The sequence below is a fragment of the Telmatherina bonti genome, assembly GCF_933228915.1.
Source record: "Telmatherina bonti genome assembly, chromosome: 12".
Classification (NCBI taxonomy): domain Eukaryota; kingdom Metazoa; phylum Chordata; class Actinopteri; order Atheriniformes; family Telmatherinidae; genus Telmatherina; species Telmatherina bonti.
The window spans coordinates 6,556,194-6,671,467 of NC_136610.1; the positions used below are offsets into that span (position 1 = coordinate 6,556,194).

At 43.1% G+C, this 115,274-nt stretch overlaps 3 protein-coding genes across 3 annotated transcripts; 2 read left to right on the forward strand and 1 right to left on the reverse strand.

Annotated features, from left to right (window-relative positions):
• The first annotated feature begins 32,099 nt into the window (after positions 1 to 32,099).
• tgfbi (transforming growth factor, beta-induced) lies at positions 32,100 to 69,210 on the forward strand. Its single transcript, XM_079250483.1, has 17 exons — positions 32,100 to 32,272; positions 35,173 to 35,271; positions 49,910 to 49,974; positions 50,093 to 50,250; positions 50,336 to 50,500; positions 50,906 to 51,052; positions 51,266 to 51,407; positions 51,506 to 51,718; positions 52,053 to 52,190; positions 52,287 to 52,429; positions 59,030 to 59,166; positions 63,217 to 63,347; positions 63,587 to 63,711; positions 63,835 to 63,937; positions 68,573 to 68,640; positions 68,855 to 68,879; positions 68,946 to 69,210. Exons 1-17 carry the CDS (start codon positions 32,160 to 32,162, stop codon positions 69,005 to 69,007), a joined length of 2,034 nt encoding a protein of 677 aa, XP_079106609.1. The 5' UTR covers positions 32,100 to 32,159; the 3' UTR covers positions 69,008 to 69,210.
• Positions 69,211 to 71,536: 2,326 nt separating this feature from the next.
• On the forward strand, positions 71,537 to 75,668 carry exosc3 (exosome component 3). Its single transcript, XM_079250550.1, has 4 exons — positions 71,537 to 71,781; positions 72,230 to 72,379; positions 74,962 to 75,113; positions 75,184 to 75,668. The coding sequence occupies exons 1-4, from the start codon at positions 71,557 to 71,559 to the stop codon at positions 75,389 to 75,391; spliced, it is 735 nt and encodes a 244-aa protein (XP_079106676.1). The 5' UTR covers positions 71,537 to 71,556; the 3' UTR covers positions 75,392 to 75,668.
• A 1,240-nt stretch (positions 75,669 to 76,908) lies between these two features.
• On the reverse strand, positions 76,909 to 97,197 carry b4galt1l (DP-Gal:betaGlcNAc beta 1,4- galactosyltransferase, polypeptide 1, like). The gene is made up of 6 exons (XM_079249830.1): positions 96,504 to 97,197; positions 93,616 to 93,851; positions 87,726 to 87,913; positions 81,341 to 81,463; positions 80,793 to 80,897; positions 76,909 to 78,490 (listed from the first exon to the last, which is right to left on the reverse strand). Exons 1-6 carry the CDS (start codon positions 96,817 to 96,819, stop codon positions 78,361 to 78,363), a joined length of 1,098 nt encoding a protein of 365 aa, XP_079105956.1. The 5' UTR covers positions 96,820 to 97,197; the 3' UTR covers positions 76,909 to 78,360.
• Between the last annotated feature and the right edge of the window lie 18,077 nt (positions 97,198 to 115,274).

Genomic DNA, 115,274 nt, shown 5'->3' on the forward strand with positions numbered 1-115,274 from the left:
ATAAAGTATACATGAGCATAGATTCCATCACAGCAATCATCAGGCGATTATTTTGTATTTGTTTTTATTCTGAAAGAAAAAATACATTTGAAGGCAAAAGTGCAAAAACACTTGATAAATGTAAATAAATATAAAACAGCAGAACTCAAATAACAAAGAGGCCTTGGTGCAAATTCAATTTTTGTTTATTTTTTACATCAAACCAACCCACATTTAACTGGATGACCTTATAAGAAGTAACATTTCAAACTTAATGCCTGCCCATTAGTATTGATTATAACATTTATTTATCATCACTGAAAAGGGCTGTGATCTTAGCAGTTGTGCTGGGATGGGTTGCATCTTGTGTGTTGATGCTGCTAAATGCATTCTGTTGTGTTCCTCTAACAGGAGAGTTGTCTTGGAATGAATTAAATGTTTGGCTTGAGTGGACTGATTGCAGAGATGGTGTGTGTGAATGAATGTGTTCTCTAGTTTTATATGGCCTGTAATGTGAAGAGGAGGCTGCACGTCTCGTCTCAGAGAAGAAATAGCTTTAGCACTAGATGAAGTGAGCATGCATAGTATATTGGTCATTTTAGCAAAATTGCCAGATGCTTGTCCAAGAAGTCCACCAATTTCTTCTTTACACGTTGGTTCTCTTCAAGTGCATGAAGCCACTGACGCCAACAGTTTTCTCTTCAGTCATGTCAGTGTCCTCTCAGTTTAGCCTTTTATAAAAGAAAAAAATCACTAGTGTTGGAAAAATAGTCTGTTAACTGCTTGTATGTGACATTATGGCAAATAATTAGCCACTTTTATACATGCGCTGCTAAATCAAACAGACCAAATTTATGAGTCGATGCAAATGCATACCAGAAGTAGATTTCTCCTCCATTTCACTGCGGTTGTCACGCTGCTTTCCTGCTCAGTATCTGACAAAGTGTTTGATGGATCTACCGCACACGAGGAGGACGTAGAGGGCGATGGCACAGAGAGGCTATCATCCAAGTCATTTGTTTCTATGCCAGAGGACGTGGTCGTAGTGGAAGGGAAACCACCCCATATTTCACACAACTCAAAATAAAGAAGCAGGACTCTGCCAAACCCGCTTCTTTGTCAGCTGTCAATGGCCGAGCGATATTTGTCTCTGATTGCTGTAATTTTTGTGGTCAGGATAGCCTGTGTTAGCTCTCCCCTTCCATGGGGAAAGTCCTTGGAGGTCTCCGCAGAATACTGCTCCAAAAGACGTGTCAATATTTCATTATACTTACTTTGGCAAGACTCCCAATCAACTTTTTTTGTGTCTTGTGGACTTTATATTTCAACACTACGTTCAAGAGTAATTTTGTCTCATCAGTCAAGATGAACGAGCCTGGCGCCATGTTTTCGGTTTTGTGGAAGTAACGCTGAGAGATGGAAGGTTATTCTGACTGGATAGGATAAGGGGTGCTACCACCGCCTAAAGGTTTAATATGCTTATGATTGTGCTTAATAAAGCGGCTATGCAAATATGTGTGGATGGATTTGTTTTTGAAAAACAAGGTTGTGCTCTTTTTACTGGTCAGAAGAAGGAAGATATTCGCTTTTACAAAAACCTGCCTATGTGTGGACAAGGCCTGAGAGTACATCCAAGAGATTGTTAATACAGATTCAGACCTTAAGCTTTGGGGATTTTCCTCCAGTCTTTGCAAAAGAATCTATGAAAGTAGCTTTTTCCATGACATGTAAATTGTGTGGTTGACATATAAGCATAAATAGTCTGTAAAGGAATTTAAAAATGCAAGGTTAGAAAGCAATAAATAGTTTCATAGTTACAAAGCAGATAAGTACGACGGAGTTCCTCCCTTTCAAGCTCCATGTTTGGTCCGTTTTGACTGGTCTCAGGCCTACTTTGAAAGGAGGAAATGTGAATGATTTCCCGCCCAGCATCCTGGATGCCCAACAGAAATAAGTTAAAAACAATGAAAGATGAAGTCTGAAAAGTGACTGATGGCAACTAAAAAGTACACTTCTGGAAGGACTGAAACAGGCTGTGTTGGAGTTGCCAAGGATAGCGACTGTGTGCCACACAAGGTTGCAGTCTGCGATCAACAGGCTTCAGCTTAATTTTCTTTTGGATTTGCCAACTAACGTGTTGGAGAGCCGCAATTTTGCTTATACAGCCATCACAGTGAATGGCCCAAGAAAACTTGCTTCCAGTTTTCCCTCTTTTCTGCTCCGACTTCAGACATTTTGCCTCCATACTCCTCTGTCCCCATGTTCAGTCAGCGGTGTCTGCTTGGGTTGTTTTATTCTTTAGTTTGTCCCCTTGCCAAGATTTGGTCTGACTAGCTGAAAAAACCTTGCATGTTGGTTCATCTCTAGTGCCAATTTTTCTTCTCCATTGCATCCTCCACAGTCGATCTTTGAGCTAAAGACCACATTTTTATAAATAATCATTCATTATTTTAGATTCTGTATTTAACAGCTCATAGATTCCACAAGAAACAAATGTATAAACAAGCACACTGTGTGTATGTAAAATATTAGCCATCACCTCCTGGAAATAAACATTTGCCACCATAATCAGACAGAACAAAAGTGAACTACACAAATGGAACATTGTCATATCATTAGATATTTTACGGAAACGTCAGTAACTCGCTGATATTTGGTTTGTTTTGCTCATGTGAAACAATGTTTGTGTACATAAGGGGTGGTACCATAAGTCAACAAGCCCTTGTTAACTATCTGGTCAACCAAATGACTGAAGATAAATCAGCTAACGAGCCTCTGTTCCAGACATCAGATTGTAATGGGAGTACTGCATCCTCACTTGACCAAACATTATGGGATCAATGAAATCATCTCATTCTTTGGGGTAGCTTCCAACCACTTTCCTCAAAGCTCTGGCGTTTAAAGTATTCCTTTTTATTAGGATCACTTTGTCTTATTATTGAATAGGAAACTGGCAAAAAAGAGAAAGCAAGGTGTTAGTTTTCTGATTAGAGACGACAACTGTCAATTTTTTTTTACCAGCAAAGGCAGGCTCCGTCACAAAGAACAAAATGAAAGAACAATAAAGAATTCTCACAAAGCCATTCACAGAGCTCCATGTGCTTTACAACAGTGAGATGAAAAAGAATCTCTGCCTATCATACAGGTAGTGTGGCAGAAACCGCCACTTCTGTCACTAGGTGCGTTTCCATTACACCTAGAATTGCGCAAAATCTAAATATAGCAAAAAATCCTCTAATGGAAACACCAACATTAAAAAAAAAAACAAAAAACAAAAAAAACTAAAATATTGCTAAAAAGTTTTTCTCATGAGATAGTTTTTCAGACATTTTGATAAAGAAATGTATCACAAATGGAAACACTTTTTTGTATTTACATGTCCTCGGGCGTGATGTGGGGGGGTCTGTGCCGAACAAACAGCGAATTTCAACATTTTAGAAAAGCTTCGAAAAGCCATAGCAAATTCAAGTAGAAAACCCCGAAATAAAGCTAAATGGCCTTGCATAAACCGCAATTTTCAGAAAATCTCACGAGAGTAATAAGATTTTACGAGACTTGAGGCTAATGCGCTAAACACTGTTCAATAGAAACACCCGCAAATCGCAGTTGTCATTTGTCGAAACTTACAAATTTCGCTTCTATTTTGCGAGAAAATGTCATTGAAATGCAGCTACTATCTGACAGCCTGCACCATGACAAACGGGCAGCGTTGACACATCTAGAACCCATTTTGGAAGAGCTTTGTGAGACCTTACCACAGATCACGGCTGTGGTGGGATCCTGTTTTAAGATGTTACTCATTTATTAAGCTTCTTTTTTTATGTAGTACAAGATATATATTCTGCATAGTTAGAGTAGTTCAGTCAGCTTGCTTTAGTAGATTCATGCATAAAACCAAGTGTTCTGTTCAAGGCCTGTTTCAGCTTTGACTGTTGTTATCTTCAAGCCGGGAGTTGTTTTGACTAGTGCAGAGGTTGTTTAAAGAACGCTGTAACACTCTGAGCGGGGAGAGCTCACAAGACCTCTCACTCGCAACACCTGTACATGATCAATAAATCTGAACAGAAAACAGTTGATTTATTGATTTATTTCTCATCGGATATATTCCACGACAACGGCTCTCCCAGTTTCTGAGTGATGGGCCAGTTACCGTCCCACAACAAATAAACTTTTACCTCGTCAGTGCTGTGCTTTTCCTCTCTGGATTCAAAAAGGTGACCTAGAATTACTCGGAAAAATCCCATGGAAAGGTTGCCCAAGATGGGATTGGTGGGGCAATAAAAAGACAAGCAGATTGCTATGTTCATAGAGAAAGGCACCTCAGGATTTGTATGAAATGCTGAGAAAGATTAGGCTCAAAATCAATCACTACTGGGTAGGCAGAGAAAGCATAGAGCTTGGACTTTGTGAAGGGCTTTTTTGAAGTACCCCAGGTTTTGTCTCCAAAGCCTGCACAGATAACTCATAGGGAGGTGTCATGCTTCTGCCAGCGTTCAGAGGAGTCAATGCCCTTGTTACAAGCACATAACCATAGACCTGAGAAACATTGTGTGCCACGTTGACAATCCCCAAAACTCACCCCCTGACCCACCTGTAGATCAAGAGAGTTTTGTCTGTGCGGCGGGTTTGTCATTGTTATCTACTGTGAACTACATTATGAACGCTCAACAATATAAATAAATGTATAAATAAATTTGATATTAACATGTTTGATTGCTTGTTGATGCATTTCGATTGATCTATTTTTATCTGGTCAAATATCAAATTAATTTTCGACCTTGTGAAATGTCATTCCACTCGATCTGCTTTCAATATTTCGCCGGTCATTGCAACCATCTGCTGAACAAAATATGGGAATAGTTTCTGGTTTTCTCTTGACTGTGGTTTTTGACTCTTTCTTTTTTACATTTATTAATTTATCAATAAAGAGATACAGTTGTACCAGTTCTGAAGATAAAGTATTGTATCAAAATTATGGAATTCAAATGTTAACTAGAAAAACATTTGGGGATCACAATTTCCTATATGTAAACGGTGATCCGGATTACCACTAAAATTAAATCACTTCTTCCTTTTCACATTTCCAACAACTTATGAAAATTTCATGAAAATCGATCCATAACTTTTTCAGTTATCTTGAAAACAAACAAACAGACAAACTGGAAAAGCACTCGGAGAACACAAACCTCCGCCAAGCACAATTTTAAAGAATCCTTTTAATAGTTCCTGAATCCAAACCGTGATATGGATCACCACCAAATTTGAATCAGTTCTTTGTTTTCACATTTCCAACATGTCCTGCAAAATTTCATGAAAATCAGTCCATAAATTTTTGAGTAATAACTTAGACACAGATAAAGCTGGTAAAAACATTACCTCCTTGGCAGAGGTAATTATGCTACCATGTAAAACTCTCTTTGTGAAGCATCAGCATCATATTTTCCACATAGGAGTACAATTTATCATTTGCATTTAGTAGATAATTCCCTGTGTTAACATTATTTATAAACCAATTATGTGGAAAAGTGTTTAGTATTTAATATATACGCGTTGTTCCACAGAAAACAAAACAGTTATGTGGGGAAACTACGTTGACTTTACAGCAAGACCCATCCAATATGACAGCGAAGGTGGTTCACTCTCCTGCGAACAATAGGGCATCTATGTATACATGATGTTTATGGGCTTAACAACGTTGTGGGAAAGGAAGTGCAGGTCAACACCATGCATCATTTTAGTGAGAAAAATCTGTTCATGTGGCCACAAAATGAAGATAAAATTTTCTACAACAGGAAAGATGTGCATGCTGTCATTTCTGAGCCTGAGCCAACAGCTTCACATTTCTTTAACCTGATAGGCCAAAACTGGTACGTAAACCGAAAGTATGTATCATTTTCATATCATATGTATCATTACAAAAGCATGTACCAAAGTAGGAGTGCCGAAAACATACTTTTCAAACTCAAAGACTCTATTTCACAACCTGCAGTGGTGGCCCGTTTAAGCTGAGATGTTCACCGAATAGCATTGTCAAACCCATCAAATTTTATATTTTATTTACATTTTCAGGCTAAATATGATTTTTTTTTTTTTTATATAGCCATTAATAAAAATTTAACATATTCAACCTTGAAGTTTAAAGATGTAGTTTGGGGAGCACTGTGTTATGTGTGTGTGTGTGTGTGTGTGGGCGGGCGTGTCAGGTGTGGGTGATGCAAAGCTTTTTAAAGAAGCTGCAACCTCCGGCGGTTAAAAGTGAAGCCTATGGTAAAGTGACAAAAACTGCAGTTTCCTCTCCATCCAGTGGGGACTACAAAACAGAGCAAATCCCCATAAACTCCCATGTTAAAAAGACCAACTTCACGGCAGAAATAAACATGTTCATTGCAAAAATAAACATGTTTACAGCCTGGTACAAAAATCCATTTTAGGTTTGATAGGTCAGGTTTACCTTCATGACAACTGTGGAGGGAGTGAATTTTTTCTGACTCCATTTAGAAGTAATATATGTCAAAATTCTGCATATTTAGGGGCGTGTCCTTTTGATTGACAGGTACCCGATCTCCCGCTTCACGTAAGAAGAACGTAGAACAACCGCGGTTTTTAGCCAGTTAAAAACATGACCTAGCTTTATTCCTCTTACCTCTATTATCTTGTTGGCTCCTGTTATCTCTGGGTTACCTTGGTTAGCGCTTAGCTACAGGCAGCTCTGAGTTCGCTCGATGTCAATCATCCACAGCCCCCCTCTCAGCTCCACCTCTTTGCCCATATTTGTATTTTCCAGATGAGACGACATGCATGCCCCTGCCAAGATGGTGATTGTAGGAACCGCCCACCGAGCTTTAATTCAGCTCTTCTGAAACCTACGGGTGACGTCACGGTGGCTCCGCCCATCTTTTATATACAGTCTGTATTAAAAGGTACACTTTCACCTCGGGAAATGTATACGACAGGGAGCTAGGTTATTTTTTGTTTACCGCTTTTCGATTTTTGCCTTAGCTTTAACCTTTTGTGTTGTTGTTCTCCAGTATCAATCCGGTTTATTTTCTGACAATTGATCATCAATATCCATGTTGTCTGTATATGCCGAGCAACACTGATAGCTGCGTGCAAAAAATCAGTGAGACGCATCCTGGATCCAGCCTCAGGACAAATATTACCCAACACCTCTCAGAGGCTTAATGAAAAGGAAGCCGCAATGCAGTAGTAATGTTAGAAAAATATGTTCATTTTAAGGTAAATAATGTCCACCCCAAATGACTTTTTGTAAAGGTGAGTCCAATTAATTTAACTGTAAAAACACTCATATGACCCTAGCTTCACCCAAGTTCAATCATAATAGTCTCTTGTATTCATGTGCACCCATAATTTGGGATACTGCCATTTACTTTTACTTCTACGCAGTTGTTACCCTGTATTTGTTCAGAGGGGAACTTTCTGTAGTTGCCATTTAGACAACAAAGTGGTTCTGAGTGGTCAGTCTTATTCCATTACATGGAGAACTTTCATGTTCTGGTTTGTCCTTTTGGATCAAGTTCATTTCTATCCATTCAGTTTGCTTTAAGTTGGGCTAACAGTGGGGCCATTTCTCAGATTACTTACCTCTGATAGCAGCACATTTAGGATTAACTTTATCCTGTATCTGATGGTTGCTTTGACTTCAGTACACAGGTCTTTGCAGCTGGAAGAAAGTCTGAGAGGTATTTCTGATTTACTTGGGATTTTAATGCTGTTGGACATCGTTTTTGCAACAGGCCAGGCTGCATTTTGGTGCTTTCCAACAAGCTCTGTGTGAAGTAGGAATCCCATGTCCTCCTCTGCCCAAAATGCAATCCATAAGCGCCCTGAAGTAAGGTTGTTTTTGTAGGTTATTTTCAGTGCCTGGTCTTCCTTTGATTGCCAAATGTATTGTGTACTGGAGGTTGTCAGTTGTGCAAGTATCTTTATTGCTTAATTCCCTGTGGTTTCCTCTCCGCCCCACGGTGGGCTGCTTCCCTTTTTGTTTTTGTGTTTTTTTTAGTTTTTACCTTTTTTGTTGAAGGGACTGCATTGTAAGACTTGGGATGTTCTCTTTTGAGATGTACGCTTTTTCCATTGCTCCTCTTGTATTAAAGGAAGAGTTTCGTGGGTGTGTTCAGTTAGATTTCATAGAAGGCACTTTCTTTCCTCTTTTTCCCTTTAGTCGTCCTGCTACAAACTCGGTCTGAACCTGGAGAGAATCTGCTCTTCTGTGTAATTTTGAAGTGATGATGACTGTTTTTGTGGTACAAAACCAGTCAACAACAGCGTTACTGTCCTGTTTTTTTCCGCAGGAGCTGTCAGCATAAGTCCCGTCCTGCATTCAGTACTGCGTCAGGTAGGGACTTGCAGTAATACAGATTGGCAGTCCATCCTCCTCCTCAGCTTCTTGTTGTGCTTGCCTGACAACCCCTTCAACAGGGGCAAACAATGGGAATGGTTTTGAGATGGATTTTTGTGAAATCTTCTAAATCAACTTCTACCATTTCAACTTTGATTTGGTCGGCATTGTGTGTGTGTGTGTGTATTGCATCCTTCAGTGCTGACAAATGTTTCTGACAGTTGTTTGTGCTTTTTTGCAGAAAATGCATATACGATACACTTTATGAGATAATTTAATGTTGTGTTTTGAAGAAGTGCAAAACATTGAAAGAAAAAGGCCTCTGTATCTTTTTCGCTTTGCATCTTGGCTAATGTCACGCATGTAAGGAGCAGCACAGATGTATGACTGTCACCTCCGCTTTATTTTACTCCTGGCACAACTGGAAGCAAACCGTCAGATATTCTTGTACAATTATGGTGTTAAATGCCTCGATCACTGCATGAATCATGACCTAACTAAAATCTGTTTCAGCCTTTTGTGTTTCGAAGCGTTTTTGGATAAGTTTGTAGAACTCTTGATGCAAGCGAGTAAACCAGTGTCGGGTTGCTGTTGTTAGATCAGATGAAATCATTTCAGCTACAGGAACCACAGTTTGGGTTGTTGGCTGACACTGAATGCAAGCTGCATAATAAAGCACTGACTGGCTGGATGGATGACATTTGCCAACTTCACAACCTGTGGCATCTAAGTACAGAAAACAACTGTTAGTCCTCTGTAGGTCTTGTAGAATCTCCAGATGGGACTCAGAATAGGGGTGCAGACAAAAGGTAACTGCTATATACTGGATGCAGCTGTGTTTTACTTCTGAACTTGATTCGTCCACATTTAGTTTCTGCTGAAGTTGAAAACATTCAATGATTGCATCTCGATCCAAATGTTTATCAAGATTTTATTTGCCGCAAATCATCTGCAGAACTTGGAAAAACGTCACATCCTTGAAGTTTCCTGAGAAGTTTTTATTCATCGGCACGGACAAGTTGTTTTAAGTGAAGAAACACCCGAGTCAAATCTGCAAGTATTCGCTATGTCTCTGTCACTCACATTTGTGGAGGTGTTGTTTCTTTCCGTCTTATCAGAATCATCTATATTTTCATGAAAACTGCTTCCATTCTTGGTTTTCTTCCTCAACAGAGTTCTTGTTCTTAGTTTCCGTCATGTTCCATACAGTATACAGTCATTTCCTTTTTTTTCACTGACTTGTCATTCAATATAATTTGTGCCGAGTCACCCCACAAGGGACGGCTCCAACAGATTTTCTTTTTCAGATTTTCAATTTGTTAGGTTCATGTTTTTCTGTCTGTTCAGAGATCCTACTGGCACAGTGGTGGCACTGATTGGAAATTCAGCTCACCTGGGGTTAATGGGAGATACCACTCACCTGCAGCTGTTTGGCTTTACCTCACCTGCAGCTGGCTCAGCATACTCAGCATACTTAAGTGCCAGGCTGCAGTCCACCCGTTGCCAGATCATTGTCTGGCAAAATGAAGGATTGCATGCCCAGTCTTGTTGTTTCGTCTGCTGCCACCTCTGTTTCTGTTTCCCAGGACTTTGGACTCCATAAATAAAGCTATTACTGCTTTTCTTACTTGGCTGATTACCTGCAAACTCCAACACAAATACTGATGGTCCAACAATTATCTTGTTTTTCTACTCCTGACTCTGCCCACAAGTCTGAACACACACGTCTTTCCCCTAGTTTTAACTTTTCCATTTAGAATCTGAGTAAATGAGTGAAGAAGAAAATAATTTTGATAATCCATAAGACATGAGGAGGCAATATTTCATTTAAATATTTAGCACTTTGCTCTAAAATCCTTACTATGTAATTTTTGAATTGCATACATACACAGATGTAATTGTGCATAGAAATTATGTATGTGTGTATATTTATATACATATATACACACATACTATGTGTGTATAAACCTTATTCCAAAATTTTTGAACAGGTGCACAGAGCCATAAAGCATGTAAATAATCATCTACTGCAGGCTACTCTATTAGATATTCAGATGGGCCAGATTTTCAAATAACAAAATTATCAGAGCCAGTAAATAAAGTAAGGGAAAATAAATCTGTAAAAAAATTTACATTTACATTTTGAAATTCTGTTCCACATGACATGGGTAAATGCACAAAATAAAATAATGAAAATTCCAGTCAGAGCCTATTTATCTCCTAACTTTTAACATTAAAAGGTCATGTAAAACTAAACTTCTCGATGTGGTGCATCCTCACATTATAATCTTTAAACACCGCCACACTCACTCATTGCCTATTAAACACATCGGTTTGGCACTCAAATGTGACGGCAACATAAAGAAATACTTATCAGTCCAGCAGGGGTTAAATGTGCCGTTTTTGTTGTTAATTTAGCGTGTTGGGACAGAGAGCGACATGCTTGCTAGCGCTCCTCTTACAACTTCAAAACACAACAACACGCGCTTGCGTTGATGTTGCTAGGCAACCAAGTGTTGCATTCCAGGTCTGTACGACTGTAGGATTGTAGGCTACTTAATCAGCGTAGGAATAACTGAAGGTTCTCGCTTAACATCTTTATTCTTTTACACAAGCTGGGCCACATAGAAGTTGGTTCTGGGCATGTGGCCCGCGGGCCGCCATTTGAAGAGGCCTGATCTACTGTGTTACCTGTGCACTGTGTGCAAATCTGAGTGATTTAGCCCCATATTGAACAGTCTTTGTCCTGTGTAATGTGTTCTATGAAAAATTTTGTATTGTATGAGTTGAAGATTTGAGCTACCTGTTATATTAAAGGCATTTAGACATATGTGTAGCCAAGAAGGTTAACTGAGAATGATTGATTGATCTGCCTTCCATTTTAAAATTGGCATAGAATTTGAATCATCAATTTTTGACATTGATCTGTATATTTTTGAAAGTAACTTAGGGCCACAAAGTTCTATAAATTCTGCTACCATGGCAGAAAGTTCCAAGTCTATCTGATGAAGGGGGAATTTTGTGTGTATAATAGATTTGAGTTGTTGGTCATCTAAAAATCTGCTACTGTTAATTCCATATTGTGATGATCATGTGTCAAAAGACATTTTTCTGTTGTGGATAATATGCTCTAAATTATTAATTCCTTTATTAATCCATTGTTTAAAATTGATCATATTTTTGTTTAGAAGAATGTCACGGTTGTTCCAGATAGGTGTGTTTACATGGGATTATTGATGAACTGGTTTTTGTTTTTTTGTTTTTTTAAGAAATTCCCACCAAGCTTTCAGAGAGGTGCTGGTGTTGACACTTTAGAAGCACTTTGATTTTTTTACAGTAAAGCTAAAAAATGGAAGATTAGAGATTGCTTGTTCCAAGTCTATCCATGGTTCATCTGATGGACTAGGTTTAAGCCATTTTAAGGTGTAGCCTATTTGCTAGGACATAATGTTGGAAAATTAGGTAAGTCTAAGCCTCCCCTTTCTTTTAGGTTTCAGTAAAGTTTTATATTTTATATATTAAAGTGGTTTATTCTTCCATGGAAAATGGGAGACATATGATTTCAGCAATTTAAACCAGGTGGAGGGAGATTTTATATGAATCATGGAGAAAAGGTAGCTGATTTTGGGTAGAACCATCATTTTTATAGATGCAACTATAAGTGAAATGTGAAGCGACTACCAGAGAATGAGATCATCTTCTATCGTCTTAAAAAGGTTGGTGTAATTACATTTTATTAATTTTGATAGCCTGGAGGAAATATTTATGCCTAGGTATCTAATATTATCTGTTTGTAAGGTAGGTGGATTTTGAAAGCTACAGTTAATAGGTAGAACTGTGCTCTTAGAGCAGTTAGTAGTCAGATAGTGATGAGAATTCATCAGTGAGATTGTTTCAGATAGTGATGTTTATGAGCTCTGGAGGAATAGTAAAATATATCATCAGCATAAAGGCTTATTTCATTAATATTTTTGGACCGGATGCCCTTTTATAATTTGATTCTGTCTAATTGCAGCAGCTCGCGGTTCAATAAATACTGCAAAAAGTGAAGGAGAGAGTGGACAACTTTGTCTCGTACCCCTTTGTAGATTCAAACTTGGAGAGGTTTGATCGTTCGTCCTGACCCTTGCATTAGGGGAGCTGTATAAGATTTTTATCCAGTCAAGAAAGGAAGGTTAAAAGCCAAATCTGTTTGAAGTAGCTAATACAAATTTCCAGTTTACTCTTTCAAAAGCCTTTTCTGCATCCAGAGAAACTATTGCAACCTCAATCTCACCCTCTGATGGAACTGTGAGTTCAATTAGGTACGCAGTTTTTGCTGTATTGGACCTTATAACAATATTGGGGCAAAGAGGTGTGATGGTAATCGTGGTTGGAAATTAAAGCTGTCTGTCGAGGTCTACCCTCATGTCCCACTCCTGGCCGGGGGAATAAAGCCCTGGTCCTGGCCTCGCATGCCTTGTCCCTCCCCCTTCAGTGATGAAACTGGTGTGTTCTGTTGCAGGTAGCTGTGTACTGCCTTGGCGGCATCCTTCCGACACCTCAGCCTGTCACAGCTAGTGTAGATGAGGTGTGGAACCGAATGCAGAGAAGCAGACAGAGATAATGAGTCAAGGCTGGTTTATTTCTTGAGCCGCAGGAACACAGGACACTGAGCCACTCCCCTGTGTGCCAACACAATGAATCCGCAACATAGAACTGAAATTGAGGGTATAAATACACTGAACACAAGACACAAGTGAAACAAATTAATTAAATGAACCCAGGTGAACTAAATCAACAGGAACAAAAGATAAACAAGACACAAGGGAGCTAAACAGGAAAAACTACAAAATAAAACAGGAAAACTGAGACAAAAATTCCAAACCATGACACAACCATCTTCCTCAGGACCTGGTCGTGGCGCCATCTGTAACATCCCTGGAAGAGTGAGATCTTGCTGCCTGACAGGATATGCATAAGGCTTGCATTGGGTGCATTGCAGAGTGAGCAGGATTTCTGAGGGCAAGGAAGCATGTCGTAGGTTGAGCAGATGAGGAAGCTCAGTCTTGCCTGTGGGATCTTCCACAGTTCAGACCAACTGATGTTATGACTGGCAACTCCCTCCCAAGTTGTCCATCTTCCTTGCCGGTCCTGAGACACAACCTTGCTCTTATAGCGCTCTTCTTCCATCTTTGTCACTTCTGCCACCACCATCTTCTTCCTTTCCTTGCAACTGGCCTTAGACCAGAATTGTGGCACATCTCCCCATCCTAGCCCTTCTCTTTCTTCTTGGACTCTGCCCACGATCTCTTTGTGTTGCAGTCTTGGTCGACCTCGGCTTGGGCATTCCACTTTCGACCAGTAGGGACCTTGGCGTTGGCAAAGTAATTGCACACACAAAAAAATTACAAGCCAATTTTGTTTTATCAGCGTGCATTGAGGATTCTGTCTTTATTGGTGTGCAAAAACAGCGTGACTTTTGGTATGTCCAGCGTGTTAATATGGGGCACGCCCTTTTCTGTGTGTGTTGGGAGGAGAAAATGTAAATATATCAATGTAACACCCGCAATGGGACTTATCAAATCTGAGAACAATGTTGCTAATTGAAACTGCGTCTATATTTAACACGTTTCAGAAGGATGTGCAGACAGTCTCTGCGTGTTATTGTGCACATGGCTGCAGTTATTGTCACAAGAAGGAGACATGGAAGCAAAGCAAGGAGATGCAAAGAACACGTTCTTCACCCTCGTGTGAAGATTTGTAATAAACGAGGAAACAATCATCAGAACATCTGGCTTATCCAGCATTTTGGAGCTTTTACAGGAACTCATGATGGATGTGGAGAGGAGTCACTCACACCTGCAGATGTCGTCGCAGCTGGGACCCTCCAGATGTGCTGTCCAAGTCCTAAATGTCATGTGTCGCCGGATGGTCACGGTTATCAGTTTCGGCACACGTGGCAGTCATTAACTGAAACCAAAAAGGCTTTTTCCTCAGATTTCTTAATTTTTATTCACCTTCTAATGTCCTTATTTCGTCTTTTTACTTCATCCCCTGTTCGCATTTAACCGACAGCATTAACTTTTTCATAAATCAAATCAATCAAATCAAAGATACTTTATTCATCCCCGAGGGGAAATTCAGAGTTCAAGCCAGCTCGTCCAAGGTCAGACATACAGACATGTAACATTAATGACAAAAGAGTAATACAGAACCAAGCTTAAGCTTAGGCCGTGCAGCCAGTTAACTGGCGCTGCCTTACAAGCTAAGAACAGAGATACATTAGGATCATAGGGGGTCGAGGAAAAAAAGGTCATGTGACTCCGGACATACAGAGACATGTTCGGACAAGACACACAAAGTCCAGGGAGGCGGTGAGTCATGTGGGAGGGGACTGGGGTGGTTGAGGAGGGGGGACAGAGCGTCTATGAACATGTCTTCTTCCGTTCTCAGCGGGGGGTTGCGCCGGCCCAAGGCCGCTGGGAAGCCGAATCCAGATATGATTGTTGTTTGGGTTCCAGGATAGGAAAACAATTTGCCCTTGGCCTTGAGTCCGTAGCTGATCTCAAGCAGGCAGCTCCAGACGATCCTAGCAGACATCTTCTCCATGTTATTATCGATTCTGCGGACCAGCTCCGGGACCTCGGCCAAATGACCAGTATGGACCAGACTGGCCTCCTGCTTATGGTCGAGTCCGGTCAACGCAAGAGTCTGTGCACTGCTAGCCCGGCACATACCATTACAGAATTCTGGCAGCCTGCCAGTTGTTGCCAGAATCTCATGGGTCTTAAGGTAGATCAGGACTCCACCAACGCCAATCAGCAGAATCCCAATCACCAATAATCCAAAGATGTAAACGTCCTCCACATCCTCAGAGGACAGAACTGCCAGACACATCGATCTCCACCTGGCCCATGTGTCCTGAACGTATCCAGCTGGAAGTGTCAGGCTCGCTGAAGTAAAGAGATGTAAAAAGAGGCTGCGAGTCAGACAGGACAAAGTCGCAGGCCAGAGTGGGAGGAGAGGGAAGAAACAGGAGCAGAGAGAGAAGCGTTCGCCTTCACTGAGACCAGGAGTGTTCCCATTCAGCGTTTGTCTGTCAATCAGATTTCTTTGCTAGATCATGTTTTCTCTCCAAACTCACCATGCTGCAAACCACCTCATGCGCAAACTCTTACTTAAACAGATTGTGCCCATTTACACAATCACTAAATCACCAAACTTGTGGTTCAGCTCCACAGAAAATTCTGGATTGCACTCGCAGATTGGGAACATAGCAGATCCAGCTTTAGCTGTGCCTGTGTGACTACGTGCGACATTGCGCATCCATGTCAAAGAGCTGAGCTTCGCATTTTGAGTTTGCACACAGGGGGCTGGATTTGGCATGGTGGCAACGGGCTCATTCAGATCAATTGGCACTCTCAAATGTGCATAAGATGCTGATTGACAGCAGAACTGACAAGTTACGTAACAATTAGACTTTTTAGATAAATTTGTCCCAAAAATTATAGGCCTTGAACTCTGTGGGCCCCTGAGCTTCTGCCCAGGTAAACCCGTGCATTAAGGCGGCCTTGCATCTGATGTGTGCAAATCAATATTGCCCCACAAAACTAAAAAAAAAAAAAAAATTGTACTAAAAGCTAAGAACAACTTACGCCGTAGCAGGAAAATGGCACACTTATCTGAACATCCTGTCTGAACAGCTACAGTTGTCTGCAAGTCACAACATGGACTAATTTTCTATGAATAACTGAAAGACAGAAAAATCATAGAGGACTAAAACAAGTTTGTCTGAAATGTCCAGATGAGGTGATTTCAGACCTCTGATTACATGTTGGTATCAATAAAACCTCTTCCTCACTGCTTTATCATCACTATCTGAGGTTTAGTCCTAATGCGTGAACATCTTGTCCGACTGTCTCCCCGCTCTTCACAACAACCCATGTTTAAACATGAAAAAAAATTACTACTCAGTGTTATGGAGGCTTCCTGGATGTCTGACAGACAGGAAGCAAACTGAGGGAGAGATTGTTCAGGACGAAGGCCTGTTCATAGCTGTCACCTGTAGAGGGAACTCCAGCCACTGAAACCAGTCACAGATCATGTGTTTACTGGTGGATGCAGGCGAGAAATCTGCAGCTAGAGCAAATCAGAAAAGAAACAGGAATGAAGCTGATAAGATCATTTGTATTTCTTTCAGGCCTTTGTGTGTCTCAGACAGACGTCCTGTGATGGATGCAGGACGTCTGAAGCAGCTGCTCCTGTTATTACAAGCTGCTGCGGCTGATTTACGAACCATGTGAACCACACTGAATATTATCATTCCTCAGAGGAGGCGGAAAAGGTTTCTGACATCCTGATCGGTTACTCTGATTTCTCAGATACAAGATGTTTTTCTTCCAGAAAAGTCAAAGATGAGACTGTTACTGCTGCTTATGGTCATTTAAAGAAAAAAAAAGCTAAATAGAAAAATAAAAGGAATTCCTCTGATTAATAAAAAGGTTTCTCTTAATCAGGAGATTCTGTCTGAAGACAGCTGATCTGGGCGCTGGCGTGGGAGCCTGCAGCGCCTGACAAGACCAGGGCTGGGACGCAGGCGGCGACACTGGAGGCGTGGACCTCGGAGCTGACAGGGACACTGGAGGCGTGGGTCGTGGAGCTGGCGGGGACACTGGAGGCGTGGGTCGTGGAGCTGGCGGGGACACTGGAGGCGTGGGGAGTAACCTTACCCCAGAGACAAGGATAAACCTGGGGCTAGACCAGGGGTCGGCAACCCGCGGCTCTAGAGCCGCATGCGGCTCTTTAGCGCCGCCCTAGTGGCTCCCTGGAGCTTTTTCAAAAATGTTTTTAAAAAAAAAAATAGAAAAAGATCTATATTTTTGTTTTGATCTGGTTCTGTAGGAGGACAAACATGACACAAACATTCTTAACGTTTTCCAATGCTGTAAAAATGTGTAGAATAAATATTAAATTTCAACATTTCTGTCAAGGAAGATTTGCGTCATAGCCTGCGACACACATAGCCTATCAGCAGGGCGGGAGGAGGCAGGTGGCGTTGTAAACAATCCGGGGCTGTGTGATGCGCCATGGATCCCAAAGGGAAAAAGAGAAAAATAACCGAGGAGAACAGAGGATTCAACGTTTCTTGGACTGCATTTGCATTCATTGCCAATGCGGAAGGATTGCCTGAATGTTTGCTCTGTAGCGAGAAGTTGTCAAATAACAAAAACAGTCATGTGGAAAGACATTTCCAGGGAAAGATGCTACATTTGCAGTCGGTACCCAGTTGGGAGTGACACAAAAAGTGAGATTGCATCACTTTTTCACAGATGGTGACTACATGAAGGAGTCAGTCATCAACATATCAGGACACGTATTTGCTAACTTCAAAAACAAAACCGAGATCATACAGAAAATCAGACATGCCCCTCTCCACTAAGACAGTGAAGGAAAGGACCATTAAAATGGCGGCAACATCACCGATCAGCAAATTAAGGACATTAATTCAGCACAAGTTACATCTTACATGTTGAGAAGCCGACCAGTGATGTCCGACAACAGAAGTCACATTAAACGGGTAAGAACATCATCCTTCATACACATATTGAGTAACAAAGTGGATGTTTTTATAAAATTATTTCTGATTTTAGTCTATATTTGGAATGGCACTTGGTAATGGTGCTCAGGTCGGAGGATAGCTGCGTTGGTTGCGAGTCTAAAGAGAATACGATGCGTTTTACCCTCGCACTGACTTGCTTGGCATTTGCACAGTAATCAAACTGTATTAATTTGATTTATTGGTTTATTTTTTTTATAAATGCAGGCTGCGTTTTATTGCGCTCTGTTTGTTGCCCAGATAAGGGGCGCGTTATGCACATTCCATTTTGTTTTGTTTTTTTTCGAATCCTCAAAATAAAAATGACATAAAAAATCGGATTTCTATATTGCATTTTTTTAATTTCATCAAAGCAAGAAACATAACTCATTAATATATTAATGAAGTTAAACATGAGGTGGCATCGTACAACAGAGTAGTCACGTGGTGCGTCATTCTCTACAGGATGCGCTGCAGGGAAAATAAACATTTTATCATTAAGGCTCATTATGTATTTGTAGCCATCTTAGTCATTTTGATAGTAGGCTAATATAGTTAATATAGATACATAAAGCATGTGTTGCCTACATGATAAGGCTTATATAAGGCTTTTAATTTTTTGTGGGTCCGGACATATTTGTTTTTTTGGTCCAATATGGCTCTTTCAACATTTTGGGTTGCCGACCCCTGGGCTAGACAAAAAAACTGCAATGTCCCATTTGGCCTGCTCCAACAGTTCGTCTATCCCATCCTGCTTCAGACACCAGGGTTTAGCTGTCACTACTTCCACAAACTTCTTGGGTGCTCCCAGCTGCACGTGAATGGGGTAGTCCTTGGTTGCCATATGGACTACCAAGAACGCCTCCATCTCCTCTGGATCCATCTCTGCTGGGTCCATGTCTGGCTGGATCCTTTTGTCACAGTGGCGGTGAAGGTGTGGGCCCAAATGCATAGATGACAGAATAGGATGCAGGTTTGAGACTGATTTCATTCAAACACAGAAACTCAGGACTGACTCTAACACAAACACAATGATCCAGCGACTGGGAACTGAAAGCCAGGAGAATATATACAGACAAATGCAATGAGACCCAGGTGTAATGACTTAGCTGATGAGACCAGGTGAACTAATGAACAGAAACAAATGTTAAACAAGAAACAAGACAAGTGAACTAAACAGGAAAAACTGCAAAAGAAAACAGGAAACCAGAAACGAAGACACACAAAGTCCAAACCATGACACGTTGTTAAGCACATTTATAAGCATATCAAACCTTTAGGCGATGGTTGCATCCCTAATCTTATCCAATCAGATTACCCTCTGTCTCACGACGTCACTTCCACTAAACAGGAAACATGCCTCCAACATGATCTGGTCAAGAGGTGGAAAATAATTGCCTGTAATGTTTTCCTTTGCTGTTGGTAATTTATGTGGAGCGGTATTTGAGCTTGTAAAAACAAACACAAAGCGCTTGGACAACAGATAACACCATTGCCAACGCCAACCCAGTTTTGAGGACGTCCATGCTGGTTTAAATGTAAAAGAGTTCATATAAGCGGTGTGCCTGTGTTTTTTTTTTTTTTAAAAGCCAGACCAGAAGTCTGCACTGTGTTGTTGGTGAAAGTTTGACGGTGCTGACAAACAATAAAAGACGGTGGCTGTGCCAGTTCTGCAGAATTTCTTCATGTTCTTGTTTTACATATTATAAAAGTATAGGCACATGAACGAGACCAGTTACATTTACAAAAGTTGCACATGTGATGTCATGGCATTTTCTGTCGCAGACGGTCACGTTTAAAAACCTAAAAGCCCGTTTGCAGGTCTGCATGCAGACCTGCAAACGTAATATTTGCAAATCTTCATTTTGGTCGGAAGTTTTTAAAACCATGGTTTTTGAGTCCATTAATCTGCATTTTTGTGTGGATGATGGGCCAAATCAGAGAAAATATCTTCACTTTGTGAGATATCTGCTACGTGTGGACGAGGCCTTAGTTGAGTACGACACAGAGGGATATGCATATGGAGTTCAGTCTGTCTCCTGAGTTGTTGTATGTGTAATTTGTTCCATTTTCAAGGCGCTTATCTATCCGTCACTTGACACAGAAAACAGAGCAGTACCACTGGATATGGTGGGGGCAGTTTTGAGTTATGTTGCTGACACACAACCTGCGAAAGGAACAAACCAGTGAACGAGGAACAGGAAGAAGACGACAGGAACCCCAAATAAAATGCAAAAGTTGCGAACAGCAACAAAAAAAAAAACCTTTGTGGTGTTTTTGGACTTTTGTAAACAACTCTATAGTGGCGCATTACGACTACCAACCGACAGCCTGGCACGCCAGACTGGAGTGTTCTCTATATTCAATACAGAGCGACTCAGTCTGGAGTCCCTCCCCTTCACAGAGATTTGCATTGGTCTTAAACAAACCGACCACCCTGATTGGTTGATCTGAGGAGACCACCATAGACTGTACATAAAAAGATGAACAGAGTCTCCTTGACATCACCCATAGGTTTCTGAAGAGCTGAATTTAAGCTTGGTGGGCGGTTCCTACCATTGCCACCTTGGCAGAGGCATGCACGTTATCTCACGCGGAAAATACAAATATAGGCAAAGAGGAGCTGAGAGGGGGCTGTGAGCGTCATGGTGGATGATTGACATCGAGCGAACTCCGAGCTTTCTGTAGCTAAGAGCTAACCGAGCTAACCCGGAGATAACAGGAGCTAACCAGCTAACGGAGGTAAGCGGGCTAAAGCTAAGTCACGTTGTTGACTGGCTAAAAAACGCGATTGTTCTACGTTCTTCTTACTTAAGGCGGGATATTGGGTACCTGTCAATCAAAAGAACATGCCCCTAAATATGCCGAACTTGCGAGATTAAATTACTTTTAAACGGGCGAGTTAGAAAAATATTCACTGCCTCCAAAGTTGTCATGAAGGTAAACCTGACCTATTAAACCTAAAATGGATTTTTGAACCAGGCTGTAAACATGTTTATTTCTGTTGTGAAGTTGGTCTTTTTTAACATGGGAGTCTATGGGGATTTGCTCTGTTTTGCAGCCCCTAGTGGATGAAGGGGGAACTGCAGTTTTATGCACTTCCGCATAGGCTTCACTTTTAACCGCCGGAGGTTGACGCTTGGTCACCACGTATTCTTCAAAACATTCAAGAAAGCGCACGGACGTAGCAGAAGTATGTTTCTTTTTGCCGTAAATGCTGTTTTAAATTACTTCCAATTAGGTTCAAATAGCAACATTGAATTGCAAATAACACCATGTAGCCTCAGGTTTTCACAGCAAAAAATGAAATGGGTCATTTATGTCTTCTGTTCTGCAAGCCATGTTTATTTTCTTCTGTTGCGTTCGCTCTATTGAACACTTCCGAACATTGTAGGCTGCCGCTTTACTGACGTCACGCCCACCATTTTTCTGATTTACTCCGCGCCTGTTTGTCCCACCCTAGAAATCCATTGATGTGAGTGTGTCCCCAGACTCTACGCTGGTACAGACTAACCCAGGGGTGGGCAACTCCGTGAGGCCCTGTGCTCAGCAGTCATTGCTGGCCACCTGGTGGCTGTACTCCATAGCCCAAGCTTTCCTTCGCCATCTTCTGGATGGGTGTATGGTTGTCCCTATGAGGTTTTTCATTTCCACAATCACCAATGTTTTCCTTTACTCATCGCTGGTGTTGTTCATATTTTTCTCAGTTAGTCTTCTTACAGGTGCTCCTGATTATTACTTACATAAGTCCGTGAGATGTTTCTCTCCAGGTGTAGCAGCTGGTTTTTACTGTCCTTCTGTTTCTTTTCTGCTTTTTCTTTTCTTCAGTCCCTTCTCTTCACACTCCTCCTTGTTTTAGTTCCCCTTGCCAGGTCCAGCATACACATGTAACTTGGCAATAGTCAAAATAAAGAACAATACCCCTACATGAAGGGGAGCTTTAAACCCTCAAAGCTTTCCATCTAATCCATAAGGCTCCTCCTGGCAAAGCTTCTTTCTTCTGCCGTAACGTTTGCCTGAAAGAATAAACTGTTCATTCATTAAGCAAGAAGACAAACTGAACCTTTCTGAGCTGAAGCTCATTTGTTCAGCACAACACAGCAGCTAGACCGCCATTCTGCTGTCATGATGCTGCACAGAACAAGATGAAAGATAGTAATAAAAATGCAGTTTTTCAGCATGAATGTTAAAGTAATCCAATAAAGTTACTTTACGAGTAGATAAGAAGTGTGAAAGATCTGTCAGACACCCGGAAAAGGTCGACAAATAACAAACAGTTTATCGAATTTCCGCTTTGTGGAGGGAAACTGAGTGTGGTGATTCCTGTTCCCTGGTGGGCGTGGTCGGCTGGGAACTGGAGGCACACCTGATTCACATCCCAGCAATCATCACACAACCTATTTAAGACCAGCTCTGCCTGCTATCCAGCGCCAGATTGTTGATTGCCCTGCGGTAAACAGCTCTCGGCCTCAGCTTACGCTACTTGTTACCTACCTTCGGTTTGTAACCTGTCCTGTTTTCCTCCTGCCAGAGAAAGCCTGCCAGTTCCTAGACACCGCCTGCCAGTTTTGCCTGCCTGCCTGCTCGTTCACTTGTTCCCCTGTTTGCCTGCCTGCCTCCTGCTGCTTGCCAGTCTGCCAGTCTCTGCAGTTCTGCTGGAAGAATTCACAGGGATCTGTTGAAGAACAAATAAACCTCTCTCCGTATCCTGACAGTGTCCGCTCTTTGGATCCACCTAGCCCCTCTCATACAACACTGAGAGTCAGGCATTAAAAGGATCAATAACTAAACTTGGGTTTAGATCAGGGGTACTGAAGTCTGGTCCTCCAGATCTCTTAACCTGCAACTTTTAGATGCATCCTTTGTCCATCACACCTGAATCGTATGAAAGTTTTGTTTCCAGGCTTCTGCAGAGCTGAATGACATGCAGACGAGGGATTTCAGGTGTGTCGGCGAAGAGATGTTGAGTTTATTCATTCCGGCCAGTTGATGGAAACCAGTCTGACCATCAGTTGAGTCAGATTTCTTTTTAAAAGCATCTTTTAAAAGGTCACTTTAGATTTCCTTTGTTCCTTGAAGGAAACTCGACTCCTTTCTTTATAGACATCTATCTTTTCATGTGAGTGGTCTTGAAATGACGCGTGTTCCTGCTGATTTCCTTTTCCTGACTAGTCAGAGCTGTTTTAAATCAGGTGGAGGAATCACTTACTGGCTGTCGGATCTGTTTAATCTAAACATAAATGTTTCTGTGGGACATGCCTTCCGTGTGGAAAATGTGAAGAGGTTCTGTTTACTTAAAGGACCAGTTCCCACAGCGACAGTTTGGGTTTACCTGCCGAGCAGCTCTGACATTAACGTGATTGTTGTAGAAAACACCTGAACTGCTGCGGGGTTTGTTTTTCTCAGGATCACGCAGTCGGATCGATGCAGACGGTGCTGATCCCACACGTGACGGAAACTGAAGCGGTCCATAAACTGGGAGGCAGACGGGAGCCTCCCGCTGAGTGTTTTACTGGAGCTGGATTCCTGAATAATGACCGACCATTAACAGTCTGGTGTGTGTTTCCGTGTGCAGACTCTGACTGATGGAGGCCGGGTCAAACTCTGCCCCGACCCGCTGGGTCATGTGCTCCGTCACAAATCAGCAGATCTTGTTTACATTTTAAAAGAAATAAACTGTGCAAGACTGTGGAGTTTTAAGAGGCGACAAATTCCTTCTTTGTGGAACGTTTAGAGGACGATGGAGAACTCCACATCCTCTAAACGTCTGAAATCAGCTCATTCTGTTTCCAACCCTGAAATAACCCACAGAAATACACCGAACCGGGATTTTCTTTTTGTTCCGATCAGAAAATAAACTTGCATGAAGTGTTGTTGGCTTCAGGAGGAACAGCAGCCAACAAGCTTTGTTTCCATCCTGGGAGAAGAGGTGGAGGAACACAAGTACCTTGCATCGATAGGACTGAAGGTTTTCACCTAAAAAATCTAATAATAAAAAATAATTGCAATAAAAGATTCTTTAAAAATTGTGAATTGTGGAATATTTTTACCAAATCATATATTTTTTAATACAATTACAGGCCTCAAGTTCTTACTGCGATGCCCTTATGACGAATGAGAATCACCTGTAAGCTTTATTACAACTACTGAAACATAAATAAAAGCAGAATACAGTCATTTGCAAAACCTTTTTAACCTATATTTAAATGAAAACACTTCAAGAAAAGATATTTAATGTTCAAACTGATCAATTTTATTGTTTTCTTGCAAATATTCACTCATGCAACACGTTCCAAGAAAAGCTGGGAGAGATGCAACAGAAGACCGGGGAAGTTGAGCAATTATGGAAAAGAAAAACAGCATTCGATGGCTGAACTGCTTTATTGGAAAGAGGTGGGTGTCATGATTGGGTATAAAAGGAGCATCGCCGAATGGGCTCAGTCAATGCCGAGTAAGGATGCGGTGAAGTTCACTCTGGGAACAACCGCAAGTTTCTCAACATGGAATCATAACAATTTAAAGACACATTATGTAACTTTTCTACCTTAAAACTCTGCATCCCAGACTTTGACACAGTGACATCTATCATGTGCATTTCTAGAGCTACTGCTTCGCAGTAAAATAAGGAACCGGCTGTTTTGAACATGCAGCGTTGCTGATTCAGCAAAGAAACACATGAAGATTAAAAAAGAGAACGAGACAAAACAAGAGTCATAGTAAGATCGTCTTCTGCTGGCTGGAGAGAGCTAACAGGTCAGGTAGGATGCAAGATGGAGGCTGACTTAGCCGTTGACAGGGGGCGTGTTACGGCAAAATGGCAAATGGTCCGTCGTGTGGCTTTAAGGATTCATCATCTGCAATCCATAATATGAAAAGATTCAGAGAATCTGGAGAAATCGCTGTATGTCAGTGGAAAGATTAAAAACCAACATTGAATGTCTGTGAGCTTCGATTTTTAGGTGGCAGTGCATGAAAAATCAACATCGCTGCGTAAAGGCTACTGCCGCGTGGGCGCAGGATCACTTCAGAAAACCTTCGTCAGTAACACAGTTCGTCTCTACGTCTGCAAGTTAAAACCCTGCCATGCAAAGACAAGTCCAGATATAAACACCGCAGCTTCTCTGGACCCGAGCTCATCTAAGATGGACAAAGAGGAAAAGTGTGCTGTGCTCTGATGAGTCCACGTTTCAGATTGTTGTTGGAAGTGAAGGACATGTAACGAGGAAAAGGACTACGAGGCTTGTTTTAGGACAAAGTTGAAATCCCAGCATGTGTGATGGTATGGGGTGTGTTAGTGCACATGGCATGTTTAAACACTAACTGAGTGTTGTTACAAGGAACGATGATGATGTAACACAGTGATAAACATCCTCCAGTCCCAGCTTTACTGGAATGTGTTACAGACATCAAATTCAACACAAGTGAATGTTTATAAAAGCCAAAGTTTATCAGTTTAACATTGCATATTTTATATTTGTAGTGTGTTCAACTGAATATATGTGGAAAAAAAGATGAGCAGATCATTGCATTCTGTTTTTATTTATGTTTACACATCTCATCTTTCCAGAAGTTGTAGATAGGCTTTATGTAGTTTAGTTTTATTTAGATTAGCTTTATGTATATTATCTTTATTTAGATTAGCTTTATGTAGTTTAGCTTTTAGTTTAGCTTTATTTAGTTTAGCTTTATGTAGTTTAGCTTTATGTAGTTTAGCTTTATTTAGATTAGCTTTATGTAGTTTAGCTTTATGTAGTTTAGCTTTATTTAGATTAGCTTTATGTAGTTGAGCTTTATTTAGATTAGCTTTATGTAGATTATCTTTATGTTGTTTAGGTTTATATAGATTAGCTTTATTTAGTTTAGCTTTATGTAGTTGATCTTTATTTAGATTAGCTTTATGTAGATTATCTTTATGTTGTTTAGGTTTATATAGATTAGCTTTATTTAGTTTAGCTTTATGTAGATTAGCTTTATTTAGTTTATCTTTATGTAGATTAGCTTTATGTAGATTAGCTTTATGTAGTTTAGCTATATGTAGTTTAGCTTTATTTAGATTAGCTTTATTTAGATTAGTTTTATGTAGTTTAGCTTTATGTAGTTTAGCTTTATTTAGATTAGCTTTATGTAGTTGAGCTTTATTTAGATTAGCTTTATGTAGATTATCTTTATGTTGTTTAGGTTTATATAGATTAGCTTTATTTAGTTTAGCTTTATGTAGATTAGCTTTATTTAGTTTAGCTTTATGTAGATTAGCTTTATTTAGTTTAGCTTTATGTAGATTAGCTCTATGTAGTTTAGCTATATGTAGTTTAGCTTTATGTAGATTTGCTTTTTTTGGATTATCTTAATTTAGATTAGCTTTATGTAGATTTGCTTTAGTTAGATCACCTTTACGTAGATTAGCTTTATGTAGAATAGCTTTATGTCGAGCTTCATGTGTTTTAGCTTTTTGTAGTTTAGCTTTATGTAGATTAGCTTTATTGTCATTGCAACAAGTACAACGTAAAGTGAGGTTACAAGTCTTTCAAGTTCCCTTAGTTTACACTATATATATATATATGTATATATATATATATATATGTATATATACATATATATATATATATATATATATATATATATATATATATATATATATATCAAAAAACGATGAAAACACATGAATGTAAAACTAAAGATATGTATGTATACACATGTATGTGCACAAATATGCGGGCACACACATAAAGAACACACAAACACATTCATTCATTTTCCAAACCCTAACTCTGGTTAAGGGTTGCGGGGAAGCTGGAGTCTATCTCGGGCGAGAGGTGGGGTACACCTGGACAGGTCCATCAGAGGGCGAACACAATTTGCATCAAAAGATTCTGATAGGTGAAATATTTTTACTAATGGCGGAACTTGATTAAATAAATTAATCTAATTAATTACAGACTTTGTATTTAAATAATCTCAATTGCACTTTATTAACATAATAAAAATTACCCAAAAAAGCAACTTTTTTCATTTAAATAGATTTTAAGCAACTATTAAATCAAATAATGGTGATAGAAATTAAAATAATAAACTTGAAATCTATTAATGTCTGTATAAATTCACTTTGAAACAGTAAAAAAGAAATGTAAAACATCTCTGGCCAAAACTAAACAAAACAAAGTTAAAGGGTCATTTTAATACTTTAAACTAACAACTGCAGTTATTCTCTAAAAGAGTCTACAGTATGTTACACTAATTTTAACTTTAAAAATATTTTCATCCACATGAACACACATTAATATAAGACAGTAAACTTGGATGAATTAACCATCATCGACTTCAATCTGATCATGCAGCAGAGGTGATCACCTCCTGCTCTGACTGCAGCGAAGCTGGCGGGAAAGGAGACGAGAAAACTACATGTTCTTTAATTGTTGCCCACCAAGAGTCCCTGATACCACCAGAAAAAGACACTAGACTTGTTGATGCTCCTTTTTTCTTTAAATAAACTCACTAGAAGGCTCTGAAACATCTTTAACTATAGCGCTACTTCTTCTAAGTTAGCGCAAGCGGTGTGTGCATCAGTTGAATGATGAACAAAATACAATGTGAACACATAGCATACAGCCCTACATGTTGGAACCTGAATCAGACCCTGAAAACGAAGTGGAAAACAGCAACCCACAGCAACGAATGCAGCAGGATGTCTCTCTTTGGTAAACTCACCAGCCATCGTTGGAAATAACTTTATCCCACGTTTTCCACCCGCCTGATGTATTTGTACATGCCCTTGTTAACCAGTAGAAGGTAACCAATCACCGAACCTTATCCCCCTGGACGTCACAAGGATTTCCAAGTAGAAAAAACTCTCTAAAACGACGCGTTTTTTTGTCACCATGGAAACCGAAGGGAGAGAGTGCTGGAACTCAAATTCAAACTCAAACATGCGTTTAGGTGATAAAAAACAGTGTCGTTCACATGTCTGATGAGGATTCAACATTGTAACACTGTAGAAAGCTCAGAAAACTCCAAATACCATCATAGCATCCCTTTAACCAAATCATATTTTTTTATAAGATTACAGGCGTTAAGTTCTCACTGCGATGCCTTTATGGGTATAAAAGCATAAATCACCTGCAATCAGCTTGCAGGTGATTTAAGAATCACCTGCAAGCTTTATCACAACTAGTGAATGTTCTGTAAAACATAAATAAAAGTAGAATGCACTCATTTGTAAATCCTATTTAAATCTACATTCAACTGAATTTAATGTTCACATTGTTAAGATTTATTGTTTTCTTTCTATTCACTCATTTATTATTTGATGCCTGCAACGCAAACAACCATTCACTCTCACTCCTAGCGAAAATTCATAGTAACCAGTTAACCTAACATGTATGTCTTTGGACGGTGAGAGGAAGCCAGAGTACCCGGAGAAAACCCACGCTGAGAACATGCAAACCCCACACAGAAAGGCCACTGTTTGAGCCGAGGGTCAAACCAGCAACCTTCTTGCTTTTGTGGTGATAACTACTACGCCACCTTGCAGACCATACTTAACACTGACAAAGTGTTGTGTTAAACGCCACTGAGAGACGACGAGTCTTTTCCAGCAGAGAATTGTTTGTGACTGAACTGTGGTCTCCTTTCATCCAGAAAAAGTTCAGCGTAAAACAGATCGTGTTTTCTGTCCACCGTCTTTCCAGAAAGCTGGATGTCTGACTGATCTGGATCCAAACCAGGCCTTTGGATCAGAACCTGGTCTCTGACCATCCTTCCCAGACCACAGACCTCCTCCAGGAAGGACGGCAAACATCAGCTGAAGCTGTGAGCTTGTCTCCACCGGCGTGGGCCTGATGAGCGTCGACACGCTTCATCCATAAAGCAAACACGTGTTTGAGCACGTGTGGAGGAAACCTTCCTGATAACCACTCTTACAGTCATCACCGGCGTGCAGCAGACTCTGGTGAGAGTTCATCCTGAGAATCATCTGCATTCAAAGCAGACTTGTTTATGAAGACTGGCTCGGAGTGTGTAAAGGTGTGTGTGTTGGCACAGGTTGGCTTTGTTGATAAAACTGTCCGAGTGGAGCCGTGATTTAAAGTGGAAACAGAAGCAGCCAGAGGGGAGCTGGAAGTTTCCATGTCGCAGCAGCATTGTCTTCCTCAGCTGCTCTTCATCTTCCGGCCATCATGTCACACGAAGATCTGCGTCTCTGCAACGGCGATGAAAACCTGATCAGTGAAGGGAAAGATCAGGAAGGTCTGACTGGACTGTGAACCTGCAGTTTCTGACCAGACCGAGTCAAGCAGCTCATTTCTCCAGATTCTCCCTGAAGTGGTCACTGCTGCATGTCCCTGAATGCCTCACCTCCTCATGGACTCTTCCTGCAGCTGGACAGATGTTCACCGAAACTCCTCTGGAGGAACTGCGAGGTCTTCACTGTCAGTAGGACATCTCATGTTCTAATAAGCAGGTTCTCTTCGTTTCATTCTGACGCTTCTGGATCTTCTCCTTCCAGGCTCACATGTTCTCCATGATGACATCAGTGGTTATAGGGTTGTCATGACAACACCAAAAAATATGCTGATGTACTTTCCTTCTTTCCTGATGGAAAAAGGACCCGCAGTACCTCTTCTCGCCACCGGGAGGCAGTAAACTTTCATTGTGAGGTCTTTAATATCCAGCTGCTCTGCAGGAAATTGTTTTTCTTCTGTAGGTTTTGAAGCTACATGCGCTGTACATGTGTACCTAAATTAAACAAATCAGAATCAGGAAAATATCATATTTTTGTCCAATAAGACATGGTAGTCCATATTAGACTTAATTTAAACGTGAGACATAATTTCATGGAGTGTGAGAACCCTTGTATTTTAAATTATATGAACTGTCCATAAAATAAATGTCTGTATGAAATTGTATAAAAGGTTTTTGCCATTAGGATATTTCTATATTTCCATGTTTTTTTTAAACACGTTAAAAGATGAATTGACGTTCTGTGTGGTGACAGAGCAGAAACTAAAGATGGGGTGACAAAGAGCAACCACATCTGCTTCAAATCTAAAAACGAAAGCCGGAAAAGACAGCTTACCAGTGCTGGGATTTCTCAGAAGGGAGGAGGATGAGATGGTCCCCGCTCCACACCAGGACGTCCAGGAAAACATGTGACACTGGCCATCGATGCGTGACAAATAAAGAAGATGGAGAGTTCCTGGTTGCAGAGAAACACCAAATATCATGTGTATGAAGGGGAATATGTAGTTTCACAGAACAGGAGAACATCTGTGTGAGGGAAATGTCTCGCATGATGTGTCGATGCATGAGGACACGAACCTGAGCCTGTATGGAGTCATATATGCAAATAAGTTTTCTCTTCTTTGTTTTGTAATGTGTTACCATTTCCTAAAGATTTACTGACGTTTTCATAGCACTACAATAGTTGTTTTATTGTCAAGGAATTCATCGTTTCCTCTGTCATTTTGTGCCACTGATGCACGGTGTTGCCTAGGCAACCAAACACTGTTGTGGATTTGGTGGTGGTATTGGCATGTGTCAGCCTTAATGGACAAAAGAAGAAGTTTCAGGGTTTAAAATAAACAATCTAGCAGATGAACAGGATCTGAAAATGATGTTGAGAAGAAATCGGAACGAATCCAGCAAAAAGCTGAATCAGAACCTGGGAGATGGATCTGGACCCTTCAGCTGGTTCATCTGCTGTTGGTTGAAGCATCATCAGAAATGGTCTTCATGAAGGACAGCTGAAGAGAAGAAGCTATTCTTAAGGAATGGAAACAGCTCAGGTATGCCAAGTATACCTGAACACTCTGCTGCCCAGGAAGGATGTGCCATAAGCATGGAACAAAGTAATAAAAACCTTCTCACAGTTCGGACTCTGCAGTCGTCAGAAAGCCTTGACCAGGAGGCATCAGGATTCCAGACGGCTCAGAGAAGCCACAAACACAATCGTACATGGAGAGAGCAGAGAGGAGCTCAGCGCATCATTTTACACTCTCTGAACACACACTCTTTTTTTGTCTTCCTTTTCCTCATTAGAGATGTTGTTAATGTGTATGTTTAAACGTTTCTGTTATTTTATATTAACATAAACATAGATGTTTTTCCATACTTTCAGTTATTATCTTACAGCACATGTGGTAAGAGGTCAATTAAACTCCACAATTCCAGCTATGAGGTTGCAGAGGTAACCACAACACCATCATGCTAACCGCAATGTCACCGTGCTAACCAGTACGGCACCATGCTAACCACTACACCACAATGCTAACCCCTATGCCACAGTGCTAACCACTACGCCGCCATGCTAACCACTACGCCACAATGCTGACCATGTCACCACCATGCCAACCACTATGCCACAGTGCTAACCTCTACTTTGCCATGCTAACTACTACGCCACCGTTCTAACTGTGACATGCCCTGCGATGAACTGCCCTTCAGCCTCACATCAAACCTTTAAAGGATGTACATTATATTTTTATAACAAACCACCCTTAAACTCTGACCACCTGATTTCTACCAGTTTAATTGACCTTTATTTGACTAAACCTTGTGTCCAACTACAACGGTGTCCTCTGTGGACATGTTCTCATTCTGTCGTCAGAATGGAAGGTTTTCAGCATGAGATGTAAAATGAATAAACTTGAACTAAAATGAGGTTTCTGATGTTCAATAATCTGGAATATAATATGTTCCTGTATTAAAATCAGAAAGTTGTGTCACACTTTCAGCTCAGCTCACATGACAATGATGACAATGATGATGATGATAAGCAGAAGTTATGACTCAGTTGTTTTTCCAGAATAAAAACAAATAAATCCTCAGGCTGGGCTCAAAAATCGTGTTTTCCAAAAAACAGACAATTTACTCATGGTTTCAATTTTCAATAAATTCAAATGATCTATCTATTTATTTTTATATACTTCAGTCTGTGCCACCACCACCACCTGTTCCGCGTGCCCTCTTCCATCCTTACTCTAGATCCGCCCCTGCCCCGCAGTCACGTGGTTGTCAGAGTTCTGTTACTCTTCATCCTTCAGGTTCAGGGTCAGAGCCTTGTCTGTGGGGAAGGGTGGTGGTCCTTAATCCCACTCCCAGGAGTCCAAGCTCGGCTCCTCCCTCTCCGTCCTCCTCCTCCTCCTCTGGTCTATAAAGAGGACTGAGGACGGGTTTCGGAGCGCCGAGAAGCAGAAAGAGGAAGAGGAGGAGGAAGAGCAGCAGGATTTCAGTCTTTTCAGCAGCGTGAAGATGAAGGTGTGCGTGCTGGTTTTGGGTCTGTCCCTGGTTCTGACCCTGTGCTTGGCCCGGTCTCCGTACCAGGCCGTCCTGCAGCACAGCCGGATCCGAGGCCGGCAGCAGGGGTGAGTGGTCTGCCGAACCCAACAGAACCGAACCGACACGAACAGTTGTATGTTAGTGCAACAGGAATCCTGAGTTCCTGGGTAGTTCTACAGAGTTGTTTGTTCTGCAGGAGGTTTTTTATGCATCGCTCTGAAACTGCATGAAGTTTTAAAGAAAGTGATCAGCTGATCGATCAGGCCCGGTTCTGCAGGGTCAATGGGTCTGGAGGTTCTAATCAGCTCACTTTAAAAACCTCCAGACATCTAAAACCTCCTTGTTATAAGGTGGAACCAGTTCATTTAAGATGGTACCGTCCATGTGGCTCTGGCCTGCAGAGGTCCAAACTCCTCGTGACGCCACTGTGAAGGTGGTGGAGGTGATGTAGATGATGAAGATGATGGGGTAAAGGCAGATTTAGTTTAGTTTCATCTGAACACGTAAAAAGGAAATAATTCCATGTTTCTGGAACGACAAACTGAAAACTAAATATTCTGTTTAGGAGTTTGGAGCAAAAACAAACTTATTTTATCCCACAATCTCCTTAATAAAAAATCATATTTAAGCATTTAGCTCCTTATCAATATAATAATAATATTCTGTATATTATAATAAATATAATCTATTTCTTACCAATCATGCTTAAAGTCTCTTTAGTTCAGCATTAAACACTTGCAACCGCTGCCAGAACAAAAATATTTGTACTTTTGAGACCAGGAATATAATATTGATATAAACAGTTTAGGACCCAACACTGACAGCTGCGGGACGCCGCTGGTAATGTTCATGTTGATCAAACTACGCTTTTACAAACTGCTTCTGTGTAGATTAATATCTTATGATCTAGTCTTATATCATACTGGGATAGTTTCTTAAATTATACAACATCATGTTTCATTAAGTTAAAAGCTTTTTATATCTATGAAGATCCAGACTTTAAGATGTTTTTTGGTCTGTTGAGATTTTCATTACAGAATCAGTCGATATCGGCCATGTTGCTGCATCACATCTAAATCCACAATGACTTTAAAGATGATGGAGATAATACAGGTGGGGAAGGTGATGGAGAAGTTGATGAAAGTGATGGAGGTGATGATGATAATGAAGATGATGAAGGGGATTGAGAGGTAGAAGTGATGGAGATAATAAAGGTGACGAGGTGATGGAACTGATTGAGATGATGGACATAATGAAGGTAATGGGACTGATGGAAGTGATAGAGATGATGGCAGTGATGGAGATAATGGAGGTTATAAAAGGGATGGAACTGGCAGAGATGATGGAACTGATGGAGGTGGTGGAGGTGATGAAGGTGATGAAGGTGATGCAGATGATAAAAGCGATGGAGGTGATGGAGGTGACGGAGATGATGGAAGTGATGGAGATGATGGAAGTGATGGAGATGATGGAACTGATGGAGGTGATTAAACTGGCGGATATGATAAAAGTGATGGAGGTGGTGGTGGTGATAAAGATGATGGAATAGATGGAGGTGATAAAAGTGATGAAGATGATGAAAGGATGGAGGTGATGAAAGTGATGGAGATGATGGAACTGATGGAGGTGGTAAAACTGATGGAGATGATGGAAGTGATGGAGGTGACGGAGATGATGAAAGTGATGGAGATGATGGAACTGATGGAGGTGATGGAAGTGATGGAGGTGACGGAGATGATGGAAGTGATGGAGATGATGGAAGTGATGGAGGTGATGGAGATGATGGAAGTGATGGAGGTGATGAAAGTTATGGGGGTGATGGAACTGATGGAGGTGATGAAAGTTATGGAAATGATGGAACTGATGGAGGTGATGGAGATGATGGAAGTGATGGAGATGATGGAACTGATGGAGGTGATGGAGATGATGAAAGTGATGGAAGTGATGGAGGTGACGGAGATGATGAAACTGATGGAGGTGATGGAGATGATGGAAGTGATGGAGGTGATGGAGATGATGGAAGTGATGGAGGTGATGGAGATGATGGAGGTGATGGAGATGATGGAAGTGATGGAGGTGATGGAGATGATGGAGGTGATGGAGATGATGAAAGTGATGGAAGTGATGGAGGTGACGGAGATGATGAAAGTGATGGAGATGATGAAAGTGATGGAGGTGATGGAGATGATGGAGGTGAAGAAGATGATGGAGGTGATGGAGATGATGGAAGTGATGGAGGTGATGGAGATGATGGAGATGATGGAAGTGATGGAGATGATGGAGGTGATGGAAGTGATGGAGGTGATGGAGATGATGGAGGTGATGGAAGTGATGGAGGTGATGAAAGTTATGGGGGTGATGGAACTGATGGAGGTGATGAAAGTTAAGGAAGATGATGGAACTGATGGAGGTGATGGAGATGATGGAAGTGATGGAGATGATGGAACTGATGGAGGTGATGGAGATGATGGAAGTGATGGAGGTGATGAAAGTTATGGGGGTGATGGAACTGATGGAGGTGAAAGATGTTAAACAGTGATTTAAGGAATGGCGAGAGACACTGTGGTGTGTTTAGGGTTTAACTTCAGTGTGGGATTTCTGGTGTGTTTAGCCGTGTTCCTACCAAGATGTCCAGCGTTTCCATCATAGAAAAATGGGATGATGTCAGAATATCCAGTCTGACCACTATAACTTCATGGCCTGTTTGTTTGGGTCCCAGTCTCACAAACCCCACCATGATGGTTGGAGCTGTACTCAAATCTTTTGATTGGTCGATAGTATCACAACTTGCTTTGTGAGTCATGTTGCCATGGCGCCCTGCTGTTGCTGTGAGGCGCCGCCTACCAGGTAAAGATACGGTTGTCAGGTGAATCAAAGTTAATATTGCTGTGTTTATTATAGATATGTATGGATCTGAAATCATAGCTCATTTCTGTTTTTGTGTTTCCCTCTCCTCCCCCCTCCTCCCCCTCTTTCTCCTCCTCAGTCCGAATGTTTGTGCCATGCAGCAGATTAAAGGAACCAATAAGAAATATTTCACCAACTGTAAACAGTGGTACCATCGGAAGATCTGCGGACAGCCCACGTGAGTCCAACTATAACCTCCGTCTGTCCTCTCTCCGTCCTGTCTTCCTCGTGTCCTTTCCTCTCTCCGTCCTGTCTTCCTCGTGTCCTTTCCTCTCTCCGTCCTGTCTTCCTCGTGTCCTTTCCTCTCTCTGTCCTGTCTTCCTTGTGTCCTTTCCTCTCTCCGTCCTGTCCTCTCCATGGTCCATTCCCTGTGTCCTCTTGTTGTCCTGTCCTCTGAATCTCTGTGGGGTTCTGACCCTGTTCTGTGTTTCTGGATTGTCCATCTCTGGAGGACTGCTTGTCTCTTCTGTAACCTCAGAGGAGGAAATGTCCTCAGCCGGGCAGAACCGTTAGTGTCCATTTACCTCTGAAGACGGGTTCCTGCTGTGAGAACTTCTGGTTCTGAGGTTGGTGGTTCTGACTCCTGGTCCAGGTCGAGTCTTTTACGCTTGATGAGTTTCACTCTGTCCTAAACTCACAGGTGTGAGATGTCCAGTGGACCACGATCTGAACCAAACAGAACCACGGTCCAGTAAGCTGTTGTTCTGCAGCTCGTTGGATTCCCGTTTCTCCTGAAACAATGTTTGTATCCCTTCATTTGAGAACTCCTGAGAACCAATCAGAGTTCAGTTAGACACGATGATTGACGATGTCATCATGTATCAAATCTTTACAGAGTAAAACAGAACCTCGGTTTGGGTTTTCCGATGTGAAAATGAGCATTTGAACACACCACGGAGGGCACTTGAACTTACCACTGGGAGGACGTTATGAACTCACAACAGAGATGACTTGAACTCAGCACAAAGAGCACCTAAACTCAGTAAAGAGGACTTGGACTCACCACAGGGGACAGCTGTAAACCCAGAAGTGGTGTCACTAGATCAAAATCTGAGCCGAGCTGGGTCATTTGGGTTTTCAGAACCCTCAGAGTTCTGGATGTGTTTTTTTTACCATTATGCAACAGAGAACCAACCTGGAAAGTCTTGTTAAAGTGTTTTTCCGTCACTGAGTCCACCTGCTCGGTGTGAGAGGGCCTTCAGGGTCCGGTTCAGCATCAGGACTCTCTGGATCAGAACACACTACTTGAACTTCAGGTATTTTCCTGCAGTGAGGTGTTCTCTGCACAAACACACTTCGCTCTTTGTGAGGACCGACAGCAAAGGTCTGGTAAAAACCAAACCTGAGCTCTGAAACCTGGCGTGAGTCCTCAAACGGGCCTTTAAAGGTCTGTCTGTGAGCGAGGACAGGACCCAACGTCCTCCTGAGACAGAGAAGTCCTCCTGACCTGAGACCGGTCCTCAGAGAGATGGTTAGACTCAGTAATCCTGATCCGGCTCAGCTCCTGCTGAGAGCCTCATTAACATTGTGTGTGTGTGTATGCGTGTGTTTCATGGAAAACACCAGAACCAGATCCTCGGAGTTCGGTCCGGCAGTCTGTGGACGTTCTGTTTCAGGACGTGTTAGGAGAAGCACATTCTTGACTTCCACCCGGCTGCAGCGGAGCGTCCCTCCGGAGCCGTGAAGGTGAGGAAGCTGACGGCCGAATGATGAAGATTTAAGAGACAGAGGCTTGTTTTTTCTCTCCAGAGGTCTGAACTCAGCGGCTCGGCTCAGTGTGTTTATCCAGAACTCTGCATACATCTACTTTATCGGTTCAGTCAGAGGGGAGTATTCAAAAGGTAAAACTTTACCAGTATCAGCGTTCACGAATAGAAACTGCTTCACTGCCGTTCTTCTGGTTCGCCTCCTGGTTCAGGAAAAGCCTAAATATGGTCCTGAACCTGGTGGACTGCCTGCTGATCCTTCTACCAAACATGTCACATGACCCTTTGCTCCTCAGGAATCAAGTCTAGAGAGACTTCTTGTTCTGCAGCATCTGTTTAAACTCAGTCATACAGTTTCTGGTCTTTCTGGACCACTGTGTTTCTGTCAGGTTCCATCCAGACTCTTCTCGGTTGTGGTTCCATGGTGGTGGAACATCTGAAGACTGATCTGTTCAGAAAACATCTGAACACACCAAACTCATGTTGACCGTGGGCTTCCTAATACAGTAGTTACTGGATGTTAAGAACTTCGAATCAAAATTTCAGCTTCTTACTGAGGCAGCTGCTGATGAGATAAAGCATCTGTGACTGTCAGCAGTCAGCCTGACAGAGGCTGAGATGAGAACAGAACATCCTAGCAGGTTTCTGACTCTGGGCCAACTCCCAGCTGATACTGGGCCAAAACCAGGCCAACTCCCAGCTGATACTGGGCCAAAACCAGGCCAACTCCTGGCTGATACTGGGCCGACACCGGACCAACTCCTGGCTGAGACTGGGCCGACACTGGGCCAACTCCCGGCTGATACTGGGCCGACACCGGACCAACTCCTGGCTGAGACTGGGCCGACACCAGACCAACTCCCGGCTGAGACTGGACCAAAACCAGGCCAACTCCTGGCTGATACTGGGCCGACACCAGACCAACTCCTGGCTGAGACTGGGCCGACACTGGGCCAACTCCCGGCTGATACTGGGCCGACACTGGGCCAACTCCCGGCTGATACTGGGCCAACTCCCGGCTGATACTGGGCCAAAACCGGGCCAACTCCCGGCTGATACTGGGCCAAAACCAGGTCAACTCCTGGCTGATACTGGGCCAAAACCAGGCCAACTCCCGGCTGATACTGGGCCGACACTGGGCCAACTCCTGGCTGATACTGGGTCAAAACCAGGCCAACTCCTGGCTGATACTGGGCCAAAACCAGGCCAACTCCTGGCTGATACTGGGCCAAAACCAGGCCAACTCCCGGCTGATACTGGGCCAAAACCAGGCCAACTCCCGGCTGATACTGGGCCAAAACCAGGCCAACTCCTGGCTGATACTGGGCCAAAACCAGGCCAACTCCCGGCTGATATTGGGCCAAAACCAGGCCAACTCCCGGCTGATACTGGGCCAAAACCAGGTCAACTCCTGGCTGATACTGGGCCAAAACCAGGCCAACTCCTGGCTGATACTGGGCCAAAACCAGGCCAACTCCCGGCTGATACTGGGTCAAAACCAGGCCAACTCCTGGCTGATACTGGGCCAAAACCAGGCCAACTCCTGGCTGATACTGGGCCAAAACCAGGCCAACTCCCGGCTGATACTGGGCCAAAACCAGGCCAACTCCCGGCTGATACTGGGCCAAAACCAGGCCAACTCCCGGCTGATACTGGGCCAAAACCAGGCCAACTCCCGGCTGATACTGGGCCAACTCCCGGCTGATACTGGGCCAACTCCCGGCTGATACTGGGCCAGCTCCCGGCTGATACTGGGCCGACACTGGGCCAACTCCCGGCTGATACTGGGCCGACACTGGGCCAACTCCTGGCTGATACTGGGCCGACACTGGGCCAGCTCCCGGCTGATACTGGGCCGACACTGGGCCAACTCCTGGCTGATACTGGGCCGACACCGGACCAACTCCCGGCTGATACTGGGCCAAAACCAGGCCAACTCCCGGCTGATACTGGGCCAAAACCAGGTCAACTCCTGGCTGATACTGGGCCAAAACCAGGCCAACTCCCGGCTGATACTGGGCCGACACTGGGCCAACTCCTGGCTGATACTGGGTCAAAACCAGGCCAACTCCTGGCTGATACTGGGCCAAAACCAGGCCAACTCCCAGCTGATACTGGGCCAAAACCAGGCCAACTCCCGGCTGATACTGGGCCAAAACCAGGCCAACTCCCGGCTGATACTGGGCCAAAACCAGGCCAACTCCTGGCTGATACTGGGCCAAAACCAGGCCAACTCCTGGCTGATACTGGGCCAAAACCAGGCCAACTCCTGGCTGATACTGGGCCAAAACCAGGCCAACTCCCGGCTGATACTGGGCCAAAACCAGGTCAACTCCTGGCTGATACTGGGCCAAAACCAGGCCAACTCCCGGCTGATACTGGGCCGACACTGGGCCAACTCCTGGCTGATACTGGGTCAAAACCAGGCCAACTCCTGGCTGATACTGGGCCAAAACCAGGCCAACTCCTGGCTGATACTGGGCCAAAACCAGGCCAACTCCCGGCTGATACTGGGCCAAAACCAGGCCAACTCCTGGCTGATACTGGGCCAAAACCAGGCCAACTCCTGGCTGATACTGGGCCAAAACCAGGCCAACTCCCGGCTGATACTGGGCCAACTCCCGGCTGATACTGGGCCAACTCCCGGCTGATACTGGGCCAACTCCTGGCTGATACTGGGCCAGCTCCCGGCTGATACTGGGCCGACACTGGGCCAACTCCCGGCTGATACTGGGCCGACACTGGGCCAACTCCTGGCTGATACTGGGCCGACACTGGGCCAACTCCTGGCTGATACTGGGCCGACACTGGGCCAACTCCCGGCTGATACTGGGCCGACACTGGGCCAACTCCTGGCTGATACTGGGCCGACACCGGACCAACTCCCGGCTGATACTGGGCCAAAACCAGGTCAACTCCTGGCTGATACTGGGCCAAAACCAGGCCAACTCCCGGCTGATACTGGGCCGACACTGGGCCAACTCCTGGCTGATACTGGGTCAAAACCAGGCCAACTCCTGGCTGATACTGGGCCAAAACCAGGCCAACTCCCGGCTGATACTGGGCCAAAACCAGGCCAACTCCCAGCTGATACTGGGCCAAAACCAGGCCAACTCCTGGCTGATACTGGGCCAAAACCAGGCCAACTCCTGGCTGATACTGGGCCGACACTGGGCCAACTCCTGGCTGATACTGGGCCAAAACCAGGCCAACTCCCGGCTGATACTGGGCCAAAACCAGGTCAACTCCTGGCTGATACTGGGCCAAAACCAGGCCAACTCCCGGCTGATACTGGGCCGACACTGGGCCAACTCCTGGCTGATACTGGGTCAAAACCAGGCCAACTCCTGGCTGATACTGGGCCAAAACCAGGCCAACTCCTGGCTGATACTGGGCCAAAACCAGGCCAACTCCTGGCTGATACTGGGCCAAAACCAGGCCAACTCCCGGCTGATACTGGGCCAAAACCAGGCCAACTCCTGGCTGATACTGGGCCAAAACCAGGCCAACTCCCGGCTGATACTGGGCAAAAACCAGGCCAACTCCTGGCTGATACTGGTCCGACACCGGACCAACTCCTGGCTGAGACTGGGCTGACACTGGGCTAATACTGGGCCAACTCCCAGCTGATACTGGGCCAAAACCAGGCCAACTCCCGGCTGATACTAGGCTGACACTGGACTGGTGTTTATGGTGTTGATGTTGTAGTTTTCTGCAGCTCCTCAGTGGATGGTCATACCATCAGAAACGTGCTCCTGGATGCTGGTCTGTGATTGGCTGATCCGAGGAATTATGCAACATTCCGAGAGCCTGGATCCAGAAGATTTTAAAGAACCATCACAGATAAACAACAAAACATCAGAAACATCCAGCAGCAGACCACAGTTCCTGGATCTCAGAGTTCTGGTACGGCTTCGTAGTGCTGTTACTCAGGTTAAGTAAACCAGCTGCTCTTAGCACTGACCGGTGAGATGGTTTCTATGGAAACAGCTGCTTCAGCACTTTGACACAATTACTCATCTGTTCTTCATTTTCCATGTTTACATTCTCCTCCCCTCTAATTCGCTCTCATCTGCTTCTCGTTTCTTCCTTCTCCTTTTTCATTCACCGCTTTTTTTCTTTCTTCTTTCTTTTCATTCTTTCAGTCCTTTTGTCTTTTTTCTTGAACTTTTGACGCCTGTCTTCCAACTGGTCCCAGTTCTGGACGGTTCTCTGAACATTCTCACAAACATCAGCAGAGAAACAGGAAGTGAAGTGAGAGTTTCTGTGGAGGTTTGAGGAAATAAAGCTGGAAGACCTGAATGTCCCGACACACAAATCATACAGAACACACACACACACACACACACACACACACACAGATGCTGTCTGGTTTAGGAGGGGGTGTTCTGAGTCGGACAGATGGGCCTTTGTCTGCAACTCTGGATCTGTGGTGGGGTCATAGGTCAGCATAAGGAAGACTCATAACCCCCCCCCCCCATCCTCCAGCTGAATTTTGTTCAAACATTCAGGCCATGTCTGCATTTTAAGGTCCGGTTCTGATGTGGAAACGGAGCTAGAGGACCGGCCACTTCCCCTCCCCTCTGAACATCATGACGGCTGCAGCTGCTGGTGACGACACAACATAACTGATCCGGTTCTGGGTTCTGTTAATGGAAACGGGTTTTTCCAGGAAACGGTACTGGACTCAGCAGTGAGCGGGATTCTGGTCATGTCTCGTGCTGCAGAGCTTCGTCCTCACAGTCCGACAGACTGTGACTCCTTGTTTCAGAACCCAGTCTGCTGTTTTGGACCAGTTTTCAGAGATCCGGTCATTTCCATCCCAGCAGTGCCATGGCAGAACCGGATCATTAACCCTTGTTTCATCCTCAATCATCTCCAAACTCCATCTGGGGACCTTCATGGCCAAAAATGTCCAAAAAATACAAAAAAAACAAGCACCAAACCTCAATATTCTTTCTGCTTTTTTACATTAATTATTTGAACACCATCAGACCTGCTCTAAGCTACTAGACATTCAAACATTTTCTGGATTTTAATCCATCAAACTCCATCATGATTATTTAAATCATTACATTATTGATTATATAAAACACAAAAAATATTTTCAGTTTAACCCTTTCATGCATGAATTAATAAAAAACAAGACAACATTTTTTTAATTATAGAATTTTACCTCTATACTCTTTTGTTTACTACTGATATTTAGAATTTATCATGATTTATTATTTATTTTAATGTATTCTATGAAATATTTATAAAATAATACTATATATAATTATAATAATTGTATTATGTAAATCTATAAATAAGAGCTGTATCATTTTCTTTTCCTATTTATTACAAAGGCACACTTGTGTAATTACATTATGCTCAGTTATTTTATTTTTTTCTCCAGTGAGTGGAAACGTTTTATATGACTCACTAACATCCACTGAAGTGGTTTATTTACATAAATACCATCCTCATTCATGAATATGCAAGAAAAAAGCTTGTAAATAGGTATCCCCTATGTGGCCACTCTGCATGAAAGAGTTAATGAACATTTTTGGGGATAATTTGTTGGTGATTATTAGAGTCCTGGATATGTTAAAGATTTGATTGCATTTATATTTGATCATATATCTGCTACTCCTTCTGGGGACCTTAGTGGCAAAAAATGTTCATGCACAAAAAACTTTTGCTGAAACTTTATAAATATGGGTTTTTCTGCTTTCTTTTATAAATCCTTGGAACAGCTTCACATCTGCGCAAAACTGCCAAACATGTGGAATTAAAACCATTTAAACGCCAGTTTAAAGTTTAGAAAATGACCAACAAAATTTATCTAATAACGTTTTATATTCTTCTGCATTATCAGATGTTCCTTTTGTTAAACCTTGTGAACTGAAATGTCCCATTGACTTCCACTAAAACAACATAGATTCATATCACAGTCAGCACAGAGAAAAATCATTCAGTCTTTAATGTCAGCATTTGGTTTGGAAGGAAATTCGTGCTGTTTGACATTTTCACTGGATTCCACCAGATTCAGCTGTTTTTCTTTTGTAGACAGATGCAGGAAATCCTGCTTTCCTTCCTGTTAAATTATGGAGCTGTGGGACTACCAGGGTGCTAAGAGTGAACCGTGTGTGTGTAGGTTTGTGTGTGATAATTTCTGATTATTAAAATGTTGATGGCTGCATGGTGGCACTGTGGCCTTGCAGCACAATACACGGGGGGCTCAAACGGTGGTCTTTCTCCCCATGTATGTGTGGATTCTCTCCGCGTCCTCCGGCTTTCTCCCAAAGACATGGATGTTTAGTTCATTGGTTATTCTAATTTACTCTAGGTGTGAATGGTTTATGTCTGTGTGGTCCTGTGATGCAAGGCATTATGGGCATTATGGGCCCACGCCTATGGGCCCACGCCCACTTGGGGCCCATGTGGGGCCCACCTAGGGCAAACAGAAATGTACATAAAAGCCACATAGTTATGCAACAGTGTCTAGTGTATTGCCATTGGTTCCACTGGCTGAGAGATGTTAGAAATGTCTTTCACAGTGTTTCTTTCACAATTGTCACAATGTTGCGGTGGAGAAAGGGGCCCGTGAAACACTCTGGGCCCAGGGGCCTGTGCACTTTTAATCCGGCCCTGCTGTGATGGACTGGTAACCTGTCCAGGTGTACCTGCCTCTTGCCCAGTGATTGCTGGGATAGACTCCAGCCTGTGACTGGTTAGGAAAGTGAATGGATGAAATGTTGATCAGATGTTTATGAAGCAAATTTTTTCACATAGAAGCAAAAAATCTTTGTTCCTGGTAGTTTTTTGGAATTGCTTTTTAAGTAAGAAGAGCTGGTGGGAAGATTCGTGCTACTAGCCCGAACGTGGCCGAAATGATCAGAAATTTGTTAAAATGTGGAGTAAATTGGAGAAACGTGCCGGAGGGGGGGCACAAGGAACTCTGTGGGAGCCTGTCTGTGGGAGCCTGTCTGTGGGAGCCTGTCTGTCGTAGCCTGTCTGTGGGAGCCTGTCTGTGGGAGCCTGTCTGTGGGAGCCTGTCTGTCGTAGCCTGTCTGTCGTAGCCTGTCTGTGGGAGCCTGTCTGTGGGAGCCTGTCTGTGGGAGCCTGTCTGTGGGAGCCTGTGTGTGGGAGCCTGTGTGTGGGAGCCTGTGTGTGGGAGCCTGTCTGTCGTAGCCTGTGTGTGGGAGCCTGTCTGTGGGAGCCTGTGTGTGGGAGCCTGTGTGTGGGAGCCTGTGTGTGGGAGCCTGTCTGTCGTAGCCTGTGTGTGGGAGCCTGTCTGTGGGAGCCTGTCTGTGGGAGCCTGGGTGTGGGAGCCTGTGTGTGGGAGCCTGTCTGTGGGAGCCTGTGTGTGGGAGCCTGTCTGTGGGAGCCTGTGTGTGGGAGCCTGTGTGTGGGAGCCTGTGTGTGGGAGCCTGTGTGTGGGAGCCTGTCTGTGGGAGCCTGTGTGTGGGAGCCTGTCTGTGGGAGCCTGTCTGTGGGAGCCTGTCTGTGGGAGCCTGTGTGTGGGAGCCTGTCTGTGGGAGCCTGTCTGTGGGAGCCTGTGTGTGGGAGCCTGTCTGTGGGAGCCTGTCTGTGGGAGCCTGTGTGTGGGAGCCTGTGTGTGGGAGCCTGTGTGTGGGAGCCTGTCTGTGGGAGCCTGTGTGTGGGAGCCTGTGTGTGGGAGCCTGTCTGTGGGAGCCTGTCTGTGGGAGCCTGGGTGTGGGAGCCTGTGTGTGGGAGCCTGTCTGTGGGAGCCTGTCTGTGGGAGCCTGTCTGTGGGAGCCTGTCTGTGGGAGCCTGGGTGTGGGAGCCTGGGTGTGGGAGCCTGTCTGTGGGAGCCTGTCTGTGGGAGCCTGTCTGTCGTAGCCTGTCTGTGGGAGCCTGTCTGTGGGAGCCTGTCTGTGGGAGCCTGTCTGTCGTAGCCTGTCTGTCGTAGCCTGTCTGTGGGAGCCTGTCTGTGGGAGCCTGTCTGCAGGCCCACATGGCTGTTAGAAGCCCCCTGTGACAGGATCTGGTCCCAGCTAACTGGACAGAGCTGGTTCTGGAATTCCTCACGATTCTGGTTCTGGTTTCAGTCAGTGTTCCTCCTCGCGCCGAATAGTTTGTCTTAGGTTTGGATCCGGGCCCCGCTCCTCTGCAGAGGCGAAGGCGGCCTCCCGCTGCGGCTCCGGACTGATCTGAAAGCTGTTTTTTCTTCGCTGGAAGTTTCTGGAACGTTTTCCCTGGAGCGGTTGAATTACTGCGTGCTCCGTTTGTTTTGACAGAAATCCACGACCGCCATCTTTGTTTATGTGGAGAACAAACGGGAGTCGAGTTTCCATCTGGTTTGATAATCAGAACCGTGTGTGTGCCAACACACACACACACGGTAGCGGGTCTCCATCTGTTTACATTTACTGCAGGAGTTCTAGGAGTTTCTCCTCTTTCAGTTTGGTTTTATTAAAGGAGCTGCAGACGGAGGCCCGAGAGCCGGGTCAGAATTTAGACCCGGTTCTGTCTACTGAGTCTGAGATTGTCTAATGAAGCTTTAGACTTGCTGACCTTTGACCTGAGGCAGCGTGACGTTTGTCCTCTAGAAATTTGTGGCGTTCTTGAACATTTCACGTCTTCCTCCTTCCTCAGAACCCTGCAGAATCCGGATCAAACTGGATTCATATCGTGCTCCATGCTGATCTCTAAAGTTCCTTCAAGTTTGCTGAAAAGCTCTACATCTGGGTTTTGCTTCTGCGGTAGAGCTTCATCCGAATATTAATCCAAAGAGACACGGAGAGTCAGTCTACAGGAAACAGAACCGAGTCAGAATGAGCCAGTGAGAATAAATGTTTCAGGTTCTAGGTTTGTTCCTCAGTCAGACCTCTGCTGTGGTTAGATGAAGATCCCGATCAGAGAAACATTGGTCGGGACGACAGCAACTGATTCTTCTGTTTAATTAAAGATAAAAGCTCATTTCTGGTTCTGTGGGTGCTTCACAGCAGAGATAGACTTCAGCACCTCTTGAACTGGGTCATCCAGAAAAGAAATGATTTGGTGAGTCTGAGTCTTTCTGATTCCTGCATCTTCATCTGAGACGTCATGAAGCACCAAGTTCATATTCCAGGTCCAACACAGAGATGGCAGCTGCCACAAAATCTTACCTCATTATCTTCACCTGTGGTCTTTCCAGCAAGCGGGTGCATAGAAACCAGTAATGTAATCATTTTGCCGTTAATGCGTCATAAAGAAAACAGCGTAATTACTTGACAATATTATAATCAAACCAATTTTGATTATCAAACCCCACAAAAAGCTAAAAAAAAAACTATTTGTATTTTAAGAAATACAATTGTAAAGGGAGCACACACACACATATACACAAACACACACACACATATATATATATATATATATATATATATATATATATATATATATATATATATATATATATATATATATATATATAAATAATATGTATATGTATATAATTTAAAAAATGAAATATCTGGATTTCTTACATCACAATTTTAAAATCTTTTTTTTTTTTAGTAAAAAATGTTTTGGGTTTTTTTTTCAAATAAATAAAAATAATCCCATATATAATTGTGATTAATTTTTATATTTTTTATTGATCTTTTTAATTAGTCTTCTTTGGCATTATAGCAGCAGAATAATGGTCTGGCTACTGTCTTGTTTTTTCCAAATTGAAATGAGGAAAGATGACGAGCAAAGAAAGTTTTGTTCATTTTAGTCTACCAAAATAAATGTCGAAGAATTGTGAGAATCACAATTTAAATTGAATCGACACCCAAAAAATCGGAATTGAATCTGGATGAAAGCATATTGTTAAAGTCCTAACATAAATACACACAGATGTTAAAACACAGAACACTGAAGCTGTTTACCATGCATGGAGGGTTCATCCAGTGTCCAAGGGACTGAGACCACCGAGGGACTGATACCACCAAGGGACTGAGACCACTGAGGGACTGGGACCACCAAGGGACTGGGACCACCAAGGGACTGAGACCACCAATGGACTGGGACCACCAAGGAACTGAGACCACCAAGGGACTGATACTACCAAGGGACTGGGACCACCAAGGGACTGGGACCACCAAGGGACTGGGACCACCAAGGAACTGATACCACCAAGGGACTGATACCACCAAGGGACTGATACCACCAAGGGACTGATACTACTAAGGGACTGAGACCACCAAGGGACTGGGACCACCAAGGGACTAGGACCACCAAGGGACTAGGACCACCAAGGGACTGATAACACCAAGGGACTGAGACCACCAAGGGACTGATACTACCAAGGGACTGAGACCACCAAGGACTGAGACTACCAAGGGACTGAGACCACCAAGGACTGAGACCACCAAGGGACTGGGACCACCAAGGGACTGGGACCACCAAGGGACTGATAACACCAAGGGACTGATACCACCAAGGGACTGGGACCACCAAGGGACTGGGACCACCAAGGGACTGATACCACCAAGGGACTGATACCACCAAGGGACTGAGACCACCAAGGGACTGATACCACCAAGGGACTGATACCACCAAGGGACTGATACTACCAAGGGACTGAGACCACTAAGGGACTGATAACACCAAGGGACTGAGACCACCAAGGGACTGATACCACCAAGGGACTGATACTACCAAGGGACTGAGACCACCAAGGACTGATACTACTAAGGGACTGATAACACCAAGGGACTGATAACACCAAGGGACTGGGACCACCAAGGGACTGATACCACCAAGGGACTGGGACCACCAAGGGACTGAGACCATCAAGGGACTGAGACCACCAAGGGACTGAGACCACTAAGGGACTGAGACCACTAAGGGACTGATACTACCAAGGGACTGATACTACCAAGGGACTGAGACCACCAAGGAACTGAGACCACCAAGGGACTGAGACCATCAAGGGACTGAGACCACCAAGGGACTGAGACCACCAAGGGACTGAGACCACCAAGGGACTGATACTACCAAGGGACTGATACTACCAAGGGACTGAGACCACCAAGGAACTGAGACCACCAAGGAACTGAGACCACCAAGGGACTGAGACCATCAAGGGACTGAGACCACCAAGGGACGAAGCACTTAGTGAATGTCTCAGACAATGGAGTCTGGAGGAACATGAGATGGAAGAACCATCATGGGAGGAAAAGCCCCTGCACAGGATGTACCAGCGGATCACCAAATTGGCCGATATAAACCAGTCCTATCAGTGACTGGAGAGGGCTGGACTGAAGGACGGCACAGAGGCACTAATCATGGCAGCACAGGAGCAGGTCCTGAGCACCAGAGCCATCGAGTACCAGATCTGCCATACCAGGCAGGATCCCAGGTGCAGACTATGCAAAGGAGCCCCTGAAACAATCCAGCACCTCCCAGCAGGGTGCAAGACCAAGTAGCCGGTATAGTGTACCGGCTACTTGGTCTTCCTATAGTGTTCCTGTACACTATAGCCGGTATAGTGTACAGGAACATCTGTGTAGAATATGGACTGGAGACCCCCCAGTCCCAGTGGGAAACTCCCCCCAAGGTGGTGGAGAATGAGAGGACTAAGATCCTCTGGGACTTCCAGATCCAGACAGATAAAATGGTGGTGGCCAACCAAGCGGACATAGTGATATGGATAAGCAGCAGTAGGAAGCCGTAGGGATCGATGTATCCATCCCCAATGATGGAAATATCAGGAAAAAGGAGCATGAGAATCTGGAGAAGTACCCCAGAAATCTCATAAATTAAACATTAAAATCTGTTCCTGATGGGTCTGAAGGTCATTTTTGCAGTTTAAGTTCTTCTTATCTTAACTTCAAATCAAAAGTCTGAAAAAGCTTTATTTATTGCTGATTTTTTTTAATAATTATGATTTTTAATTCTGAATGAACTAATGATACACAAACTGAACTCAATTGAATTGAATCAAATTGAATTAATCGAATTGAATGGGTCTCTGTTAGTTTTTGACTCGTTTCTGTTCAGGTTAATGTCATAGTCAACAGGAAGTGCGCTCTCGGTGGTTTTAGTCTTTTTCCTGGTGGTCGGTGCCGGTCCCCCGTCAGGCGTCTGGTTGGGCTGCAGATTCTTCTTTTCTCAGAGGAAATAAGCTTTACGAGTCCAGACAGCGGTTCCACGTTTATTATGGAAATCTCTACAGGAAGTCCTGAAGGCTGGGCTCGGCCTGCACGCGTCATTACAGCCCACATGGAGCTGGAATCTCAGAGTTTTCCAGCAGACGGACCTCCTCGGCTCCACCTGGTCTCCCTGCATGTAAATCCTGCAGTCCAACCCATCAGTGGAGCCCCCAAGCTGCTGGTCCTGAGAACCAGCCTGAAAGCTGGCCCAGCTGCAGATCTCAGTCCTGGTGGAGACGTGATCACATTCCTGGTGTGCTGGACTCTGCAGGGCTCTGGCAGTTCCCACAGTAACATTTTGAGCCCGGTTTCTGGTCCCCCTGTGATCCAGGAGACAGTTATGCTGGTCTGGTCTCTGTTCTTCAGTCCTAAAACAATCCAAGCTTCAGTCAACCTGCATTTCAGATCCAGAACTGCCCCTTCTATCAGGAACACCCTGAATGATCGGTGTGAACCAGCCTTAATGCTGGAACTGGACCAAAACCACTCACGAGGTTCTCTGTGTGTGTTTTTGACGGTAGCCATGGCAGCAGCTGACAGGAGCTGCCTGTGGTTCTGGTTCTAGTCCCAGTCCTAGACCACCTGAGTGTGATGAGAACTGGTGTGAGTTTGGGTCCAGGTTGATCAGGATCCAGAGCTCTGTCACACCTGATCTGGTGTTCCTGGAAGTTCTGAGTTCATGACGTCATGGAAACTGACTGCAGACTCTCAGCTCAAAACTTTATTAGCATCATTATTCACAGACAGGAGTTTATGTGTCTCCTGCAGCTGAGAGGGGACGGACGTCTTCAAAGGTTTTGGACGGTTTTATGAACAAACACGTTTTTTTCTCCAAGAATCTGAACGAGCCCCGTAGAGGTCACTGCATGAGGACAAGAAAAAGGGTCCACAGGAGTCCTCATCTGTCCTGATGTGTTGTTTTTATACATTCATCTGTTCTCCTTACCGTGTCCTCACATCCCTCTCGTGTCCTCGGCAGGATGATCACCTACGAGTGCTGTCCAGGCTACGAGAAGATCCCTGGAGAGAAGGGTTGTCCTGCAGGTAGAACATCTGTAACACCTGAACGCCTCACTGAGTTTCCCTGCAGAAACTCCCTGCAGGTCAGTGAAGGCAACAATTTTAAATGACTGACGTTTGTTTTCTGTATGTGTGGTTGCAGCGCTGCCTTTAGTGAACATCTACAACACTCTGGGTGTAGTCGGAGCCACCACCACTCAGATGTACACCGACCGAGCCAGACTCAGGGATGAGATCGAAGGTCCTGGAAGCTTCACCTTCTTCGCTCCGAGCAACGAGGCCTGGGCCGCCCTGCCAGCAGTCAGTACCCCCCAGATAAAACCTCTGACAGGTTCACGGCGTGAAGCTGGTGATGTTCACGCTGACTCGTGTCGTCACGCTGCAGGAAATCCTGGACGCTCTTGTGAGCAACGTGAACATCGAGCTGCTGAACGCTCTTCATTATCACATGGTGAACCGCCGACTGACCTCCGAGGACCTGAAGCATGGATCATCCTTCCCCTCCATGTACCAGGACTCGCACGTCCACATCCATCACTACAGCAACGGGGTGACGCAACACAACAGCACTAGCACACTGTAATACAGTAATATTCACAATGCAACACACTAACATACAAAGTAACAGACTAATCCACTACGCAACACAATAGCACTCAAGGTAACATACTAGCACACACTGTAACACATTAGCACGTACTTTAACACATTAATGCATAGTGTAACACACACTGTAACACACTAATCCACAATGCAACACAATAATACACACTGTAACAAACTAGCACAAACCTTAACTCATTAGCATACAGTGTAAAACACAGTGTATGTAACACACTAATACACACACTGCAACACATTAAAACACTGCTGAGACATTCTCGTAACTTTCATGTCAATCTGTGGAACCTGATCAGAAACTCTGCTGTATTAATCGGTTCTCTGCTTGTCTCAGATTGTGACGGTGAACTGTGCACGTCTCATCAAACCTGACCAACATGCCACCAACGGCATTGTGCATGTAGTAGACCGTGTCATCACCGCCGTATCAAATGAAGTGCAGGCTATTATTGATGTTGATGATGATCTGGAGACACTGAGGGTGAGTTCATCAGTTCTTCTCTTTTTATCAGTTCTTCTATCAGTTCCTCTGTTCAACAGTTCTTCTTTTCAGTGGTTCACTGTGTTTCACAGATCAATGTGATCTTGCACTAACATGGATAAACTATTATTTTTAATTAAAAAAACAACTCTATCCTAGGTTTCGGACTCTCAGCATTCCTAACTTCCTGATTTCTTATGTTATGTGGTTCAGACGGCCCTTGCTGCAGCGGGTCTGACCACCATGTTGGAGAACGAGGGTCAGTACACCATCTTTGCCCCTACCAACGATGCCTTTGAGAAGATTCCCCAGGAGACCCTGAACCGGATCCTGGGAGACCCCGTTGCTCTTCGAGGTGACCAGTAGAACATGATGTCTGATCTGTCTTAGATGATGTTTTATTTTCAAACATCTTAAGTCCATTAACCCAACCCCTCCCCCCACACCCCCCAGACCTGCTGAACTACCACATCCTGAAACACATGCAGTGCGCCGAGTCCATTGTGTCAGGAGCCCCGATGGAGACTCTGCAGGGCACCATGCTGGAGGTCGGCTGTGATGGCGACCAAATAACTCTGAATGGTAAAACCATCATCACCAAGAAGGATCAGCTGGGAACCAACGGAGTCATTCACTACATCAGTGAGCTGCTGATCCCAGACTCAGGTACTCTGTCTGCCCGCCTCTGTTACTCAGAAAATACTACAAACACATAACAATGACCAACACCTTGCGAAGGACACAGACAACTACTGTAGATACTACTGTCACCGATTCGGAAAATACTACATAAAATTTTATGGTAAATGAAATACTTCTGGTAAGAATTAGTATCACCTGTAGTATCGGATATAGTATCAGCTGTAGTATCAGCTGTAGTATCAGTTGTAGTATTACATGTAGTATCAGTTGTAATATCAGTTGTAATATCAGCTGTAGTATCACCTGTAGTACCTGTAGATATAGTATCAGCTGTAGGACTTCTCTTTGTGTCTCGTAGCTAAAACTCTCATGGAGTTGGCGGGAGATTCATCTGTTTCCAAGGCAACCCAGCTGTTTGTTGAAGCTGGTCTGACGTCCCACCTGACGGGGTCTGAGGCTCTGACCATGCTGGCCCCTCTAAACGACGCCTTTAAAGGTAACTCTCACCTGGAGGGGTTTGTATGTGTGTTACAACGAGCAGAAGAAGAAACATGCAGCTGTGTGTGTCTTTGTGTGTTTACGTGTCCAACAGGAAGCGTGACGATGACTCCTGACATGAGAAAGCTGATGACCAATCACATCCTGAAGGAGCAGCTTTCCTCGAAGGCTCTGTATCACGGTCAGGAGCTGGAGACACTGGGAGGCCTCAAACTCCGAGTCTTCGTCTACAGAAACGTAAGAACTCTCATCGCAAGATGTTTTGAGTCCACCTGTTCTTTAAGTTGTTTGTTCATTTATTTCTGCTTTTAGTCATATATTTTATTCATTTGTTCATTCTTTCATTTGTTCTTTGAGTCATTCATTGGTTCGTTCTTTCAGTCCTGTAATCACTCAGTCCTGCTGAGACGTCTCAGGTGTTCTCGGGCGTTTCAGACGTCCTCATGCTCATTTTGGGTTGAAAAAAGGAAGATGGTGACATACAAAGTTGTAATGGCGCTAGGTTTTGTACTACACTTATCTCTGATTCTTCATGGTGTTTAGCCATGAGCAAAGAGTTAACAGTGACTCCATACAAACCCCCAACATCTGGCTGCAGCTGGCACAGATTCTCTATGGACTCCCCGCAAGCCCATGCTAATGCTGGTGGGGGGCGGTAAGAAGCAGAGCAGGCCCAGTATTTTTGCTACGGTGGCAGCAAGTCAAACCATCACTATCTTCTCCAATGTAACATCCATTGCCAACAAAATGGAGAAACTCAAGCTGCAGATGGTCTCTATCCAACTCACAGACCATTCTACCCGCCACTATGATCGCACCAAAGCCTCTAGTAAGAGTAAAATGGGAAAGAATCAAAGAAAAAGTAGATTTTTGCACAAGTTAGAGTGTCCTACCAGGTGATGAGGCACAGAATGATACATAATTCTGTATCGTTACTGATGCCCATAAGTTACTAGTATGTCCACCATGTATTTAGTACCAAGCAACTGCTATTCTATTCTACTGTACAATCATTTAGCAGATACTTTTATCCAAAGCGACTTACATATGAGTCAGAACACCACAATCACAAAATCAAACAGTAGAGGACATCGTAAGAAGGTGCTGGTGGACTGTCCAGTTGAACGGAGGTCCTTCCATGAAGTGCTACAGGCTTTTTTTTTGTTTTGTTTTGTTTTGTTTTTTTATTAGCTAATAGCTAATGTCGTGGTGTGAAATGACGTGACTAGAGGGAGGATATCAACCTCCCCCTGACAGATCAGTTGAAATAAATTATAAAATGTGAGGAAAAACTCTGGGAAAATCCCTTTGAAAGTACCCCACGATGTCCTGCTGGTATGACTTCTGTGCAGAGTAACAACTGTAAACTGTTGCAACGAGGCTTTTCCACTGTAGGCTAGCAAACAAATTAGCATCTCTGCCGTTTTATACAGCAAGTAACAGTAAATGATGCGACTCTGGTTGGGATTCTGACTGCAAATTATCTTTACAAAATTTGGAAATAAGCTTTTCCATCTATAATAGTAAACATTTACAAACTGTGTTCCATAAAAACATGAAAACGTGGCAGCTTGTGTACTATTAGTTTGAATTACTTAGTTGTCAACTGTTGGGACTTAGATGAAGGTCATATCACATTTTATGACCAGTTTAAGGAGAAATCAGATGATTTCAAAAGATTAATTTGTTTTTCTGCCAACTTTATGCCAATCTATGCCATTCTACCTTCCACAAGAGCCAACAGTGGTCATCATCACTGCTTTCTGTGCCCCCCCCCCCCCCCCCCCCCCCCCCCACATGTTAACACAGTGCTTGGTTTCCTTCTACGCTCCATAAACAATCATCAAACTGCTCATCCAGATGGTTTTCACGTCATAGTGAAGGATTTAAAGCAGCAGGTCAAACTTCCTGACTGGAATCCTTGTACAGGCAGCAGCATGAGATGCTACAGTACAGAAAATGTTTGCACACACTATGAAGCAGCAATGCTAACATGTAGCATAGCAACATGATGGGTACCATAGACATCAAATACATAGACGCCTCATTGAGCGCTGGAGAGTGAACCAGTGTTGCCACCAGATTGGATGGGTCTCCACTTTTGAGACTTGCTGCAGAGTCGACGTAGTTTCCCCACATAACTGTTTTCTGTGGAACAACACGTATATATTACACACAAACAAAACACTTTTCTACATAACTGGTTTATAAATAATGTTAACACAGTGAATAATCTACGAAATGCAAATGATAAATTTTAGTTCCATGAGATGTTTATGGAAAAATATGATATTGATGCTTCAGAAAGAGAGTTTTACATGGCAGCGTAATAACCTCCACCAAGGAGGTAATGTTTTTACCGGCTTTATCTCTTTTTCTGTTTGTGTTCAAGATAACTTTATGGATGGATTTTCATGAAATTTTCAGGACTTGTAGGAAATGTGAAAAGGAGGGAACTGGTTTAATTTTGGTGGTGATCCGGATCATCGTTTCGATCCAGGAACTTTTTAAAGGCCTTGGCGGAGGTTTAGGCTCTCTTGGGTGTTTTTCTAGGTAACTTCTGAATTTCACATTTTTAATTTGAATACAATACTTTATTTTCAGACTTTGTACAACTGTATCTCTATATTGATAAATTGAATGTAAAAAACAAAGCGTAAACTCATTTTGTTCAGCATACGGTTGCAACAATTGACAAAGTATTGAAAGCGGATCAAGTGGAATTAGATTTCACAAGGTTAAATAATAATTTAATATTTCACCAGATAAAAATAAATAGATAAATCCAAATGCATCAATAAACAATCAAACATGTTAGTATCAAATTCCTTTATAGATTAATTTATATTGTAACTACCTTATGTTTGTTAAATAGCATTATAAAAAATTTTTTTGCATAAAAGCACTACTTTTTAATGTTTGACAGCGACCTGTATCATAACAATATCTCTGCCCTTTGTAACAAACCAAACAGAAAAATCAGGTAAAACTTGGAGAAGTCATTGTCGTGGTTGGACCTACACCTTACAAATAAATGCATTGGAGGCGCATGGAAGACCCATCCAAGATGGCGGTGCGATGAGACGTCAGCTCGTATAGACAACGTGATACTATTTGGCCTCTATGTATATATAGATGGGGAGAGACTCAGCTAAAAGACTCGACCAGCATCTGCATCCAAACCAACAGGTCAAACCCAGTGCAGTTATATGGAAATAACACAAACCTGAGAGCAGCACTGTCCACTGTAGAGCTTCTGATCATTTATCCACTTCAAGTAAACCACAAAAATCGAAGTTTTAATTGAAAACAGAGACTGCTGATTACAGACGTGTCTGTTTCATTACTGTGGGACTCATAAATCACATCTTTCTTTTGCTGTTTTGTGGTGAAAAGTTTTATTCTAACTCCAAAAAAACTCTCCTAATGTGTCTCCTATGACTCTGTTTGAAATGAGCCATGAATGAACCATGGTTATTAGACTTCCTGCTAGTCTCCATGGAGATGAAGGTCCTGCTAGTTTCCATGGAGATGAAGGTCATGCTAGTTTCCATGAAGGTGAAGGTCTTGCTAGTTTCCATGGAGATGAAGGTGGTTTTATAGTGAAGTATTCTCTTTTCCTATCATAAACTGTCTTGGACTTAGCTTTTTTCTGGACCTTCATTGTGTGTCTACGGTGAATGTGGGGTTATCCCCTGGATTCTCCTGAATCTGATCGTTGATAGAGGTGTCCATCATCAACATCAGCTGATGGCTTCCAGAGATATTTACCTGCGTAAAACCTATATTAAGGTCTTTTTACTTTCTACGGCAGCACAGTTCCTCATCAGACGATACTTTACTCATTCCTAGATCAACAGGGCTGCTATCTTCTGGTTTTCACTTACAGTAATATAGTTTTCTTTTAGGACGATATTAACATTTACATTTTTATCTTCGTTGGTTATTTTGGGTATTTCATTTTGGACCTGAGGCAGAAAAGATAGATTTCATGAATAAGAGGTTAAACATGCCTTGGGAGCGACCTCCTCTCCCGTCTGGATAGTCAGACCACCTCTTTCTGCTCCTCATCCCCACCTACACTCCCCCCCGAGACCAAACCTATCCAAACATTCAGCTACAGGACGGGTTCAGCTGTACCAACAGGGCTACTGAAGATTCACACAGACTGCTTTGTTCTACATGAAAAGCTGTATTGACAATATCACAGTCAACAAAAGCATCTGGATTTTTTAAAATCAAAAACTTTGAAAAATCCAAAGTTTCAGAGTGTAATCTGAGTCAGAACACCAGTGTTCAGGTCTGGTGACAACTGTACAGTTCTCCCACATCAAACTGGTAAACAGGCTTTCAACACATCAATGAGGACAACAGAGGGAAAACCAATGAACAACAACTCATGGGGTTTATGGCTGGACATCAAGGCTGCTGCCACCAGCAGAGACTAGACTGCAACGTCCCCTTCAGCAGCACCAGGCTGGCGCTAAAAGCTGACCTGACAAACGCTGGTCCACCTAAAAGCCTGTCCAGACCTGCAGTCGAGGATAGACTGAATTCTCCTGGATATCTCACTTTAATGGTTTTCTTGCCTGCAGAATTTAGCATATTTTCGCAGTAAGCTGCCTCCTTGCATTGGCGAATCCAGCATCCATGTTGCATCTTGTTTCTTTTCTAAGCTCTCTCCAGTCAGTCAACGTCAGTCCCATTTTGACTGTGTTATTAGCCCTTCCTCTGTCCCTCTCTCTCATTCTCTACCTTTTTAAATCCAACAGTGTCCTGTGTTTGTTTGCTGACTCTGCGATGTTGTGTTGACGGCTACTGAAAGTAAGGCAAAAGTTTTGAAGTGTGTTTTCTCAACCTCGCGATGCTGCAGGGCAACATCTGCAGCTATGTGTATAAAACAGTAGATGCCACTGTACCATGAAAAATTACCAAGCTTATTTTTGAAGTAAGAAAGTCAAGGCTAAACAGCTGTTCAGTCCCAATCAGTTCTCTTCACATTGTTTGAATGGAAGTGTTCTTACTTTCACTAATAACTCCCTGGAGGCTAAAGACATCTGCTATAAAATGGCTGATAGCCAGTGAGTTAAACTACAGTTGTTTGATTTTACCATTTGATTTCACTAAATGTCTGACCTCTCACAGCAAGAAGGTCACTGGTTCGATCCTTGACTGGGGCAAGGTTTGGACAGTGGCCTTTCTATGTGGAGTTTGCATGTTCTCCCAGTATATAGGGTTCTCTCCAGGTACTCCGGCTTCCTCCCACCGTCCAAAGACATGCATGTTAGGTTGATTGGTTACTCCAAGTTGCCCATAGGAGTGAGTGTGAGTGGTTGTTTGTCTCTGTGTGGCCCTGCGATGGACTGGCGCGCTGTCCAGGGTGTACCCTGCCTTTCACCCAAAGACTGCTGGGATAGACTCCAGCTTCCCGGCAACCTTGAATTGGATTAAGCAGTTAGGATAATGAATGAATGAATGATAAATGTCTGACGGTGAGTACACACTGGCACTGTTTAGTCCACTTTAAACAAATCCTGGATAGTCCAGTCAACTTGGAGCAGTAAGAACATGTGTGTCGACTCTGATGCTGGCCAAATAAGTAAAGTTTGGTCCTGTGGTGTCCAGGAAGAGACGTACAATGTGCAACATATCCCACTGACTTGCTTGCTGCTCATACAGACAGATTGTAGAGAAAAACAACGTAAAAACAGGAACCACAAGACTGCGGAAACTTGAGGTTGGTCCATTGTTTACTTGTAGTGAATGAACCATTTTCGTCTCTGGCCAATCAGTGAGCTGGATTTTTTTCCTCCTTGCTTGACAGCGGTCATTTCGAGGAGTATCATCTGCTAGTAGCAGCTATTCTAAAGTTCAGTGTGAAGCAAATCAAACCAAATGAAGGTGCAAATACTCTGGTAATTTCCCACCCAGGTTAGTCTTCATGTCCTCAGGGGTTTTTTCTCTGATTGAAACAGACACGTCTTTCTACTTGCTGCTTTAGAAACTGAGAAGCTGCTCATTGTGTCGTATAGTTAGGGTTAAATAACTTGCCTAGATCCCACTGTCTGAGCAAGAGCACCGCCACCAGCTCTGAGCCCCCCACCCAGCCCATAATGCGATCAGCTGCCCTGCAGACAGACTGCTAAACACTCAACCTGTCCAGAAACACGAGGAACAATCAGCGATACAACAATCGCCTCTTTTAGTGTGAAAGCATCGGGATTATTTGGATCTGGTGTCTGGTTTTGTTCGGGTGTTACTGGTGCAGTTTGTCTGCTGCTCGGCCTTCATGACTGATGATGTCAATGTTCACACACTCTTATTGGACAGGATGTGGGCTGATCTCTGGTGGTCTCCGTGTGATCCAGGTCCTGGACTTCCTGCTCAGTAATGAGGTCTGCAGACCGCAACAAGATTCCTGCTTCCCACAGCGGAACTTTTCCAGACTGTGTGTGTTTGTGTGTGTGTCTGTGTATGTGTGTGTGTGTGTTGGGGTTTTCAGCTGCTGAGATTTTCTTCTATCTTCTGCCATTCTGATTGACTGAGTGTGATTAGGTGATGACGATGGCTGACTCAGGCTTTTTTGTTGTAGACAGAGTGAGTACTGGATCTCGAGGTCTGGTTCTGGGTTTACCGCTCAGAACTGGACTAGATTCCAGTACATCATTCATCCAAGCGAGAGCTGCAGAGCCATTTATTCAAACACGTCTCTTCTGAGCGGGCTCAGTAGTGACCTGTTTGTCGATCCCGCCTGATTTGCAATGGTGTCAGATGACTCGGTCCTGATGGCAGCTCAGCATGCTCTGGTCCTCTCAGGTGTTATCTGTGTGTCTGTAGAACCTGTGCATCGAAAACGCCTGCATTGCCGCTCATGACAAGACCGGACGCTTTGCTTCCATGTTCACCGTGGACAAGGTCCTCACTCCACCGATGGGGACGGTCATGGATGTCCTGAAGTCCGATGACCGATTCAGGTGAGCACCATCAGCCTCTTTTTCTTTCAGGGATTCTTGAAGTCATGTGGTCCTTCATTGAGACCATTCTGTAAACAGGACACCTGCCTCCTGCAGGCCAAAAGCTGAAACAGCAGCTAATCTTAGAGGTTACATGTCCTTGTTTCTTTTTCTCCTCTGAAATAATGTCCACAAACTGCCTTTAAAACTTTCATCCTTCTATAAGTCGGTATTTTTGTCATGGTCCCTCACTTATAATAACTTCTCCCCTCTTAAATACCTCATTTGGACAACAACAAAGACATTTTATTTAAATAAACATAACTTTTCTTTGCAAGTTGGGTTTAAATGTGGGGTTAGAGGAATGTCCAGGGCAGCTCCCTGAAATCTGATTGACACCACAGGTGTCAGCTCAGGTGATTGACAGGTTACTGGGAGATGATAGAAGCATCTTTCCAGAACTGTATCACCAGTATCACTACACCAGTTTGAAGTAGTTTCCTAACGAATCATCATTTAAAAAATTTTAAATGTGGCTGTATGTTTCTAGAAGAGATTTTGTGTTGGGCTGTGAAGCTGATGTTATAGCTTGAAGCTTCATAGCACTGCTAATCTTGTTAAATGCTAGCACTGGATTAGTTTTAATCTCGGGAAACCATATTTATTACTCAGTGGCTGTATTTAGTGACAAAACATCAACTCATTTAATAAAGATTTTCACACTGAAGCTGAAACAAAGAAAGAACCTTAGTATCCTCGCTACTTAGCGCTAAGCTAATGCTACATAATCCAGTTTTATTTAAACAGGAAGCTAGCAAGGCTGCTAGTTGGCTTTAAAGTAGCTACAGCATTAAAATGTGGAGAAATATATCCTGTAATCAGTCTGATTTTGTAGAGAAAGATATAAGAAATGGAGATATTTGCAATTTTTTTTGTGGAGAGGAAGGACACAGATCAGGCTAAGACGACTCCAGCGTCAGTATCAGCTGGGCTAACGTCTCCTAACATCGAGCTCACCACACAAGGATCCAATCTACCACCACCAGACAGAAAACTAGAACCGACCACGTCAAACTGCACATACTGCATCCAAAAACCCCAACTTAGCTTTATATAGACCTTTTTCTACTTGTAGTAAATATTTCCATAGATAATTATTGTAAAGATGGTTTATTTCTCATGCTTCTCTAAACTACACCCTGATGAGGTTTTCTCCACTGATAAATGGGATTCTGCTTTCGGGCCAGTTAGTTAACACAGAGGGACGACTGCTACCTTACAATGAGCTCCTTTCACTGTTTCCAGTCAATCCCAAAGAATTCTCATTAGTACGTAATACCATTCCTTCAGGTACTTTAATGCTGTTAAAAAAAAACTGGCAGCTTTCCATCCACCTCAGTCCCTCTCCCTGATCCAACTGACTCTGCAGTGGGGAAAATCTGTTTTTCACCACAACCTGGCAACAGCAAGAACCCACAGTTTCTTCCAGAAAGGATGTCGTCTCGCCTCCATTATATGGAACAACTATGTTCCAGCTATCAACTGGAAGAAAGTCTAGTGATCTCCAACAATTATTTAATTGTAAATAGGGTGAAGGAAGTGTCTTTAAAAATAATTTATAACTTATAAACATCTGAAAATGGTAGTGCACTTTCACACAGAGGTTCTATTTTTTTGTATCTCCTAAAAAGAACAAAGAAATACTTTGTTTTAAAAGAAATCTGTTATTATTGTTCACTCAAGTTTTAATTCATAGATGAAAATCTGCCTGTTTAATACCATATTTGACTAATTTCATTAAAGATTTGGAACAGTATACACAATCAGTATCACATGCCACGAACAAGAAGTCATTCAAAAATATTTGCATATTTGTACATTTGTTTAATGATATTTATTTAACACCTCTAAGATCACATATACATAAAACGAACTTCATTTGCAACAGCAACTAACAAGTAAGAATGACAATAAAAAACAATAACAATGCAACAGACATTCACAAAGCGATTCTGACTGCAAACCCAGATGCATTAAACATAACATAAGTTAGGCTGGTTTAGAAATTAGATAAACAACGTTAAAACTGAAGAAAGAAGCAAAAAACTGAAAAAGCTATGAAGTAAAACTGACCATTTACACTAGCTGCTCATATAACAGCTCTACTGGTGCAGGGAGGTTTTCTAAGGACAATGCCTGTATCTATTTTCTATTATCTTTGCATTTACTGACTGAAACTTTTACCCAAAAGGAAGAGTTCATATCCCGTAAATAGAGACGGTTGAAGAAATGACATCATTGGTGTCAAAGTCAAACAGTGAATAAATTTATGAAGTCAGGATGCCTCGATAGTATAAATGAAGCCGAAAAGATCTGTGAGAGGTCAGACCTCCAACAAGCAGCTGATTTACACTACACAGCGATTTGCATCCTGTTCTGGTCCTACATCCATTTTAAATGGATCCACTATCAAATTCCAGATCAATTAATTATAAATCCATAGTGTCTTGACTACATTGTGGTGTTTCTTACATGTTTTTTCTCTTGCAGTGATGAAATGATGTTCCTGTTCTGGATAGTGGTATCTAAAATCTTGATTTATGCTCATGCACAGAGGGTGTAGCTGTAGATAGGACCAAGGCCGGATTATCCAATGGACATTTTGGGCACGGGCCCAGGGGCCCACGCCCACTTGGGGCCCATTTGGGGCCCATTTGGAGACTAGTGTGACCCACATAGGCTATACATTGTATATCGTCACACCACAGTGTCTAGTGTATTGCTGTTGGTACCACTGGCTGAGGGATATGAAATGTCGTTTTCACACGGTATCATTCACAATTTTCACAATGTTGCTCTGAGGAAGGGGGGCCCCTGGAACAGTCTGGGCCCAGGGGCCTGTGCACTTTTATTCCGGCCCTGGGTAGGACGTCTTTGTAAGTAGGATGAAACGTTAAAACAGCGACCCAAGGAAGAAGCGAACTAGACATTGCGTCGACCCTTTCCACGGGGGCCATCAGTTGCTATTAAAACATCAAGATATCTTGATTTTTTTTCAACGAAGACAATTTTAAATTAGAAATATATATATGAATAATTCAATAAAAATAGTTTTTATATTTTTTTCCATTGTGGTTGTGGGTCAGCTTTGGACATTTTATGATTTGACACACATTCATTGGCTTTCTTAACCGCTTAGTCCAATTCAGGGTTAGAAGAAGCTGGAGTCTATCCCAGCAAGCAAGAGGCCGGTACACCTGGACAGGCCCCAGACCATCACAGAGACAAATAACTATTCACGCTACATTTTAGAATAACCAATTAAACCAAATAACCTAACATGCATGCATTTGGATGGTGGGAGGAAGCCGGAGGACCTGTGGAGAACCCAGGCAAACACGGTGAGAATATGAAAACTCCTCACAGAAAGGCTGTGAGGAGGTTTTGGGTGCTGCAGAGTGCTCATAAATTTTTTAACGCAGGAAATCGAGGACCTGCCGGCTACGGTTTAAAGTTTTTTACTTTTTTGACTCCCATGTTTTGCTTGGATCAGCCAAAACCTTTTACCTCCAGGGTTCGAAGTGAAAATGTACCAGAGAAGACCAGTTCTGTGCCGAGACCACCATTAGAAGATGTTTACGTGACGCTTTTAGAAAGGAAATACCATCTTTGAGCCAACACAGGCTTCAGCGTTGTCATTTCTTTTTATTTACAGTCTGAGATAACACCCAGGTGTGTTCCCATGGTAACAGGGTCGCGGGCTCTTAGCTTTAATCTCTGTAGTTTATGCACACTAGGCTTTAAAGTTCATGACACTGAAGGAGGGGTGATCGTTGTGGCACCCGAGAATTTGATTTTATGCGTGTTCGGCTTTGTGTGTGTGTGTGTGTGTGTGTGTGTGTGAACACAACAGGTGAACTTGTGAAATGATCTCTGAGATGGTGCCATGTATCTGAAGAGGTTCTGTTCACTGCGCTGTAAAACTTCATCTGTTGCTGTTCAGTAAAGATATTTACGTAAATATAGATAAATAACGTCGACTTCCTGTTCCTGTCCATCGGCTTCTTCCAGCACACTGGTCGGAGCCATCCAGACCGCCGGAATGACGGAGCTGCTGAACCAGCAGGGGGCACTCACCTTGTTTGCTCCCACCAACGACGCCTTCAACACACTGCCGCAGGCTGAGCTTAGCAGACTGCTGCGTGAGTGCTGGCACACACACACACACACACACACACATACACACACACACAGTGGCTCAAAACATCCTGTGTGTGTTCATCCTCTCCTTGTTTGGTCTGAGCATCCTCAGTGTTGATATGAGTCACTGTGGAAACGTTCTGCTCAGCATCAGCAGCCGACATGTGCTTGTGTTGCATCATTTCTCCGATCACATGATGGCGGGCGCAAAGAGTCTGAAATCAGCTGTCTCTGTTTCCAGGGAGACCTCAGGAACTGTCAGGTGTCCTAAGGTTCCACCTGGGGCAGGGGCTGCTGGTGAGCGGGGGGGTGGGATCTCACACCAGAGTGACCCCTCTGCAAGGCGACAAGCTGGAGCTGGGCATGGTCAGTCCCTGGCTTTATTCCTACATTCCTCATTGGTTCATAAAACGGAGGATGTTGTTTGTTTGTAATCAATAACCCTTACTGACACTGATCAGCTGATTAACTTGTGTCTCTGTGTCTCAGCGTAACTACACTGTCTACGTGAATAAGATCCCGGTAGTCGATGCCGACATGATGGCGACTAATGGAGTCGTTCACGCTGTCGGAAGCATCATCAAACCACTGCGTGAGTTGGCGCTGCAGTTTGTTTATTTGTTTGTGTTGCACCAGCAGAGTGTTTACCTGGTTCCTGTTCCAGAAAGCAGGTTCTCCAAACCAGTTCCTGGTTCCAGATCAGCTGCTTTGAGTTGGTTCCATCATCCCTAAAAGTATGTTCACCCAGAGCCAGGAACCGCAGTAAAAACCTGCCATCAATGGAGCTGATACCGGGTGTCACCATGGCAATCACTGATGCTGATTATTTTACACCAAGCACAAGAGGTTCTCACACCAGCACATGTGGAATGCAAAGAGGTTTTCTAAGGAGAGATGACCAGTAGGAACTCATTCTGGTGCTCTTAGGCACCAAAGTTGCAAACTGACCAGAAAGCGAGTTTAAACCAGTTTCCACCTTCCACAGCCAGCAGCCAGGCGTGAACCAGCAGTAAATGATCGCTTACCGTTGTAGCACCCGCCACCCTAAAGCCAAAAAATCTCTCTGGAAAATTCTGTATTTGTGAGAACTTCCACATTGTGAGCTATTCTTGCTCGGTGTGGCTGGGCCATTGCCATGGAGATCGTCCTGCTCAGGGTGGCTGGTGGGGTCCTGCACTGCACCTTTAGGTTTTGGTGTAGATCAGGTCTCTTCAAATGGCAGCCCGCGGGCCACATGCGGCCCAGAACCAACTTCTATGTGGCCCAGCTTGTGTAAAGAATAAAGATATTAATCAAAAACCTTCAGTCATTCCTACGCTGATTAAGTAGCCTACAATCCTACAGTTGTGTAGACCATGAATGCAACACTTGGTTGCCTAGCAACACTAACCCCAGCGCATGTTGTTGTGTTTTGAAGTTGTAAGAGTAGCGCCAGCAAGCATGTCGCTCTCTGTCCCAAAACGCAAAATTGACAAAAACCACAGATTTAACCCCGGTTGGACTGATAAGTATTTCTTTATTTTGCCGTCACATTCGAGCACCAAACCGATGTGTTTAATATGCAATGAGTGTGTGGTGGTGAAGAGGCACCACATCGAGAAGTTTAATTTGATATGACCTTTTTATGTTAAAAGTTAGGAGAAAAATAGGCTTTGACTGGAATTTTCATTATTTTTATTTTGTGCATTTCCCCTTGTCATGTGGGACTGAATTTAAAATAGAAAAATTAATAAACTGCTTATTTTTCAAAATTTATTTGTTTATTTTTACTGATCTATTTTCCCTTACTTTATTTACTGGCTCTGATCATTTTATTATTTGAAAATCTGGCCCACCTGAATATCTAATTGAGTAGCCCTGGTTATATCTCTGCCTACCCTGATCTGGGTGGTTCCCATGGTGACACCCTCTGCAGTTGTCGGTGGGGAGACTCGTAGTGTGGACGGATCCCAAAAATATATTTTCCCCGCATAAGAATCAATCCAGATGTTTATCTCCAGTTATATTTTTATTCTGATGTTTAAAGCCCCAGTGTGTGAGAATAACTCCCATCTCGCAGTGCGCTAATTGAACGCAAACAACAGAATAGCGCTCTCTGGCGCCTCGCTTTGTAAGCACGTTATTACTGCTACCGAAGCCATGGAGGGTCATAAATGTAAAAATGTTACCATCATGCACAAGTTGGAGTCCCGTCAGATGATGAAATACAGAACAATACATAATTGTGATTTGTTATTGATGCTGATAAGTTACAATCATGTCCTCCATGTATTTGTTACCAAGCTACGGCTAACAGCTAAGGTCATTGTGTGACTAGAGGACATCAAACCCCTCCCCCCTTGACCAATCAACTGAAATAAATGATGAAGAACATACGAGAATTTGTCTGAAAGCAGCGCATGTTGGTATGACATCTGTGAAGAGTAACATAAAACTGCAACCTGTTGCAGCGAAGCTTTTCCACTGCAGGCTAACAGATTAGCATCTCTGCCGTTCTATACAGCACTAATAGTAAATGATGCGATTCAAACACGGAGGATAAAGTAGCTGCTGGACTACCTGCCCTGTTTCTAACATAACGCCAAAATAAACGTCACTGTTAGACTGAATGAACTTACCTGTCCAGCAGAAATCTACAGCCTCCACCTAAGTTCTGAAGTCCCTCATCAACCGTATCCATCTGCTAAACGCTACACCCATGTACATTCTCCTTTTCTTCCGGTTACTATTTATTTCTTTTGTTGGATATTTTTTACTCCCTCTCAGGGAGCAAAGACTATAGATGTTCCACCTTTTAAATGAAAAACAGCAAGTTGAATGATCCACCATCATCTTTGCTTGTTTTCCCCCAACAACACATGAGGATTCACAGCTAAAACACGTAAAGCTAACAAGTTTGCCCGCTTTCGGCTATGCTATTAAAATATAGCAACATGGCAAACTTTTGTTGTATTTATAAATAACCCATTCAAAGCTACGACAATGGTTTCATTTGGATGTGATTGGACTTTGGGAAAATATGTATTCATGAACTTCTCCACCTATTAATAAACTCCATCTATAATGAACTTTCCCATCTATTGGTGAACTCCATCTGTTGGTGAACTTCTCCATCTGTTGGTGAACTTCTCCATCTGTTGTTAAACTTCTCCATCTGTTGTTAAACTTCTCCATCTGTTGGTGAACTTCTCCATCTGTTGGTGAACTTCTCCATCTGTTGTTGAACTTCTCCATCTGTTGGTGAACTTCTCCATCTGTTGGTGAACTTCTCCATCTGTTGTTAAACTTCTCCATCTGTTGGTGAACTTCTCCATCTGTTGGTGAACTTCTCCATCTGTTGTTAAACTTCTCCATCTGTTGTTAAACTTCTCCATCTGTTGGTGAACTTCTCCATCTGTTGTTAAACTTCTCCATCTGTTGGTGAACTTCTCCATCTGTTGGTGAACTTCTCCATCTGTTGTTAAACTTCTCCATCTGTTGTTAAACTTCTCCATCTGTTGGTGAACTTCTCCATCTGTTGTTAAACTTCTCCATCTGTTGGTGAACTTCTCCATCTGTTGGTGAACTTCTCCATCTGTTGTTAAACTTCTCCATCTGTTGTTAAACTTCTCCATCTGTTGGTGAACTTCTCCATCTGTTGTTAAACTTCTCCATCTGTTGGTGAACTTCTCCATCTGTTGTTGAACTTCTCCATCTGTTGGTGAACTTCTCCATCTGTTGATAAACTTCTCCATCTGTTGGTGAACTTCTCCATCTGTTGTTAAACTTCTCCATCTGTTGGTGAACTTCTCCATCTGTTGTTGAACTTCTCCATCTGTTGGTGAACTTCTCCATCTGTTGGTGAACTTCTCCATCTGTTGATAAACTTCTCCATCTGTTGGTGAACTTCTCCATCTGTTGGTGAACTTCTCCATCTGTTGGTGAACTTCTCCATCTGTTGTTAAACTTCTCCATCTGTTGTTAAACTTCTCCATCTGTTGGTGAACTTCTCCATCTGTTGGTGAACTTCTCCATCTGTTGGTGAACTTCTCCATCTGTTGGTGAACTTCTCCATCTGTTGTTAAACTTCTCCATCTGTTGGTGAACTTCTCCATCTGTTGGTGAACTTCTCCATCTGTTGTTAAACTTCTCCATCTGTTGTTAAACTTCTCCATCTGTTGGTGAACTTCTCCATCTGTTGTTAAACTTCTCCATCTGTTGGTGAACTTCTCCATCTGTTGTTGAACTTCTCCATCTGTTGGTGAACTTCTCCATCTGTTGGTGAACTTCTCCATCTGTTGATAAACTTCTCCATCTGTTGGTGAACTTCTCCATCTGTTGGTGAACTTCTCCATCTGTTGTTAAACTTCTCCATCTGTTGTTAAACTTCTCCATCTGTTGGTGAACTTCTCCATCTGTTGTTGAACTTCTCCGTTTGTTGGTGAACTTCTCCATCTGTTGGTGAACTTCTCCATCTGTTGTTAAACTTCTCCATCTGTTGTTAAACTTCTCCATCTGTTGTTAAACTTCTCCATCTGTTGGTGAACTTCTCCATCTGTTGTTAAACTTCTCCATCTGTTGGTGAACTTCTCCATCTGTTGTTGAACTTCTCCGTTTGTTGGTGAACTTCTCCATCTGTTGGTGAACTTCTCCGTTTGTTGGTGAAATTCTCCATCTGCTGGTGAACTTCTCCATTTGTTGGTGAACTTCTCCATCTGTTGGTGAACTTCTCCATCTGTTGGTGAACTTCTCCATCTGTTGATAAACTTCTCCATCTGTTGGTGAACTTCTCCATCTGTTGGTGAACTTCTCCATCTGTTGTTAAACTTCTCCATCTGTTGTTAAACTTCTCCATCTGTTGGTGAACTTCTCCATCTGTTGGTGAACTTCTCCATCTGTTGTTAAACTTCTCCATCTGTTGGTGAACTTCTCCATCTGTTGTTGAACTTCTCCGTTTGTTGGTGAACTTCTCCATTTGTTGGTGAACTTCTCCGTTTGTTGGTGAAATTCTCCATCTGTTGGTGAACTTCTCCATTTGTTGGTGAACTTCTCCATCTGTTGGTGAACTTCTTCATCTTCTTCAGATGAAGAAATTCGTCTGTTGGTGAACTTCTCCATCTGTTGGTGAACTTCTCCATCTGTTGGTGAACTTCTCCATCTGTTGGTGAACTTCTCCATCTGTTGGAGAACTTCTCCATCTGTTGGAGAACTTCTCCATCAGCTAATCCAGGAATGTTTGTGTCTGCAGCTCCAAAGCTGGATAAAGAACAGGCTGATGGACCTGCAGCTGCTCCCAGAACAGAGGCCTCCTTCAGGGTGAGAACACAAAGAACAGCAGCTGGTTCCGTCGGCCCGATACAGCCAGAAACACTGCAGAACACAGCATCAGAACTAATCTACAGACCATCAGAACTGAACCACTGTCTCCTCTATGAGCTATTAGTTGCGAAATACAATGATGGTGATGAAGGGTTCTGATCCTTGGGATGTGACAGGTACTGGTTCTAATGCCCTGCTCTCTGTCTTGCAGGTGGACACCAGGAGCTTCAGGGACGGTGAGTGTTTTCATTTCAGGTGGAGGTTGGAGCCAATTCTGGTTCTGATTGTGTTTGTTTCCTCAGACGATCTCTTCCAGAAGGTTCTGAAGAGTCGCTCCAGCAGGACAATGCAGAAGAGTCAGTGAAGTTGCGATGATGACGAGGAGGGGGAGGAAGGAGACGTTCTGAGATGTTTTTTCCATTTTTGATGTGTTTTCTGTAAAAAGCAGTTTGAACTTGTGTGAAGTTCTGGACTCGTGTGGTTCTGCAGCATGTGGGCAGGTCCAAGTCCGGACCAATCAGCTGTTTCGTTGTGTTTTTGTAAAATAAAGTTGAAGGTTTGACCACGCGAGCTGTCCTGCTTCTCTGTGTGTGTGTGAAAGGCTGCAGAGCGTCACGCCTGAATTCGACTCCGTTTGTACGGAAAGTCCGCTTTGTGTGGGAAAATGTTAACGCGCCAAACATTCTGATTTGAAAGAAGCAGACTTGGTCCGACAACAAACGCAGGTCTCAGTCCATTTCAAGTGGACCAAATACAGGAAGCGTTCTACAAAAAAGTCACTTTCTGCATGTGGTGTAGCATTGCATTGTGGGTAAATCCATAGCGATGGCGTTAAGGGTCCTCTGCCTCGTCTGGTGTTCATACTGCGTCCATTGTTGCAGTGTATTTCTGCAGTATACTTGCATAAGACACAATAAAACCCAAAACAGCCATAGTTTGGTCTCCATGTTTAACTCACAACAGAGTTTTCTTCTTCATGCAGGTCTTGTCCTCTCCTTTACTAAATACTAGTGCAGCGCCACCTCTGGTGGGAATGGGGATATATTATTCAAATGGTTTGGCTGGTTTGACCAAAGTGCAGGAGAGTCTTGGCTGCAGCCTGGAGAACGAGGCGGGGCTGGATATTAGGCGGGGTTGGATGTCCAACCCTGCCCCCTCAACATTTGATTGGATTGATCCCTAACTCTAACTCTTACCCTCACCCCACACCCATTTGACATCCAACCCTGCCCGATAACCAGCCCCACCCCACTCTTCAGGCTGCAGCCGGGGGTTATTCTAGTGCAGCGTGAACACGATCTTGGTCTGCATGGATACAACCCCCTACAACTGAGCCGAGTCCCCAATCGAACTATCCTGATGTGAATGCAGCCTTAGTGAGGCAAAGAGGTGAAGCTTTGATGAGGAAGAAATGGCTGGTTTTTACAGAGTTTGGTGCAGAGCAGTGAATACCTCGCAGGCAGCAGGAGGAGCGGTTCTGACCAAGTTCTGACCAAGTAGTTCTGTGGGTGTAATCTGATTACTTTGCAGTTATCAGGTTTGAAAATAGCTGGTTAGTGTCTTATTGGCTGATCCAGTCTCAGTAAACACAGAACTGTGGTTCCGCAGATGATCCGAATGATCTTCGGTATACCAGAATCAGCCTCTCGTCTTGATTTCAGCCATTTAAAAACTGTCTGTACTGACTGAGTATGTAATGTGTTCATAAAAGTCACTCTCATTTACACGCCATGACATCACATAAGATCAGACTTACAATCATGTGATTATTTCTAATTAGGCCTTCATCTAATGATACAAACTTATAGGAAGAATCACTATTATGGGTATCAGTATCTATAAATATATTTTTACATGTCAAATATATATATATATGTTTGATATTACAAAATAATCTTGTTTATATCCCACATGTTTTTTTTAATTATTATTTTAAATACCTGATATGAAAATTATGACCAAAAATGGAATTGTAGTTATTTGAAATTGCAGTTTATCCCAATGAGATTTCATTTCACATCTTCAGAATGTTTATTTCAGATAGGAGAAATGTTGTTTTGGATGTCTGGAGGAAAAAGCTGTTTTCCCGTCTGTTAGAGAACTTTCTTTGCCACAAACTTTATGGTATTAATTCTTTGTATTATAACATAGGTGATATTATGGGATGGGAAGGGAGTAAACAAGAAAAAAGAAAAACAAACAAACAAAAACAAAAACTTCCACTTCATTACAGAAAACCTGCGTTCAACTGGACAGTTCACCAGCACCTTCCCACGATGTCCTCTACTGTTTGATTTCGTGCTTGTGTTGTTCTCACTCATATGTAAGTTGCTTTGGATAAAAGCATCTGCTAAATGACTGTAGAATAGAATAGAATAGAAGCTCAGGACACATGAATGGTGAAAGTAATTCCCAGTAAGATCCCTGTTAAAAGGGAGTTTTTTCCTTCCCACTGTTGCCAGTATGCTTGCTCAGAATGGGAGATTGAGTTGGAGCCTCCAGCTCAATCTGTTGGTTTCCTTATATAGGCTATTATGAATTGGCTTTCATTTTGTTTTCTTCTATGTCTGTAAAGCGTCTTGAGATGGCATTGCCGTGATTTGACTCTATATAAATAAAGTTGAATTGAATTGAAGAATGATGGGAAGTATGTAATTTTCTGTACCTGCATGTTCATTTTTACTTGGAAAGAGTTAAATTACAGAAATCTGAAATACACATCTAATTAAGATTTTTTTTTTTAAATCTAAAAGGCTTGTCATATGTTTGGACAGAACCGACTGTTCCAGTTGGGTCAGAACCTGGTCAGAACTGACACAACCGCTGTCAGTCTTCCTGGCCGACAGGGGGCGCTGCAGTGTTTCCTGTGTCACATTCATTTCCGTCCCCCGGACACCAGCAGCATCAGGCGGCATGTTTTCCAGTCTGAAGGAGAAAGTTGGACAAGTTCTGCTACCAGGAGATGAGTTCTGCTTCGAGGCGGAGGACACCATCTCTCTGACGAGTAGCGCCAAGCCGGAGCGGGCGGTGTGCGGGCCGGGGCTGCGGTGGAGCGGAGCCCGGCTGGTGGCGTCCAAGAGCGGCGTGCTGAGGCACAAACCTCCGCACACGTTCTGGATCGATTCCCAGCAGAGGAGGGTGAGGACCAGCATCTCCTCCTTCTATCCCAGTATGTCCCCAGTATGTTATCGTCTATCCCAGTATGTCCCCAGTATGTTGTTTTCTATCCCAGTATGTCCCCAGTATCTTATCTATTATCCCAGTATGTCCCCAGTATGTTATCTTCTATCCCCGTATGTCCCCAGTATTTTATCTTCTATCCCAGTATGTCCCCATCATGTCTTCAGCGTCTCCTCCTTCTGTCCCAGTATGTCCCCAGTATGTGATCTTCTATCCCAGTATGTTATCTTCTGTCCCAGTATGTTGTCTTCTATCCCAGTATGTCCCCAGTATGTTATCTTCTATCCCAGTATGTCCCCAGTATGTTATCTTCTATCCCAGTATGTCCCCAGTATGTAATCTTCTATCCCAGTATGTCCCCTCGCTGTCCCCATCATGTCTTCAGCGTCTCCTCCTTCTATCCCAGTATGTCGCCGCTAAAGGAGAGATGGTCATCGGCATCGTGACTTCCAAATCCGGGGACGTCTTCAAGGTGGACTTTGGCGGGAGCGAGCAGGCGTCTCTGTCCTACCTGGCGTTTGAGGGAGCTACCAAGAGGAACAGACCCAATGTCCAGGTGAGACGGTGAGGACGGAGGTTCAGGTGAGACCAACAGAGTGATGAAGACAGGCGAGACAGAGACCAAACCATCAGTACCTGAAGTCAAAGTCTCACCTGCACGGGTGAGATGTGGAGCATCCACAATAAAACCATCATCAGTTCAGAGGTGGATTCAGAAACACGCTGAATGAACCAGTTCTTCAACTGGAGGTCCAGTTTTTACTTTATATTAATTTTTCTGCTTATCTTTTTGTTGTTTTTTTTTAATAAACCAGCCTGTAGAAGCAGAATTCTCCAGTCATCACACAGACATGGCGTTTTCAGCCTCAGCTGTCTGATCATGAGGCTAAAATGAACGGATCAATAGATATGACATCATAATGACCAACCAGATAAAGAAACAGAATCAGGGCCGTATCTTGCTATAGGCCAGTGTTTCTTCCTTCTGGTCCTCAGGCCCCCCTGCCCTGCCCGTTCTCCTCCAAAACACCTAAATCAGATGATTGAACTTCCTCATCAAGTTCTTTGCAGCCATTTAATGAGTCCTTTATTTCATTCTGGTGTGTTAAAGTAGGGTTGCCTATAAAACATGCAGGGCAAGGGGGCCCGAGGACTGGAATTGAGAAACCCTGCTATAGGCGGACTAGGCAGATGCCTTGGGCACCCAAACCACCAGGGGGCGCCAATGCTGCCTCTTCTGAGGAAAATTAAAATGTATGTTTTTATCTGTAGCCATATGTCTGGCAATATTAGGCTGCGTTTATGGTGGCAGTGGCTCAGGTGGAAGAGACGCTTGTCTAATGACTTGGTCGGTGGTTCATGTCCGCTTCTCTACACTGCCGATTCATGAGTGATGATTTGCTGTGGTGGGTCTCCTGTTTTTCTTTCTGTTTTTGTTCACATTCCATTGTTAACTTTTGAATTTGGATACAATACTTTATTTTCAGACTTTGTACAACTGTATCTTTATATTGATCAAATATTAAATGTAAAAGAGAGAGTCAAGAGAAAGCCAGCAACTATTCCCGTACTTTGTTCAGCATACGGTGTCAATAACCGGCGAAGTGTTGAAAGCAGATCATGCGGAATTACATTTCACAAGGTTAAATAATAATTCGTTATTGGACCAGATAAAAATAGATAAATCAAAATGCATTAAAAAAAAAAAAAAAACATGTTAGTATCAAATTAATTTATACATTTATTTATATTGTAACTACCTTATATCTTAGTTAAATAGCATTATAAAAAATATTTTAGCATAAAAGCGTTATTTTTTAAAACAGTTTAACTTGCTGAGTGGCTCAGCTCTTTACTTTTACCTGCAGCCTGTTTTGCTCAAGAAATGTAATAGATGGTGGCATCTTAGTGGACTAGAGGCCCCCAGACATCTTGCCTAGGGCCCCCACGAAGCTGGAAACGGCCCTGAACAGGACTGATTACAAACAGAACTTAGTAGAAATAAAACACAGATCAACGGTGAGCAAGACTTTTCTGACATCATTCTCTCACGTTTCACTGAAACAAACACATCAGAAACTATTTACATATTTATAATTTTTCCTCCATCTGCTGGTTGCATTTTACAGTTATTTATACAACTACTAACCTACTACTACCTAATAATGCTGGTTTTTGCAACAAAACGTCTTCTTGGCTTTATTCCAGCAATAGAGGATCATTATTTCCTTCTCTTCTGATCACCTATTGACCTTCGGCAGCTCCTGATTGGACGTTACCATCAGTTTAAGTTCTCTGATTGGTGGAAAGTTTGACTTCATTATTTTTGGGTAAAAATAAAGGTCTCTCAGCAGCATAGTAGTGATATTGATCTTTTTATGGTGAAAGTGTGATAATGGTGGTGTCATGGATCATTCATTGCTGATTTACCATTTAGAGTCTCATGTGGCAACAGAAAACAGAAAACGACCCCAGCAAACAAAACATCAGCAATCACCAACAACAAAACAAAAATCAAACCCCAGGGCAATCGGACGAGCCTCCATTATTATGTTACGGCCGGCTCAAGCACCGAATATAACAACCAGGGATGAGGTTTGTCAACCATGGTTTTATTATAAAAGGAAAGGAAAAACAAGAAAATGGAGGTTTTACCAAATGGTAGAGCTGCAGATGTATGGAGAGAGATTAACAGGGGCCTCTATAGACTCACCCTGTAGATGACAGGTTCTAATCATTTCACTAATGCAACTGATATTAGAAAGAGAAAGCAACAGTCAAACAGGAAGTACCTTATGGAGTACCACCACAGAACCAGATCTAAATGAATGTAACAAAACAAAAACTGTATTTTCTGTCCGGATTGTAAACCTGGATGGGATATAAACACCCAGTGAACCTCTGTAGATCACTTAAAAGGTAAACTATTCAGGAAAACCTACGGCAGAGAGTTACAATGTAAGCAAAGCGTTTGGAGGTCTGGGGGAGTTTTAAGGGTTAGACGTGGCGTTTGGTTCTGCTGTTTATTGTGAAATGAAGCAGTCGTGACATCCATGCTCTCTAAATCCGCAACCTGGTTCAGTTGTTGGTTGGTCTACAAGCAGTTTGAAGCCCCTCCCTCCTGTGTCACCTGTGCAGGTGGGCGACCTGGTGTTTGCTCAGTTCATCATAGCCAATAAGGACATGGAGCCGGAGCTGGTGTGTATCGACGGTTCGGGGCGAGCTAACGGGATGGGAGTGTTCGGAGCAGGAGGTCTGGTCTTCAAAGTCTCTCTGGGTCTTGTCAGAAGGTGAGTCACGCCGCCAGGTGTTAAACCGGCTGAGGACAGGTGTGTTGACGTGTCCTCTGCTGTCCCGCAGGCTGCTGTCCCCCCACAGTGACATCCGGTCCGACCTGGAGCAGCTGTTCCCCTGTGAGCTGGTGGTGGGGATGAACGGCCGGGTCTGGGTCAGAACCGCCAGCATCCAGCAGACCCTGATCGTGGCGAATTTGCTGCAGAGCTGCGATACCATGACGGCCCAGCAGAGGCAGCAGCTGTTCAGGAAGGTCCAGCAGGGCACGCTGTAGACCGGGACCACAAGCTGGTCCCCGTCAGAACTCTGACCTGGTCTTTGGTCTGTGTACACACCTGCGAGGCCACAGGTGTAACAGAACCTCCCATGTTCCACAGAGCAGGATGTCAGCTGACCGATGGCCATCACCAATCAGCTGCTTCTGATCAATCAGTGTGATCAGTTTGTCTGAATGAAACACTGAGAACTGATGAAGCAGACGAGAAGAAGCGGCCAATCACTGCCCTGTTAGCGTTGTCCGACATCTTGGATTGGAGACGTGTAACCATGGAGACGTGTAACTATGGCAACTGTTAATCAGTTGGAACGCTTCTGCTTTCATTGTGATCAATAAAAATGCTTTGTGTCTTTTTTGGCTGTGTGGAAAACATAATTTTACGTATGCGAGTTGCAAGAACGGGACAGTTGCAGGTACGTTTGCAGAGGAAACCAAAATCGTTCAGGGTTGTTGAGAAGATCAAAAGGTTTGAAACTTTTTTTTTTTATGGAGATATTAAGGGTTAATGCCCGACGAGGTGTCCGTTATCAGAAATTAATGGAAGACGCGGAGGCGATATCTTTCATATACGGTCTGTGTGTTCAACCGATGGTCTAAATTAACCTGAAAAAATAAAATAACGTAAAAAATGCTATTTGACGAAGTCTTTCCAGATATTCCTCTATCACCCCTGTCTGGTTTTTGCTAACATTTCTGTTGCCACGGTTACCAACTAGCATTTGAGCCAGCACAATGATTTAGAATTATTTGGCTATTTGAACTTTTAACTGGTGTCCATTATCACTTTTTAACAGACACCCTGCAACCAATCAGAATTGAGTAGTCAACCTGACCATGATATAAATCTTTATAATCCTTTTCCACGATGCGGCCACACTGTGCATGTCACAATCGTTAAGGTCGTAAAAAAATCTTTCCACACAACCAATAGAATCACTTTATCCATCAACTGGAATCTGATGAGATTAATTTCAGATAAGACATATTTGTCCATGTTGCTGAAAACTTATTTTTTAACATTTAACATCTTAAATTAGTGCTAGTGTGTAGCTAGTTTAGCGCTGCGACGTAGCTTCATGCTAACATCAGGTTACTAGTCGTACATAATGTTAGAAGTTGTACATGCAGCCACATGTCAGTATTAGATAAATAGTTGGGTAGTTGGTGTAGCCATGCAGGTCTGTCAATCAGATTGTGTTGTCCAATCAGATTTCAGAGATAACCAGCATCACTCCTCTAGCTCCGCCCCTGACTAGACGTATTTATGATTAAACCGTTTTCTGACAAACGTTTTTTGATTTGATGAAAAGAAAGTTTTCCACTTTGAACTTGAGCTCCACTGACGTGATGAAGATGATGGGTGAAGGATACTAGTGATGTCATGAGATGGACATGATGTCATTCTGTTTTCCACTCTTTTCCAACATTCAGAGAATCCCCTGAATGCATCATTAGACCCCGGATAGGAAGTAACAACAGGACTCTGATCTGGGTTCAGTTCTATTTATCATCGTTCGACACTGGTTCCCTCCACCAGTCAAACCAGTATATCCAGTTCAGCATCACACTGGTTCACTTTAAGGCACATTACAGGTGACTGTTTCAGATTGACATTTCTGGTCTGTGGTAAACAAATAAACAAAACCCACAACCAAACATCCCAAACACAAACACACACACATACACACTGATCAATATTTGCTGTCAATTAGACGAGCTCGTCCAGCTGTCAGGTGATCTCATTCACAGGATCAATAAAGTCTTTGGTACCAACTTCTGCAGTAAGGACACATAGAAAATCAAGAAATTCAGCTGAAATCAACAACGTCACATGCTTATTTATTCTGATCAGCGATTTATCGATTAGTTGCTTTTTCTTGGTTAATTGATCAAGCAGCTAGATTTATCAACACATTCATCAATCACTGATCAGAACTACTTATCAATCACTTTAACGGGATGGAGTTTAGACCTGGTCCTGATCTGAAACTGGTCCTCAGGTTCTCTCTTCCACTGGTTCTGGTGCGGTGCTGGATCCGGTTCTGGTAGAGTCCCGGTTGTAAACTTCCATCAAACTGCATGTTTCCATGGTAACCACTGCCTCAGAGTCTTTTTCAGAGGGTGGAGTCTGCTCAGTTGTCATGGAGACGAATGTGTCCAAGTTATTTCTTTGGGTTAACTAATCAACTAGTCAACCCAGTGTTCATGTAGGCGGAGTCAGCACCAGCTGACCAATCAGAACCACCGAACTGAAGTTTCACAAAAAAAAAACAATAATCTTGAACTAATCAGATCAATAACCTGATTGATGACTTTATCAGTACTCTGATCAATGACCCAATGTGACATGGTTATGATAAATCCAACACAGACTTGATGGTTGTCGTGGAAACGGTCTGTTTTCACATCGTACTTCTACAGAACCAGGCAGTGAAGGGGTCCAGTCCGGTCCAGAACCAACTCTGATCCACATCACAGAGACAGCTCCAGATTAAAAAAATAAAAATGGATCTGATGTTTTTTCCAGAACTTCCAATCCGGACCAGAACCGGGACTTGCATCAGGGTGGGGACCAGACCTGAATCCGCTGCTCGGAAGGTTCGGCCCCTTCTGACTGGACTGATCAGAAATCTAAGTGCTGCTGGTATCAAACGTCTTGTTCCCCATCTGATCCAGAACCAGGTCTAAACCCCGCCCCAACCACCACCATTAAAGAACCTATCCTGCAGGTCCGCTCCCGTTCGTCCTATTTTCAGAATAAAGCTGCTGATTGGTTCCAGCTGACCAATCAGAACCGAGTTGGCCCGCTGCAAATTAAACAACACAAACATGAGTCTGTGCAAAATCCAGCAGGTCTGGTCCAATGGTCCAATCAGACCAGAACCAGAAATTAAAGCTTCAAGTGTCAAAGGCAGCATGTGCTTTGTACTGCGCGGGTCCAGCTCCGGTTCTACCCGGGTTCACCTTCAAGGCTTCCCCACATCCACTGTAATCTTGGTGTAAAGGTCCAGTTTCTCAGTCTTGAGCACCCGGTAGCTCAGAGTGTTGATCCCGTCTTTGTCCATCGTGTCTCTGGTGTGAGCGATCCGGTCAAACCTGGAACCACAACAAACAGAACCATAAGATCAGAACCACAACACCAACATCCACAAACAGATGAGTCCCTCTGGGTCCAGTTTTTCTCCACGCTCCGGTTCTGATGTTTCATTAGCTCACCTTTCACTGGAATGTGTCACGGATCAGAACCAAAACTTTATCTGAAGAATTAGATGGAAATATTTTCACCTCTACAGATCTAACGGTACCGGGTCGACCCGTACAGGTTCAGGAGGTGTCGACAACCAGAGGATCAAACATAGCCAAATCCACACCTGAGTTCTGGAGACTTCTGATGAGCAGAAACCAGAACCAGAATCTCGGACCTGAACTAGAGAATAACCTCATTTCCTGCCTCCTTTCTGTTCACACCAAGTAAAGCAGGTCTGCTTCACAGCTGTACATGTAATCCTGCTCTCCACAGACAGCTGACATTACTACAGGCGTGTCAGAACCAACACGTATGTTACTGTCAGTAAATTCACCTGGAAAACAGTAGAAATTTCCTCCTGAAGAAAACATTGCTAGGAAAAGCTTTGCTTGCTTCACCTCCATGGAAACCAGCAGGAGCATTGTCTCCATGGAAACTAGCAGGACCTTCACCTTCATGGAAAAAGTGGATCAACAATCTGGGAGTTTGCAGTGACCAGTTTCTAACAGATAAGGAAGGCAAACTTTACTCAATCCAGAGATGCGGTATGACTTATCAATATCAACAAATCCACCCAAATCTACCAGGAAACTGTATTTATAAAGGCTAAATAAATTATTTACAACTAGATCCAATTACATAAAAACAGTTTAGTCATTGTTAGCATTAGCATAGCATTATTATTGTTATTATCATTTTTATCCAATTATCTAAAATTATTATTGACCCTTCCTTGCAACAATGCAACTTTTTTAGTACAGAACCTTTTTACCTTTACAGACATATGCAATATTTTTGTTTATTAGAATAGATCATAATTTATTATTTAATTTAATGTATTCTATAAAACATTTATAAAATAATATATAATCATAATTATACTATGTAAATCTTGTATTAAATACAGCTGTATCATTTTCTTTTCCGATTTACAGCAAAGGCAAAGTTGTGTAATTACATTATGTTCAATTATATCATATATTTATTTATTCTCCAGTGAGTGGAAACATATTGGATGACTCACTAACATCCACTGAAGCAGTTTATTTATAAAAATACCATCCTCATTCATGAATATGTAAGAAAAAAGATTGTAAATAGGTGTCCACTGTATGTCCACTATGCATGAAATGTTTATTAAAAACAAGCTTACAGATATTTAAAGTTTCTTTGGATGCTTAATATTTGACCCAACCTAATACCAAATAATTGCAGGCTTGGAGGATTTCATTTGGCTCGCAGTCTGTAGCACGAGATAATTTATGACGAGATTAACTGCATCAATGCAGGTAAATCCTCCAGATTATATGAAGTTTTATTTAAACTGCATGGGTCATATCCTAAATTCATGTTTTTCTTTTCCATCTTGCGTTTCTGCAGCCCATTTAGTCCCTCAGCATACTCGCCGTCATCCACTGCTTCGTGTTTTCAAGCGGAACAGAACGCTTCCTGCTCTATCTGTTTTTCGTGTGTTTTGCACCAAAGATCCTCATTTCTTTCTACATGATTTCTGTTCTACACAAAACAGTTTCACCCAAATGCTGCACGCACACACAGATGCATGCACTCCAACCAGCAGAGACTGCATATCGGACATTACGTGGCTTCAACCAGCAAAGATCAGGTAGAAATCCTGTTTTTTAAACTCTCCAGGAGGGTTCAGACACGGAGAACTTCATGTCCGTCACAGAGACTGAAGAGGCTGAAACTGCTGTCACCGTAGGGAATTCTGAGTCGCATCGCAGCTTAAACTGGACCCAGTATGCAGATCTGAACATTTAGAGCGACACCACTCAGTAAAACTGGTCTTTACTGACTTCAGCAAGAAATTTCACAAATTGAAGTGTTTTCTATCCTCCTTGTTTTTTTTGTTTCCACACTTCAGTCGTTCATTCCGTGATGAGGTTTGCAGACGTGACTTCACAGCTGAGTACGGCTGTCACATGACGATTAAACCAAAGCCGTAGCGACATCGTCTTTGCCTCGTTGAACGCTCTCATCTATTTAATTTATTCCTGAGTTTTTTTTCCCTCTATTAAGCACGATGTTTTGCAATCTGCTTGAAAACGAGCTGATAAATACAGACGGGTTGACATGTCTGAGTCCTACCTGTCACTGGAGGTGTGTGTGTGTGTGTGTGTGTGTGTGTACCTCTGAGGGTTGGGATCGTTCTGCTTGTCCCGGTTGTGTCTGATCATTCGGCACTTCCCGACCTCCCCGTTGGGTCTGGAGATGGACATCCCTTTGAAGGACAACCTGTGGAGACATCAGCAGTGTGATGAAGACTGCTGCTCTTCATCAGCGCGGTGAAGGTGTGTGTGAGACGGAAAACAATGGCAGAGCTCCAGCGTGGTCCGATCCGCTGGGTTCAAACCCAGAACCGGCTTCAGTTCTAGTTTTCATAAATGTGGAACACTAAGAACTGAAGAGGGTTTCTGTGGCCACAAGGTGGCGCCACATGACCTGAAGACAGCGATGCTCTTCAGAAGATCATCTGGTCACCAGGATCTTCAGCTCCAGTCCTTAAGCACCACCTTGCAGGTTTTATACGGTTCCCGGTTCCACGGTTCTGAAACATGAGCCGTCGACCTGACTCAGGTGGGCAGGAGCAGGAAAACCTCTAAAACCTGCAGCAGGATGGACCTCTGGACTGGAGCTGAAGGTCGCGGCCGCAGGATGGCGAGGAGTGTCGGCTGTACCTGTTGAAGATGTCATCGTCCTCGCCGCCCCAGCCCCAGTAGTTGTTGGGGAAGCCGTTGATCTTCAGGAACTGGTCTTTACTCAGGGAGGACACGCCCCCGAAGTACTGGTTGTACGGTAACCTGCGGGGCGAGAGACACTGTGGATCAGGATCTGGTTCTAGATAAGCATCATGTTCTAGATCAGGATCGGAATAAGCATCATGTTCTAGATCACGTCAGGATCAAGTTCTGTAACAGGTTCTAGATTAGGATCATGTTCTAGATCAGGATCAGAATCAAGTTCTAAATAAGCAACATGTTCTAGATCAAAATCAGGATCGGGTTCTAGAGAAGTATTTTCTAGATCAGGATCAGGTTCTAGAGAAAAAACATGTTCTAGATCATGGTCAGGATCAAGATCTGGAACAGATTCTAGATAAGCATTATGTTCTAGATCAGGGTTAGGAACAAGATTTGGATCAGGTTTGAGATAAGCATCATGTTCTAGATCAGGAACAGGTTCTAGATAAACATTGTGTCCTAGATCTGGAACAGGTTCTAGATAAACATCATGTTCTAGATCTGGAACAGGTTCTAGATGAACATCATGTTCTAGATCTGGATCAGGTTCTAGATAAGCATTATGTTCTAGATCAGGGTCAGATTTAGGATCTGTATCAGGTTCTAGACGAGCATCATGTTCTACATCAGGATCAGTTTCTTGATAAGCATCATGTTCTAGATCAGCATCAGTTTTTTAGATGAGCATCATGTTCTAGATCCGGAACAGGTTCTAGATAAACATCATGTTCTAGATCTGGATCTGGAACATGTTCTAGATAAACATCATGTTCTAGATCTGGATCTGGAACATGTTCTAGATAAACATCATGTTCTAGATCTGAATCAGGTTCTAGATAAGCATTATGTTCTAGATCAGGGTCAGATTTATGATCTGTATCAGGTTCTAGATAAGTATCATGTTCTAGATCAGGGGTTAAGAAAAGATCTGTATCAGGTTCTAGATAAACATCATGTTCTAGATCAGCATCAGTTTTTTTAGATGAGCATCATGTTCTAGATCAGGATCAGGTTAACGTTCTGTCACTGATACAAGCAAGAATGTTTCGAGCTCTAACGTCAATATCAGCAGTTTGTGATATAATTTACCACTCTGACGACACATCTGCTGAATAATTGACGATGATGATCAGTATTAAATCACATGATTGATTAATCTGTTTTATTGCTGCAGCATCAGTTCCAAGGAAACAACATGAGAATGGAGGAGAAGATGGAACAAGTGGTGTTAAAACTACAGTAATTTCTGATGGCGTTCCTCCAGGCGGCTGCAGCGACTCGGCCTCCATCAGCCTGGTCTGTTTATATCTCCGGCGTGTTCCAGACGTAAACTTTATCACAGCTTCATGTTCTGCAGAACCAGAACCATCAGGTCCAATCTGAGGGTTCATCTCTCAGTGCTCCCAGACAGACGGGTTCTGGTTGTTGCTTCATCCTGGAAGCTCGGATCCTCGGTGCTTTCTGGTGAACTGGTCTGCGTTCACACCGATTAAACCAGAACCAAAGAACGGTTTGGATATTTGGTCCAGAAGTCATCAGGCTCCATTTTAACCTACAGTTTCACAAAATGATCAACATGTTACCATGACAGATGTGCTGATGTAACTATGGTCTACGATCGTTTAGGTCGGTTGCCAGGCAACACAGCAAAGCATCAATATCCAGCTTTTACTTTTAATGAATGATTTCAGTGTTGGAACAACCTCAGTTAAACAATCGGACCTTTATTTTCCCTAAACTGACCCAAAACTGGTTCTGAAGGGATTACAGAGGCTGAACCTGATTGGATCAGTTTTAACAGAACCGGTTCTGACTGAGTTCAGGTTCTGTGATCTGGAAGGAGGTGTTCTTGTGCGGACAGGAAAACAGGAAGTGAGAGGTCTGACAAATGGCCGGGTCATCTCTTCCTCTGTAGCGTCCATGTCAGCACTTTGTCCACTCTGACAGGAAGCAGATGGACAGGCTCCACCCACTTTTCTCCTCCAGCCCACAGATGGATCAGCTGACGATCCTCCACGCTCTGATCTGTCTGTGGACAAAAGGTTCCAGGTTCTAGTAGTTTTTCATGAGCTTTGGTCCAGAGAAGACGGCGTGTTTCTGGATCCTCTTCACATATGATGGAGCTTTAACCTGCATGTGTGGGTTTCAGGATGAACTGGGTTCACACTGGTTTCTGGAACCTTCTTGAGTCCATGCACTGGTTTCCAGTAGAGAATCATGTCTGGTTTTGCTACAAAGCTTCCAGAGGGGCCCAAGATCACCAGCATCTACTTTAAACCCTCAGCTTTGTCCCATGCATACAGAGATTCCTCCAGGTTCTCTAAATCTTTTGATATTAAAGTCAGTGAAAAAAGTATGAAACCAGCTTAGCTTTCCAAAATTTCCTGTAAATTTTAATGCCTGGTAGAGCCAAAGGTACATCCGTTTGGAAAACATTGGTGGTCTAGTGACTTTTTCTGGGACTGTATATCTGTATATCTGGGACAGTACATTCTATTTTCATCCAAATGGACTTCCATCTGAGAGTGAGAACAACACAAGTGAAGGACGTCATAGACAGGAGCTGGTCAGACTGCTGGAGTCCAGTTGGATGCAGGTGTTGCTAGGTAGCGCTACAGGCACCTATAGAATCCAGATTTTTCTTCCCTCCCTGCAACAGTCCATATGTGGTGGGATTTTAAAAGTCTTCACAATTTTATGCTGATGAGCATTTTTCAGAAATTGTTCAAGAATTTTTTGACCCAGTAGGTCTCAGATAAGAGAACCTCTGTCGATCTGAGAGACTCTGCCTCTCTGAAATGCTCCTTTTACCTCCATCAGTCATGTTACTGACCTGCTGCCAGCTCACTTAGTTGATAAATGCTGGTCTGGTTGTTTTTCACTGGTACCAGTTAGTTTTCCAGCCTTTTGTTGCTGCTGTTTCTACGTTTTACAGACGTGTTGCTGTTTCTACGTTTTACAGACGTGTTGCTGTTTCTACGTTTTACAGACGTGTTGCTGTTTCTACGTTTTACAGACGTGTTGCTGTTTCTACGTTTTACAGACGTGTTGCTGCTGTTTCTACGTTTTACAGACGTGTTGCTGCTGTTTCTACGTTTTACAGACGTGTTGCTGCTGTTTCTACGTTTTACAGACGTGTTGCTGCTTTTTCTACGTTTTACAGACGTGTTGCTGCTGTGTCTACGTTTTACAGACGTGTTGCTGCTGTGTCTACGTTTTACAGACGTGTTGCTGCCGTGTCTACGTTTTACAGACGTGTTGCTGCTGTGTCTACGTTTTACAGACGTGTTGCTGCTGTGTCTACGTTTTACAGACGTGTTGCTGCTGTTTCTACGTTTTACAGACCTGTTGCTGCCGTTTCTACGTTTTACAGACCTGTTGCTGCCGTTTCTACGTTTTACAGACCTGTTGCTGCCGTTTCTACGTTTTACAGACCTGTTGCTGCCGTTTCTACGTTTTACAGACCTGTTGCTGCCGTTTCTACGTTTTACAGACCTGTTGCTGCCGTTTCTACGTTTTACAGACGTGTTGCTGCCGTTTCTACGTTTTACAGACGTGTTGCTGCCGTTTCTACGTTTTACAGACGTGTTGCTGCCGTGTCTACGTTTTACAGACGTGTTGCTGCCGTGTCTACGTTTTACAGACGTGTTGCTGCCGTTTCTACGTTTTACAGACCTGTTGCTGCCGTTTCTACGTTTTACAGACCTGTTGCTGCCGTTTCTACGTTTTACAGACCTGTTGCTGCCGTTTCTACGTTTTACAGACCTGTTGCTGCCGTTTCTACGTTTTACAGACGTGTTGCTGCCGTTTCTACGTTTTACAGACCTGTTGCTGCCGTTTCTACGTTTTACAGACCTGTTGCTGCTGTTTCTACGTTTTACAGACGTGTTGCTGTTTCTACGTTTTACAGACGTGTTGCTGTTTCTACGTTTTACAGACGTGTTGCTGCCGTTTCTACGTTTTACAGACGTGTTGCTGTTTCTACGTTTTACAGACCTGTTGCTGCCGTTTCTACGTTTTACAGACGTGTTGCTGTTACTATGTTTTACAGACGTGTTGCTGCCGTTTCTACGTTTTACAGACGTGTTGCTGTTTCTACGTTTTATAGACGTGTTGCTGTTTCTACGTTTTACAGACCTGTTGCTGCCGTTTCTACGTTTTACAGACGTGTTGCTGTTTCTACGTTTTATAGACGTGTTGCTGTTTCTACGTTTTACAGACCTGTTGCTGTTTCTACGTTTTACAGACGTGTTGCTGCCGTTTCTACGTTTTACAGACGTGTTGCTGCCGTTTCTACGTTTTACAGACGTGTTGCTGTTTCTACGTTTTACAGACCTGTTGCTGCCGTTTCTATGTTTTACAGACGTGTTGCTGCATCAGATTCACAATGATTCATATCAACGTTTGATATATCGTTCTACTGGGAATAAAATATGTTTCATGGTAACACACAGAATTCCTTTGCCGTTCGTCTTCACAGAAACATGGGATAAAGTTGGGTTTGGTTCTGGGTTCCTCCGCTTGGTTTTCAAGCAGAACAGAACCCTCCAAGTCTTCTGTGACATCATCAACACAGCGATTAGCCGCTAATCCACAATCAGACAGTTGTGTGTGGAAGAAAACGCTGAAGGGAGGGTTGGAGATGTTTGAGGTCATTTCCTCTTTCGCCTGAAGATCTGTTTCACATACCTGTAGGACAGGTGTGTCATGAGGAGAGCTTTGTTCTGATTGTACCCGGACGGTCGCCACATTCTTTAGCCTGGATTTGCTCCTCAGACCTTCACACTGAAATTAGCCAAGATCCGGATGAACCTGTTCTGAACTCTGGCTTTCACCTGTCATCAGACCTACCCAAAGCTCCATCACTCATTAGTACAAAGGAATTCTGCATTAATACACCGTGCAGACAGCAGTTGTAGCACGTCACTGGCTGTCGCTGAACATCACAAACAGCTCGCGTTCCTCCTTAGATTAACAGAATGGGAGAAAGAATGAATTTCAGCTCAGTTTAAATCACAGACGGTACATAAAAACATGGACGGAGCCCCTGTGACATCACTTGTAGGTTTCTCTTCTTCCTACCATCGCCATCTAAGCAGAGGCATATACAAATATGGGCAAAGAGGTGGAGCTGAGAGGGGGGCTGTCAGCGTTATGGTGGATGATTGACATCTAGCGAACTCCGAGCTTTCTGTAGCTAAGAGCTAACCGAGCTAACCCGGAGATAACAGGAGCTAACCAGCTAACGGAGGTAAGCGGGCTAAAGCTAAGTCACGTTGTTAACTGGCTAAAAACCACGGTTGTTCTACGTTCTTCTTACTTGAAGCAGGAGATCGGGTACCTGTCAATCAAAAGGACCCGCCCCTAAATTTGCTGAACTTCAAGATTAAATTACTTTTAAACAGGCCCCCCACAGTTGTCATGAAGGTAAACCTGACCTATTAAACCTAAAATGGATGCAGCCCCTAGTGGATGAAGGGGGAACTGCAGTTTTATACACTATTGCATTCGGCTTCACTTTTAACCAGCTGAAGTTTCCGTTTGGTTTAAATCAATCCAAACATCTTTAGTTTGCCTATTCATCTTCAGGTAACATTTATTGTAAATGGAAACAGTGCTCTCTTACTATCCTCTGAAACAAAATACTGGAACTACATACTGTGTAACTATGTGCTGTGTAACAATATATTGTGTAAAGAAAGCTAAAACTAACAAAAACAAAATAGTAAACACTGAAAGGAGGATCTTAAAAAGAGACATTGTTAAATCGTCCAGTATTAAGACATTAAAACAGCGATGTGACGGCAGAGACGTGATGCATCTGCAGCTTGAGGACTGAACCCAACACAACTGTTTGAAGGCTTTTTGGGTCTAAAAGTTGCGTACAGATGAGACTTTTCCAGCGTTCCCAGAATCATTGCAGCATTCCCATTTTATCCTGCTGAACTGCTCCAAAGAGATGAAAGTAATTTTGTCCAGAGGACAGACTGAGCCAGCAGGGATGCTGTAATGCAGCTCTGTGAATGTCCAACCTGTCTCCAGTCTCGGCGTTTGCACTTTGCTTGCTTTTCTACACGTCGTGTAAAAATGTTTATGTTCAGAAGTACAAGTGTGTGAATTCAACATCTAGTGGGAAAATATGTCCACGCCCTGAACACACACAGGTGTGTGTGCAAGTCCAGCTGTTACTGACACGCCTGCTGTCAGTAACAGCAGAACCCTGACGAACTCATTTGTTCTCACATAGCAACCAGGTCATGTGACTCCTGACCTGAAGGCAGCAGAAGACACGGAACAGCCAGCTGAACATGTATGAACTCACCTGTAGCTGAACTTGTCCATGGACACGGACAGGTGCCGCGGCTGCTCGAAGCACCTGTAGGTGTTCCGGTCGTCCATGGGGATCAAGTCCACGTCACTGAACACAAAGCAGTTGTAGTCGTACTCCTTCAGAGCCTCCATGTAGCCCACGTTCAGGAGTTTGGCCCGGTTGAAGGTCTCGTCGCCGTCCTGTCACACACACACACACACACACACACAAGTCAGGACCTGGTTCTGATCCATACAGTTGAGTTTCAGGGACCAGGCACAGGATGCAGGAGGTTAAAGTGGTGAGATTTTCTAAATTCTCAGAGACGTCTGCAGACCAGGGACGTTTCCGGATCAGAGAAGTTTCCAGGTCAGAGGGACCTTTATCGGATCAGAGATGTTCCCAGACTGAGGAAGCTTCCATATGGGGCAGATGTTTCTGATCAGACAGACCTTCACATTCTGATGATGTTCTGATGTTTCTTCTTCATGTGTTCTAAAAACAGCCGACGTGAACTCAGCAGGTGACGCCACAGGCTGTCCACCCTGTTCCCGACATAGCGCTCACGCCATCGTCTAGGAGTGTCTGAATGTCCAGACAGGAAAAAGTAGTGCACTCAAAGTTACCCACAATGCAAAGCAGTGAGCATCGATGGTCACTAGACGGGTCAATATAGACCACAATGCATTGCTGCCAGGAGCTCCAAGTGACGGAAGTAACACGAACGTCAACGCAGGTGAAGAAAAACTCTGATATCTTATGTCCTTATTTGTTAAATAAATATGTAACAAAGTAAGAATAAAATATAATCAAAGAAAATGAAATATTTTCACACGAGTTTGGATTGGATTTGGAACGACACATGGTTGTTCCCGTGCTGACAGTCTGTAGTTCACTAAATAGCCCTGTGTAGTAAATGAGGGGTTTGGGAATAATGTGGACATTCGGACGCAGCCACAGTCACGCCGATGAGCTGCACCGGCACCGCCGCCCTGACAGATTGGACAGTTACTGCCCCAGTGCATGCTGGGAGGCCTCGTGACACGATCAGCTCTCAGCTGAGACAACAACCCCCAGAGGGATCTGAAGGGTGAACTCCGGAGAGCAGAACCGCTCAGCAGGTTCAACGGATCAAAACTAAATCAACTCGAGGAGCCTGTAATTTATTTACTCATTTCTTTACTTTATAAAACAGAAAAAAATCTATTTATTTTTACTTTTAAAAGAAAAATTCCAACTTCCTCACAGACCCTGGTAAGGTGTTCCTCCTTCGTCTGAGGTGAGCATCATCCTCCTCAGATTTAAACAGATCAGGGTTGCCTGCAGGGAGGGTTGCAGAGAGCCCTCCGAAGGACCCGCCATGAAAGTCGCTCAATAAAAACATCCGACTGAAGATATCTCCATGTCCTCATAAAGCCTCGAGTCATTCCAGGAACACAGCTCCACCTCAGACTGAACAGACAGACTAAAAAGTGCTTAAAACTTTATATTTTATGATATTTTAGTGTTTCAGCTGGAGATCTGTTTGACACTGTTGGGATCCTCATGAGGAAAAGGAGCCTTACTAAAACAAAGCACGTATTTTATATATATATATATATATATATATATATATATATATATATATATATATATATATATATATATATATATATATATATGTATAACCCTAACCATAACCTTGATCCTTGGGAGTGGCGTCTTATCAGAAGCATATCATGGAAGGGAGGGTCCACCTGTGCAGAAGCAGGACTCCCATGACCCCCCTCTCAGGGCTGACATAAAGACTCTGGGCTCCTTGCACACAAGTAAAAACCTTGCATCTCTGGATTTTGAGCATCAGTTGTTCCTCATTTAATCAGAATCATATTTGCAACACTTGAACTAAAGGCAAATGAACGCCGTCCTTCTCATCAGCAGACTAAACGCTGCTCACAGACCCGTACGATGAGTGCAAACATAGTTCCACCAAAACCAGGAAAAACTGCATCCATGACCGGAACCAGGAGGAAATCGTGTGCCTCCAGCATGACAACTGGATTATTAGTGAACTTTGAGGTTGTGGTGGGCAGGGTCGAAGTAACCAGGGCTCTAAGAGAAGTAACACTGCCACATGCAGCTTCACAGAGGCACCAGGACGCATTGGGGGTATAGAGCCAATACATGACTTTTTGTATATTTGAGGCCCAGTAATAATAACAAACATTTGGAAGGGCTAAGCCACCTTGGTGTTTAGGACTCTGTAGCAGTCCTAAACGTATTCTAGGTTTCTTCTCGTCCCACATAAAAGAGATGAAGGCTTTATCAAGGGACTGAAAGAGAGATTTAGGAAGGTAGAGAGGAATACACTAAAATAGGTAAAGGAATTTGGGGAGCACGGTCATTCTAATACAGCTGATTTTCCCTATTAAGGATAGATTAAGTATTTTCCATTTTTTAGGTCTAATTTTGTTATTGTTTTGTTATAGAGAGTCATTATACATATCAAGCAAGATAGCTGATAGTTTATTTGAATTTTACCCATCGGGGCCTGGTGTTTTGCCATTTTGCATGGTCTTCATTGCTTTTATGATTTCTGTTTGATTCAGTTGTAGCTGGTATTGAAGTGGCATTGAGGTCACTAAAGAATTGTTGCATGTCACAGCAGCCTTCGGTTATTGCTGATGTATACAAATTTGAATAGAACAAAGTGAACATGTCATTGATTTCTACAGGGTCAAAAGTTAGTTCACCATCACTTTTTTGTATTTGGGGGATTTGTTGTGAAGCTGAGCGACGCTTAAGTTGGTGTGCTAATAAGCGTCCAGCTTTGTCTCTATGTCCATAGAAGTATCCATGTGGTTTTTTCCAGTAAGCGTTTCGTCTTTTCAGTTGTTTTCAGATTATATTGTGTTTGAAGGTCCAGTTTTCTTTTGTATACCTTGGGGGCGTAGATTGAATACTGATCTTTTAATATTTCCCAGAGAAGAAAAGGGGAGATGTCATCTTTTTTTTATTAGACTCTATGAAATCATCCATTTTTCTTTTTTTTTTTTTTTTTTTTAAATAATTTCACAATATCAGACAAAAGGTTCATATCAAATTTCCAAGAGGGGCCTCCCAGTTTATAAAGAGGGAATTCAAGATCTAATAATACTGGGGCATGATCTGATTCAACAATGGACAAGTATTCAGTTTTTGTAACATAAGCGAGAAAGTTCTGTTCAATGAAAAGATAATTTATTCCACTGTATGAATGATGCACGGGGGAAAAGAAAGAGAAGGACTTGCTCTGTGGGAATAAGGAACACCAAGGATCAACATGTCCCGTCTCATCCATGAAATCTAACAGAAGTTTAGCCTTTTTAGAGAGGTTTGCATTGGATTGGAACAGTCGAGCAATGGGATTGTCACAGTTTAAGTCACCACCGAGGACCAGTAGGTGTGAGTCCAGATTTGGTATCAATGAGATCATTTTACCTATAAATTTACTGTCATCCTAATTTGGGGCATATATATTCACCAATACTACCGGCTTTTGGAAGAGTACTCCAGAGACCTTCCTTAATTGACCTTGAGAGTCAGCATTAATAGTGATTGCCTTAAATTGGATTTTCTTGTGTATCAGGATGGCTGTTCACAAGTATTGGAATTGAGACTGGAGTGGAATACGTTACCCACCCAGCCTTTTTTAAGTCTAATTTGATCTTTAACCAGTAGGTGGGTTTCTTGAAGAAATGCAATGTCACATTTTAAATGTTTAAGATGATTAAATATCCCGGCTCTTTTCACCGGCCCATTTAAACCAGTCACGTTCCAACTAATGAAACGAACTGCAGCACCTCCTGCATCAGATCCATGCATTATGTTTAATTAGAGAAAGCATCATAAAAATGAAAATAAGCCCTCTCTCCAGTAAGAAAAACAAAAAAAAAAACAAAGCGAGTCCTTGCAGTGAAGATGTCACCTCACCCTAACCCTGCTCTCAACCCCTTCTGAACACAAACCCCGAATTAAGCCTATAATTGTCCCTCTCCCAAAGGCAAGCCGCAGTGCTGTATGAATGAGCTGGACTTGCTCAGGTAAGAGGTCACATTGGAGAATTAGGTTTGTGTTTAATTCCATTTTATTTTATGTTCATTGTTGTTTTTAAATACCGGTATTCGTTTTCATGAATTTCCTCGTTTCAGGTTTATTCCGTCTAACTGTGATGTGATTACGTTCTCTATCTGCTGTAGGTAAACAAAAATAAGCTGATGTGCAGTTATTATGGGATGGAGCTGGACTTTGTATTCTTTGCAACGTCTGCTGGTCTGAGCGCGCTCAGAACAGAGCCCGTTTCCTCAGAGGGGGGAGGAGTGGGGGTTTCTGCTTTGGCCGATGAGCCAGTCCCTCTTCAGGTGTCAGCAACACAGAAACAAGCAGCAGAAAGAAAAAAAGAGAAGAAGAAGAAGCAGAATTACCAGAACGACCCTTCAGCAGGGGGCGGGGCTACATGGCTCCAGACACCACAGCCATTGGTCAGAAACACCTGGCATGCAGATGGGAGGGGAGGGGAGGGGGGCAGGGAGGGGAGTGAGGAGGAGGAGGGCAGTGAGAGGAGCAGAGAGAGAAAAAAAAGAGGAGGAGGAGGAGGAAGCAAAGACAAGAGAAGAACAACTGTGAGTCACAAACAGCAGAAGAAGAAGAACAAAGTCACACGTGTCAGTAAACACATGCAGTCCTGAGTCAGAACCAGAACCGAGCCCAGAAACCACAAAACACTCACCACATCTGGATTCATGTTGTCTGAACCTGAAGGTCTGTGTGTGTGTGTGTGTGTGTGTGTGTGTCAGAGAAAAGACCTCTCACACACACACACACACACACACACAGCAGATGATCCTCCTCCTGAATAATGCATGTCAGGAGCTGCTGCTTTCAGGTGTAAACTGATCCAGGTGCACCAGCTGAGCGATCCGACTGAAACGTCTTCGTCTCGGCTCAGCGAGGGCAGAGCCTGGAAGGTCACTGACCACGTCTGTTTTCTCTCCAGGTGACATCACATCAACGAAACGGTGTAACAATTCATCTTTTACACCCAGTTTCAGCTGTTAAAACCAGTTTCAAGACCTACACACACACACACACACACACACACAGGAAACATGATACGTGGAACAAGCTGCATTCTGCATTTCCAGGGTTACAAGATAAAAGTGATATTTAGACTAAAACTTCAAATCCAGATGTTTCCACTGGATAGCGTTTGGCGCCGCAGCCTACTCTGCATGGCTGCAGGTAGCCGTGTAGCGCTGTTCCAGGCTGTTCCAGGCTTTTCCAGGTCCTTCTCCCTCATATCTTTTCCAGATTCCGGTAAAACTCTGCATCTCACCGTTGACTTCCGTCACACCACCATTTTTGCCTGGACTGGTCTCGTGACCCACTACATCACGTCCGCGGACGCTCAAATGCAAACACAGGTGTGTGATTTACCTCTACAAGCCACCTCACGAGAGTAAAAACATTTTAGTGACATTTCAGAAGTTTTTTTAAACGTCACCAGTTTTTTATGGCTGGATCACGAAGTTCGTATTTCAGAGCGTTTCGCCAGGTGTGTGAGGACACACACCTGGAGAGGATAAAATGACCTTCTGGCGGCAGTGAAGGGGGGTGCGGGGGAGTTTCTTCCCTACAACACTCCGCACCCCGAGGGCACTGATTACGCAACAGGCTGGATTCTCAGCTTTCAAGACCTTTTCAATGTTTCCAGGCTCTTTTCAATGACCTGCCATGATGTCATAGTTCTCTGTAGCTAACATGTTGTCCTGTACCTGTGTGGGTGGAGTTATACCGTTTCCATGGAAACCGTCAGTTTTAATTACGAAATGACAGGTTTATGAATCACCAGGCCCCACCCCCTCCCCGTGACATCACAGCTCACCTGGTTGATGATGTAGACTCCGTAGTCCAGCTGCTGTCTCTGCAGGATCGGGTGGAGGTAGTAGAGCCAGAACTTCAGGTGTTCGTCCCGGTTACGGAACGGGATGATGATGGCCACCTTCTGCAGCACCTCGCAGTCTTTGGGCTTGTACCGTCCCCCATACTGGATGTTGGGGTTGTCCTTCTTTATCTGGTCCAGGCTCACATGGATGTTAAACTCCACCCGCAGAGGACCCACTGAGGACACAGACAGGTGGACAAGTCAACACACAAACAGGTGGACAGGTCAACGTACAGACAGGTGGACAGGTCAACATACAGACAGGTGGACAGGTCAACGTACAGACAGGTGGACAGGTCAACGTACAGACAGGTGGACAGGTCAACGTACAGACAGGTGGACAGATATGCAGGAGGCACGTGGAATATGGCGTTCCGTGGCGTTCCACGTGGCTCAGCTGTGTCGTTAGGTGTTCTGTGATGTTCTAAGGCGTTATAAGGTGCTCTGAGAGGGTTCTGCAGCATTTCTAAGATGTTTTAAGGAAAAGTCCAGCGTGACTTAAACTTTTTATGGTTTGTTGTTCCATAAAAATAAAAAAAAACTTTATTCCCGTCTCTTTACAAACACAGAACCACATCAGAACCTTCTCATGGACTCCGTGCAGGGTTGTAAAGATGTTGGAAATTAATGTTTGTAAATTATTTATTCGTTTTATTAGTAAATAAAGCAGACTGGTTCTGATGGTTGAACTGGATTATGGAGATTTTCTGATTCAGATTTTTTCATCATTAAAAACCAAATTCCTGGTGGAAAAGATGGAACATTGTGGGAAAACTGCAACGGGTGAAGCGGGTCATCCCTGGTGGTTCTGGGCAGGAATGGGTTAACAAGCTGCAGAAGTGATGGAGCCCACATTCCCGACACACCTTTAGAGTCCTGAACAGGAACCAGTGTTACCTGCTGGCACGGCGAGAAATAAACCCAGTTCTCCATGTTTCACATTCATAAAGACCGGACCGGTCTGGGTTCCTCAGCCGGACCGGTTCAGGTCCGTCAGCTGGACCGATCCAGGTCCATGTCCCTCAGCCGATCCAGTCCAGGTATGTTCTGATTCTGTGTTCAGGCGGGTCCGAACCAGGGTCATGTCAACAGTCCTGTATTCATAAAGCTGATAGAAACTGGTTGGTTCCACTGGTAGTCACTACTATACTGGAGAGTTACTGGTGTTTTTCCATGTGTACTGGTATATTAACGGCGCTGATGTTTGTCATGACGACGTCTGCTCGTTTCAGATTCTTCTGTTTCTACTTTTTTTTTATTCTTTCTAGTTTGTTTTAATCCATTTTTGTTGTTTCTCCTTTAATATTTTATTCGCAACACTTTGACTTCATGACTTTAATAAAAATAAAGTCATTAAAAAACACTTTTAATTCGTCTCATCGACGAAATGTGACATAAAAATAAACCTGCACTGCCTTAACTGGAAGTAATAACTGATTAATTCTGATTAAAGTTTGGAGAAAGTGGAATTAAACTGGGAATAAATTTACATCAAACTGAAATTTGATTAAACCAGAAATATTGCAGTGTAGTTGGACCGTCGTCATGGCGATGGACCTGAGCAGCAGTCCTGCAACGTAGGAAGCAAATGACCTCAACATGTTCATTCGTCCATTTTCAGCCTGCAGACGAGACCGTAAACGTTTGTTTACAACTGGTGCAGGCGCTCGTAAACAAAACACGTCAGGATGAAACACTTACTGGAGACCGGGCCGAATAAAAACAAGCATTAAAAGATAATAAAAATAAATAAAGTCGTTCATGTCAGTGATGCCCTCTGCGTTGCAGCAGACCAGGCCTGTTGTCACTCATGTTAAAATCTTCCTATATTTTTATATCTTCTTTATTTGTCTTCGTGTCATTCCAGCGCTTTGATCAACGGTGTTGTTGTAAAGCGTTTTATAGATAAAGTTTGACTGAAATGCAGATAAAACCGTCACAAAGAGGCGAGCTCCATGCGGGTCCAGTCAACAAGATGGCAGCAGAACCAGTCAGGTCATCTGGTGAAAAAGCCCGTTTTCTTCTGCATCATGCTACCCTACTGGTAATGAACTGGAGCTAAACTGGGAATAAACTGGGATTAGTCCGAATCAACGTTCAGCTGCTTTTCTTTCAGCTCGGAAACCAGCTGATCAGAACCGATCCATCTGGGCTTTCTTTAAACAGGATGAACAACTTCAGTGGTTCTGGGTCAGTCCAGCTCCTGCATGGACTACAGCGGGGTTCTGGTTCTGATCAGTTTGATCTGGACCAGGCAGCTGGACCAGGCAGCTGGTCAGAACACCGGGGATCAGTTCTCTGTGTCCCATCTGGATCAACTATGACTGTTTAGGACTCCACACCAAGTAGTCTCAGATGTTTCGAAGCTGACTCCAGCTTCTATGAATCATCAGTCGTCATGGTTGATCCATATGATTGGTTCTGATCCACTTTGTCCATGAATCATAAATCCGCTGACTCAACGTTTCCATAGCAACTGGGTTTTGTTTCAGAGCCAGAACAACCCAGCCGAACTTCTGCATGAATAAAACCTGCGGAACAGAGTCAAGTATCTGCTGGGTTTTAAGTCAAAGACACAAGATCTGAGTCTTTCTCTTTGTCCCGTCAGGTCTGCTGGGTCATTTGGGTTTTGGACCGAACACGTACGGTACCAGAGATCCCCCTCGAGAACCAGGCTGTGTTTGTCCAAACGAACCATTTCAATCTGACCGTATTTAGCCAACTGGAACCTGAACCTGTTCTCTTGGTTCTGTCAGTCTGATGCCAGTCCGGTTCCGATGTACCCGAACTGTAGTGACCCGAACCTACACACACGCGCCCAGTCTTACCCAGCAGGGGTGACGTCTCAGGACATTTCTCCAGCTTCTGATCCTGCTTCTCCTCCTGGTCCCGGGACTCCTCCGCGGCCTCCCCCTGCTTCTTGCCCGCCTCCTGCGCGTCGGTCCCCGGGCTGCCCGCCTCGGCTCTGTCCTGCCCGTACCGCAGGACGTTCCTGTGGGACTGCGGGCTCCGAAAGCCCAGCGGGGTGGCGGAGGACCGGACGTAGAAGAAAAAGGTGACGGTGATGTGAAGCAAGCAGAGGAGAACCACCAGCTTACATGTCCGGTTCAGGACGTTAAAGTTCATGTTGGAGTCGCCGGTCATCCTGACCGAGCGGCTCCGGGAGCGACGCGCTGAAACCCGGCAAACGTGGCGGCACCAAGGTCGATCAACTTCGGCTGTTTCCCCCGGTTCTCTCCGGACCGACCGCTAGCTGTTCCCGTGATCCATCTTACTTTGATTCGGCTTAAAAGTGTTTCAAACTTCTGGTTTAGATGAGGCAGATGGGACCGACCAGGAGGCGAACAGCAGAGCGGAAAGTTGGGGCTCCGTCACGGACAGATCATGAGCTTCCGCCCTGTTTACAGTAGGAGGAGCAGGAGGAGTACAGTCAGCAGGAAGGAGTTTCTCCCTTCAGTGGCTCCGTCAAAAACAGCAAAGACGTAAAAAATTCCCCACACTGCGGAAAGTTCACGTAAAGTCTCTAAAACTTAGTTAAATCAGCGACAACGAACATTTAGACGACATTAGACAAACGTTACTTTCTCCGGTGAGGACACTTTTCTGTCGGATGACGAAATTTACCGTTACACTTCCGGTCAGGTTTCCAAAATAAAAGCTCCATCGAACTCTAACTCAGCAGTTCTCAACTTTTTGGTCATGGACAACAAGGAATTGGACTTTTTAATAAACAATGTCCTAATTCTTGCAAATTTTTTTATACACGAATTCAGATTTATTAAGGTGAAACCCAGATTTAACATATTTCATAATGAGCTCCTTTCCCGTATCAAAGCCTTGAACTTATTGAAAAATAAATACGCTATACAACTTGTCAAGTTAGGGCTGCACGGTGGCGCAGTGGTTAGCACTGTGGCCTCACAGCAAGAAGGTCACTGGTTTGATCCTTGGCTGGTTTGGTCAGTGGCCTTTCTGTGTGGAGTTTGCATGTTCTCCCCGTGTATGCATGGGTTCTCTCTGGGTACTCCAGCTTCCTCCCACCATCCAAAGACATGCATGATAGGTTAATTGGTCACTCTGAATTGCCCCTAGGAGTGAGTGTGAGCATGAGTGTGGTTGTTCATCTCTCTGTGTGTGGCCCTGCAATGGACTGGCAAGCTGTCCAGGGTGTACCCTGCCTGTCACCCAAAGCCAGCTGGGATAGGCTCCAGCTTCCCCGCAACCCTGAATTGGAATAAGCAGTTTGGAAAATGAATGAATGAATGAACTTGTCAAGTTATTTACAATGTATAATTTGCACCCTAAGCCCTAACAAATTACTGTTATTATTATGATTATTTTTTTAACATGTAAGTATGTCTATATGTACTAGTTCAGCATTCTATAATGATTTTCCTTTTCTTTGCTTCCGTACATGCTCCTGAAAATGGTTTTCTTTAAAAAACAAACAAACAAAAAAGTGTTGTCAGATTGTTTGTATTTGACTTCGATCAATAAAAAAAAAAAGGTTCTCAACCTTTTGGAACATGTAGCCCTTGTAAAATATTTTTTTCAGCCACGTACCCCTTGACCACTGCAATGTTTTTTGGTTAAGATGAACATGAAATACAGCACTTTGTCATTTGTGTTTGGTTTATTAAACTTTTAACCGTGCAAAACAATGGAAATCTCTACGACAATTCAACCAGGACTCCATTGCTTGGGTTGTCAAGGCAATAGTGACTGATGAATATGCTTTGGCTCGAAACAGATGGGGTTCAGTTCACGTCTGAATGTGGGATTTTGGGAGGAATGAAATGGTGTAAATCTATGTGTAAATTCAGTTTATCAATGTATACTTACATTGGATGACATATATTAAATATTTATATATTATATTTATACTATTTTGTATTATGTGCATTTCAGGCTAATTTTTTTATTTTTTTTATTTCTGAGCCCAGGGCTGGGATTGATCGAGTTACTGTCACAAATGGCTTTATTTACTTCAGACCGACCCTCTCCGTAGGCTGTCAGATCAGCCTGCGGGCAAAACGAGTGGATTGAGACTCTTCCGCATTAAGCCCCGCCTCCCGCCACTGCACTACATCGGGAGCGCGCACCGCACCTGCTTTCGCCGTCATTGTAACATATCATAAACAGAAGGATTAGGCTAATATGAACTCAATAAAAAAAAAAAACTAAATACCATGTCAACACATAGCATACAGCCCTACATGTTGGAACCTGAATCAGAGCCTGAAAACGAAGTGGAAAACAGCAACCCACAGCAACGAATGCAGCAGGATGTCTCTCTTTGGTAAACTCACCAGCCATCGTTGGAAATAACTTTATCCCACGTTTTCCACCCGCCTGATGTATTTGTACATGCCCTTGTTAACCAGTAGAAGGTAACCATTATCCCCCAGGACGTCACAAGGATTTCCAAGTAGAAAAAACTCTCTAAAACGACGCGTTTTTCGTCGCCATGGAAACCAAACGGAGAGAGTGCTGGAACTCAAACTCAAACTCAAACATGCGTTTAGGTGATAAAAAACAGTGTCGTTCACATGTCTGATGAGGAATCAACACTGTAACACTGTAGAAAGCTCAGAAAACTCCAAATACCATCATAGCATCCCTTTAAGGATGTTTTCTTTAAACTATAAGAACATATATATATATATATATATATATATATATATATACATTTCAGGTACCCCCTAGAATGCCTCAAAGTACCCCCAGAGATATGCATACCTCCATTTGAGAAGCAGTGCTCTAACTCACGATTTTAGGTAATTTACTTTCACCTTTTGACTGCTTTCGTAACTCTTAGGTAGAAAAAATTTAGTGACTACAGTTAATTTTGTGGGTAAATTATGTGGAAGAAAACTTACCTGAATCATCTTAGAGTTTCTTACCATTATTATGATTATCATCAGAAATTAATGTTGCATTACTGTTTCAAGTTTTATTAATTTAGCAATTCCAAAGGGCATTCCCAAACTGAATTTTACCATAGAGAGATAGACATATTACATAGAAATCCATCATCTGATCATTTAACATGATTGATCAAAGAAAAAATGAGCTTATTTTAAAGATCAATGGCACAGATGCACAGAAGAAACAACATATTAAATGAAATCATAGATAAATACACATTATCTTTTAGGACCAACGTGTTGGAGGAGTTCAGAGACTGAGATCAACAGAGTTTTGGCTCAAAATTCAGGAAAGTTAAAGATTTAAAAAAAATTATTAATTGTAGCTTTCGACATCTGATCTTCCTCATTTAAATGGACGCAGCCACGGTCCATCATTTAGCTCATCTTCATCTTTTGTCTTCTGTCTTTTAGCTTATTCCTGTTATTAAAATTAGTTTTTGAACTTTGGACAAAACTGTGTTAACATTTAAGTTCAAAAGACAAAAAAAGAATGTTCCTAAATGTTCCTCCACCACATCTATCTTTTTCTGTAATTGTTTTTTGTAGATCAAAGACTGAAAACAATTCAGGACGTTGACTAAAAAAGAAGATTTTGTTTTGGTTTTGGGCTGTCTTTGGTGGCACTGAACACCTCTTTGGTTGAGTACATGTTATTGTCTTCTGTTTCCTGACATGGAATTCACGCTGGGAAACTTTTTTAAAGTGTTGTTGGGAGATAACATGACTATGGTAGTGGACATCAAAGTTTTATGGAGTCACATATTTCCATTTCCGTACAACAGACTGAAATTCATTTATTGGTCTCCTGTGTGCAAGGGGACTTTGGCTTCACACCAGATACTTTCTCGTACAGTTATTTTAGTTATTGGTAGCTATTGACTGAAAAAAAGTGTAAAAAAAAAAAAATTAAATAAAAAGAGCCTACGTCTTTTATTTTGAAAATAATACAACGTAGTTCCGGTTATCCCCTGAGTTTTAGACTTCCTGATGAGTGTGACTTTAGTGTGTCTGTTAGTAACGTCGCCTAGTAAATGATTGACAGGGTAAATAGGAGCAGCCACTTAACTAACCAGGTTTGACTGGTTGAGTAATGCGAGAGAACAAAAGTAGAAAACAAAGGATAGTTTTTCTGTTCAGGGTTTATTTCAGAGGAGACCAATCAAACAACTCTGTGTTTAATCTTACGAATGCTTCTTTTCAAACATGGTTGAAGAAGAACCGGATCTTGCATCAGAACTTGGTGGATGAACCCAACGTCCTGCTGGGACGGAGTTTCAGCCATGGAATCCGGATCTGACACCTGCTGGTTGGGTTTACTGGAAGTGGGAATGAACTCCTTGATAAGAGCTGATAAGAAACAGGATGTCTACTCCAGCATGAGTCACTGATGCATTGCATTTGGACCAGGTCGAAGGTCACTCAGGAATTATAGAGGCAGTTTTCAGTCAAATGGTTCTCTGTTGGATCTTCTTCAGACTTGGAGGTTATCCAGTATCTGAAGCTGCGTACACATAAATATGATCAGGTTGTTTTTGTCCTGATTTACCCCCCTTTCTGAACAAGGGGGGTAAAAAACCCCTTAAGTCTTATAAGATTTTCCCACAGAGCATCCTGTGGTCGGAGGTGTTTTAAAAGTGAATTTTATTTCCTGTTCTGAAAGGGGTCGGGCCGACAATTGCAAGAATCAGAAATGTTTAGTTTTAACGACATGCATTGGAGGTAAACCGGCAATTCTCGAGTCGGGACTGTGGGTTGTGACATGGAGAGGAATGAAGCCAGTCAATGAAGCGAGCTGACTGGGGAACAAGGGAGCAGACACTGGTCCAATAACGGCTAGAAAGTTCACGCTGTCTCCAGGCTAAAGCTGCAACCATTAGTCGACAAAATTGGATTCAGGAATGTTTTAAAGGATTCTGGCCCTTGTTTACCTACAAAACAGGCTTTTTCAAGATGCAAATAATCCTTTCAATGCAATTCTATGAAAATTAAGATGTTAAAATTTTTTTTAATTTATTTTGTTTCCTTTTGAGGCAAATTCTGTACTGCTTGGAAATGACACTGTAGCTAAGTTTGAATGTTTCAAAATGAATTAGTAGTAAGCTGTTAAGTTTAAATTTACTAAAGGACATTATATTGTGACTGACTGGGAATCAGGGTGACATTCATATGATGCAAATGTAGAGAGTGGGGTAAAACATGTAAAAAGAGTTGCGTCAACTGGAAGCATAGATGGTGGGCGGGACAGAAATAATCCTGGCTAATAAAAAATGTTATTTACAGATTAGTCGACTATTAAAATGATTGTTAGTTGCAGCCCTACTCCAGACTCTTTTCCAAAGTCTTTCTTTTTGTTTTGTTTGGGATTTTTCTGTTCATCCCAACATCACCATCATTCCCTCATCTTATATGTCCTTTTCCATCCCGGTTGTTGTTTTCTCTCGTGTCTCTCTTTATTTTTGTTAGATGACGCACGGTTTCTGGCTTGAAGGACTAGATTGTAGATCAGATGTGGGACAGAAACGTTATCTGTGCTGAGATTATCGGAGCACGCCACGAACGGTACGATCACATCTGTGCAATGCCGGATGTTTTCTCTTCATGTGAGGGATTTCTACCGAATAAAAAGATATCAGATTTGGAAGATCGTTATGTGTGCATCTAGCTGTAGCTGTTCCTGAGTCTGGTTTCCTCTGGACGGAGATGTCTGATGTTTCTCCAGGTACCTGCTGGAGCCACTTCTCCAGCGTGGGGGACACGGCCCCCACTGCTCCAATGACTACGGGTCCAACTGTTGTTTTCACCTTCCAGACTTTTCCAGGTCTTCCTTGAGTTCCTAGTATTTCTCCATGTTTATCGTTGTGTCTGATATTTCCTTCGTTGGGGATGATACATCCACCTCCACGGCTTTAGGTGATCAGCAGCTTTGCTTCTTGTGAACTAGTGAAAAGTTCAGCTTACGCTGGTTAAAATGAATAATTTCCCTTCATAGTTCATCATTTCAGTGTTGAACTGATTCACAGTTCAATTTATTTGGATTTTTAGAAGTCAGAACCTGAATTTGAGAAGGAAAAAAATGCTGCTGTGTTGTGCTAACAAATCCGTTACACTTGACCTTAAATGATAAATGATAAAGTAAAACTGCATGTGGAGCCGATGTGTGGAGAAAACCATTTTTATTTGTTGTTTTATTTGTCTGAATGACTCTTCTCAGTGCAACAGAAGGTCGTCTCTTTGTCAAACTGGTATTTTCATCCCACTGCTTCCCTAAGTATCAAAATAAACCAAATGTTGCAGAGTAATATTACAAACATCTTCTCACACAGGACAGATTATTAAACTCTCCCCGTGTTTTCATGTAAAACATAGATGAAGCTGATGTATTCATGGATGTTTCATCTTGCATGGTGTCTCTGGTCTCTCCAGCGATGATCTCTCGCTACATCGATCAATATCTTATTTGGCACAGTCTTCTTTCAGCATTTTGGAATGAAGTCTGATTATAAATCTTATTACACTATTTACACTTTTTTTATTGAACTAATTAATCTTCAATAAGCATCTTTTTCTCCCTCTGAGCTTAATATTTCCTTTATTTAAAAAGAAAAAAATGGCGCCCTCTGCTGATGGATGGAGAACCATCTTTCACTGCTTGTTGATTTTTCCACAATGTTACATCACCTGCTTGAGCTAAAACAAACAAACAAACATAAAAGTTCAGGGACGTAACAAAGTTGGACTCTAGAAAGCAGTCAGGAGCATGGAGGCAACCACTGACCCTCAACTCGCACAAAGCTGCTGAAAATCTGGCAGAAAAGCAGAGAAGGGGGTTTAAGGTCTCGTCCACACGTAGCAGGTATCTCACAAACCTCCAACTCAACCTGTCATCTACACAAAAACACAGCTTTATGCACTCAAAAAGGTTTCTTTTAAAAAACCTCAGACCAAAGTGAAGATGTGTGAATACTCCATTTACACGTCTGCATGTGGACATACAGTATATAAACGGGCTTTTAGGTTCTGAGACGTCACCGTCTGCGACAGAAAATACCACGATGTCACATGTATGACCTTTGTCTCCAACAGCATGGACGTCCTCAAACCTGTTGTTAGTGTTATCTGTTGTCCTGGCGCTTTGTTATTACTCTGCCGTCAGTACCGCTCGACGTAGACGACTGAAGGCGAAGCATGACATGGAGAATTACTTCCCGCCACCTAACCAGATCACGTTGGAGGCATGTGAGATGGAAGGTTAATTTATTTGGATAGGATTATGTGTGATCTACAGGGGGTGAAAGAGACAAAAACGTCCCTTCAGGGGGGTGTTGGACGTCCTCAGTGCACTATTTGAAAATACCCTATATGTAAATGGAGCCCAAAAAAGAGCCACAAAAACACCTATAAAATCATATTATTATCCTTTCTAAGAAAAAAAAAAGCAAGCAAAATTTAGTCTTAAATAAAAAATATCTAATTGTATTGCAGGATTGATTTCATCCAAATACATACAGTTGGTTACATATGATATGAGCTTCATCAACACATCCTCATCGTGATTGTCACTACAAGAACATATACTGCCCAAAAAACAAGTAAAAGCAACATATAATAATTTACATGTAATTCAAAGTCAGCCAAACCTCTGGCATATCGATCTGTCCAGTCAGGATGTGACACTGATTGTGGATCAATTTCACCTGCTGTTGTAGAAAAGAAAGCGCTAACAGGTGGAAATGATCCAGCAGGTAGTTTCCCTGTCGTCATCCTTTCTGGCGGAGTTTTGCTCATGTTTGCATTTACTAGCATTCGCGCCACTTGAAGTAACATGAGGCAGTTTCTGCAACCCACAAAAGTTGCTGAGGATGTGCAGCTCATCCAGGATGGGACACAATGAACACTGTTGCAAGAAGGTTTGCCATGTGTCCCAGTGCAGTGTGGAGAGCCTGTAGGAGACATCAGGAGACAAGCCAGTGTACCAGGAGACATGGAGAGGGCCGTAGAAGGACAACAACCCAACAGCAGGACTGGTCTTTTGCTCAGGAGGAGCCCTGCTAGAGCTCTACACTATGACATCCAGCATAAAGTCCATATTTCTGTTTAAACTGTCAGAACCAGACTCCATGTGGTGGTATGGGGCTCTCACGACCACGAGCAAGGCCTGTGCTCACAGCCCAACACCATGCAGCCTGGTTGGCATTTACCAAATGATACCAAGATTGGCAAATTGTTATTGGTAGCTGGATCAGCCTGTGATCTGGGGCCTCATTTACGAAGCTGTCGCAGCACAAAACCTGGCGTACGCCAATTATAGTCAACTTTTGGGATTTATCAAAACACGACTTGGCGGTAAAACGTCCGTACCTCCACGCCAACTCTGACCCCGGCGTACACACAAAATCTGGAGAAAAGGGAAACGGCGACACCAAAGGCAGAAAATAAAACCAAATAAATTGTGTGAAATTTGATACATTTGTTCAAAATCAAATATAAACCTTTATGCAGAATGCTGTACATTAACAGCATTTGCAAAAAAAAAAAAAAAAAAAAACCCCCACACATTTGATATTGTTCCTCCACCACGGAAAACATCAACTACTAAAATCTGTTCTGAAACTAAACAGTTCTACATGTTATAAAAACCATTTCACACAGTTAAGTCGTACAGAAGCTGCCATAATAACAAAAGTCTAAATGAAAATTGCATTAAAATGACGTGGTTGCCCATCATCAGGCTGATCAGGGTGTTTCCTCCACCTGAAGTGATGGTTGGATATAAAATGCTCCCCAATGCGTAACGGCGCACAGTGGCTTATCTGTCCCTGCGGATGATCATGGAGACCCTGGAGTTGATCCGGCACGTTCCAAAGGGAAGAACTGACAAGTTGCGGCTGCTTGCTCCTTTTTCCAACCCAGAGCAGAGGAACAGAACTATGTTCTCCACAACCAGACACGCCGTGGTGTAGCGGCCATCGGGCAGGTGGAGGCAGGTGGAGGTGCCTCCATGCCCAGGAGGAAACCTGTTGTACAGCTGCAGATGTCTGCAGATAGTGGAGACGCTACATAACATGCTACTAAATGACGTCAGCGCTTCACCTGCGTTCACCTGAACAATCATCCAATCTGAATGATTGTGTTGTCAATCATCCTCTCACGTTGGAACCAAACGCTGCTGCTTTACGTCTAGAAGTGATGCAACACATCAGAGGTGGAGAATTCTGATTTATTCACAAGTTTATCTTTAGTGTGGTTTCTGTCAGGGTGGTGTTTGTTTCTCTCCATCTCCTGCACCTCCTCCTTCATGGTACTTATTGGTTCCTCTGCGAGGACACCGCAGCTAGGGCACAAGGTGGAACCACCGCCCCCCCCTCTCCGACCACATCTGCAGCGCTGCAACCCAGCTGGGACACACAGGAACACCAGTATGTTCCCAGTAAATAAACTGGAGTCAGAGATGTCTCATTTATGTCCGTTCATTTTATAAAATGAAACAAAGGAATGAAGCACTTCCAGCATCATCTGGAGCATTTTGTTCCAGCGTATCTCTGGACTCCTTCATTTCCCCGCCAGCTTCTAATCTGTGGGAGTGGGCAGCATTTCCCAGCAGGACTTGGCGCCTGCCTACACTGCCAAAGGTACCAAAAGCTGCTTCAATGACCACGGTGTTACTGTGCCTGATTGGTCAACAAACTCACCTGATCTGAACCCCATCGAGAATCTGTGGGGTATTGTCAGGAGGACGATGAGAGACACCAGACCCAACTATGTAGATGACCTGAAGGCTGCTGTCAAAGCAGGGCTTCCATTACACCTGAGCAGTGCCACACACTGATCGCTTCCATTGCCACGCTGCATTGAGGCAATAATTCATGCAAAAGGAAGCCCAACCAAGTATTGAGAGCAGGGAAATGAACATACTTTTCAGAATCCTGATATTTCTTTTTAAAATATCATTTTTTTCATTGATCTTATGTAATATTCTAATTTTCTGAGACACTGCATTTTGGGTTTTCATTATCTATAAGCCACAATCAACATCTCAAGGACTGAATATTTGAAATGTTTCACTTTATGTGTAATAAATCTATATAATAACTGGGTTTCACATTCTGAAATGAGTGACGAACTTTGGCAGAATATACTAATTTTCTGAGATGTACCTGTGTGGGCTCCCATACTTCATAGCACATCAACCCCCCCCCCCCACACACACACACAGGAGTTCCTGGGGTACACAGTTGTTCTAAGTCTACAAAAACACATGTAGACTGATTGGGCAAACTCCCATGCCCCCTCCAAGACCCTGAAGAGGGTGTGGACACAGACTGTAAAAATATGGACGGAGCCTCCAGCGGTAAAAAGTGGAGCCAATGCTGAAGGGCATAGAACTGCAGTTCCCCCTTCATCCACTAGGGGTTCCAAAACAGAGAGAATCCCCATAGACTCCCATGTTAAAAAGCCAACTTCACAGCAGTTGGTTTTAGCCGGTTAACAGCGTGACTTAGCTTTAGCCCGCTTACCTCCGTCAGCTTGTTAGCTCCTGCTATCTCCGGGTTAGCTTGGTTAGCTCTTAGCTACAGGCAGCTCGGAGACGTCAATCATCCACCATGATGCTCACAGCCTCCCTCTCAGCTCCACCTCTTTACCCATATTTCTATTTACTGGGCGAGACGACATGCATGCCTCTGCCAAGATGGTGATGGTAGGAACCAGCCACCGAGCTTCAATTCAGCTCTTCAGAAACCTACGGGTGACGTTACGGAGGCGCCGCTCATCTTTTTATATACAGGTTATAGGTGTGGAACTGGTCCACTGTTTGACAACCAGGATGAAAACCACGCTGTTCCTCCGCAGTCTGAGATTTGACAATCTGTGAGACCCTCCTCTCCAGGATCCTGAATAAACCTTCCCGGAGAGGCTAAGGAGTGTGATCCCCCTGTTGTTGGTGCACATCCTCCACTCCCCCTTCTTAACAAGGGGGACCACCACACCAGTCTGCACCCCAGTACAGAGGCACTGTCTCTGATGTCCACGCGATGCTGCAAATGTGTGTCAGCCAGGACATCCCCACAGCATCCAGAGCCTTAAGCAACTCTGGATGGATCTCGCCCACCACAGGGGCCCTGCCACCGAGGAGCTTTTTAACCACCTGACCGACTTCGGCTCCAGGGATCGGAGAACTGTTGGGGAAAATTGTTATGAGTTTGGTTTGTATTAAGTATTAGACATATATGCATTGATTTGCTGTGATCCTGCTGTGTTTTGTGTCTATGCACAAAGCTTTCTTTAAGTCATATGATCCTTGTCTGGAATGTGCAGACAAAGTCTGAGACAGGAAGAGTTTCCTGCAGGGCATCTGTTTTTGTCAACTGCTTGGTTGACCAGTTGTCTAAAGGTTAAAGGTAATAAAGTAATATAGTGAGTGATTGATGCTTAGTGAGTTCAGTTTAGTCTTAAATAAGAGATAATGATTGTTTCATATGGTCTGCCCAGCAACTAGGAGGAGTTAAGCATGGTTTATAATTGGGTGTTACTTCAGCATCTGCAGAGAGAGTTCTCTCTCCAAGCTCCAGCGTGTGCTTGTATTAGTTTATAATAAAATGTTCATTGTAAGAAGACAGTTGACTCTTAGATGTATTACAACTTCTCAAGACCAGAGTATTTTCCACCACAGTTTTTGGGGGCTCGTCTCGGGATCCTGCGTCAGTCCGCCCAGGTTGGTGATAGACGGGTTGGCCACCTGAATCCACAGATTCATCCTAAGAACCTCAATTAGAGAATTTCAGAGGACAGGACGTCTTTCTCCCACCCGTGGTCGACTACGCCAGGACTCCTTCTGAACCAGTGTGAAAAGACAATGGTGAGAAGTGTTATTCTAAATTTATATTAATTTTCAGACTCAAACTGGAGTCAAACATTACTAGAAATTTATCACAAATTAATAATCAATATCTTAATTAATAATCACAATATTTTTCTGTTTTGTGGTCAATTGTCTTCATTATTCTCATTGTGACAGGGATTCTCCTCCTCACCTCCTCATCGAAAGAATAACTCAAGGGATAAGAGAATAACTTAAGACGAGATCAGGTTGACGTCATAAATAAAATCCTGTGAGTTTAAGTTAAGTTTAGGTTAAAGTTTAAGTTAAAAATCGTGAGTAACAAGACCAAGTTGTAAGTGCTGTGAGCTAGACGTAGCAAGACCAGACCAGTAAATCTTGTGAGTTACAAGACCGAGACCAGTAAATTAGTCAGTAAGTCCTGTGAGCTCGAGAAGCAAGACCAGGCCAACCTTGAGTTAGAAAACTGAGAGGAAAGCCATCTTGAGTGAGGAGGAACAGAGAAGAAACTGTGTGGGCTGGTTTCTGGAGACATTGAGAATTTTGCCTGATAATTCTACAAAGGTGTGGGATTGACCCTCTGTGTACATCCGCTGCAAACAGAACTAGTTCCTTTGCAGTAGGAGGTTGATGTACAGCACCATTAAGAAGTTGAAATCTCTGTCTTCATGTGAGGGGAAACTGGGGTGGTTGTGTAAAATTTCCTGTGTTAAACTTGATTGGACTGATTGTGTGGAGAATTAAAACCACGTCTTGTGAAGCCACACCGGACTCTCGCAGGAGAGCCTAGAAGCTTGTGTGGGGGTAGACAAACGTGGGGGCACGACCCATTCACATGCATTCATCCAACTGTTGAAGTGAATTGTTTGTGTAAAATCTAATTTACTGCAGTAAGAAGAAAAAAAAGAAAAAAAACAAACAACAAAAAATGTATGAGAGAAGGAAGTGAGGAAAAGAGTGTGTTCATTAAAGGCCTTCTGCTCACTGAAGGAGATGATGTCATAGCATGTTAGGCAGAAACAAACATATAAATCCTGTGTAAAATAGCTGCTTGTGCTTTTCTTCCCAAAGCTTTTATAAGAGCATAAAAGCCACTCCCTGTATGAATGTGGAAACCTTTTCCTAAGGAAAAGCAATTCTTTATTATCACCTGAGAACATTTTAAAGAGCAACAACATATTAAGAATGAAAAATCAGAAATGTGAGAGATGTGATTTATAGTATTAGGAACTTATTATGTTAAATTACTGTACATTGTGTGGGCAATAAACTTAGGTTTCTGTCTGTTCCCTTTCAGACATTCATAAGGTGATTTTTATTCCTTTACTACTGCAATTATAAATTTATGCCTAGCATGTCTAAATAAATTTAGATAGACTGGAAATAAATAATGCAGCTGAAGGATGCTGAAACTAAGCATAATGTTAGGGAAAAAAAGAAAATTCTTGACCTTAAAATAGGAATGGTGAACCAACGTAACTTTGCCAGAGTAAATTTCCCTTGCAATAAATTCACTTTAGCTAAATGTGAGCGAACGGCAAGAAGAGAAGTTCTCAGAACAAGTGTATCTTCTTAGCAAGATCATGTTCAGCTTTCCCAGGAGAGAACTGAGTTATGAATCCACTGATAATATAGTCTCACACACACAATTACAATGTAATATTCAAGTTACATGATGTTCACAGCACAGAACATGGTCCACATAATATGTTTGCCACAGGATTCAGAAGAAAACTATTATAATTATGAGGCTATGATCTTTATTTTCCCCTTACTGGAGAAGAAAATACACCACATGACCAAATGGTTCAGTCTCAAAAGCTCGTCTGCTGTATGGTGTTGGACACATTGCAGCGTTCCCTTCTAAACCCTTGTCAGCATGCAGCTTGGTCCACAGGGACCTCAAATGTCTATCTTGCCTGAAGGGGATTCAGAGGAGGGGCTGGGGGAGAGTGAGTTCTTGATCCGGGTCACTGCAGAGTTCTGGGTGTCATGCGTGGTCAGTCAGGAGACTGGAGCAGAAACGGTCCCTACAACCTAAAGCATCATTCCACCTCCCTTCTGTGTCAGCTCTGAGTCCTGGAGCAGAACCTGATATGCAGATGTGGCTGCATGGACCCGGCCGCTGCTGATGGGGCCTGGGGATCCCAGAACCAGAGGGTCTGGCAGAGCCCTGTTGGTTGTGACTGTGAACAGTGTGGATATGGCTCCTATGGTGGACATGTGAGCTGGATTTTCACCTTTGACCTCTGGAGGTGATGGATCCTCCTTGTCCTCAGACTGTGTTTCAGTTGTGGGATTTTCTGGAAGTAAAAGACTAACAATGTGGCCAGCAGGCAGCACAAGTCCCACCCCGACTACAGAATCAGATGATGTTTTCTGGAATGAGCTGCACCCTGATTCTGTCAGAAAGACTGTTGTGTTCACTCAGTTCTCTGTGGAAAACCTGGATCTGCTTCCTTGAACTTTTGCCTACTTTCTGATCCTTTACATGTTACTCTTAATTAATTACACATATGAATCTGATTTATCTACCAGGAAGCTTTGATGAACATGTGTCGGGCACTTCCTGGCATGAATTTCTGATTGTATGCTGATTGGAGGAGAGCATGGTGGCTGTGGCGCGTCTGACTCCTGAGCAGATCGAGTGATACGAGCTGAATGATTATCCACAAGACCAGGCCAAGGAATGAGGCCCTACAACCAAACATTTACTCACTGTTTCTGCTTAGCTTTAACTACATTTATGAGCATGTATAAAATTTTGCACTCCTGCAGACTTCTGCAACTGAACAATGACACAGACATCTCTGCTCTGCTGCAGGGAAGCTGAACAGTTCATACAGACAAGTCAACTTCTGGCACGCTGTGCCTTATAAAAAAAAAAAAGAAAAAAAAAAAGTGATGAATACTAAGTTTTTAATGTTTGAGACAGAATAGATGTCAAAAGAGAAAAAATAAGCCGCTATATGACATTAAATAAGAAGGTAGTTTTGTAATTTCCTGACTTCAGCGAATGCAACACAAGTACAACAATCTCCGTGTTTTATTTGCTGACAGCTGGTGTTTCATCCCTAATCAGAATTCATTATTTTGAATTAAAGCAGATATGCTCAGTGGTTAAAATACACATCAGATGATTTTTGTTTAAAGAGTAGAACCAACTCTTGCGATGGCTGCCAGTAAACAGACCAGTCTCTTAGTTAACACGCTTAATAAGTAAACAAACAAGTCATTTAAGCCCTGTATGTCCTCAAAATGACATGAATATGAGGCAGATTATTTGTAACAGTATTGATACTTCCAAAGTTAAGCTAACTATGCTAAACCGTTAGCCTTAGGCTTTTCTGTTACACACGTTTGCATTAAAATCATTAAGGAAGAAATGCTACTGTGAGTGTGTGCACGTACATGTGTGCGTCGTGTTGTTGTAGATGTAAACAGCTTTACCATCAGTATTAGAAGTTTGTTTCTAAATGCTGCTTTAGTTCAAATGTAGATAGAAAACAAACAGCTTTATTATGACCTGAAGGTCTCTGGCTGTTCAGTACCTGAAGTCCAGCTGTTAAAGATGGGTTTACATCTTGTTGCTTTATGCTTATGCTTATGTTCACAATATATTTGGAATAGAAAGCCAGTCTTATCATGATCTCAGTTTTGTGTGTGTTGCTCCTGCATGGGTCTGTTGGAGTCTGGGAGAGACAAATCAGAGTAAACCATGAGACTAAACTAGACTACATTACTGATTAAATCAACAGTTCTGAATGAGCTTTATTTAATATATGCAGAGATTCTTCAGTGTGGTTCTGCTTCTGTCATTTAGCAGACATGACATAAACAACACGAGCAGTAAATCAGAAAGGAAATTCCAGCATGGATAAGTGTTGGTCAGACTGCTGGGAGTCCAGTTTGACACATGTTCTGCTATGCAGTACTAGAGGATTTTTTCTGGTTGTTGATTAAGATGAGACTACCTGATAGGAACTTTGCAATAAGTAATTAAATGAATTTGGTTACTTTGAATGATTACCTACCAGATAACTGAGTGGCCCTAACTGTTGCTTTGTATTGTTCATGTTTTACTCCATGACTGTTTAGCTTAAACTGACTATCCTCTGCACCCCCCAGGCCTGGCCCCTGACCTCCCCTCTAGTTGACCCTGACTTGATTTTCCTTTTGATGCTGTTTGCTCTGACTGTGACACGGTGGAGGCTGCAGCTCTCCCGTCTCAGTTCTCGTTACTTGAGCTTACTCTTTAGCTGAAAACGAGTCCATGTTTTGGCGCTCTCTTATGAATGACTTTCTGGATGCCATTTTCCTGAATGTTTTCCTCCCACAGGTTGCAGACGGGGAAATTTCCTTCTGGCTCTCTTTTCAGATCTTCCTTGGACCAAAAGTACTTTTTCTGGTTCTGATGTATATGCGCATGCGTAACATGGAAACATGGGCCTTTTTGTGATTCTTTTTGCAGGACCCTCACCCAAGTGGGCATGGTTCCTTCCAAGACTGCCTGTTCAGACACAGCTCTGTGTGAAAGTAATGTTTTAACATATTGTCGTAACCTCATAAGAACCCTTTTCAGGCATTTGCACACAGGTGAAAGCTGCCCTTCATGAATCAGCATCTACGCAGCTCTATTCACTTCAGCCTGGAGATTTTGTCCTGATAAGAAGCTTTAAACATCAGCGCTGGAACCAACATCGATGGTTTAGGCCATTTCAGGTTTTCCTGACGACCCAGACAGCGGTAAAGGTCGCAGAGTGAGCTGCTTGGCACTACAGATTGCTTGAACCTCCTGAAGCTCTTCAGTCTGAAATTATGGACGAATAACGCACCACCCAACAAAGGGCAGAATAATCCCTGTGGTTGCGTGGGTAAGTGAGATAGTCTACTCTCACGCCTGAAGACCAGCCTTCGCTCTCAAGCAAGATCAGTGTGAGGTGAAGAAATAAAAGCGCTCCACTGCCACTGTGATATGCCAAGTCCCACCAGAACGCCGACAGTGTCTTCACTACACCTCTGTCACCCCCTAAGAGGAATGATTTGTTTCCACTTTTCTTACATTTATTGTTAGACTGAGATTTTGAAGCTGAAGCAAATGGCTCCTCACTATTGTAATTTCTGAAAGATTCTTTTACAACCTGATAGGCATGAGGCTCCTGATGTTTTGAGAATGTTGTCTTCTGTATGTATTTTTGCGTTCTGATAACAATTTCTCTTCTTATTGTTGGTCCTGTAGGACCAAGAGGAGGGAGAGTGTTGGGGAAAATTGTTATGAGTTTGGTTTGTATTAAGTATTAGACATATATGCATTGATTTGCTGTGATCCTGCTGTGTTTTGTGTCTATGCACAAAGCTTTCTTTAAGTCATATGATCCTTGTCTGGAATGTGCAGACAAAGTCTGAGACAGGAAGAGTTTCCTGCAGGGCATCTGTTTTTGTCAACTGCTTGGTTGACCAGTTGTCTAAAGGTTAAAGGTAATAAAGTAATATAGTGAGTGATTGATGCTTAGTGAGTTCAGTTTAGTCTTAAATAAGAGATAATGATTGTTTCATATGGTCTGCCCAGCAACTAGGAGGAGTTAAGCATGGTTTATAATTGGGTGTTACTTCAGCATCTGCAGAGAGAGTTCTCTCTCCAAGCTCCAGCGTGTGCTTGTATTAGTTTATAATAAAATGTTCATTGTAAGAAGACAGTTGACTCTTAGATGTATTACAACTTCTCAAGACCAGAGTATTTTCCACCACAGAACCCATCTGAGTCCACTGCTGTGCTTCCTCATCAGAAGATGGGTTGGTGGGATTGAGAAGATGTCAGATGTATTCCTTCTATAGACACACTCGGAAAGGCAAAAATGGTAAATTAGGAGGAAATGCTTCACATCCACCTTGCTGAGGAAATCAGTTCAAAGCTTTACTAACTTTACTGAACCCTTTGTGAAAGACTCTGGACCTTCAATCTCCTTCTTTACCAGGACTCATAATGCTTCTTTCCTTAAAGAAAAAAAAAAACAAAAATTAGTAATCAGCAGAGTAGCAGTTATGAGTCACATTTTTGTATTTTACAGTAGAATTTACTACTTCCATACTGTGCAGGGACAGATCAGCTCAAACTGTTTAACGGGGAAAATATCTTAAGAAATCCCAAATAAACTGAAAATACACACGCATTAAAGTTCCAAAATATCCACAAAAGGACCATGTTGCTTTTTGCTGCTTGGTACCATGCCATATCACCCCAACTTTATCTATTAAACATTTTAACAACCACAGCTGTACAAATAAAATCAATATCAAAAGAAAAAAACACACGAGACAGCTAAACCCAGAATATTAAAAACAAAATAAAACAATTAACAAAATCAAATAAAAAGCCTAAATCTTGCTGGAGTTGAAAGCCAAAGAATAAAACTGGATGCACAGCAAGCTCACAAGGCTTCAGCTGCCACCACATCATTAACACAGGGGGTGGCCCAGAATGGACTGGTCTGACTATTTCAGAAATATCAAAAACGTTGCTGGTCTGATGAGTCTCCAGTTCAGCTCCACATTCACATGGTAGGATCAGAATGTGCTGGAAACATCATGACAACATGGATCCATCCTGCCGTCAGGATCAACGCTTCAGGCTGCTGCTGGTGGAATGGTGGGGGGAGGTTTTCTGGTCCCAGTCTGGTCCCCTTAGTACCAGTATGACATGGTTTAACCAGCCCAGCCTGCCTGAGTCCTGCTGCTGACCATGTCCATCCCTTTCTGAGCACAGTGTAGCATCTTCTGATGGAAACTTCCAGCAGGATGATGCACCATGTCACAAAGCTCACATCATCTCCACC

Excerpts from the sequence above, each read along its gene's own strand:
- b4galt1l (XM_079249830.1), bottom strand. The coding sequence starts at position 96,819 with ATGACCGGCGACTCCAACATGAACTTTAACGTCCTGAACCGGACATGT. Across the intron at positions 93,852-96,503 it reads TGAGACGTCACCCCTGCTGG|TGGGTCCTCTGCGGGTGGAG; the intron begins GTAAGACTGGGC and ends CTGTGTCCTCAG. Across the intron at positions 78,491-80,792 it reads AACGATCCCAACCCTCAGAG|GTTTGACCGGATCGCTCACA; the intron begins GTACACACACAC and ends TTGTGGTTCCAG.
- tgfbi (XM_079250483.1), top strand. The coding sequence starts at position 32,160 with ATGAAGGTGTGCGTGCTGGTTTTGGGTCTGTCCCTGGTTCTGACCCTG. Across the intron at positions 51,719-52,052 it reads GCTGCTGATCCCAGACTCAG|CTAAAACTCTCATGGAGTTG; the intron begins GTACTCTGTCTG and ends TGTGTCTCGTAG. Across the intron at positions 68,641-68,854 it reads GAACAGAGGCCTCCTTCAGG|GTGGACACCAGGAGCTTCAG; the intron begins GTGAGAACACAA and ends TCTGTCTTGCAG.
- exosc3 (XM_079250550.1), top strand. The coding sequence starts at position 71,557 with ATGTTTTCCAGTCTGAAGGAGAAAGTTGGACAAGTTCTGCTACCAGGA. Across the intron at positions 72,380-74,961 it reads GGAACAGACCCAATGTCCAG|GTGGGCGACCTGGTGTTTGC; the intron begins GTGAGACGGTGA and ends TCACCTGTGCAG. Across the intron at positions 75,114-75,183 it reads TCTCTGGGTCTTGTCAGAAG|GCTGCTGTCCCCCCACAGTG; the intron begins GTGAGTCACGCC and ends GCTGTCCCGCAG.